Source organism: Artibeus jamaicensis, unplaced genomic scaffold (genome assembly GCF_021234435.1).
Source record: "Artibeus jamaicensis isolate MK-2021 breed Jamaican fruit bat unplaced genomic scaffold, CSHL_Jam_final contig_76, whole genome shotgun sequence".
NCBI classification, from domain to species: domain Eukaryota; kingdom Metazoa; phylum Chordata; class Mammalia; order Chiroptera; family Phyllostomidae; genus Artibeus; species Artibeus jamaicensis.
In genome coordinates, this window is record NW_026521954.1 from 15,248,559 (window position 1) to 15,392,737 (window position 144,179).

Below are 144,179 nucleotides of genomic sequence, written 5' to 3' on the forward strand. Positions count from 1 at the left end.
TGCCACTCTCTAGTTCAAAAAACTTATTACCTAATTGATAAAGCAGATTTTTCATGTCAGAAAAAAGTAATAGTCTAAAACAATGTTCATTAAAAAGGTAGTACTTAGCGGGTAATGGTACAAAAGAAACCTCTGGGGGGTTCTGAATAACAAACTGAGAAATGTGGAGAAAGGATTCTAGGCAGAGAAGGTATTCTGAATGGAGAGCCTGCCTCCCTCACTTCTTCCCTCTCTCATTAGTTCTTCCAGTATTACTTCCTTCCAATGGACATTTACTGAGCCTAGAATTACTTTTTTAATCAAAAACTTATCCCTTCACTGCAAGTTGGTCACACTTTGGTAAAGGGACACCAGAAGGAAATGTACCCTTCCCCCTTCCTTCCTGCATCTAACTCCATCTTCTGGAGGCAGGAGTAGGGGGCTGATCAAGAAACATAACCCAAAGAGGTGATACTCAAACTAAACCACAGTGGGGACTGGAAGGTCTCCAGGCAGGAAATAGCTCCCTCCCACCAAAACAAAAGAGAGACTGTGGCATGTTCCAGGAGCCATACGGATTTGAGTGCAGCTGTAGCTTGGGGCGTGACAGAGAGGGACTGGGACTCAAAATGTAGTGCCATGATGACCCACAGGACAGGACCCTGATCTGGCCCTCCCAATGGGGAACAGCAGGAGCTAAAGTAGAAGACCTTATCAAAAGCCCTGCTAGCTGGAAAATAACAGATGGACTTTGCCTAAAAGTGGTTCCGGAGAGTTCTTCAGAACTATGTTTGCTAAGCAGTTTTACACACTTGAAAACCATCTGCACACTTTAAGCCTTCTCACTATAGTTTGTTACCTGTAATTATTATTAATTAAGGCTGAGACTTGTGTGTATGAAAGGAGCATGGAAATCTGCAGGGTTCATTTTTGTATTTGTCAACTTTTATTTGAAAACAGCAGGTGAAAGTGGGATGTGAGCAACGTTTAGCCTCAAACTCTCATGCAAATTGTTTTGGTATCTACGTAATTGCAGAAGACCGCTTTGGTCAGAGCTCCTGAATACTTTTTATTGTCAGTTTTGGCAATAAACCTGTTAATTAGTTAATTGTAAAACACTACTGAATCAAGCAAAAAGAATCCATCTGTTTATAACATTTGAAAGATCTCTTCTGGGCATAACGTTTAAAAACAAGAGCTGGCTTGCACTGTATTGCCCGCAAACTACAAACTGCCTCTGGAATATTTGTACAGTCTCATCGTAGGGCTAAGAGGTGATATTTTAATGCAACCATTTGTCGTATTTGAAGGTAATTTCACAGGCACGTGGTGCTGCATACAATTTATTTCAGGGGTTGCTGGAGATGGAAAAATTGGTGAGGGATATATGACTTTCTCATCTATATCCCAAGCTGAACCTAGAAATAATTAGCCAGGCTGGAATAAAAAGCAGAAGGGCATTTCACACAGAGAAACACAGTTATAAAAGCCAGAGGGAAAAAAATCAGAGGACTGCAAAAATTCCTTAAGGGAGGAAATCTGGAGTGTACCTAGGAGAAGGGCAAGACTGGTGAGCCAGGCAGGAGCCAGAATGAACAACTAAATGTCCAGGAAGAGGGATCTTCCTGAAATTTTACCATCAAAGTTAGAGGAATTCAGTGATAATATTCTATCTAGAGAGTATGACAAAAACTGTTTTTAATAAATGTTGCCCATCAACCATGTGGAACATTGGGAAGAGTCATCAGGTCCTCCTCCCAGGGCCCAGAGGGAGTGTGGCAGGAAGCCCAGGAGAAGCCTGGGCACCCAAAATGAAGTAGGGAAATGTGACCAGACCTGAGTAAGAGATGTGAGCTCTCATCTCAGGTCTGACTAGCTGGTAAGCAAAGCTTTGTTGTCTATCTTTCCTGGGTGTCTAGTTTTCTCTGTTAATGAGAAAGTGGTTCCAGAACTCATCTACTCTCAGTTTAGGGAGATAGATTTATATGGTTCCATTCATTGTCACTTCTATGTATAACTAAGTTGTTAATAGCCCTATGGAAGTAAGGATGGCTTTCAGAAGAATCTTACTGTGGACTAATTTGACCTCCTTACATGAAGGTGCAAGGCCAGAGGCCATATTGCATTATGAGCTAAGACACCCATAACTGGATGGGTATATAGGTATTGGGGAAGAAACAAGGTTTGAAATATAAGGCAGCAGAAACTAGTCTATGGCCTAAAATCATAAGCAGAGTTTTGATGGACACCTAATCATAATAGAAGCTATTGCTTTTGTTGTAATCTGAATCTTTTGTTGCTGTTTTTGCCTCTCAATGTCAGAATAATTTTTTATTGATTTTTTGCTGCTGATCTTCATATATTTTTGTTTTATATCCCCTTTATCATCTGACTTTTTCTCTTAGATCTTCAATAAACAAATTACAAGATAGCACAAGATACCCTTCAGATATGTCTACTTTCAAGTCATGTGTTCTGTTTCTTTAAACATTCTCAAATATCTTTCTAAAATGCAATTAAAATGAGGATAGATCAGGCCTCTGGAGAGGAGCATCAAAGGCTTCAAAACTCTCCTTCATTCTGTCTTTCACTTATGCCCTTTCTGCAGACTTCGTTACTATATCCTATCCAACTAGCTATTTCAGCATCTGGGCCTGCCCACTAACTTTCATGCTCATTATTTCCACCTTTACCATAGATCACCCAGTCATAAGTTAAAACTCCATATATTTAATTATTTTAAGACTCTCTTTGCTTTGACATTCCCACCTGGGGACCCAGTGGACATCTGTCACAAAGTACTGATTTGTTCATGAAGTCCTCACTTAACTATTCAGTAAAACTCGAAGAAGAGAAGGTAGCATGATGTGATGAATTAAAGCAGTGCACTGAGTTCGAAGTCAGGAAAAGTGGCCCCTAGTGTAGTCCTGAGTGGCCCCTGTATCACCTTCAATAATTCATCTCATTATATCCTAAGTACCCTGAAACACCAATCCAAAGGAACTTTTGCACCCCAACATTCATAGCAGCACGATTCACAATAGCTAAATACGGAAGCAACCTAAGTGCCCATTAGTAAAAGAGTGGATCAAAAAACTATGGTACATTTACACGATGGCACACTATGCAGCAGAAAGAAAGAAGGAGCTCCTATCCTTTGCGACAGTGGAGATGGAACTAGAGAGCATTACACTAAGTGAAATAAGCCAGACAGTAAAAGACAAATACCATATGATCTCACATTTAAGTGGAACCTAATCAACAAAACAAATAAGCAAGGAAAATATAACCAGGGATATTGAAATTAAGAGCAAGCTGACAGTAACCAGAGGGGAGATGGGAGGGGACAATGGGGGGAAGGAGGGAAGGGTTTTCAGGAATCTCTATAAAGGACACGTGGATAAAACCAAGGTGATGTGGGATCAGGGGTGGGAGGTGGTGGTGGCTGAGGCGGGGTGGGGGTGGAAATGGAGACAACTGTACTTGAACAATTAAAAAGATAACATTTTTTTAAAATTACAAGCCCCAGTTTTTTTTTTATTATCAGCGCAGGGTTGACCAGATATCATTTTAAATTTCTTCCAGTTAAAACATACTGAGATTTGATTTCCCAGGCTGTTTGGGGGGCATCTATTTGCTTCCAGCCCAGGCAAACAGAGGCCAATGCTATTGCAACCTGACGGCTGGAGTGAGAGAGCAAGAATGAAAGCTTCTCTAGGTATCCCCAATGCTCCTTTTTTTTTTTTTTTTTTTTTGTAAATAAATGAAAAGACTTTACCTTCCAGAGCAAAGCCTGAGTTGCAAATGTCATCTTTTTCTTCATGGGGAGGTGAAAAAAATTAGCATTTAAAAATGTGCCAGCATGTAACATTTCATTTGTTTCCATAGTGTCTGATTTAAGGATAAAGATTTTTTTTAACACTAAAAGTGAAACCTCCTAATTCATCTGGCTTATAGGATCATTTACATATCCAATGGAACATTTATTTTATCTGAGCAGAATTGAAGATAATACAACATTCCTGGCTGAGATTAAAAATATATAAGGATAGAATATTGATGGCAATACACAATATAGGGAAGAAGAGCTCAAGCCAATGCTCTGTGGATGATAAGAATGAAATGGTTCCTAGCTAAAGTAAAACGATAACCTCAAAAGATATAGATTAATGAATGACAGTAGTTTTTAAGATTGAAAGAGGAAAAGCAAGGATAAAAGAGGAATAAATTTAAGCATTTCGACAAAGAATGGAGAAATTGAAAGGATAACGTTAATTGAATTATGTGTTGTAACCAGATAATACTCTATTATACAAAGATGAAAGCCACAGTCATATCAAACCATCTAGTGGAATGATGTCAACTTGAATCAGCAAGGGTTATTTTTAAAGTGGCAGATTCTAATGTGAATCTAAATTTCAGGAGTACAATTTTACCTTAAGCTTCTTCATTTGCAATAGTGATAAACTTAGTTTGATTGCTTAGGAACATATATCCAGCTTTACAGCAATATCGGGATAACTAAATGCAGTTATTTTTCACCCACAATTCATTGATTCATTTATATATGTATTGGGTTCCCCTATGTGTCCATAATCCTAAATGGTCCAAAGGGTCCCATTTGTTTTTTCAATCTTCACTTGTTCAATAAACCTTTCCTAATGACCCTCTGAGTGGAAAGCACTGTATTAAATTTCAGAGCCTGAAAGAAATTAATATGTTCTTTTAGGGCAAGTGCTATATCATCTTTATCTTTCCATGCCTAGTAGGAGGGCCCAGACTAGTACATGTAGTTGATAAATATTAAAGGAAATGAAACATTTTAGGGAAGCAGATATACATAAAATTATGAATGAAGAGAACCAAATAAAATCTTACACGTCTAGAATCATGAACTGAAAATGTTGGAAGAGATCTTATATGTCATTGAAACAAATGTTTCCTAAGTTTGTTTTACATAGTTTAACAGTAATAGATGCTACTTAAACAAAGGGGATTGGGAGATTCCGTGATCTAATAAACTTTGAGGAAACAGAATCAAACAAGTTTCTTCACTTCTCAGAGACTTTGGTACGTTGAAATTTTATATTTCTCTCAAAATCAGATATGATACACAACATCTCCAACCCTATGCATCCAGGGGTCACTTTTATTGAGTCACACCATGGGAAGCTACTGATCTGATTTTGGGAAGGGCTCAACCAATACATTCTCTGAGCTTTAGCCTTCAATCCCAACCACACCTAACCCAGTAAAAGAGAATTTTATAACCCTGCTTAAATAACTCTATGAATGACTAATCCATCCCACTTTTTTGAGCAAACAGGTTTTTATTATCAGATAACTTTAATTTCTAGAGATCTTTCGGAATTTAGGCTAAAATCTTCCTCACAGTCCATTATAAGTGTTGGCAAACAATGGTCTGCAATAAAAAATAAAAAGAAGTTATATCCAGACTTTTCAGTCATACACTCTGTGTAAAGCACCCTCTAATTTAGAGACAAAGGGTCCCTGCATCCTTGTATAATCCCCTGCTCTTGAACGTGGCCTAGATTTAGCAGCTCACGTCAATTGTTTTATTATATTGGATTGGGTTGGATTCTATTCTGTTCTTTTCTATTCTGCAGATTTGCTTGCTGAATAGAATATGAAAAAGTGTTGGAATGCCTCTCCTACAATTAAATTTTTAAAAGACTGGCTTCTGATTCAGACTTTTTCTCTCCCTCTCTCACCCACCTTCTCTGAGGGGAGCCAGCTGCCATATTGTGAGCTAATCAATAAAAAGACAAGGAAAGGAGAAAACCTTCAGCCAATGGTGGTGAGGAACTAAGGCCTTTATCCCAACAGTCTACAGGGCACTGAGTCCTACCAAGAACCAAGAAAGTGAGCTTAAAGCAGATTCTCCCCCAGTTGGGCCTTCAAATGTGATCACAGCCCTGGCCAACAGCCTTATTTCTAGTTCATGAGAGATCTTGGACTAGAGGAAGCCAATTAAATTACACCCAGATTCCTGACCCATGTAAACTATGAGATAGTAAATGACTGTTGTTTTAACACATTGTATTTGGTGTGATTGTTACCCAAAAATAGGTAACTAAGACATATTCTAATTTATAAAAATAAAATTTGGAGTATGCAGTTCCCATATATATATATTTAGTTATGAATAATATGTACTACTGCAAACTTTCAGTTTATGTACTATGAAAGCTTACATTTTCCTTAATTTTAGATAGAGAAAAGTTTTAATAACCTGTTACGGGTGTGGACCCTGCTAGACTGGGTCATTTATCATTTGATGTATCTACATCTATTCTGGAAAACACTGTGATGGTCACAATACAAACATTCCCAACACTGTGAACACAGAATTTTATTTATCTGACAACTGTGTCATTCAACAGAATCAGATCTTTTTGTCTGAAATATTTTATTTGTTCATAAGTGTTAGCTCCTTATTTATTAAGTGGACAACTCATCACAGATGTCACCTTGGAAACCTATACTTAGGTTTGTAGAAAATTTTCAGATGTCTAAGAGAGTTTATCTGTCTTAAGAGTTGCCTGGTCACTAAAAGGGAATGTTAACAGCTGTGGGAGAAGCAATTAGTGTCCATTCTATCCTGATTGACAATTCTGTGAGAGGCCCAGTGGCATTTTCTATGGTTTTACAAAATGGTGACCTTCTGTTTCAGAGTGCTGGGTAGCTATTGAGTTCTGGATACAGTTATCATCATGCAGATGCCCCATGTGGTTTCCAATTAGGGAATCAAGACTAATTTCACTTCCCAACCAGGCTGAAATATAAAAGAGAGAGATAAGACCATCATAGTGAGGTATGAACAGAGATTTCAGGCAAGCAGAATACATGAATATCAACTTTTAGGAGCATTCAATTAGAAATGCAAAGGCAGAGCTGTCTGAGAAGCAGGGAGGCTCTGGATGAAAGGAGAGAGATTAGTAAGAACCCCGCGATGAATGCACAGTTTTCATACAATGCCCTAATCAGGAGGACAAGTGGCAGTTGTTATGAAGCAGTGAGACTCAGAACAATGCCTTTCCCAGGGAAGTCATCACCACGAAACAAGGGCTGCAGGAGGACAATAGTGACTTGTACACATGAATGAGGATAATTACTTTAAGACATTATGCCCAACATCTGGTGAGTTTCCTTGGACTGAAAACAAAAATACTAGAAACTTGGAAGTAGTGGGTAATTTTTCCCTTGGCTTCCAAACTTCCTATTTTTCTCACTATGCATTTCATATTATCCCAATTATCTAAGTTAGTGCATTAATATAGAAATACTATGATCTTCCATTTTCCCTCATTAAGACTATTAGGAAGACATTTTATGCTCTTATTTTGATAATGAAATTCAATTGGAAGTCACTCTATCAGATCTTATTAGCAGCTGCATTATAACATATAATATTTCATTGGGGGCAAAATGCCTAAATCAAAAATTAGATCCAAACTTAAAAAATACAAACTATGATAGTAACATAGTCATGGTCTTTTGCATACATTTCATTCTGCATAAAGTAAAACATTCCTTGTGTCAAGTTTTAATCAACAATGTCCCCAGGAAATACTACGGCATGGGAGAGCTGGGAAGGAATTTACCATTCCAACTTTTTATTAATCCGATGTCCAAATTAAAATTTGCACATATTTTAAGAAGGGTGTGAGAGGTGAATGGTTTGACCCACATTACACCATTTTTAAATAAGTAAAATGGGAAATTTTTATTTAATTAATACAGCTAGTATATTGAAGTGTTATCAGCATGCTAAGTGTGGAGCTGGGCACCATGGGATGGGGATACTGGAAGAAGATATCCCCAGTGGCCAGCACCCATGGCTGCTTCATACCACATATTTGAATAAATGATAAAAGAGCTTACTTTCTTTTCTAAAGGAACACGTAAGCCAGTTGGAATTAATAGACATTCTCTCATGTGATCTCCACCACACATCTGGGAGGTTCTGAAAGGTTACTTATTCAAGGTCAGAGAACTAGGGGGTGGTGGAGCAGGGAATTTAACCCCGTCTGTCTGACTCTGGAATCCAGGCTATTAACATAGACTTTAATCCTTCTGACATTTCCCTGTTCTGAGAGCTAAGGACTACTCTCAGTGATGTCCTGCTAGTCTTGCAGTGCTGGACTCTTTTCAATGTTTTCATCCCTCATTTATTATTCTCCCTCAGAAATGCTGTAGAATAACAATCCAGCCTCCTACAGGAAATCTTCTAGCCATAATTATTAAAACACAAGTAAACATCTACGACATCTCCCCTGCAAAGGTTGAGGGAAAATTATATCAAATCAAACCTGGAGGCTACCTGGCAAGCCACTTGGCATGTACCCAGAGCTCAGAATATCCACCACCAGGACAATTGATACTCAGGGATGTTTTCTTTGTCATTGCAGAACAGGAGGGACCTTCCTCAATGATTTTCTGTCACCGCATGAAAGTGATAAGTTCTATGAACAGTTTAATGGCCAAATAAAGGATTTCTGGGTCCCCCATGGAGGGGATTCTCAATTTTGCTGTGCTCTCCATACACCTTGCAGAGATGCTTCAAGGACACATCGATGTTCAAATTTTCTCCACGGCTCAGAATCGTCCATTTCTCTTGGAACAGCTCCGCACCGGCAGGGCTCAGCTGAGATGGTTGGCAAAATGCGGGGCCTTGTGTAAGAGGACAGAAGGGTTTTTCATTTGAGGTCTAATTTTACAAAACCTTAATAATAAATTTGAATAAAAGGTGCTGTACAGTAGTAAATATGCCAGAAGATAATGACAATTGGGATTCCTCAACCAATGAGAATGAGTTTCTTCATGTAGCCAAAATAGTTTATTGCCTAATTCTGATTTTTCTTTTTCTTTTTACAGCACTGTATTTAAACTATACCATTTTTTCTTAACACTCCATCACTCTTGAGGGAGGTTCAGCTTCTCTTAGCTAACAGGCTTCATCTACTCACCCAGAATCTGATTTGATGGAGAAAACCGACAACTCTGGTTCCCCCCCAGATGGACAGATTGCCAAATGCAACAAACAAGGAATTTATGGAAACACCACAGGGTTGGTCACACTCGATTTTTCTGTTATGTCTGATTTCTAGTGCATTTATAGTGTAGGCTGCATTCTTCCTGTGACTGTGATTTTTTAGAGATCAGCGATTTTCCCTCCTTATCCTTTGGGAAGCCTTCCCCGATCTTTGGCCCATTGTTCACCAGACACACTAGACAGAGATGTATGATCATGGTGAGAATTAGAAAAAGTTTTCAATCTCAGAGGGCTTTTTCAGTTTACAGTATGCTTTCAGATGTATAATCTGACCCTTGTAGTAACTTTGGTATAAAAATATGCATTCTATAGATGAAGGAAGAAATTGGGAGAAGTTCAACAAGATTAGGATGATGATGAAAGCATTTACATGGTGGAGAGGAAACCCACTCAGGTCTTCTGATTCCTAGGCCAATACTCTCCCCACCGCCCCACCATTAAGGTCAACTCACTATATGCTCCAAGGCTTCTCAAAGTGGGCCATAGCAGTATTACCTGGCAATGCCTGAGAAATGCAAATTCTTAATTTCAATGTCTCTCATTATATTCTGCTTGCTTGTTTATTTTGTTGATAGGGGTGGGGGAGTGTGGGGAGGAAATAGAGACAGCTAAACTTAAACAACAATAAAAAAAAGTTAAATAAAAAAGGAAATGCAAATTCTTAGTCACCCCATACCCAGACCTGCTAAGTCAGGAAGTCTGAGATGGAGCCCAGCGATCTGTGTTTGGACAAGCCGTCTGGTGAGGCAGATGCCCACTAACATCGGAGAACCACCGGTATGTGCTAAACATAGTAGCCTAGGTGACGCTGTGACTGATATCAAACTTTATATCAAACTTCCCAAGACCATGCAACATGTTCCCACTTATGGTATCATAAAGTCATCCCAGGAACAGCCCCTGTAGTCCTTATCAGTAGCCCTTAGATTAAGCCTCCCCCAAAAACTCAAAGCCACAAGGAGCAGAATGTTTAAGGCCTATCCATACAATGAGGGCGATGTGGCCTTTACTTCCCTTCTCTTCATCTTTTCTTGACCATTTGGAGATAAAGAAAAGGGTTTTTACTTCTTGAACTTGAGACCCTCCAACAACTTAATTTTATTAGAGTAAAAAAATCATGATCTTAATGCAAGTCCTTTCTTAAGAGTCTTCAGATCTTTCTTAACCTTCTCCAAATAGTGTTCTTACCCAATTCAAGGGCAGCCAGAAAGAGCCATTACTTTTCCCACCTGCACCCACTCGAAGAACTGTAAATATCAATTCTTTCAAGGTCTTTACTCCACTATAATTTAAACTGTGTGTGTCTTGGATTTAATCAAGAAAATAGAAGGTTAGGCCCCCATCATATGCTCCAGAGCTCTCTCCTTTACAGCACACATCACACTTCTAATTACTTGTTCAGTGTCACTGTCTAATTACTCGGTCCCCACATGTTCTCTAGAAGACTTTTAGAGGCCCTAAGCTTTGACAAGATAATGGTATCTCCTCCGACACCATATGGATTTTGGAATTAAGAAAAAAGTCTAAACTTTCAAGTAAGTTTAAGTTGTCCAACAAGGTTCCCATAGTCCCCATCATGATGGCTTCAGAACTTTACTCCAAATATTCCAGACGAAGCCTAGTTTGTGAACGAGGGGAGGAAGGCGCCCTCTGCCCTTGCTGGTGCTCTAAGCATGTGATTGGTCCTCATGTTGGATACCCCAGCATTGTTTCCTCACATACTGCAAACTTCATGAAGACCAAAGCTATATCTGTCTGGGTCACGGTGCAGCCCCAGTGCCGGCATAATGCCTGACCCAATATAGGTTCTTTTTTAAAAAAAAATCATTGAATTTATTAGGGTGACATTGCTTAATAAAATTACATAGGTTTCGGGGGTACAATTCTCCAATACATCATGTGTATATTGTACTGTGTGTTCACCACCCCAAGCTGAGTCTTCTTCCATCACCATTTACCTTCCCCCACTTTACTCTCTTTACCACCCCCCGACCCCCTTCCCCTCTGGTAATCACCATACTGTTGTCTGTGTCTGTGAGTTTGACTGATGAAAGACTAAGAGAGTGAGACAGCTGGTGAGTAAGTGAATGAGTTGGTGATACAAGATGAAGAGAATGAGGTAGAAAAGATAAAGAGGCAAGGAGGAAAAGATGAGAGAAAGAAAAGAGGGGAGTAGAGAGAAGGAAGAGAGGGAGAAAGGGCAGAAGGGCAGGAGGAAATAAAACCGGTTGGTTACTATCTTAATTTTGCTCTAGGTTAGAAAGGAGATGTATTGGTACTCAACCCCCTATTCTATTGCCGCCATTCAAAGAATCATGTTTCATTATTGCTTAATTCTAAAATAAATGTTGTCATCATCCTTTTATAGAATTATGAATTGTGTCTTTATTTACATATAAAATGGTACCATTTTCCAAAGTGCAACAGCCCATTGCTCAGGTTGTCTTTGCCATGGGATTAGGGAAATGTAGCATCAGCTTTACATGTGCAGCTGCCATCCAATCAGCGAGGTGGGCCCACAGTGCGGGCAGCACCATGATGCATGAAGTTAGCTGTTCAACAGTCCCAGTCCTTGGGAATTTTGATTTCTATCACCCTGGAAAATAAATAGCACTTGTGCTGACAGCTTTTTTTCCCTCAATTCACCCCTCTCTAATGAATCTATTCTAAACCAAGATACACATTTAAATAAATTTTGCACACCTATCAAAACAGCCATATTAACAGTGCCTGTTGCTACAAAATCCCATGCAAATTATGGGGAACTCTTGCATGCAATACATTTAGCCAAAATGGGGCTTTTAGATGACATCAATCTTACAAGGCGTCGACATGCAGCAAGGATACACAGACCTTATTTTTTTGTTTTTTTTTTCTCAATGAGAACAAAAGTAGGCTTTGGCACAGCATATAAATTCATCAAATAAGCACCCATGAACCGAGTTACTGCACAGGCTAAAGTTGAGTAAAGAAGGCCCATATGCTGTGCAAAAAAAGCTTCTATATCTTTAGGTCCCCAGATCCTAATGTGACAACAATATTATTATCCAGTAGAGTCATAAAGCCTTTTATAGAGATATTTTCCCCTTAGCCCTGTTATTTTAATTTGTGCACAGATTTTAGCACAGGCCATTTCCCTCTGCAAGGGCTTTGCACTAATAGAATTATACTGTCTTAGCTCAAAATGGCCTTTGGTTCTTAGTCCACTGGGCTCAAAAGATTAGTTTCTGACAGTGGAGAACTCCCCACACCGCCTGGGAGCCCACCGTTATCTGCACTGAACACCCCAATCCTCTACATCCTTCAAGAGGCTGCACAGCTGGGCCCAGCATGAGAATGACAAGCATTAGGAAGCTCCAAGAGTTTATTTTCCTTTGGCTGGGCATCTTGGCTTCTGGATTCCTGTCAATGCCATCACAACGCACGCCTTTCAATAAAAGGAGATCCTAACAGGATTAAATGTAATTTAGAGTCAATAAGGAGAAGTTTGCCATCGGGCAGAATTATAATAGACAGTATGATCAGAAAATAGACAATCTGGAAGGTTTTCAGAGATGCATTCTACTGTAAAAATGAAACACGGGAAAGAGAAGAAATTTCATCCTTAGCCAGATTCTTCGACTAGATCCATCTTGCATGTGAACAAATTTTGCGGTCTATCAAAGTAATAGAAAGCCGTGTATTCTCATTTAGGGGGAGGAAAAAATAGGGAAGGACACTTATTGGAGAAAGGAAAACAGAGTGCCATTTCTCCATCCATCTTTTTCAGTTATGTGAAAGGTGACTAAAATGTTTTCAGTTCTGCATGATGCGGAATATGAATCCACAAAAGGCACATGAAGCCCACCACAGAATTGTATTTGTGGCAGGACGGTTTCTAAATCATCACTCAGCAGGCAGAAGCTTGGGAAGGCAGTCAGTTTTCTAGATGGCGGCCCCATTTCCTGGGCAGCGTAGGTCTGGGGAAGTCATGGAGAAACTGAGTATTGGGTTGGAATTCTGGCCAGGGAAGGATAAGCCTCCCCTACGAGAAGAGTGAGCCATTGTTTTGAAGCTGCAGGTGACTGCCCTTCATCAAATTCACCGAATCAACTACCTAGTGCTGGTGGAAGGAGCGCGGAAGCAAGATAGGCACGGAGCAAGAGTTGATTGCCTGAAATAATTCCTCTAATTTTAGAGTCTTTGCACTAATATTAACAGAAAAATAATAATAGTGAGCACTTAATGGACATTGAAACTACTACTTAGTGGACAGTGTTCTAAGTTGCCTTGCACATACCATCTCATTTAATTCTCGACAATGCTATGAATTTGCTGGTTTTATTTTACTTCTCACTTCACAGGTGAGGGAAGTAAAAATCAGGGATGTGTGTCAGTTGCTTGAGGTTGCACCTTTCACAAGTGACATGGATGACCTCCCCCTCCCCCTGGGCTTGACCACCACATCTGTTCATGGGGGAGGGGGTGGAAGTGCAGCACTTTTATCCGTGGAGTCATTTCATTTTGTCAATGTCATTGCTGGGAAGAGTAGTTACCTTATTAGAAGACAGGATTCGAGAACAACGTAGCCTGTTAAATACAGAAACAAGGATCACAATGTACAGGTGGACAACGGTTCATTTTAGGAAGGAAACTACACAATTGCTACTTTGTGAAATGTCTAGCTGGGAAGTGTGGAAAATTAGCTGATGCTTTGGAGACACAGAGGATCCTACACTGAAATATTGTGATACAGCTAAATCATATGCCAGGGTAGCCCAAGGACAACAAACTGGATTAAGCAAACACACACACACACACAGCAACAACAACATAAAAAGAAAACCACAACACAACAAAAAAAGAAATGAGGCACAGACAACAGTATGGCAATTACTTGAGGGTAAGAGGGGTGGGCGAAGGTGGAAGAGGGTAAGAGGGAGATAAATGGTGATGGAAGGGAGGAGACAATGGTGATGAGACTCAGGTGGTGAACACACAATATGCAGATGATGTAGCATAGAAATGTACACCTGAAACCTACATAATTTTATTAACCAATGTCACCCCAATGAATTCAATAAAAATTTTTTTAAAGAAAACACCTGGGAGCTCCAGGCCAGGCCTGTTCTACCACAACCTCATGAAGAAAGAATATAAAGTAGCATTTCGGTGTCTGCAAACAGGCCACAAGGGTTTTAATGTGGTCTCCACCACTCACTGGCCCAGTGGCTTAAACAAGTGATCTTCTGCTGCCTTAGTGCACTGGTCTGTACCTCATGGGGTTCTTGTAAGGATTCAGTGAGTCAATCTGTGTCTTAAGTTTCTATTGCAAATAAGAATTTGACTACCTAACATCCACTGCATCAATATTTGCATACACATTTACAAATTGCTTAGATATGCCAGATATCATGCTAGGTACTAGAACTATTACAATGAAGAAGACCTCCAATCGTTCACCATCTAGACGAGCACCAGGTGTGACAGAGGTATAATAAATTAGTGATTGCAGACTAGAAGTAGCAATTAATTTTTGAATATCTCAAAACAGTAATACGCACTTACAAAGTATTTGTTGCCATGACATGTTTAAAGTATCACCTGGATGAAGTCGTGTGTGTACTTGCCGATTTCTGTCAATTGCACCATTGTTCCCATACAAAGCCATTGCTGACTTAGCTATCTCCACTGTGACAACAGCCCAGGAATCACTGGCCTGCTCGTTTGATTTTTAAAATATATTCTAATAATTAAAATAAAAACAGAAGCTAAGTAAGGAAAACTTGGGAGCAAATTACAAAGTTTAAAAAAGCTATAATATCACAACCCAGAGAGAAAGAAAAAGGAAATATCAGGACATTAACAGTGGTTATTTTTTCCTATATTTTGTCTCTGTATGTACATAATATATGTCTCTATCTAATACATTCTTTGAATAGAGTATCAAGTCTTACCAAGTACATACTAAAAAACTTTGGGTAGGGGATAATTTTGGATTTACAAATGAGTTGCAAAGAAAAAAATGAAGCATTCATATATTCTTTACCCAGCTTCCCCTAAAACATCTTACATAACCATTGTATATGTATTTATCAAAGCTAAGAAATTAACATGGGTAAACACTATCAATTAAACTAAAGACCATTTGTAGCTCCCAGTTTTCTGCTAATGTCCTTTTTGTTCTTGTTGTTCTAGGACTCCACCCAATAGACAAGTGTTGCATTTAGGTTCCTATGTACCTTTCACGCATGAATTACACATGAACTCTTCATACATGCAGTTCTCACCTTAAATGGGCCCCTTACCACTATGTGTATTTATTCTATGAGAAATTTTCCATCTGGTTCCCACAGGTTGCCTTCTTTTCCATTTTTCAATAGGTTGCTTTTAGACCTGGACATGCTGCTCAGAAATCTTCCACTTTGCTCTAAGATAAAACCAAACATCTTTGAAGAACATCAGAGGATCTCCGTAGAGTAATCCAAACCTGCTCATTCTTTTCACTGTGGCAAAGTGGCCTGGGTGCTTCCGACACCTCCAGCAGGCCTTATGCTTTCCACTTTCATACTTTTACTTACATTATTTGTAGTATCGTCGTATTCGCTACATTATTTTTATATTTCATGTGTTTTCCTTGCCCATGAAGGCTTACTGATGCACCCCAGCAAGCAGAGACCTCTCCCTCCTGTCACTGCATGGAAAATTCCCCTGGCATTCATTGTCTACCATTTGGGGTCTCTGTCTTGGCTCTCCAGCCAGACCTGACCTTCTCTGGATGCGCACTATCTTGTCTGCGGAATGGCACCTGTACAATGTACTGCACAGTTTAGTTTAATAAACATGTCCTGTTGAGACTGCTGGGAAACTTCCATTCCAATGATTGTAACAGTAACAGCGCCTTCCCACTTCTGGTCCAATATCCTTGTATAAAGGAGCTTGGAAGACATTGCTCCCTAATGAGAAAAAGCTGAACCAACTGAAAATTAACAGCTCTTCTCAGATCAGAGAGTGGATGTCATGTGGAAAATGGCTGCCACAGACATTAGTGAGACGGTGAATTACAACCCACCAGAGTAGGCACCTCTGCAGGGACGGAGGTAGGGACCATCTGAACTGTAACTGATGAACTCCTGTTGGATCACCGTGGGCAAGTCTGAGAGTTAAAAAATAATGGCTCATGCTAGTCGAACCCTTGCCATGTTCCAGAAACTGTTCTAAGCATGTAACCATCCCTTTATTTAACTCTCACAACAGCCTTATGAGGAGCCCATTTTATACAGAGGAAAACTGGGGCACAGGGAAGTTCAGTGAGTTGCTTAAATGCGAGAGCCAAGATTTAATTCCAGGTGAATCGGCTCCAGAGCCTGCATTCATAATGATTACATTACATTTGCCTTATACTGGATACCAATAGCCACTCAGGCAAGGTCATATTTAGCCAGTCATGGGTCAGGTGACACTTGTGGACACCAAGAACACCTGAGACAACAGGCCCTGGCTACTCCTGCAAGCAGCACTCACGAACTCTCCTTGCCTTTGGGAATCACTCTTCCCTGTGACCCCAACCCAGAACTTTCCCACATGGTACTGGCTTCCCTATGGCCATAATTAAGACGGTTGATTCTCCTTCATGCTGCCATAATTCTAAAGGCCATCGTAAAGTGTCTCAACGTCAAAATGTCTTCTAATTTCATTCTTTAAGACTCATCATGCTTTGTGCTCAGTACTATCTCCCTCCCAGGACAACTGTAGCCTAAAATACTGTGCTCAGTGATGAATATGCGTTCTCTGGGTAAGGTGTATTGCTAGTAATTAAACAGTATTAATTCCATCAGCTTTGATTTATTCTGCTCTTTCAGTAATGAAGCTCAGTATTTTATTTTCTTTCTGCTCAGCACTGAGCCATAGAATTGGTGTTTAAGGATTATCATATAAATCTACTTTTTGGTCAGTCAGTGTTGAGGAATTTTTTCAATATATTACAAATGCATTCATTATTCCCTCGTTCATAAAAATAATTAAAAGCTACGGGCCAAACACGAACTCCCTGAGCACAAAAGCCTGACTAGAACTCTACGGCCAAATACCATGGTTGCCAACTTCTTAGTTTATGGGTTTCTTAATGAGAACTCATGCCTTCTCACTCACTAAAGGGCTTAGGTGGACACTTTCTGGGGGTGTTTGTGGGAATTATAATATGAAAGCCCTACATATCAAAATGACAATAGGCTATGGTTATCCCCTGCAAGTTTTTAGCAATTCAGAAATGATCGGCCCTAAAATAAAAACAATTATTTAAAAATTATTTGAAAATGATCCACAGATATTAATAACATGTTTTCATGTTCCCTTAAAGGGAAAAATAGCAAGGAAGGAAGGTAGAGAGGAAGAAATACAAGGAAATTCAATCCATCACTGTGATATCCAGGTTTCTCCTTAGATAAAACAGACATAAAACATGTGTTTTACAAGCCTCAGATGACCTTCAAGACATCTAAGTACACTATCTATGGATTTTTAAGTATAATTAACAACTCCTGTTTTTCCACTTAAAGAATCCAAGTTCTGTTTCCCTGACAGGCAAAAGCCAATCAATCTCGTTTTCAAATGCTAATATAAGCAATTAAAAATAACATTAATTAAAACAGTAGAGGGGCTGTTAGGTTTGGGGCTGGTGGATTTTGTTTTTTCCCTTCAGCTTAACCTCGTGGCAATCCTAATTTACAGGACTAATTAGGGAAGCACTGTTGGCCTGATCCACCTCTGGGATGAAGAGCTGGCTTGGAGAATCCAGCCCCAGGCTGCAGAAGGCCACCACGCCAGGAACAAGCTCAGGAGTCGCAACCATCATGTTTATTTCACCTGTTGGACACTATGTGACAGATCCTTTAATTTATAATGTGGAGATTAATTGTCTGGTTTGGGTGTCCAGAATACAGTGATCATTTGTATTGCTGTAAAACTAGTAAATATGCGCGGTAGGATAAGTAATATTCAAAGCAACATCCTAATTAAAAGGAAAACTCAGTTGTCTTGCAAGATAATATAAGAGGGCACATAAATTGTAAATAAGATACATGGTAAAAATGAAAAAGACAGGCTGGATAGGAGAGGAATGAAATAAGATTTGGAAATGTGCTTTTTAAATGAACACAAATTGTGAGATAATGTCTCATTGAACAATAAAAATAACAAACCAGCATAAAAGATGTAATAGAATTTCCTATGTAGACCATTTTAATCTTCATATAATTTTCCCCAGTGCATCCACGTTTATTGAACTACAATGACATTTCTTTCTCACTCTGTCCAAAGTTACTGAGACAGTGTTCTTTGCTGTAAATAATCCCCCGATTATGAACATGAAAACGATCCAGAAATTGACCACAGTTTTTTAAAAAATGACATAGCGTCTGTTCAGGGCCAAAAGTCTCATGAGCAGTTTCTTCAAGTACGCAGACTTAAAATACAGAAAACCACCTTACTCACCCATCTCCCCCTGCATAAGACAATTCCAGACCTTTGCTCCTTTCCCCCCTCTATTCAAAAGATGCAAAGCAGACTTCCAGAGTACGCGACAGAGCGCAGAGCTGATGCAAAGAGGTTCTGGGTCCTGTACACATGCCCTAACGTGACTTCAGGAACATGCACATCAGTCCTCAGTTTCTCAGTCTGAAAAAGGGGGTGATAATAATCATCTCTTACTTTGAAACCTGACATCCAAATGAATGTTTAGTAAATACTACTTAAACAAGGATGTGAGAGTCCAAATTCCAGATATGTGGATTTGCTGGAGGGGAGACATGAAGACCAGAAGGAGCCCTGCACCTATTACTGAAGATCAGAAACACTCGGGCTTCACTCAACCCCATAGTCATCCCAGGTGCTTCCACTACCGCTGGAACGAACGGCTCTGCCGTCTGCTTGTGCTCCCAGTCAAGCCATCCGTGCACGTCTTCACGGGTGTCATCAATGCCCGTTTGGATCTTAAATGTTTTAATATTTTATTTATTTATTTTTTAGAGAGAGGCAAAGGGATGAGAAAGAGTTGGAGAGAAACATCAATGTGTGGTTGCCTCTCCTATGTCACTTACTGGGTACCTGGCCTGCAACCCAGGCATGTGCCCTGACTGGGACTTGAACCGATGACCCCTTGCTTCACGGGCCCGTGCTTAATCCACTGAGCTACACCAGCCAGGGCTTAAATGTTTTTTAAATACTCAAAAGGCAAGACCACACCCTGCTATTTATGTTGCTTTTATTTTGTTGTCACTGTAGAGTAGGAATCCAGTTTCTGCTAAGTGTCAACATTCAAATATTATTTCTGGCATTCATAGTCTAATTTGTTTTTATTAATATGTTATTTGCCAAAGTTCATCAGGCAAGAGAAAGATATACTTCATAGTACATAAATAAAATATATGCCAAATTTGTCAACAGATCCATTTTATTAAATGTTATCAATTAATCCCTTTGGTGAACAGAATTCATAACTATATAATGTGACTGACTTTCTATTTTGATTTTGTACGTTAGATTAAATATTAGAAAAGTTATTAATCTGATAAAAAAATCATAGCTTGTGTAACCAGAAAAAAATAGGCTTGTAAAAATAAGAATTTTTATAGTAGTCTGTTGTTAGAGTTGCAAATCATAATAAATTTTGTATTACTTCTAAAATGATTTAAAGAATTTAAATAGAAGTTTCTAAGTCTATTTGATTTCTTAATATAAAAATCAAATCAATTTCAGCGGTTTTCTATTCCATTTTTTTTCAAAGCCCCATTGATCTAAATTCACATGGAGGAGAGGCCATCATTAAATACCTCCCCAGGCACTTCGTATTCAGACTTCACAGTGATGGACCAGCTGGGAGGACTTGTTGATTAGAAGGCAACTTGAGATGGGCAGAGGGATCAGCAAAGCAGATTCTTTCCGAACGCAGAGGCCTCTTCTCAAGCTGATATGCCCAGCAATTTGGTCTATGGATGTCCCTCTAAGCCATTGTTTCGAATGACCTTGGCATATTCCTTGGCTGATGTATAAGGGACTCTCTGTCTCTCTGGATCTTCAAAATCAATGTAGAAGAGACCAAACCGCAGGCTGTACCCATCGTTCCACTCAAAGTTATCCAGAAGGGACCATACACAGTACACTTTAAGATCCACTTTATCAAGCTGGATAGCTGAAATTAAAAAAAGACAGGGACAATGACCACGGCTGGGAAGCTTTGATGAAACACAGACAATATCCCTGACGACCAGTGTGGGGATCTCTCTTGAGCAGGAGGTCACCGTGGGTACAGAGAAAAGCCTCTTGATCCCCTTTTCTAATTTCCTGTTTTAGCCAAGCAGGGACTTCACTGAAGAAGTCAAATGACATATTATTGTAGTTATTTGGTTATTTATTCATTAAGACACATATTCATTCATTCATTTCCTTAATATACATCTTTTCAATATACTACTACTTTTCAAATACACAGAAACACACAGAGTTTCCTCCTACTGCCTAGCATTACATTCAGTAAAGGCGCTGCCCAGCATCGAAGTGTAACTTCCAGATAATTGAGAAAGCCCACTGGTAAATTCAAAGAGATGATAATAACATGACTGAGAGGCCCCAGCACTTACCTTGTATCTCCCTGAGCAGACAGAGACATGTCTTATAATTCTGGAAATAGAACCTCCACAATGAAAAGAGTCAGCCCACAGCGCTGGCTGCTCCTGTAGCCCAGACTGAGTGGGCATGAAAATGCTATGGCACCTCCTGTGCCCCACATCCAGACTCAGAGTGGTGCTCAAGTCCCTTGAAAAGAGCCAGAGCAATGGACTACCCCCCAAATATGCACATGCACAAATACTACATTCTTTGTAATTCTCTAGTTCATTTGTAGATGCCCCAAAGCCCACCTACAGATTCCATATATGACACAAAAATGTAGAGAACTCTCTAAGTTTTACATTCAGTGCATCACTTTGGTCACAGAACTGAGCTCATTTTGATTAGTATTTTAAGTTCAGCAAAACTTGGGGGTTGAACAGATCTTTGCATTGAGTATTTTTTTAAATAAAAATAATAAGCCATATCTATTGAGTGCATGCATAACCATATGCATGCACACACATTTCTCATTTCAAAAACTAAATTTAAAAGGAGTGTTTGTTTTATAATATCACATATTCTAAAATAAGTTGGGTGAAAACACACAACCACATAAGAAGTCAAATTTTAATTGTGCCAGGAATTGCTTTTCCACCAAAGTGACTCTTCCAGCTTCAGCAAAGGAAGGCCCACCGTCTAATTTTTTCTTACTGTAAACCTATGTTTTTCAGGTCTCTCGTAAGCAATATGTCCATAAACAACTACATGTGCGTTGGTCTCCAAATCTTCATAGACAAAAGGTTCCTGACGGGCTAATTGATGCATAACCCCTCTACCTTTGTTCAGGGAGGTGTGAAAAGTGCTTACCTTAGAAAGGGCTGTATGAATGGCCTCCAGGCAGAAATCAAGCCAAGCTGTATTGGCTCTTTCAAAATAAACTATTGTTGGAAAATTAACTATGTAACATGCAAGCATATCAAATTTTGCAGGGATTAAAACATTTACTACATATTCCATCTTCTTCTACTTGTCCCCATTGCTATGCGGGTCTCCACCCCTCTCTGTCAACCACAATTTGCAAAACACCAGTTTTAAAAAATAGTATTTTAAAAACTCTAACAAGTTCTGGATGGTATATGTTTAAAAATTCAAACAAGCAAAGGCAAATATCAGGCCAGAAAACAGCTACCTCCTTTGACTGCGCTGTATTTCAATCTGGGGACATGGAAGGATCTGTATATTTCCTTTCTCTTTTGCAGAACCACTGCCCAGCAAGCACACCTGCCAGGTATAAAGCCAGACAGTTTCCGAAAACATGCACAGTCACGTACAAAAGGATTGATTCACGTGCTTAACCGGGGGATAAAAATGATACCCTGCCTGCTTGGAAGGAGACAAAAAGGAAATCTCAACAATTTCATTGTTAACTGCCTGGAGTTCTGCAGCGGGTACTGAACTGCCCAGAGTTCCACAGCGGGTACTAAACTGCCCGAGTGACACTGGTGGATGTCTCTGCGTTTGCAGTGCAGGAGCAATTCAAGGAGGGAATTACTGAGTTGGGGCTGAGGAGTCAGCCTGCTGGATGCCTTCGCACCGTGCCCTCACTGGGAAAAATGACAGAACCGTGCTGGAACCGGCACGCCTCTCCTCCTCCAATCTCAAGAACAGAAAGAGACCATCATCACATTTCTTGTCACTGTGATTTATGAGGTTCTAATGCTTAGTAGGGAAAAGCGGCTTCTGTGGTTCACTTTCTTCCTTTAACCAGAGTTGGAGGCGAAGTAAACACAGATGTACAGGAACTGTAGATGGATACAAAACCCACTGGGGTGAAACCCACTGTGGTGAAAATTCCTCTCATCACGTCAGAGGCGGTGTGGACTAAAAGGCCAGGGGAAGGGTCTCACAGCACGTTGAATATAAAGACGCAAAGATAAAAGTATCTAAGCCTTGCTCACGTGCTACAGCCATGGTCAGGCAGTTTTAATAAAAAGAATGCTATGTCAGTGTTGTATTATACATATAAATTCATACATGCATATGTATGTATGTGCACATATAAATACTGCCCAGTGTTAGCCAAGTTGAAAAGGTGGTAGGCACAGTCCTCCACGAGAGTGGCCCAATTTTTAACACAAATTGTAGTTCAGAGGGTTCCCAAAACTACCCTCAGTTTCAATAACATGCTAGAAGGACTCATAGAAGTCACAGACACTGTTATTCACACAGTTATAGATTATTACGGGGAAGATACAGATGAACATCAGCCAAGGAAAGAGGCATCCAGGGCAGAGTCTGAGGGGCTCTGAACACTCAGCGCCCACTGTCTGCTCTCCTAGGCACAACTGTGAACCTATCCGAGAAACCACTAATCCACAGGCCCATGCACTGTGACAAGAACCGGTGGGGAGTTTCAGGGCCGTGAAAAAGGCAGGAGACCTCACAAAAGAGAAATGAGAGAGAGAAAGGCCCAGGAAGAAATGAGAAAAAGAAAATAGCCTCCATATGTGGGGATTCAGGTACTGTCAGGCTGCATTATGAGACAACCCATCTAATGAAAACAAGTAAACGTGGTGTATAAAATTTTAAAAGCAAATCTTTGAAACAATGGAAAGCTGACAATTTCATAGGGAATTACCATGCCAAGGGGGAAAGTGACATTGAGATTGGCAGACCTGGCAGCTACTTTTGCCTGATGGGATTTTCTAATCTTGGGAAATCAGAACCTCTTTCTCATTTCTGGAGTGAGGATAGGTGTCAAAGCACAGAGCCAGACCACGTCAAAAAACTAGTATGAGACCTCACACAGAGAAAACTAAGATCTCCAAAGACTAAACTATGAGGAGAAGGGCAAGCCACAAGCAAAATCAGTCATTGGAAAGTCACGGGTCACCTTGGTGATACAGAAACCAATAAATCCAGAGTTTAGGTTGAGGTGATCCCAGACTTGCAGTACCCCAAGTGCCCAAAAGATGTATGTTTAAATTATTTATGATGAAGAAACATGCATATATTCTAGACTTCCAATTGTCACACAAATATTTTGAGTGTAATTGTCAGCATGTAGAGAAATATAACCAGAGAGACATGGAAAATGATGACATTTAAAAAATCACAAGAATGAACAGACAAGAGGAACAAACCCACGAGTATTTCAGTTAGAATTGCCACACTATGAAACAACCATGTTCCCTATGTTTGAATCATAGAGACTAACCTGAAGCATCTTGGAGGTGTGGATACCGTAAAAAAGTATGCGTCAGATTTGGAAGAGGACCATCTATCTACATGCGGCGGTTGAGTCCCAGGGGCTGCAGCCCTACAGATGGAAGGGATCTCTCATGTCTCCCGTGTTGTAAGGATGAAATGGGAGACCATGGACCCAGGTGCAGTGCCCAGCCCATGATGGGCTTCTGTTGCTGCCCTCTCTGGCCACCCCGTAGGAGAATGCAGAATCCACAGGGAAAATATACTTTGTTGTGTCCTCCCCCACAACCAACACATTTAGGTAAAGTAGAAGTGGGATTTACATGAAAATCCTGGCCTGTGCAAAAGGGACCACATTCAGACTGAGAAAGTGAATTTAAGGGTGAAGTGGCAGGCATAAACAGACCGTGTAAATCTGAAAACAGGGCTCTTCACATCAGCCGACAGACTCCTTTCTTTCCCCCAGAGTGACACACCCAAGTTATGGCCTGGCTTTTTGCCTGAGTTCTGAGGTGCAGTCCTGAGGCCCCCTCAAGCACTGAGTTCCATGTGTTCAGACCCTCAAGCCTGTGTGATGTTAGCTGGGCAGGTGCATTTTGGAAATCAGTTCTTGAGCAGAAAACCCTGTCCCAGATGGAAGAAACTAGTAGAACGAGTGTGAGCCAAATTCATAGGTAGTGTGTGTCTGAGTTGTGGTCATAACAAGTCCAAAAGACAGGATTCCAAACAACCTCAGATTCGAAGTCATTGAAATACAAAGGAAATATCTGAGACAAAGACACAGGAATTTACGAGAAGTCTTATGGAGTGACTACAAAGGGTCATGGAGAACCTTCTATAGGCATTAATAATGTATTGTTAATACGTGGTATATATTATTATTAATAATGTAAGAATCAGGATAATGTAAAGAATCAGGATAATGTAAGAATCAGGATAATGTAAAGACGTAGAGTCAAAGCAAATGTCAAAAACATCTCAAAGTGTAGACTCTGACCACCTAAACTGGTCGCAGTTACCTGGGATATAGCCTAAAATGTTCATTGGCACCACTGTACTAAAATCTGAATCTTCTGGGGTTATATTATGGGCTAAATTCATATGTTGAAGCACCAGCCTCCTGTACCTCAGTGTATGAACCTTGTTGGAACAGAAAGTGTGTAAAGAGGGGCAGTTTGATTTCTAATGAGAGAGAGAGAGAGAGACACCACGGGTGTATTTTCACAGAGGAAAGACCAGACCTAGCCAGAAGGTGGTTATCCGAATGCCAAAAAGAGAGACCTGAGAGGAAATCAAACCTGCCGAAATCTTCGTCTTGGACTGCCGGTTTTCAGAACGGTAAGAAAATTAATTTCTGCTGTTTAAGCCACCTACTCTGTGCCATTTTGGTACAGCAGCCCTAGCAAACTAATATATATGGAGACCTAGGAATTCCTATGTACAATAAACTGCCTAAGTGATTGTTATACTTAATCAATTCTGAGACTCATAACTCTAGAATAAACTCTGATAGGCCACTAGATTTTCTGAACACCAGTTCCAAACCCAGAGGCTCACCTATCCAGTCTTATAAATATTGGAGAAAGGCCCTCAGCCCCTCTCCCTAAGATGGGTAGGCAGAGGAGCTCTGGGGAAAGAGTCACAGCTATGTGCAAGCCAGGCCACACCACCTTCCAAAAATGGATGGATACTAAGAGGCCAAGGTGAAGACATGAAATGCTCAGGAAGAGGGGCAGAGAACAAAACACCTTTTCATCCTGCTTCTTAGCCAAAGCCTAGCCTTCTTCCAGGCATCGTGAGAAATCCTCTTACTTTATCATGTGCAATGCACTGGTTGATCCACCACCCAAAAGATCTGTTCATTCCAAGCCTGGGCATGTACCCTTACTTGAAAAAAGGGCCTTTGCAAATCTAATTAAGTCAAGTATTTTGAAGTGAGATCATTCTTGTTAATAGTGAATCCTAAACCCAATGATAAATGTCCTTATAAAAGAAGAGAAGGGAAGCAGGCAATGTGAAGGCAGAGGCAGAGATTGGAGGGATGTGTTTATAAGCCAAGGCAGCCACCAGAAGTCAGCAGAGAGTCAAGGAACAGATTTCCCCTCAGTTTCCAGAAGGACCAATCCCACAGATGCTTGAATTTCAGACTTCTGGCTTCCAGAACTGGGAGAGAATACATTTCTGTTGTTTTAAACCCCCAAGTTCGTAGTAAGCTGTTAAGGCCGCTATAGGAAACAAATGCACCAGCAGTTGCCAACTAGCCTATGAATCCCAAACCATCCACCTGATTTTGCTGAGGTCTTAGGGGAATCTCCCTTGAGGCTTGTCAAAGCCAGAGAGAGGCCTTCCCAGGACACGGTTTGAAGCAGGACTCCAGATAATCGCCCCACAGTGAGTTTCAAAATATGTTCCTCTAAGTTTGGCTAAAACACACAAGGGCACCACCGAGGGAGGACAGCCTGCACTGAACGCCGCTTCCTCCAGGGAGCTGGCGCACGGGCTGTTCCCCCTTCCTTTGGAGAAGAAGGAAATAAAGCAACACCACCAGGAAGATCTAAACACAGAAAATGCACAATCAGCATCCCACCCCAACTCCAGGCGGGCATCAGTGGCTGGACAGCATCTGTGAAAATGCCTTAATAATCCCAAAGTAGGGGACTCACCTGCACTGGGAGCTCTTAGTAGCGAGAACTGTGACTGTCCGAAAGGAGTGTCTCTGAGAACCAAAGGCTAATCTTTAAATATTTTATGGGATAATGCCAATTAACCAGAAACAAGCAGTACAGATTCCTTAATTATCTGTATTGTCCCCTATTACTTACATTAGGCTTTGGAGGAAAGAACCTGCAAATAGCAAGCAGTTGAAAGGGATCATGTAAAAACATCTGAATAACAAAGTTAATCTGAGGCTAGATAACATATTCAGTGTCATATTATATTTCCCACCAATATTACTTTTACAACTGTTTCTGCTGCAGGGGAGAAGTTCTTATGGAAACCAAAGTTCTCAGCAAAGGAAGCTTTCTTCCATCAGGAAAGCTTCCTCCTTTCCCCCTTCCTTCCTTCCTTCCTCCATTTTTCCTCTGAGACTTACTTTCCCCTTCTGTAAAATGAAGGTCTTAGTATCTCCTCCCTAGGATTGTGGTGGGCATTAAATAAATTAATGCGTACAAACTCAATGAGTAATGCGCAGTTTATAGTGAGCACTCGATATGCACCCCTTGCTGCTACTGCTGTTGGGATTTCTCTCAAGCTTGGGAGGTCAATGAATGAACCCTGTTTTATCTCCTCCTTCCATCTGGCTTCCAACAGCTTTCAGAGGGTGTAGAGTCAGCATAAAATGCTCAGTGCTGAGAACCAGAGAAATCAGGGCATCAGGGGAAAGTGTAGCATCTGGGGCAGGGCTTGTGCTCTGTGGGAATGGGTCAGTTGTGGGTCATGACAAATACATCATCCAGGAAAAGGAACGCAGGGTGGGGCTTCCAGGAACTCGGGTGCTGCCGAAGCTCCTCTGCTTAGAGTGGTCACCAGTGGGGAAGGTGTCTCTCAGGGTTTCCAGGATCCTACAGAACAACCACCCTATGTTTATCAAATAAACATATATTGTGCTAGGAACTGGGAATGTAATGGTAGGAAAATTAAAGAGCTCCTGCTTTTATAGAGCTTAACAGCCAATGCGAACGATATATCTTCATCAAATTACTATCCTGTGAGCCTTTAATGACAAATTGTACATGGTTTAATGACAGAAAAGAATTGGGGACTGGGAGAAAAAACATATTTACTAACATTTATTGAGTGAGCACTTAGGTACCACTTGAAGGGTTTCATGTATGCATTCACCCATTTGATCTTGACAGCAAAGCTATGAATTAGATAAATTGTATCATTTTACAGAAAAGGGAATTGATGCACAGAGAGAGAGGTAAGGTAACCTTAACAAAATTTATCTATCAAGTACATAGGAGAATCAAGACATTGGAACCCAGGTAGGTTAACAGCAGAGGCTGCAGGACAAGCCATGACACTCCTGAGTCCTGACAGCATGCTCTCGTGGAAGGTGTATCTTAACCAGCAACGGTGGGAGAGGGGTGACTGGGGCAGTTCTCTGGATGAACTAGAGCTGAGAGCTCAAGAACTAGTTGAAATTCTCTACACCTACTAGGCAGAGTTCTTTCTTAGCAGGAAGTAACAGAAGCTGACCTTGGCTAATGAAGCATAGAAGGGGTCAAGGTGAAAAACAGGATCAAACAAAACTTTCAGGAACCATGCCCAAAAGCACACCACAGAACTGGTGAGTGGAAAAAACTGCCTTACCTGCTAATAACCTAATGAGCACTAGGTCCTATATGGCTCACAGTGCTGCCAACACCCACCTTTCCTACAACCACAACAGCCACCAGCATCTCGGCTAGTTCTGCACAGAAACTAGACATGGCAACCAGTGTCATTCTCAAGAGCTGGGTGCTCTGCTGCCATACACAACAGCACAATAGGTTCGGCCTTTCTCAAGCTGATCACTTTCAAATTACATTCTCACATGAAAAGTCTGATTGAGAGAGACTGGCTCACATGTCTGTATTCTTGCTCCAAGGAAACTTGGAGAATGTCATCCTTGCCTAGACAAAACTCCTAAATGTGGACATTCCTCAAAGGTAGCAAGTAGAGTCGACAAGGGCTAGACAGCTGGCAAATATGACAGATTTTTTTTTCACTAGCTGAAGAAGGGCAAGAGGATTCCAAGAAAAAGAACGGCATGTGTGAAAGATCAGGCATGGGAAAGTTCACAGCACATGTAAGGAGCTTAAAGAAGATAGTTTAATGGATCATGAGGAGTTATCAGGAATTTCTAGAAACAGAGGGTAGAATGGTGGTTACCGAGTCCTGGGGGTGGGGGGATGTTGCTCAAAGGGTGCAAACTTTCAGCTTTAGGATGGATAAGTTTGGGGGAATCTATGTACAGTATGGTGATTAAAGTTAACAATTCTGTATTAGGAACTCGAGAATTGCTGAGACTAGATCTTAAATGTTCTCACCACAAGAAATAAATGGTAATTATGTCAAGGGATAGAGGGTGTTAGCTAATGCTATGGTGGGAATAATTTCTCAATAAGTAAGTGTAGCAAATCAACACAATGTACACCTTAAACTTACATATTTTTTTATTTTTATGTTTTACGGTTGTTCTAGTTATTTCTCCCTTTGCCCCTCCCACCCACCTGCCCCCACTTGCTTGAAACAGTGTGAAGGGATTAGTCAAAGAATATATATGAAGGGCCCATGGACATGGACAATGGCGCAGGGATTGACTGTGCAATTTACACAATGTTATATGTCAATTATAATACAAAAAAATCCAGAGGTAAGAAACAGATTATCAGGAGAAGGCCACAAGCAGGGGCTCAGACTATATCCTTCTATGAATCTTAAGGATTTTGATCTTTATCTTACCAGCATTGAAATGTCATTGAAGGAGTTTTAGCAAGAGAGTGACTTTAGCTAATTTGCATTTTTAGGAGACTACTGTGACCTCTGTGGAGAACAGAACTGAGTGTAGCAAGAATGGAATCTGGGAAAGTACTTAGGAGTGATTGCAGTAAGCACCAGGGAGAGGATAGGTGTTCATCTGGGCTGGTATAAGTGCAGATAGAGAGAACCACATAGATTCCACAGATACTCAGATGAAATCAACGGGATCGAACATTTCACTGCTGATCAGTGCGAAAGAGATATGGTAGCAAATTTAGCACAATGTAATAGATTATGTGGAAGTCTCTGAGGTAGAAAACAACATAGACAAGTTTGGGGGAAGGCATGGAAGATAATAAATCAAGCTTTGTCTACGATGACTTTTAGGTACCATTTTTGATCTCCAAAATGAAGAGGTGGACAGATAGTTGAATAAGTAAAGAGTGCAAACTAGAGAATGAGATGGAAATGTAAATTTTGGAGTTATCATGCAGAGATGGTAGTTGAAGTCATAGCTGTCGAACAGAATTCATAGAATAAGAAAACAAGACTTTTCAACAACATGGATGGAACTGGAAAGCATTATGCTGAGTGAAATAGGCCAGGCATTGAAGGACAAATACCATATGATCTCACCTTTGACAGGAAGCTAAACAATAAAACAAACAAGCAGACAGAATAAAAACAAAGACACTGAAATAGAGAACAAGGGGGCAGCGGCCAGAGGGGAGAGGGAAGGGAACTTAAGGGGAAAAAGGGGGAGGGATTTTGAGGAACAAGTATGAAAGACACAGGGATGAGGACTGGGGGGGGGGGGAATGGGAGGGAGGAGACAGGGTGGGGGGAGGCTGGGATGGGAGAAATAGACAAAAATGTACTTGAAAAATAACTAAATAAAAATTAAAAAAAAAAGAAAACAAGACTTTTGAGTCAGTCTTATGGTATTCCATCATTTGAAGATAAGTAAATAAGCTGAAAAGAGATCTTGAGAAGGAGGGCCAGAAATGTCCTATGTCCTTGACCTGATACAATCACAGGTGACACTTTTTGTAGATATAATCTGACCAAAGTGACACATTACAAGGGGAGAATTTTGAAATGAATCCTGCGGCTGCCTGACTCCAAAGCTCACAATCCTTATATCAAAATAACCTGGCAAGATTGCAAATCTATGACTGAGGGTAAGACCCAAGGGTCGAAGCCATCATGGAAATCACATAGCAAGACCACATGGAGGGCATGAAGTGGGTGGAGGTGAAGGAAGCACCAGTAACGTCAATCCCCTAAGGGCAAAATCTGGGCATTGAAGTGTAGGGGAAACTCTCAAGGTTCCTCCCAACTTCTCTAATCTTCTTACATCTCCCTAGGAAAAATTCAGGATCAAAACCAGAAACTTGCCCCCTGAGAGAAAGAGTAGTATTCCATTTAGAGGACAGTAATTCCATCAAGTTTTTGTGGGGTGATAGTTTTAAGGGGAATCAGATTATTCAGTTATAGCACAAAGGGGTTGGGGTCTCTCTTTCATGCTGTCAAGTCAGTGGTGAGATGGCACAGTCTCTCCCCCTTGGAGCCAATGCTCACACTTTGTTTAAAGTTTCTCTTTCCCTTATTTGTCAGAGGCCCAAAGCCTCTTGATTTGGTTAGGCCTGGGGCAGAGGCAGGCTTAGTGGGCTGCTGTCTGTTGTTCTGGCTCCATTTGCTGGGATTCAGTCTAATGGTGTGACTTTTCATTTTATTAGAAAGATAAGTTCAGAACTCCTAAGATGAATTTAGGGGAAACTGTGGATTTTTCAGGCTGTTTTCATTCTAGCTTGTTTCTAATCTAGGCAAATAAATTAATTAATTAAAATTAAAATGCCATGTGGTTTAGACTAGCTCACTAGACTTCTAGAGACAATTTGAGGACCAAAGACCCAACCATATTCAAGGGTTACTTTACTTCTTTTGTCTTTTAGTATCTATACCTCCACTGGAGGGGGGGGCGCTGTAGATATGACTCAGCTATGGAAAAATTTGGGTCATTGAGTTTTCTAGCCAAATACTCTATGATTACTCAAAAAGTTGCATCTTCAGTTCTGGCATTTCTCTAACCTAGAAAAATCTACAAGTAACTGATTAGATGACTGCTTCTTTTGGGGGTATAAATGACATTTAAAATTTAACATGCATATTTATACACTAACATTTAATTCAGCATTATTCACAATAGCCAAAAGATAGCCATGACCCACACGTCTCTCATTGGGTGAATGGAAAAACAAAATGTGGTGTATAGCTACAATGGGATACTTATTGTGCAGTGTTAAAGAAGAACAACATTTTGATAATTTTAAAACATGAGTGAACCTTGAAGACACTATGCTAAGCTAAATAAGCCAAACACATAAAACACATATTGTATGGTCCCACTTACTTGCATTACCTAGAATGTCAAATTCACAAAAACAGAAAGTAGAATAATAGTTCTCAGGGATAGAGGGGGATTTAAATGAGTACCAAGATTCAGTCTAGGACAGATGAAAAAGTTCTGGACGTGGATAGAGGTTATGGACGTACCACAAAAGGAGTGTACTTACTGCCACTGGCTTGTACACCTGACAATGGTTAAAACGGTAGAGTTCACTTAAATATCTTAAAACATATTTATTTATTTATTTATTTATTTATTTATTTATAGATTTTATTTCTTTATCTTTAGAAGGGAAGGGAAGGAGAGAAGGAGAGGAATATCAATGTATGGTTGCCTCTTGTGAGTCCCCTGCTGGGAACTGGCCTGCAAGCCGGGCATGTGCCCTGACTGGGAATAGAAGCGTGATCCTTTGGTTTGCAGGGCCGTGCTCAATCCACTAAGCTACACCAGCCAGGGCCCTTAAAAGGTATTTTAATTTTGAAATTTTACAAATTAAATTTAACACTTAAAATTTTAATTATAAATTTTTAAGTAAGTAAATAAAATTTGTGTATAAAACAGAACTCTTGATTTTCAACCCATTCCTCAAACCTGCCCCTGCTCTAGCTTTCCTAGTCCCAATAAATGGCACCACCCAACCAGTTCTTCAGAACAAGTACCTACAAGTAAGTCACGCATGATTTTCCCTTTTCCTTATCCTATTCCCTGCCCTTCTGTAGCTGGCTCCACCTCTATTTACTCTTCTCTCTCTCTAAACTAGCAAAACAGTTTCCTTATTGGTCTTTCTGCCACAATCCTTGCACACAATGTAGCTGGAAAGTGTAAATCTTTGAAAAAATATTTCCACTATGTCCTTCCTCTGTGTAACTCCCCCACTAAATGGTTTCTTGTTTCACTTAGTGCAAAATTTCAAATCCTTATACTACCTTTAATAACCTATGTGATCAGGCATATGCCTGTCTTTCCTACATCTTTCCTTCCTGCCATCCACTTGCCTTTCTCCAGACACACTGGGCTTCTCACTTTTCTTGAATTTTCCCCTTTGATTCCCAACTGGGTATTCAAATCCTAGTATCTCCAAGCTCAAAAACCAAGACTTGAAAAGCCATTAACTCCAAGTCCCCACCCAGGACCTGATTCCCTGTTACTACATTTCTGGACTGTCCCTGTTCCATGAGAAACCATCCTCTGCTTCCAGTCCCAGCCTGGGTTCTCCAACTCTCAGTCTACTGAGATCTGGGACTCCCCATCACTTTTGCTGGCCTCCCACTGTTTGATATTTCCCAAAAGCATCCACAGTCTTGGCTGCTGCTACCAGTCTTTACCTCTGATTTCTGATATATCTCAAAGAACCTGTATTTGACTCTTAGCTGTTTTTCTAGAGTATTCCTTCTGGGTGTTAGCCCTTTCCTGAGACCTCTGGATGCTCTCAATACTATTGAGCCATGTCACTATACTCCCCTGGACATGGTGCTGAGCTTGACCCCTTGGTCCAGAAGTCCCTTAGCTTCCACAGTAGAGCTCCGGAAGAAAACATTCCACCATATACCTATATCCCTAGGTCTGAGGTACACACTTTAAAATGGCTATCATTTGTTAGGCCATAAGAATATTGATCCACTTGTATCTAGAAAGAGCCAATATCTAGTAACTACAGCTACCTAAGAATAACCCTCAAAGAAAGTAGTTGGCACCCCTGGTGGAAATAGCAGCGTCCTGTATTTCTACAGATTAAAGGCTAAGTTCCAGGTTCTATGGCTCTGTCAGTGGAAAAATATGAACCATGGGTGAGTAAAAATTGGCATAATTACATGTGAGGGCAAAGAAAAGTGTGTTGTTTTGCTCTAAGGCCTTAGAACTGTAATTTGTCAAGCTGTATCCTTAAATAAATGGACTAATAGTAGGAACACTTTCCTCTTAGCTTCTCTCTTTCATTCCTCCTTACAACTACAAAATACTTCATTAAGTATCTACTACACCCAAGTTAATTGTTTTAGGCAGAGTGATTCTCACAGATGGGAAAAAAATCTAATGTAGACCTTGCCCTCAAGGTCAAGTGGTCAAGCAGAACAAGGTTCCCTGCTATGTGCCTCACTCAACACCCTTAACTTCCCTTTAATAAGATGAACAAGACGTGAAATTAACTATTTGTTCAGTGCCTGCCCTGTACTCCAGACTCTAAGCTCCATGGGGGCAAGAAGCACATGATCTTGTATTCCCAAAGCTTAGCACAGTGGCTGGTAAAGAACAGGTGTTTAATGAATACTGCTTGAATAAATTAATGACTACAAATAAATACAAAAAACTGAACATAATGTTAGCAATGTAAGAATAGGCTAAAAGAACATTTACCCTATGGGTGAAAAGAATAAAGAAAGGTAGTTCCAAAGATGGCAAGACTATTTTCTTGACCAAGTTGATAAAATTCAACTCCAAATCTTACCTTGTCCAAATAAAGAGAAAGAAATATCTTCTGCTGATCTGACCAGCCCACTGCTCATTTTGTATGCCAGAATATTTTTCCAGCATCACTTGACTTCAAGATCATGTCCCTTGTCAGTTACTGATATTCCTATACATATACAATAAATGGTGAATAAATTATATTAGATGCTCCTTAAAAAGCCATTCTCAGAGGAGTCAATGACACCTTTTGTTAATGATCAAGGGAGAAGAAGCAAGCATTAGCATTATCTTCAGCACAGTAACACCACACAAAAAAAAAAACACTTCAAGTGCTTGTTTACCATAGCCACTGTACCTGCATAGAGTCAAAAGACAGAAGAAATTGAGTAAGAGAGAGTTGAGAAGAAAGAACAATGACACCTCTTTAAAATGCTACCGTGTAAGTTTTCACATTGCTGGCACCAAGTTCAAGCCCAGGTGGGTACACTTCACCCAGGCTGCCTGTCCTGGCCTACTGTACAAGTCTCGCTAGTCTGCTTTTTAAGGACAAGGAAGGACACTGCTTGGTGATATGGCCACAAGCTGTTCAGGGAAGAGACTTGCTCAGCACATTTCAGCTGCGGAGCGAGGCTGGGTTCGTTGCAGAGAGCCACATAAAATAAATAATCATGCAAAAGCAGATTTGTTCTGATAGGGTTCTGACAGCTGCTCCGAGAGGTGGGTCCTTGCAAGCCCATCTTTCAACAGTGAACTGACCCAGAGATCCAGGAAGGCTCCAGACAGGACCATATGGCCTGGAATAAAAACATATTTCAAACTCTGTTTATTATGCATATCTTTCAAAGGTTCACTACTCTGTGATGAAACATTGCACCTGCAAGGCTTTAATAAGCTTCCCAAGCCAGTGCAATTATAAAATCGCAGGCACCTGAAGAATTTGTCTTCTCTAACATTTAGCCATGCACTGCCCACCAATGGCTGGTCTCATTCTTTTTAATTACACAGGTTTGCAGTATTTTGTAAGCTGCGATCAATACTTATTCAGATAATAAAATTCCTTATAGACCTCAGAGTGAGGGCCATGAAATATCTCTCCTCCTAAACTTTGGGGACTCCAACATTATGGCATAAAAGAAAGCAGCCATTCAATCATGCAGCCCTGCAAAGACGGGAGAGTATTTGACCCGAATTTCAGATGAGCTTTATCCATCGAAATGGCAGAGGAGGAGGGGCATGAAGTTTCTCTCCACAAGTGAGCTCTGTGACTCCACATCTGGTTCCAGTAATTGAGAAGCCATGTTTATTCATTATTCACTCAACAAATATCCACTGAGCTACTATTATGGACCAGACTCCAGGCTAGGTGTGGTGGTTCAGAAGTAAATAGCGTGCAGTTTCTGACCTCAGGAGTTGAGTCTCACTGAGAAGACAGACCCAAAAGCACTTGTTTGGGAAAACAAAAGGGCACCGTGGGGTGATTTAGCTCCCTTGGGAAGTTCAAGGACAGCTTTCCAGAGGAACAAACATTTGAATCAAAACTTGAAAGATAACTAAGAGTTCACTAGCTAAGTAAAAGAAGATACAAGGCAAGCCAGAGTTAGAATTTTGTCCACATGTCCATGTTAATGGCCTCTTCCAAGGCCATGAGCAGAGTGATTCAGTTTGAGGTTCTGAGTCCTAGTTCTATCTCCACCTCTAATTAACTTATGCATGAACCAGACATGTGTCCAAAGTTGGTCATATCATCCAGTGATTGGTATAAATTGGATGATCTTACAGGTCTATTGGCATTAAAATCTCTCTAGGGTTCTTCCCAAACTAAGAATCTATACGAAATTTAGAACTCTTTTAGTTCTCCACCCCAAAACAGAGCAGAGTGGTACATGTTTAGATTTTAGAAATGTATTTTAGGTAAGATGGCTTAGCCTAACCATATACAGAGTGATGAAATGGCTAAGTTTTAACTGCTAGGATCCTGACTTATTACTCTTGTGCCCATGGTCCCACATCAAAAGAGCCTGTGAATTGTATCATGGAAGGATTATACCGTATTCAAGCTTCAAAATGAAGAGTGTAAGATGACTAATAATGGTAGAAGAAATAAAGATTTTTACTATGAAACTATATGACAGACCAGGAGACACATGAAAGAAGTAACTGTGGCTTCCTACAGGTGCTGAAGATGCCATCAATAATATGCTAGAAGATGAGTTTCTTTGACCAGGGCTTTTCATTTGACAAGTGCATGAAGGCACAAAAGAAAGGAAGGGTATAAGGGAGGGAGGGAGGAAGGAAGAAGGAAGGAAGTAAAGGAGGTTAAGAGAGATAGGGAAGGAAAGAGGAAGGAAGGCAGCTAGAAACATCTCCCTGCTACAATCAACAGTATGTCTAAACTATGTTTATCTCCAGGCTCCCAACAATGGCTCACAAGTGTGTAACCACAATGCCTTTCAAGTCTTTTCAGACTTGAAAGGCAGAGATGTTACCAAAAGATGGCACATGTCATTGTCCAGGTACATTTTTATAAAAAGGCACAGCTATAAATTATTGATAGGAAATCATGTTGTTCACATCAACCCTTAAAGATTGATGGTATTATATCCATTATATGGACACAAAAATAAAGTTCAGAGGAAGTAAATGTGTTCAAAGCAATTTAAAAAAAAAACAGGTAACAGAGAAAGAATTGAAGCCCAGACGTCTGTCCCCAGAGTCCATACTCTTTCGAAGACCCTATCGTGCCCTTTTCCTGATTCATCTTCATGGGACTTCACATCTTTGCTTAGGAGGTAAAGAAGAGTGATTTCTTTCTCCATTGCATTTATTCTTTGAAAGACTGTTGATCACAGCTGTGTAGGTGACCACAGCAGATGAGTGTCAGAGAAATTCTGGAAAAGTGCCTGACTCTGAGCATGTGACTGATAGGGGCGTATCTGACCAGTGTCTCTTTATTTGACTGTGCTGTCTTTCATATATCAGTTAATTTTTTCTGATTCAGTATTAAAAGAACAAAAATATTTCTAAAAGGCATCAACCGAAGGGAAATAGAGCAGGGAATATGTGTGGGAGTTGAAAATCTTACATTTTCCTTTGAACTGCAGGGCAGAATAACAACAAAGACTTTTGTTTTCTTTGGCTTATGCCAGGTCCCTACAAGTTTTAGAATTCTATTGTTTTTCTTGATAAATTTTGGCTTTGTTTGGATTTTCATAAATCTACTCTTTTATGAGTTACTTTAATGAAATTAAAGAAATTTATAGACCACCTCTCTCATTCAATCTTTCTTTGACCACCTCCAAAAGCAATGTTCCTGAATAAAGGACAGGGTGAATTCACTCCCATTTTGGAGCTAATAAGAGAATAGTAATTCACATTCACTGAGTGTTTACTAGACACCAAGCACTGTTTTATATGCATATTTCATTAGCTTTTTCTAACAATCCTGTAAGGTGAAAACTCTTATTGCCATTTTACAAGATGAGAAAAATGAGACACAGGGAGGCTATGCCATATACCCAAGGTCATGCATTGGATACTACATCTCAAGCAAGGGCTCTCGTAAGCCTCTTGTAGAGTGGAATGGCAACTTGGAGGTGATACTTGACGGATGACAACATTACCATTTCATTGAGTACAATATTTATTCTTTCATTCAATCAACATTTATTGTTTTTCTTTTAAAACACTGGGAATACAGTCACAAGGTGAACACAATTCTAATCCTCAAAGCTTCCTCTATCCGACAAGGAAGAGACAGTTGGGAAAGAGCAGTTACAATGCCATGTGATCAGGACCAACACTGGGTGTTGTGAGCCACAGAGGGAGACTCCAGCTCAGGGGAGAACTCTTAGGGAAAGAAGATGGCAGACAAGGCTCCTTTATAGTAGGTAACGCTAAAATCATCTTGAAGGGCAGGTAGAAGATAATGAGGAGTAAAAGGCCAGAAAGCACAAGAAAAGACAAGGACATGTTCTGGGAACGACATCTAATTTGGTACGACACAAGGCATCGATGAAGGCAAAAGGGCAAGAAAGACCCTGGGGAGGTGCGTAAAAAGTGTGTAAAAAGCCGTGTCATAGGAGGACCTTGCTTGTCATGCTAAGAAATTGGAATTTTATGCTGAAGGAGATGAGAACCCACTAGGGAGGTTTAAGTAAGGAAATGAGAAGACTGAATTTGCACTTCAGCACCATCATCCTGCCGGCAGACTCAGACACTAGGGGTGCAGAGGCCAGTTCGGAGGTTGCTGAGGCCTGGTATTTAAGGAAATTGCAGTGGGAGGGGCCAGATACTAAAAATATGAAGGAAAAGAGTCAAATCTTACAGACCACAAAATGGAAGAGTTTATGATTACTTCAGTTTTATAGCTATATTAACTGGTTTAATAAGAAAGAGAATATAATAGAAGGATCCGGTTAGGGCAATTCATGATGCTAATAAACATGAGGTTTTAAAATTCACCCATGAAATGGAAAGATATTGTTTTATTATTTCTGTCAACACCCCTGTGAAGTGGGTGTCATCCTCCTCTCACATGGGACCACTGAGCAGAAAGATGAAATGACTCCTTTAAGCCCCACGAGTAGGAGAGGGAAGAACTGGAAGTGGAACCTTTCCTAAATCTCACTTCATTTCCCTACATAATCTGATACACAGAATAATAGCAGCAAAATGATAATGATAGTGGTTAATGTGTGTTGAATGTCCACACCCTCTTTTAAAAACTTTGTATCTATCAACTCAATCCTCACAACAACCCTACATAATAGGTGTTATTATCTCCATTTTATAACTGAAACAGATGCACCAGGGGTGCCAGCAATAGGCTGAGCCAGTTGGGGCACAAAATGGACCTGTCACCATTTCCCCCGTGGGGAGGGTCTGGTGTCATGGCAAATGGAAGCACACAGCCTTTTGTTTCATACGGGAGCCACAATGCCTTCAGAGCCCACGAGCTAAGGAAAGATGCAGGCCACAGCCCTCATCACTTTAACCCATGTGTGAAAGAAAGACAGGAGCCATTCCCATGACCTCACCCCAGTCCCTTCAGTGTGCAAGTGAGGATGCTGGGTTTGCCTCCTGAAAGCCAGTGCCAGGCTCGGTTCTCCGCCTAGAGCACAGGAGGCAAACACAAGGCCTGCGGGCTGAATCCCGCAGCAGTGATGAGCTTCTTGCCCCTACTTAAGGAGTACTTACATTTATATAATCCTAATATTACATTCGGCCCTTCGAAGGCAACCATGAGGCTGAAGTGGCCCCTGGTGAAAGTGAGTTGGACGCCCCTGGCTTCCAGTTTTTAGTAAGAAAATGTTTCCTAGCAGCCTTCGTGTGCTGGGCTGTGTCATCCTGGAGCAGGATAAACAACCGTGGGCTTGACTGTCCAATGTGTCAGGCTGTGGAAATGGCCCACCCGAGGACACTACTCACCAAAGGCCATTAGCCAATTACTCAGAGCCCGTTTAGTAAATGAGCTCTCTGTGTACTGATTGGAGCCCTGGAAAAGGAAACCTATAGTGAGCAGCCGGTGCTCACAGGCCAGATGCCCTTCTCGGCAGCATCTCAGAACCGGATGTGCTAAAAAAGGCAGGATGGGGCAGTGGTCCAGCTTCAGCTCTAAGCCAGGGCTGCCTGGATTCAGACCCCAGCCCTGGGATCTAGCAGCCATTCAGCAAGTTATTCTGTCCTCAGTTTCCTCACCAGTGAAAGGAAGATCATAGGACTGGGGGGCTCTCAGTCAAGTAATACACCAATGTCCAGCATGTAGGCACTATTCAATAATGTTAGCTACCATCACTTACTTCCCTAGCCTCTTTATGTGGAACAAATCATCTTAGTCCAAGGAATTTTGTATAAAAAATTCTGAAGAGAAGGATTAAATTTACTCAGGGTTGGATAAACAAATGTACCCGGGGCATCTGTGACACTCACTATACCCCTCATGAGGCAACTAATATGCCCTTTATTGTTCATTTGTATTAGCATGTTACTACATGACGCTGCATACTCCTGAGCATCAGTGACTTTATCCATTTAATTTTATGCTTCACAAAGACATGTTTCATGTACCTCATGCCCTCCAGTGGCATCTAAACACTTGATAGACACTTGTGTGTTGGCTAATACCCTTGAGGAAATTTCTGCCATTCCTGATGAAAACTGGCGTGACTGTTGGTGAGTTAGCTTTATTACCCAAGAACACTTAGTTCTTTGAGATTAAAAGACCTCAAATAATTTAACCTCCATTCATATTTTGTTGACAAATTAGACAAATATATGGTTAGATCCATAGGACCCAATAGTGGTAAAATAAACTGAGGCCGGACCTTCTATGCATGAACTGTGGGTAGTTTATTTGATGAGGACTTCATAACAAAGTTAAAGTAGGTAATGACTAAAGCCTTCATAGTCCTAAGTCCACTGGAGTTGGACCAAATTAGCCCCAAAAGGTAGAATGCACTGAAAAGCAAGTTGAAGTTCTGCCTGAATTACTGTAATTATCAGTAAAATTATGCCAACTTGATCGAATAGTTTTATGGTGTGCAAAATTTTAACTATAGCTTAGTATACATGAAAAATGTGGTATTTTTTGCAACATTATTAACCATTTTATGGGTGTGAGTAGTTGATGAATATTTATAGGTGTTAAGGTAAATATTGAAAATAATAATGTCATAATGTGGTAAAAAGACAATTATTAATATTTACTCTATTTTAAAAGCATAAAAGTAATATGTTGATTTGTTTAAAAGAAAAATTAAAAAAAGTCACATCTTCTGTTACGTGTCTGTACCAGTTGAATGGTAAAGTCAGAACTGTATACCTTCAGATGTGTCATTCAGACAGACCTAGGAAAAAAGTTTAATTATTCTTTATTATCAAGTTTCTGTGGAAATAACACTTTACTTTGAAAAAGAGAAGAAAATCCTGAAATAACTCCCTTTCTTAAGTGCGATACTTCTCCTGATTCTACGAGCAGAAGCAAATGCCACGTGACTAACTGCCAGCTACATAAACATTTAAATCCATGTCTGGACATGGCGCAATCAAGTTATGTAATGGCACAGTAGCCAGAAATAAAACCAACACATCAGTGCTGTTTACTCAACATTATCGATGCAAATAAAATCTACACCTACAGCTCTGTGCATTAAAATAACCTCTCCTGAATCAAATGATAGTATTTTGCTATGTCAATCAAATTAAACCACCAGAAACATACAAAAAGAAATCAATTCTATAACAAACCTTTGAAAATTATGACATATATCATGCTCAAAACAGGTTAATTACATTTCTAAACACAATTTGTTCTCTTAAGTGGGGTTGTTTGTTTTCTGTTCTGTGCCGGGAATGTACTCAATGCAAACACTGTTAATCTAGCCATAAAATCCTTTCTACCAACCTACACAAATTAAAAATAGAAAAACAAAAACAAACCAAATATAGATATAAAAAGATAGATGTAAGTATAGATAGATATTTAGTAAGTCCTCAACACTTGAAGCAAAATGTTACACATAATGAAACCAATTTTACCATAGGCTAATTGATAGAAACAAAAGTTAAGTCCCTATGGCACCTCATCAACATTATAACAAAATGACATATTCAAGGGCCTGCTGTGTGTGTATCTCCATCCACAAATAATTCTACTGGAAACAGACAAGTTTAACTATCAATTTTTGGCAAAAGTGGACTAAATCCTATGCCAAGAATGAGACTCCAAAAATTCTGGTGAGAAATGTTTATTAAAAAAGGCTTTGCATACAATCTTCTAAGCATCCATAATAAAGAAATAGATAGTTAATAATAGATTCCATCTCCTTATACCATGAATAAGGAGATGGAATCATTAAAAAAAAAAAACCTCCCCAAAAGTCTCCCAAAATTCCAGAACCAGACAGCTTCACTGGTAACTTCTGACAAACATTCAAAGAAGATTTAATACCTAGCCTTCTTAAATGTTTCCAAAATATTGAAGAGAAGGAAATGCTTCCCAACCCATTTTATGAGGCCAGCATTACCCTGATAATAAAATCAGACAAGGATACCACAGTAAGTTATAGGCTAATATCCCTGACAAATGTAGATGCAAAAATTTTCAACAAAATCTTAGCAAACCAAATTCAACAATATATTAAAAGGATCAAAGAACGACTATAAAGGACACATGGACAAAACCCAGTGGGAGGCGGAAACAGAGGTGGGAGGGAGAGAAGGGGGAAAAGGCAGACAACTGTACTTGAACAACAATAAAATAAAATAAATTTAATCAATTTTATTAATCAATTAATTTATGATCAAGAAGTCAAGAATATATAATGGGTAAAGAACAGTCTCTTCAACTTCCAGCCAAGGTGGAGGCATAGGTAGATACGCTGTGCCTCCTCACACAACCAAAATTAAGGACAACAAAAATTTAGAAACAAAAAAAACCAACCAGAACTGACAGAAAATAAACTGTACCAAAGTCTGACAACCATTCATCTAGACTGGTAAGAGGGGCAGAGTTGGCGGCTGGTGGAGAGGGGTCACAGAAGGAAAAAGCAGTGGCTGGTGACCTGGGCACACGGGCAGAAGTCATGAAAGGCAAAGACCTACATCCAAGATTGCTCTATCCAGCAGAGATTTTATTTAGGATGGAAGGGCAGATAAAGTACTTCTCAGATAAGATTAAGTTAAAGGAGTCCATCATCACCAAGCCCTCATTATATGAATGTTATCTAAGAAAAAGAAGATAAAAAATATGACCAGTAAAAAGACAGCAAACTCACAGTTATTAACAACCACACCTAAAACAAAAGGAAACTAAGTAGATAGCTAAAACAGGAGCAGAGCCACAGAAATGAAGATCACATGGAGGGTTAGCAACAGGGGAGTGGGAGGAGGAGAGATGGGGAAAAGGTACAGAGAATAAGTAGCATAGATGGTAGATAGAAAATAGACAGGGGGGAGGGCAAGAACAGTATGGGAAATGTAGAACCTAAAGAACTTATGACCCATGGACATGAACTAAAGGAGGAGGGAATGTGGGTGGGAGGGGGTGTGCAGGGTGGAGGGGAATGAAGAGATGAAATGGGACAACTATAATAGCATAATCAAGAAAATATATAAAAAAGGAACAGTCTCTTAATAAATAATGTTGGTATAACTGGATAGTCACATACAAAAAATGAAACTAGATTATTATCTTACACCATATCTTAAAAAATAAAATGCATTAAACACTTAAATGTAAAACCTGAAGCCATAAAACTCCTAGAAGAAAACACAGGTGATGATCTCCTTGACATCAGTCTTAGTGATGATTTCTCCATTTGACTCCAAAATCAAAAGCAACAATAGCAAAAAAATAAACTAGTGGGACTACATCAAACTATAAAGCTTCTGCACAGCAAAGAAAACTATCAGCAAAATGTACAGGCAACCTAGTGGAGATGAAAAAGTATTTGCAAATCATATGTCTGATAAGGAGTTTCAAAAGAAGACATACAGAAAGCCAATAGGCACATGAAAAGATGTTCAACGTCACCAATCCTCAAATGCTAACCAAAACCTCCCAGCTAATGACACCAGATGATATCACCTCACATCTACCAGAATGGCTATTATCAAAAAAGATAAGAAGTAAGTGTCATCAAGGATATAAAGAAAAGGGAACCCTAATGCACTGTTGGTGGGAATATAAACTGGTGAAGCTATTATAGAAAACAATATAGAGGTTCCTCAAAAAAATTAAAAAATAGGACATCCATATGACCTAGCAATTCAACTTCTTGGTATTTAGCCAAAATAATGTTAATTTGAAAAGATATGTATGTCCTGATATTTATTGCAGCATTATTTATATTACCTAAGATATGGAACAACCTAAGTGTTCATTGATATATGAATGGACAAGGAAGACATGGGGTGTGTGTGTGTGTGTGTGTGTGTGTGTAATGGAATACTACTTAGCCATAAAAAAAGAAAAATCTTGCCATTTATGAGAACATGAATGGACCCTGAGGATATTATGGTAAGTGAAATAAATCAGACAGGGAAAGATAAATCCTGTTTTACCTCACTTATATGCGGAATCTAAAAGACAAATCAAACAAACAAACCTAACAAAACTAAGCTCAAAGTTACAGAAAAAATAGTGGTTGCCATAGGGGAAGAGGGTTGAGGAGTGGGCAGTTGAGGAAAGGGGGTCAAGAGATATAAACTACCAGCTATAAAATAAATAGGTCTTGGGATATAATATAAAAAAAAAGGAAGGACCCCCATCCCCTTGTTCGCTGTCAATAGCTTCAGAGACTTACTGTAAAATCGCTTCTCAAATCTACTTAACTAAAGAGAGAGAAGCCATTTCTGATGGGCTTCGGAGCCCTGAACTTCACATTGCTCTGAAGATGAAAACAGCCTCAAGGAGCCCCTAGTCTGAAGAACAACTGCACCACCCACTCTGCCTGAGTCATATTCCTAACTTGGCAGCCTCTGCATCCACCATGAGCTCACATTTGAAAGCTATGGTTAAGGCCACTCTTCTAAAATATGTACCACCGTAGCCTCAACTGCACATTATGAGCAGATGAACAATACAGATGCAGAGATGAGGAGCAGTGTCTGCTCTCAAATGCATACAGAGTGAAATGGAAGGGGGAAAATGTGTAGTGTGTTCAGTTCAAGGCAGAAAGAGGCTTTCCCAGTTCCCTAGTCTGGTCTTGTAGTTGCCATCACAGGAGAGCGTGGGAGTAAATGTGGAATGTAAAACTTTCCCCACTGGCAAAGAAGAGATGAATGGGCAGTGCCAAATGCCCCTGGGGCCACTCAGCATTTGTGCAGGTACCTGGTTATGCTTCACAAAAATAGAAACAGTCAAAACTAGTGTGTCAAAATTAAGAGAGGAGCTGGCTTTTCTGCTGGGAATTTGAAATTTGCATTCTGTTAAAACCACTCAACTAAAACTTCAAAGTAAGTTTCTTTGTTTTGCTTCAAATTTACCATATATACCCTAATTAATGCATCAGTCACTCCCTTATTAAGTCAACAAATGTTTACTGAGAGCTACCGTCCAAGGCACTGCTCTGGATGCAGGGTTGTAGCAATGAACCAAGCTGAGAAAGTCAGGTGGGAGTGGCAATAAACAAGTACAGCCATGTATATATCAGACGGTGAAAGATGATATAATGAAAAAGAAGTCAGGCTAAGAGTTGGGACTGTCAGCAGATGCTATTTTATACAGAATTGTCAAGGAAGGCCTCACTGATAAAGTAATACTTGGACAAGATTTACAAAAGAAAAGGAGAAGATCCCGAGAATGCACAATAAGACTGTTCTGGGTGGAGGAAATGGTGAGTGCAAAAGCTCTCTGGTGAAAGCATCTGACATGTTGAGGAGCAACGAGAAGCCCGGGCTAGATTTAGGACAGAGGAACAGGGTTAGGGCATGAGTGAGGGGGGAGTGGAACCAGATCAGGTAGGGGTCTTCTGGGCCAGAGCAAGAACTTAGATCTTCTTCTGAGTGAGATGGAAAGCCATCGGAGTGTTTTGAGCAAAGACGTGACATTATTTTCTGACTTGGCTGATGTGAGAAGAATGCGGTACCAGGAAGCAAGTGCAGTCCTGAGAATAGCCAACCATCAGAGGCAGCCACTTTCCCACAAAGCTTGCTTCAGTCAAGACCTCAGTTTATCAGCCCGTACCACAATCACTGTCAACACCTCCACCCAACCCACTCAGTATGAGTAGAAGCAGGAGGAGAGAGAGCACCTTATGACAGCTGGCCGAGCAGCAAGCATTCTTCCTCTGGACCCCTCTGTCAGCCCCTTCTGTAATACTGAGGACACACTATGTCCTTTCCCCATCCGCCAAGTCAGTGGCTAATGATCATTTTTTTTCTGAAGGGATGAATGACAGGAACCTCAGAGTGCAACAGAACCTCAGTGTTGCAAAGAGGGGGACACAGGAACCTCAGTGTTGCAAAGAGGGGAACACAGGGCAGCAGCCAGAGGGCAGAGGTAAGACAGGCAGTGCTTTGGGGGATGTCTGCCCTCAAGCAGATTCCCAAGGAAGGATATAGGCATTTCCTATGGGTCAACCAGATGTGAGATGATAGATGGAGTAAAGCAGCTCCCCAAGAGTCACTCAGTAATGAGGGGACCCTGCAGCAAGAGGCCCTGGGGTGAGTGGCCTGCCCATGGTCTGGACTGAAAGTGGCAGGAAGGGGTCAAGACTGGGCCAGCAAACTGTGCAGTGAAAATGTAGAGGGCTCTTCTAAGAGCACTCATCCTGGTAAGCCTTTGGGAACCTGCCACGTGGAAGAGAGACAACCAGTCAGCAAAAAAAAAAAAGTGAACTGAAGTAAACCTGAAAAAAAAACTGAAAAGCCCCTTAGCCTAACCCTAATGTGTTCATGTAATAGTAATGTAATATCACCCCGAGGAATCTGCAAAGATGGCTATCCGTGAATACAATTTAAATTGTGAAAATATCCCAGTGAAATTTTTCTCCATAAAAGTCATCATAAGAGACTAATTAAATGGAGCTGATATATTCTCCTTTTACAGAATTAAATTCAAAACAATTCTACAGAGAAAGTTTTAATTGTTCTCTCACAAAGTTACATTCGCTTGCTCTTGGGGCTTTCCAAATTTTTGGAACTGTGTAAAAATATCACTATAAAAATTAACTAATTTTAAAATCCTTCATCCTGTAAACCTAAGAAACATCCTAGTCTGGAGGAAGGGCCTTGGACTGGGGTTAGGCTGGCTCTGGGTTTTTCACTGTGATTCCAGGCTATGGCGCTTCATTTTTCAGAGACTGCATCCTCATGAAGGAGCTCCAACAAAGTGTTCCTAATCTGTGTATATTTACAGTCCCCTCAAAGTTTCTGAGAACCCACGTGTGAGTTTCTTATGGGCACATTAGTGTTGCTTATCTTGCATCTCTCTTCACCAAACTCTTGTAAGAACACCTCAGTTTTTCTGGAGAAACTGTGCTGCCCACACTCAGTGCACATGATTTAGATGGGACTGGCCCCATCTTCTGAATCCAAGTGTGGGCACAAGACCTATTTCTTATCAATCAATACTTTCCAAAACTGAAGTCACAGTAATTGGTCCAAGGATGAAGTCCTGACTCACTCTAATCATGACTAAACCAAGCATGGAGAACATTGTTCTCTTGCCTCTGAGCTTGAACTTGAAGGATATAAACCTGGATCTACCAGAAACCATCACAAGGATTCAGTCTTGGAGTTGAAGAAAATGCACAGAAAACAGAGCCAAGAGATGGAGAAGAAGTAGCTCTCTTTGAGCCTGTGAGTCCAGTTTGTTTAAAGAATTTGGACTTTTCAGCCTTTGCTGGTATAGCTCAGTGGATTGAGTGTGGGCCTGCGAACCAGAGGATTGCGGTTCAATTCCTAGTCAGGGCACATGCCTGGGTTGCAGTCGGTTCCCAGTGGGGGGCACACAAGAAGCAACCATACATTGATGTTTCTCTCCCTCTCTCCTTCCCTTCCCCTCTAAAGATAAATTAATTAATTAATTTTAAAAAACTTATAAAAAAAAGAATTTGGACTTTTCAGTCCCTTGAGCAAATAACTGCCCTATTTTTGTTAAGATTTGTGTAACTGAAACCAGTTTCTGTTAAGTTTTTGGTAATTAAAATAGATGTGTTTGGTATACATAATCTATAAATGCAATAATTTATTCAGTCTAACACAGAGATATGCAAATATTTTACAATACCTTAATAGTATGCCAAATAAAATATATTTCAGTGTAAAAGTTTTCTAATCATATTTATTAGGAATTTTGTCAATCAGTATATAGTGAAGGTACAATTAGAAACTTGTGGCCTTGGCCAGGTAGCTCAGTTGGTTAGGTTAGAGTGTTGTCCCCTATGTTTGGTGTTCTATCTTGGGTCAGGGCACATACGAGAAGCAATGAAGGCATAAATAAGTGGAACAACAATTCAATATCTCTCTATCTCTGTCTCCCTTTTTTTCTCTCTCTAAAAATCAATTGATGAATAAAAACGTTTTCAGAAAATTTTGGCAGTCCCTTCAAGGTTCTAAACCCTAGGATGTTTAAGAGCTCTTGTTTTACATAAATCAAGGTATAAACCTCCACCTAAGATGGCACAGGGGAGATTTGTCCTCAGAGATTAATCAGTAAGCAGCTGTGTACGTTCACTTGCTATTGTAGAACACAATAACTTTGAGACAATGATGTTACACTGTGGGTTTTACAGATTACAGACATAGAGAGAAGGCCATGAATTCTGAATGAAAGGAAAAAACATTTAAAATACAAAAGATGTCTTTTGTTTCAAGCCTTTTTTTCTGGTGCCAGTAGAAATTTCACACTGGGTAATATAAATCACCAATGTGCTAATTAAGCAGTGTCTCCTACTTTAAGTTCTTTCTGTGCTTCACTCAAAGTGATAAAAAATGGAGCATCATCATTTCCCTTCGATCCGAGATCACAAAATGTCCACAGCAATATACAGTTGTAGGGATACAATAACCAACAAGAAATAAGGCTTTCCACATCATCCACTGCAAAACTTAGAATATAAAATGTGAAATTTGCAGAGGTATGACTAATGGGGTGATTTCTATTTTTCCAGCAAATGAATATCCAGTCCATGAACTGAGCACATATAGTACTTAGAAAACAGTCTTAGAGAAAACTGACAGATATATAGGGCATTTTATCTTCCATTATGTGATTTGTAGAAGTAATCTCAACTGGAAGTACTTCTAAGAAAGGCATTAAACAAGTGTAAAATAACTAATCTGCAAAGTATTTATTAAGCATTTGCTATGTCACCAGCCAAGTCCAAGGTGATCGAGTAGGAACTAAGAAAATGAAATCTGAGGATCCCTTTACAAAAATGTGGTAATGAACTTTTAGGAGAGATCAGACAGCACAGGAAATGACAGAATTCAAACCTTCTCTCCCAAATCTCTGTCTCCACTGCTCCATGCTGATGTTACCCGTCTGACTGTGGGTGATATGGATACGACAGAACTGTGCCTGGGATGGCTTCCCAGTTCAGAATGCAGTATGGCCTAGGCTCTTCTCAAAGAGACGTTTAGCAGAGTGTGGACGTACACTTGTGTATAGGGCCTGCCTGGCACATGCTTTTTAGGACTCACTGCTTGTATTTGATTGGGGCTAACCTTTTCCATGGCATATATATTGTGAGCTGAGGGATGCTCAATGTCTGCCACAATGCCACCACCAAATATGAACTTTTGAGTTATCACTCTGCTATACTCCAGTAAAGGTTTAAAACTTACAACTGAGTATCTTCCATAATACTTCCTTTTGAGACTGATGAAGACCCAGTCCTAAACAATGAAGATTTATAAATTTAGGTAATTAAAAGTCTAGAGACATAATGGCTAAAGGTAAAGGTAGACGCAGCAGTTCAGATGATCTCACCGAGGATCCAGGTGGTCTCCATCTGTCTGTTCTGACTTCCAGGAGACCTGCTTCAGTTTCCACAGCCCCTCGAAGCCCCCAAAGCTCCCGGATCTCCCTTTGTGAATATAACACAGTGGCCAGAGTTTCAGACTTCCCTTTCCCACACCACATGAGGAAGACCAAGAGGTCACTTCATAGCTCCAGTGGAAGAGGGGGAAATCATCTTTGTAGAAACACAGACAAATATCTTGCATCCCTTGATCTCTTACTGGGCTACATCCCTGTCCATGCTCCAGTCAGAGTGTCTCAAGAATGAGTCTCTGACTTGAACTAATTAGGCTTTCTCTCTGAACCTAAGGGTGAACTCATTCTTGCAATTAGATGGCTGAAATGGAGACCAAATGAATTACTTAAAGGAAATGTGGGACAATGTTTGAAGATGTAGTATATGCCCATTAGGAAAGGGTATAAACCATTTTAGGCTGTTAATTCTTTATCAGGATACTGGCATGTACACTGATTGCCAATTACAGCACTGAGCCTGGTTACAAGGCAACGAGAAGAAAGCTGTGCAGAGGATGTAAATCTGGGTGGGTGAGAAATTGATGGAGCAGGCAAATGCAAGAACTGGGACAACCTGGGAGGACTGAGTGCCTCAGGTCACCTGTGAGTATCAGAAGTTATGAGGCAGAGCAAGAGGAGGAAGACAGAAAGGTACAGAAAAAGAGAAATTGCCTACTTGACAATTTTGTCTTGTCTGTGAGGCATGAGCCAGAGGACAAGCAGGCTACAAAATGAGAAGCGATAGACTCTGCAAAAACAAGCATACATTATAGAAATTCTCAGATGGGATGATCCTCCCGAGAATTTTGTTATGTCCTAGCTAATTAGCCGAGTAGATGATTCATTTTACTCTTGAGATTCCAGTTTTTCCCGAGGGGGGAAAATATTCAAGGTCTGCAAAAAGAAAGTCCCAGATTACTGTATTACTAAATACCAAACATTCACCCTCCGGGACCTGAGCCCAACAAGGACAAGGAAAGACACATTATCTGCTTTGGAAGTAGTTACTCCCCTCACACTTCCCTCCATCCCCTTCCATCTAATTTTCCTGTCCCCTCCCCTAGCATTTAGGCCTGGAGATATCCCATGCCATGAGAATTCAGATCTTGGAGAGAATTTCTTGCGTTACTGCCAACAGAGACAGCAGGGAGAATCATGCGGTATGATGTGGGGGGAACCCAGGAGGCATGCCCAGTGCTCGGTGAGTTAGAAGAGCATCACTGTGCTAACAGTGGGTGAGAGCAGACAGCTGCAGACTTGCTCCTGGGCAACACGGTTTCCCCTAGTACAGAGCAGGGCTGACGAGGGCCAAGAGGAAGGCATGGCTATACCCAAAAATAGGATGCAACAAGAGAAAAGAAATTCAGCCATGAAAACATTTGCCAGAACGTGTCTAGCACAGGCAGAGTCTGAATGCCCTGAGCAACCAGTATAATTTTTTTTGCCCCGTGAGCAATAACATCATAGTTGAGGTGGGAACATCAGGTTAAAAGATGATGATACTGTTAGTCCTTCTTGTGCCATGGCCATTAAGCCATTTTTAAGCTTTTCTTCTATTTCATTTACAGCTTTCTTCCAGAAAGAGAATGTGTCAACTAATTGACACACATATCTGAGGTCCTTGACAGTGTATTTCAAGTCATAATTAATAGACATTTTTGGTTTACATATCAGTGTCTTGCAAGTGACTGAGATGAGTCTATTCCATGAGACATTTATATATTCTGGGATAGTTCCCAGAGTATGTAATATTCCATGAATGTTATCACTGTCCAGATAAAGTCTTCCCAAGGGCCTAGCCCAACTGTCTGGGTGGATTTTTCAGGTATCATTTCTTCTGCTCACGCCCTTCAGCAACACAGAGTCATCAGCTCGGCCAACCTCACTGCAAAGGATTAGCCTCCACCCTCATTATAAGAAAGGCCTTTTTATGTTGAAAGGTTGTGGTCACTCTATTCAAAGTAGCCCAATGTCAAAACACTGTACAGAATTTATAAGCTGTTAGTGAGCCCTCACTGCCCAAGTGACGGCAAAGGGTCTCAGATTAGTCAAATGGCTTGCTGATGGCCACATATTTTTGGCTAAAACAGGGCTTCAGAGTTCTTGGTTTAAGTCTAAGTTTCTTTCACTGCCGCACAACAGCCCCCACAGGCCATCAAAGTTATCACCCTTGTCACAAAAGGTGAGTTTTCACACCTTTTGGATTCACAGTTATTCTTAAGTGAATTAAATTCAAAAGTAGAGCCAATCCCATTTGTTTGTCATCCCTCCAACAAGAATGCAGAAAATTTTATATTTTAAAGGTGAAATGTTCTCATTTGTAACCAAATTGTAAAAGTTCTTATGGGTCTTCTATGTCCTAAAATTTCAATATAAACCTAGTGAAATAAATCTTCATCTCGGTGTGATTTCTTTCTTTTTTACATGGCACACAGTAAGTTACTGATATAAAGTGACAGTCAAGTGTGTGTGTATATATATGTATGTGTGTGTGATTATATGATATATATATGATAAATATAAAATATCATATATATCATATATATATGTATATGATATCAAATATATGAGTTACACTGTTTTTTTCTCTTGGAGAACTGGCATGTATCTTTTTATTGAGTAAAGAAAAGTATGCAATTCACAGTATTTTCCTCTTTGTCCTAGCTGATAGGTGACTCAGCAGTGACCGAGCACAGGAGTTGTGTTAGCCCAGAGTTTGGTTTATTCATGCCCTTCACTATGTGCTGGCCATGCTGGGCTCCAGCCATGTTCAGAAAGAGCTGCCTGCAAAGAAACTATGTAAGATCATGAAGACTAGAGAGCCTGGTAATGGCCAGCTACATTACATCTGGGAAGAGCTAACTAATAGATGAAAAGTCAGGAAATTAGCACAGTGAATCAGAGTGAAGACAGAAAGTACAGATAATAAAATAGGAGTGAAGCTCATGTTGGTCAGAGATAATGGAATCTAAGGAAAGGGGTGAGGCAGGATGAAAATCTGCTCATTTCGGCACCAACTGCCTTATGGGTATATTGATCGGTTTTCTAGCCCCGCTTAGACTCCTAAAGAGTCATCTTCTGTTAGTTTTGCACTTTTGTTACTAATCTGTCTAATTGTACATGTTAATTTTGTTTTAACAAGAACAAAGTTCTGAGATGTTCTGAACTAAATTATAGCAGGCAGGAGAATGAAAGAGTTAGAGCAGCTAGCCTCTTAATATCTGGGGGCAGCTGAAAAAAGGACCACTCCCATTCCTGAGTGTACAGTGCAGCTTTGAACCAACATCCAGGCTTCTACCAACCCTCCCTGACATGGGCCACCACATCCTACTTATGCATGAACTTCTGGGACTGTTGCCTGGAACCAATCAAAAGTTAGAAATATTTCTTCCTTATAGGCTGTGTTCCTATCACAGAACTGCCCCCACTCCACCTTCTCCCACTCTCTTATCTGTAGCCAATGTAACTTTTTTCATAACAACCTTTATTCCCTCTATTTGATATATTTAATAAGTACATTGACTCCAGGGTGGCAGACACATGGCCTTGCTCTCCCAGCATAGCTGCTGGTGGTTTACACCTCAATCCCCAGGACCTGGTCCTTTACAGCTCAATAAACCCTTTGGTTTTTTTTTTAAGTCTTTTGATCATGGAAGTTAAGTTTTTATTTAAGAGTTTTACAACCCCTCTACTCCTTTATGAAATCAAGTAGACAGAGTATAAAATCTCATTTAAAAATACTTACATGATGTTTGCAGGGCTTAACGTGTAATGCATAAACTATAGGTGAATGGGCTAACAAACACTTGTCTTTAGAAATATGACTCTAAGCTTCCTCTAGGCCTGGAGCCCTGAGGAACAGGAAAGAACAAGTGTGGCTAGAGTACAATGAGGTGGATGGAATAACTGCAGATGAGGTCCAAGAGTTTGAATAAGAACATGACTATGTAGGACCCTGTTGATCAGGGTTTTTACTATTGTTCTGTGCAAAATGGAAAGCCATGGAAGAGCTCAATACAGGTTATTTATATGATTTGTGTTATGTTTATTTTATTTATTGATTTGAGAGAGAGAAATATTGATTTTTGTTGTTCTACTTATTTATGCACTCATTGGTTGATTCTTACATGTGCCCTACTGGGATCAAATCTGCAACCTTGACATGTTGGAATGATGCTCTAACCAACTGAGCTAAACAGGTAGAGCTGATTTGTCTTATATTTTAAGAGGATAAGTGGCTGCTGTAAGAGAAAGAAATAAGAAACCAGTTAAGATCCTATTCCGTTACTCCAGGAAAAGATGATGGTAGCTTGAACCTAGGTGTTCAGAGACTAATTTGCTGCAAAAGCACACAAAAAAAGAGAAGATAAAAACGACTCCATAATTTGGGGCTCAAGTCATTGGAACCTTGGAGTTGCCACTGAATGAGCTATGTGGATACAGAGAAGAACAAGACACAGTGGCTCTGATAACCCACACCTACCAGAGAAGATGGACAAGAAAAAAAAAGTCAACAAAAGTACGTTCCATTTCTTAGACACTGACTTTATACCAGGCACTGAACTCAACATTCTACAAACAAAGCACAATTCGGTCCTGACAATTACTTAATGTGGTTGATGCAATTAGTCCTATTTCACAGATGAAAAAGAAAAAAAGAAAAAGAAAATGAAGCTCGGCAGGGCAACATGACTTACCCAAGACCTAAGAGCTGAAAGACGGAATTGGTTTGAACCCATAACTGTCTAAACCTTAAACTTATGCCCGTAATGACTGCACTTTAGTCTAGCTCTGGCTCAACTTGATTTGAGGAAATCAGGTAGGCAGGATGAATAAAGCTGGCCCACGAGTGTGGGTGCCGTTTACCCACGACAGGATGATTGCCTGATCTCTTTTAATCCATAAAACAAGAAGGATGGACTCCATGATTTCCCTGGTTCCTCTCAGGTCTAAAAGCCTATCATTTTAAAACATGGTGATGCTTCTTTTCAATAAAGTGAAAGTCATTTTTATTCCTTAAGATTGAATAGCATATAACACAATTCTCTTATTTATACAAAGCTATTCCAAGCCAGGCTGAATGGAGCCTCACAGCTTAGAGTGTGCCCATTTCGAAATAGAAAGAGGGTTAAGGGTAAAAGAATAGCAGTGAACAAAGAAGGGTGAATGAAGAAAAGGAAAAGGCACATCAAGGAAATTAAAATGAGGTTTAAAAACTGTCTTCCTCCAGAAAATGGAAGAATTATTACATCTTTTATACTGAGGCACCGTGATTGTTGACTAAAAAAAAATTCTGCGACAACTAAAAATGTATCTTGCATGTTAACAGAAACTGTAGTTTTCACAGTCTTTGTCGTTCCCAATCCTGGGTGGTAATATCACACTTTCGATTTATCACAATAGCAAAATCAAATGAAAATATTTTTACCCAGACAGTATCATACACAGCCAGAAAAAGAAAATGCCATATATTTATGTTTGCCTTGGATTTGCAACATGTCGATGAGACTGAGGTGAAATTTGGCCTAGATTTAAGGAGTCATAAAAACAAGTTTGGGTTTAATTAGGTGGGAACGGGCAGCCTGTTTTTCTTCATCATCATCACTAACTTCATAAAGGGCGTCCCTACCGCATGTGTGTATTTCTGCTGCAGTAGGCAGCTGCAGGGATTCGCCGACATCGAAGGCAAATGAAGTTACAGTGAAATGATACCAAAGTGTATCAGGACTGTGAACACAAAGGAGAGGGCTCTAACCTGGCATTTAAGCTGTGCCTCACGGACCGAGAGTGCCACAGTCCAGAGGGAAGAGCTCCCCCATCTGTCCCTATATCTCCCCCACCTTACCCACCCCTCCCCCACTTTATTCTCCTTTGGATACCTTCATATGATGTCCTTTATATAATGACTTCTTAAAATATTAACCTTTAAAAATGTGTTAAACTGCCACTAAGATTATAATGAATGGATTTACTGTTTAAAAATATAAATAAGATTGAGGACTTCACCCCCCCATATATTAAAATCATCGGCATGGGGGTTGCTGGGGGGAGGGGGATATAAGGGAACTATATGGTGATGGGAAAAATACAATAAAGAAGGAGACAGTCATCAATGTTCCTATATACTTTCTGGGGATTGCTGGGGGAAATGACACTTAGTTATTGTAATGGTTACTATTTTCTGAAAACACATGCTGAAGAGAAAAACCACAATAGAATATTCAGAGGACACAACAGACACCTCACACAAGAAACTCAAGTAACAAATAAATAAAACAGCCAGTCTTTTCTGAAATTAAAATAAGTGCCAATGAAAACACATTTGCAGGTTTTTATGTCACATTAAATTAGCAAACTGTATGTTATGTGGATGTGTGGGTTTTAAGGATAATACTTGGTATTGGCGAAGTGTGGCAAAAGAGGTATCCTGAAAAGTGTTAAGGAAAAATGTTTCCAGAAGTCAGCTTGAAAATATATATCTAAATGTTTTTAAAAGTGCATCACTTTTGACTCAGTGATTTTTCATCTAGAACTGTTATATCTTAAGGACATCAATAGAAGCGGGGTCAAAAAATGCATTCCAATGATTTATATAAGCTGTTCATGTGAGCAAAAGCATCTAACTCTCCCAATTTCCTTATTCCTATAAACATTTCAAAATAGACAGTAGGCCAACCCTGCATGAAGTCTGCAAGCTATAAAGGATTGGTTCCATCTGTGAAAACATATACAGTTTCCGGTATGTCTGCTGTAGGGGCAGGGCAGGAGGCACGTGACTGAGGGAAGAACGGAGGGTCGATCAGTGTGCACGAGAGGTAGAGAACACACCTGTGGAAGGTAGACCCCATCAGCAGGAAGGCTGCAGCCTGAATTCCCCACAGCTGAAGAGGAAAACAATTAGATCCCAGAAAAGGTATTCCCTACCTTAAGAAGAGAATGGTCTTCTAAAAATGGTGGTAGAGATGAGATAAGAGGCCTAGCTGAAAGTCAAATTAGTCAAAGGAAAGACAGGACTGGAAGTCTGTCTAAATCTTCTACAAAGGCAAAAGGATTTAACTGTAAGAGACAAAGAAAGACATGAAGAACAGATTTAGAAAAGCCAATACTCCATATGTAAACATCAGAGGCCATGCCTTCACTTAGAGGCCATGGTAGAGATACAACAGCACAAAATATTCCTGAGCTTAAGACAAACCTAAAACCATTGTTGCAAATGGCTACTGGCAGGCTACGCTGATAAAAAGACAGGAATCGTCTGTTAGGCATCTGAAGAAAAAACAAATATTCCCATAAGCATCCCATGCAGACACTCAAGCCCCAGCAAAGAAACACAAATCAGTCTGCATACACTGCTTCCGCAACACTGACATCCAGCAGAAAATGGATCGAACCCTGAATTCAAAACAGAACTGAAGAAGGAGCATAGGGAGAAGGAGGAGAATTTTGGACACATTCCGACGGCTACTCATGTGCAAGGGAAACAGTAGCACACTCCCCAGCAGAATGTTTCAGAAATGCTTTGCAAACATTACACCTGCATAAATCTCTTCCTGAAATATTTTTCAAAGAGATTCTGGCACTTTGTCGTCATTGAACATTAAGGAGAACACTATCCTGAAGTATCTCTTAGAAACTAGGTCTTTTTTCAGTTCTCAGATCTGGACAGTCAACGTTCTATGCAAATAATGTTCCACTAATAATAACACAAAAAAGTTTAGATTTATCTCCCTTTTAAAAATGATTTTATTTATTTATCTTTAGAGAGGGAGGGTAACATCAATGTGTGGTTGCCTCTCCCACACTCAGTACTGGGGACATGGCCTGCAACCCAGGCACGTGCCCTAGTCTAGGAATGGAACCCGCTACACTTTGGTTCGCAGGACAGCACTCAAATCCACTGAGCCACACCAGCCAGGGCGAGATTTCCCTTTAATGTGAGAAGATCAAAGCCCTTACACCAGTGATTCACAGCATTATTTGCACATTAGAATCTCCTGGAGAGCTGGTGAAATCTCTAAGGCTCAGCCCACATCCCCAACATTCTGCTTCTGCACTCCCACTTTTATGGTGGCATTATTCATAATGACAAGAGAGGAAAACAACCTAATGTCGACAGATGAATAGATACAGAACATGTGAGAGAGTAGATGGATGGTAGCCAGATAATAGACACAATGGAGTATTACTCAGCCACAAACAAGAAGGAAACCCTGCCATTTATCACAACATAGGTGAAACTTGTGGGTATTACGCTAAGTGAGATAAGTCAGATAGAGGAAAACAAATGTTATAAGACCCCATTTATATGTGAAATCTAAAAAAAAAGCCAAACATAGAAACAGAGAGTAGAATGGGGCTGAAGATGGGGAAATGGGGAGATGTTGATCAAAAGGCATGAGCTTCCAATTACAAGATAAATAATTTCTGCGAATAGAATATGCAACATGGTGACTATAGTTAACAACAGTATATTACATACTTGAAAGTTGCTAAGAGAGTAGATCTTAGATGTTCTCACTACAAAAAAAAAGATAAAAAGGTGTGAAGATAAAATGTGAGAAGATGGAGGTCCTTATTTTAATAATCATTTTACAATGTGCACATGTAGTTAAACATCACCTTGTACACCTTAAAATTATACAATGTTATATGTCAATTACATCTCATTAAAGCTGGAAAAAAATTATAATCACCAGGGGTAGTGCCCAGTATTTTTTAAATCTCCCCAGTTTCTTCCAACATCTGTAGTTAATATTTAGAAGCTCCAAATCTTTGCTCTACATAGAACAAACACTGAGTACTAAAAAGGAGTAATGTAAGGGTAATGTTTTCTTTCCCCATCAGAGCATGCAAACTTCTGTTTTAATATTTGTAATTCCCCAAATGTACAGCTTTGTCAGTTAAGATCCTGTTAAAATACTTGCTATATGGACGCTGTACGCCCTGCTGGCTGATAGCCCTTTGCGATTCCAAAGCAATGGCTTGAGAAAGCTGTCTCTGCCACACACTTCCTTTGTACTGTGTTCCTTACTCTGAACACATGAATCTGAACTGCATTTGAACAACGTAATTTTAAACTGGATGAATTCAAGGTCAACGAATGAAAAGTAGACACATACAAAGAGACTTTTGCCAGTAGAGAAAATAACTCAGTGCCCAGACTACCCAGCAAAGGAATATTTTTAAAGGCTGCACAAGCATCTTGTATATTTACTAATATAATAATACAAGCAAACATTAACTGTCTGGGGCTATATTCTACTCAGGGTCAAAGTGCTTCCCAATGTTATATTAAGCAGTCCAAGGGAACATATTGATTTCTCAGGTCATTCTGATGGAATGTGGATCAGTGGCTGCAGAAATATTCTATATATTAATGAGATTCTAACACAGCTGTTTCTGAAGTGTGTGAAAGACAGAGAGGCCATATCCATGAGACAGCCAAGGTCATGTCTTTAGCATAGATCAGAGGATTCAGACCAAAATGTCATGTTTATAATCTGATAACCAAATCTGATCCCAAAAACTGTTTCACAAAGATATTTATTTATTAATGTCCTCCGCTGCACTGAAAGATATCTCTAAGTCACTCTGTGATCGATTGGAACAGATGTGACTTAAGCGTGCTTACTTATAATTCCACATAGTCTCTACTTTATAATTCATGTTTTTGTCATCAATGAGAATCACAGAGATCCAAGTCTAATAAAAAATATTTATTTCAACAGAGTTTGATTAAATAAAGCCAATAACACGCATTATCCTGAGCTTAGCATTCATATTAACTTCTGAGGCCAGAGGAGAAGTGAACCAAAGAAAAGAAACTAACCTTTTATATGCAATAAACTTCCATGTCACAGAAGCAAAGTCACTAGATCTTACTTATTCCAAAAACTAAAAAGAAATGACAATATAGGGCATAATAGAAGTACTCATTATTACTACAATGGCAATCATTTTACAACTTACAAATGTACCAAATCGCAATGTTGTATACCTTAAATTCACAAAATGTTGTATATCAAATATACTTCAATTTTTTAAATAAAGCCAAAAGGCAAAGCCAAAGCTTACGCAGAAAGACAAAAGCAGGATTTGGCTATGAAGTGGTATTCCACGCCCTGTTCTTCCTGCTGGGCTAAAGGTTAAGTGTAGCAATGATGGGTTGGCAGTGTTTTGAGACAGCTCTCATGTGGAATTTGTGAGAATTACATCAGAGCCTTGGTTAAAACTCCCTGAGGTCCACGGAATTGAGGACTAGAAGTTGATCATGTCCAGACAGCAGCTGTGCCTTATACATCTCTGTATTGCCCCCCAGAAGCAAGAGCACCGCGGGTACCCCATATATATTAGGTGGTTGCCCATACTTGCAAATGACCCCCCCACTACGTGGGGCAGACACTCTCCCAACAGTGTCCTTGACAGATGGGCATCTGGCATCTGCTTCCATGCCATCTATTGACAGGTATCTAATGATCTCCTGAGGACATTCATTCTCTGACTCAGGGCCACTAATTGTTAGAGAACTCTATCTTATGTTGAACTGAAACTTGCTTTCACATAATGGGCCCCCACTGGCCTGAGTTCTGCCCTCTCTGACAACACAAAATGAGTCTTTTTAGTCTTCTACCTGACAGTTCTTTAACAATTAAAAAAAAATGATTAGGGCCATCCTTAGAAGAGCTCATCCTAGACACTCTTTCCTGGGTTCAATTTAAATTGTTAATAGTATTATTCATACTCAGTGGTGCCATGAATGGAAGGTAATAATACAGATATAAACCGACGGTGATGCTTTTCATTTTATAGTCAGTAGATTTGCCACTGAATGAAAGCAAGAGGCAAGTTCTTAAGTGACTACACAGACATGTTTGCCTCCATATTCAACAATGGCTGCCAGGCATCTAGTTCCAACTCCTTCTAAGTTTCATTTCTAAACCAGGAATCCGATCAGATCACTTCTTTATCTACTATTCCTCAATAAATCCCACAATTTTCTTTCAATCAATAAGAATTTACTAAGTTCCTATTAATGTGCGAGGAATATTCTACATCCTGGAGTTCCCTATTCAGAAATGAATAGGGAAGTGTGCTTCTCTCATGAAGCTTTTAGTCTATGGAGATGTGTCAGGAAATAAGTAAACAACGATAGTTAAAAACGTAGGTTAACATATAAGGTTAACAACTGAAAATAAAGGTAAGCAACTAAGGTTAAAAACATAGGCTAAGGAAAAAATGGCAGAAGCTGATCAGAAATGGAGGCCATATGTTGATCCTCAGTGAAAGCATCTGTGAGGAGGTGAAATTTCAGCTAAGACCTAAGTGATGAAAATGAACACACCACCATACTGCAGTGGCAAATGTGTTTTTGCTCTCTCCTAATGAGCTTTTTGTCATTTGCTAATTTGAAACACATTCCCTCAACTCTACACCCAAACAATCGATTAAAGTGCTGCATGTGACAGGGTCAAGCAGAAAGAAACTATAGACACCTACCATGTTCCCTGGTAAACTGTCTTGTGCGACATCTCATTACAAGGGCTTTGCAAAGCAAACATTAGACTTTCAAGACTTCCAGAGCAGGGCAGAATCTCTCCCTTATTAAACTCCTCTAAACAATACAGGGTGCATCGCACTGCCTGTTGTGGGGTTTTCATCTCCGGGCGAAGCCACCTAGTGAGGACCAAAGGAACTTCAATCAAAATTCCAATGTATTGATACTCGCAGCACCGGCTGCAGTGGGAGGCTCACAGTTTGGTACCCCAGCTCAATACAAGTCTAACTTCCCTTCCCAGAGCAACAGCAGAGTTTACGCTTCCATAGGAGCATACAGTTGAGTTAGCAGATGAGGCCTAGCAGAAGTCTGCACTGTACATGTGCATACACAGAAGGGACTTGAGGACAGTGTTCTGGCAAGGGGGAAACTGATCTCACATCTTCATGTCCTCACACCTTCACTTGGTTCTGCCAGCCTGAACCATTAGCTAGAAAAGCCTCATATAAGTATTAAGCATACATATTGTATTTAGATTCCAGTTGCTAACCTGTTGAGCACACTAACTCACCTAAACTCTCTGTATGCTATGGATCTTTGTACTTACAGAGCCCCCTATATCCAGGGCTGCTACTTATGACTTGAACAGGTTTTACTTCACCTGACTCTGGAGGACACCCTTGTCATAAGGTCACTGTAGATTTTTTTGTTCTTTGTGACCAATTTCCAGAAACATATAAAGTGTTTTCAGGAAAGGAAGCCTCATTCTAAATGGTACAAAGACACCATGTGGGCTAACTGTAGGACTGCTTTATAAACTCCCATGTATAAAATGCCTTTCAAACAAAGGAGCTAGTGAAGGATATTCAATAAAGCACTGTTTGTGAAAGTGAAAAAATGTCCATAATTTGGACCCCAAATGCCCATCAACATGAGAATAGATAAATAAATGTGGTTTGTTCATGTATCAAAATACCATAGATCCATTAAAAAGAGTGACTTAAAGCTAAAAGTATCAGCATAAATAAATCTTAAAGAACGTAATGTTGAAAATGGATATGCATAGTGTGACATCATTTATATAAATAGTAAAATGCACAATAAATATACAAATAGCTGATGGGTACATGCATTTGTATCAAAATATAAATGCATTAGGTAGATGTTCATCAGCTTCAGATTCATGGTTATCTCAGGTGTGGCAGGGAGGAGAAGGCACTAGGGAAGCATACACAGGGGCTTCACCTGCATCTATAGCATTTTATTTCTTCTTTAAAATGTAAAATATATGTGACAAAAACATTTGTTAAATCTGGGTCACAACTATACAGGTACCTGCATTTTCCTGTATGTTGAGATAAGTTGTTGGTTTGGTTTTTTTTAAGTAAAAGAGAAAAGAACTTAAGCTTCATTGCCTTGAAGGAACTACTATGTTTCTTCCCTTTCTGATAATGAGATCTTATTAGTCAGGGCCTTTCCACATTTCTTTTGTTTTTTGAAAGCAACAGTTTTCCTTTCAAATGAACATCCTTATGGAGTCCTAATACATACAACCAGTAAAAGTGGAGGTGCCCCAGAGCCCTGGTTTCTCACCTTCATTCTAGGCAACCTAACAGTGTCCCCAAAGATACCTCCATGGAACCCAAGGCTTCACAGAGCACAGTGACAAAACCACTGAGGTGACTAATGGTGAAGCCCTTGTGACCTGAGTGTCAGGAGGCTAGGACCACTTTTCAAGGTTTATGTCAACCTCTCTCAGCAGGTTATTTGCATTCCCCCATTCCCTCCTGTGTTTGGCTAGTATACTACCTGATATTTCTTTGTTTTCTTTTTAAGACTTTATTTGTTTATTTTTAGGGAGAGGAGAAGGGAGGGAGAAAGAAAAGGAGAGAAACACCAATGTGTGGTTGCTTCTTATGTGGCTCCTACTGGGGACCTGGCCTGAAACCCAGGCATGTGCCCTGACTGAGAACTAAACTAGTGACCCTTTAGTTCACAGGCTGGTGCTCAATCCACTGAGCCACACCAGCCAGGCCTGATATTTCTTTTTATTAAGAACCTGAATGTAATCAAATGGCCCATCTTCAATAATTGACAAAAATTAATACTTCTCAACAAGTTTAAACTGGCAGTTTTTAATTGCCCTGCTTATCATTACTCTGAATAACAGGTTTAACCATGCTTGTGTTACACACAAAAATATTTTTAAAAAAGAAGTACAAAAGAAAAATACACGTTTAAATAAGCAAATCTTCCTTAAATAAAAGGAAAGCAATAAATGACTTAGAATGAAGGCAATCACCTATATTTATAAAAGACCCCAACTTTAGGAATGTCAAAAGTTGAAAACAAACTTAAACTTATTGTGATCATTCCACAATATATACAGATATCAAATCATTATGTTGTATACTTAAAATAATATAATTTAGATGTCAATTAAACCACTATAAAACTCTTATAAAAAGTTAAAATAAAAAATATGATATTAACTTCCTTCAACTACTGACAAACACATTCAGTACAACATTTCTGTGACCAATAATGCATTGGTACAGAAGATGAGTGAAGATATCTTAATGCCCATTTCGTGAATGTTCCTAAGTTTTATCACTCTATCTTAACATGATGTATTTGTTCTGCCAGGTGATCTGATGCTGTGTTCATTAAAATGTCATACTTGTTAAAGAAGCCTAGTCAACATTGCGATTGACCATTCCAATTTACCCAAGTTCAAAATCATGGTTCCCAGAAGATTCAAGAGTCATATAATATAAATGCGGTTTATCAAACATGAAGAGTGTCTGCAGTACTTAAATAGGTATAGGTTTTCTGTAGCTACAGAAGCAGTGATATCGATACCATTGAGTTGCTGACTTGTAATATCTATCTGTAAGAGAAAAAAATCACTTGGGGGAGAAACTACACACAATAGCGGTAACAGACAGCTTACCTTATCAACCGAGGGAAAGCTACCTAGTGAGCTGAGTCTTAGATAAATCGCAGCAGTGGAGCAGAATGCTAATGGCTGCTTTCTGGCAATACACCCAGGCCCCATATCCTCACCCAGCACCCACCCAGACATCACCAAAGAAGACTTGTACATTGTGACCAGAGCACCCTACCCACTATGGCCAGCATGCCAGGGTCAAGTGTTGCCTGGGCATGGAAAGCAAAGTTAACTTTTCACCATCTCTTTCCCCCTTGGCCTTGCTCTTTCTTTGAAGGTAACAATCAGCATCCTTCTACTGCTACCACTGCACTCTCTGTCTGGGGATATCAGCTGGCATGTGAAGAACATTATGGAAGAGAAGACTATTGGGTAGAAAGGGGGGATTTCAGGGCTAAGCAGAGATTTTAGAGATGGCAGAATGAGCCTGGACCAAAAAAAAAAAAAGGATTAATGCATACTATGTCCTATGGTGATCAATTAAACCACTGAAGTCCATCTGTTTCCCTGAAAATGAACATACTGAGATCACAAAGAAACAATAATGCTGATAAGTTTTTGAAGAGACTTATTTTTAACAAAAGATAGTTGTTAAGCCACATTTTAAAGCAGTTAAGGGGGAAAAGGGGGAGGGATTTGGAGGAACAAATAGGAAGGACACAGGGACGAGAACTAAGGGGGGTGGAAATGGGAGGGAGGTGGGGAGCAAGGGGCGGGGGTGGCTGGGATGGGAAAAATAGACAAAAAACTGTACTTGAAAAATAACTAAATAAAATTAATTAAAAAGAAAAAAATAAAGCAGCCTATGACATCATGTGGGGGAGTGGGGCAAAGAGGAGAGAGACTGTGGTAGGTGAAAAGAAGAATCACAAAAATGATAAAATGCATCGTGAAGTTTTCCTCAAAAAGATTATTTAGACTAAAAAACCCTGTGAAAATAAGTCTAAAACATGACTTCACAAGAGTAAAGGTTAATAAAACACCAAGACAGATTGATTACTAATGTCAGTTGAGATGACCATCTCTAAAATCCATTTTTAAAAAAATCAGACAACCTGAAGGGCTAGAATATTTAGTTACTCTTCTGCACAAAATCAGATGGGAGGACCAGCATTACAACTTTGTGATCAAAATGATGCAAGGAGGACCTTGTGTAGGCTAAGACTGTTGTCTAAGGATGTTTAAAGATTAATTCTAGAATTTTCAAGAGGCAATAAGTCTACACATTGGCTCTAAGGATGGATGTAGAATTGGTGTGAAATCAACCCACCCGGCAAATGTCCAGTTTATCCGCAGGGCAGAAATGGGGCTTCAACACTATACAGACCATCTTTATTAGGCAGACAGTCAGGAAGTGAAGTGCTTCAGCTAATCAAATATTTTTTGTTAATTGTTACCACATGCAGAAGGATTACAAATTTTTAAAGAATGAGAATAAATTAAAATATACTTAACACTGAAACTAAACTGATTATAATTTAATCTTTCTCTAATTATTCAGAATGCATTTCAGGGTCATCAAGAGAAGCATAAATTATCAGTGCTTGATGACTGTGCAGGAAGTCAGGGTTTTTCTAAAATCCTGTTTAATAGATGCTTGGTAACAAAGAATTCACTGCACTAGTTATCATTTGGGGGATTTATGTGCTAGGCATTTTGCTGGGATGTGAAGTATATCATTAATCCTCACCAAAAATAAAATTTTGCAGATGATGAACTGATATTCATAGAGTTAGAATAACTTGTCCAAGGTCACACAACATGAAAGGGTGTCAGAGCCAGGTTTTGACTGTAGAACTCGTCAAGGAATATTCCCTTTCACTGGGTCAAACAAGCAAGCCTTGCCGTGTAAAAGTATTCATAAAATTCGCCGGCTCCCTCTACAAAACTTATATCCACTCAGTGGGTCATGTTGTTTATTTTTCTGCTAAAGGTTTTTTTCTGAGCCATCCCTGAGACTGCTATCATGTATTCATGAGGCCAGCAAACTTTGTCCATAAACTGTTTTTGAAGTTTTCTTTCTTTTTTCTAAGTGAAAGGCCAACAGCTGACTCAAAGAATCAAGAACATAGCTGGAACATCTTTGGAAGAAAAATGTTTTAAGAGACTAAACCAGCAGAGCCTTGGCCACATGACCAAATGATTGACTGATAAACATATACTTAATATATACTCATTTACTCATTATTATGCTGTGATCTAATTTTTGAGCCTTTCCACTTATGTTTAACTATAAAACATATTGGATTTGACTATGACTTAGAAAAGACTCTGGTTGTTTACAATTATTGAAAACTTTAGGCTGGGTTTAAATCTATTAAAGAAATGTATTCCACTTAATTAGGAGGGGGGAAAATTTATTTTGTCAGCTGAGGTAAGACAGCTGATCTCATCATCTGCTTTTTAGTTCCAAACTCCTTAATGTGTTTTTTTTCTTTATTTTTTATGGAGATTTTTTTCTTTATTGGAAAACTTAAGACCTGGATACATTAAATAAAACCGATTTCTGGGGGAATAACATCAAAACCCACAACAGGAAAAGAGTCAACACTGTCTGGGCCACAGCAAAACCCAGAGAGCACATTCTCATTGAAACATTCTAGGTGCTTCGCACGGGCTCACCTGCCAAGAAAGCCGCTCCCTAGAAGGTCGGCACTGTTTCTGAAACGGCCCCTTAGGCGAGGAAAAACCAGACTCCTTCATGTGTTCACACAGAACATTTATGGCTTCTCATTCACCTTCACTCACCAGCTCCCGTTAAAACTCTCCAGGGTTCAAATGCCTTTTCTTCCTCCACCCACAATGGTTTCACTTATCTCCAAAGCAGGCAGTGACTCCTCTAATGGGATTTCACAAACAAGAGGGGAGATGCGGCTGAACTGTAGGATGGCACAGAATAATCTCAGGCCATGATACTGTCTCAGCTCATCTCATTCACACATAGGAGACTTTGTGGCGGCTGAGGTGACCCTATTTAGAGAGACAGGCCTCCCTCCCCGCACCCAGCACAGGGCATTTCCAGATAAGCCATGAGAACCTTTCTATTCCAAAAGAAACTATTTTCACTTCTAGCACCAGGCTAATACTTTTATTGCATTGAAGAAAAAGCTACCTAAACAGTAACTTGGGGTAAAAGGAGTCCTGATGAGAGGGAGCTTCTTGTTCAAAAAGTTCAGAATAGAAAAAGAGAGACTGCCCATCTATGAAGTCTCTACACAAAATGATGGCAGGAAGGTAATTCTGAAGATGCTACAGCTTGACCCCACCTTCTAATTAAGGCTCTCACTCACAGACAGAAGTTTCATGCTCAAGTTAAATTTAAAGAAAGTTAAAATGACTGACTGCCTAACTAAACCAAATTACACATTATGTCAAAGCTTGAAACTCATACTTAACTGTCTTAAAACTTGAGAGATGAGGCGGTGCTTGGCATGATCGTGTTTTGAAGGGGATTTCACTGCTCACGACTGGAACTGCTGTCGCCTTGTTCAGCGGGAGGTTTTACTCCAGTGCTTTGGACTGATTTGTCCATTCCATTTCCTCTCTGAGATTTTATGCTCTCTAGAGTAACTTTGTTAAACCTGAATCTGGGATGGCCCTCCTGACTCTGAGCTCCAAGGGATAACTTTCTCAGAGGAAGGAAAGTGAGATTCATTTTCAATATGGGTGAAATAGCAGAAAGAAACACTCAAGTTGAAGGTCAAGAAAATGTCACCTGGAACCTGAATCAATATCAATAGAAATAGTTCACTGAAGACCAAGGTCTAATTTTATGACCAGGTGTTCAATATCAAATTAAGTAGCTAGGGGAGAAGAATGATGAAAGTTAAAATAAGACTATTAATTATAATTTCTTAGACTTAATTTTATAGCCTAAGAAATTATAAAGAGTTCTAATAAAATGTGATTCTCAACATCAATGCCTAAAAAAGATATTTAGAGGACCACATAACTCTTAAGCTGGAAAGATCCCCAAAGTATAGCTAGTTCAACACTTTTATTTTTCAGATAAAGAAACTGAGGCACAGAGAAGTTAAGTGTTTTTACATAAAGAAAGTTTAAAAACTTTACCTTATACTCTAACTACTGTCACAACAAACCCAAGTTTAATATCCAGTGGTACAATTAGCACCCGTGAATAATCTCAATGCATAAAAATCATTCTTATAATAGTAAAAGCAATCTATTGCACCATATCTTTAGAAATTAAAAAATAATAATACAGTGGATCTAACATTTCATTACAATTCCCAAGAGTAATTCAGGTTTTCTGCTAATCTAGACTCAGTCACCTGGTCACTCCTTAAACATTTACTGTGCACCTACTGGGTGTTATGTATATATAGCTCAAAACTCCAAAACTGTACTCTAGTTGAAATTTTGCCTTCAAAGAATAGTGAATAAAATCTTTATAGACACTTTTCTTACCTATGAGTACTTATACCATTTAATAACTTCCATTTTCTCCTAAAATGATTTTTTCCTTCCTTTCAAGGATAATAAGGGCCATTATCTTCAATAATCTAAATGTCTTTCAAGTTCCAGCTATTCAGTTATCTTATTCAACACATACTTAATTGTGATAAGCCTACGGGTGTGTAAGAGGCCCATGAATCCGTTTTAGCACCAGTTTTTAATGTTTCCATTCATAATATGGCTGATTTTCTTCTACAAGGTGTCATGGTCTTTGCTGGAAAGATAATATAGGGCATGATTAACCAGTAACTCACCCAACGAGTCTAGTAAGGCTGGCAGAAACAATGTTAATGTCACTGCAGAGTGACTAACCAGCGTAAGTAAAGTTGAAGTAACAAACAGGTAAGGTAAGAAGACCCTACACAGGAAAGCTGTAGACCTAGCAACATTCACACTGCTTGAGGTCTGGTTGTCAATACTACAAATCCAGAAACGTTTTTTTGTGCAATCAAAGCTAATCCTCACTGATGAATATGCAAGATGTCAATTTGCAAAACACCATGTTGATGTATTAATTTATAATGGAAAATATCCCTTCCCAAGCTCTGGAAAACTCATGTTAAGTTTCCTGAAAAGGAATGGTTAACATCTGACCCTCCACTTCTCCCTATTCTCTCCACATCTCTACAGCTGTCCAAGGGAATCCTTCCTAACACAGTTACCCGGGCAACCCCTGCTAATCACACTGAGACAGATTCCGTTAGCTTCTATCCCAGACGTGCTTTTTTAATTCTCAAGATAACTAAGAGGACAGGTAATTATTTTCAGGTTATTTTGGACATCAGGAAATAAGAGCTAATGCAGGCAGATGCTTGAAGACCACTTCACCTAGGTTGTACCATGGGTACAACCTTATAAGTTCACCCTCTCTCAATTCCTACAGTCCTCCCATCACCTGAATATTCCAGCATTGCTCTCTCCTGGAATGGGTTTTGAAACATCCTTATCTGTTCAAACTCCTATCTTCATTTCCTTTGAATATATGCTCAGAAGTGAGATTGTTGGATCAGATGCTAGTTTTGTTTTTCATTTTTTAAAGATCCTTGATACTTGTTCCATAGTGGCTGAAACTATTTACATCCCTACCAACAGTGCACGAGGGTTCCCTTTCTCTACATCTTGCCAACACTGACCTTGATGATAACTAAGATATATATGCACTACTATATTTATTGCATTATTTATAATAGCCAAGATATGAAAACAATCTAAGTATGGATCAACGAATGAATAAAGAAGTTGTTGTTGTGTGTGTGTGTGTGTGTATATATATATATATATATATATCATATTTTCAAACTATAAGACACACCCCCAAATCTGGGAAGAAAATGGGGGTGCATCTTATCATCCGAATATAGCCCACCTGGCTCACTGTGGGGGGTGGGCCAGTGGTGGAGAAGGGCCACAGGTTATTAAATATTTTACCACATTTTTGCTTTTTCCTCTATTTTTTCTATTTTCCTCTTCTAAAACCTAGGTGTGCCTTATAGTCCTAATGTATAATACATACATATATATATACACACATGTGTATATATATATGTATATGTATATGTATATATATGTATATGTGTATATATATATATCCATACACATAATGGAATATTATTCTACTAAAAGAAAAAGGGAAGTCCTGCCATTTTCAACAATATAGATGGACATTTCAGTCATTACGCTAAGTGAATTAAGTCAGGCAGAAAAAAGCAAACACTGCCTGTTACCACTTATATAAAGAATCTAAAAGAAGCCAAAGTCATAGGAACAGAGAGCAGAAGGATGGTTCCCAGAGGCTGGGGTGGAAGGATTGGGGATATGCTATTTAAGGGTATGAACTGGGAACTAATTGATCAATAATTGCTGGAGAGCTAATGCACACCCTAGTGATGTAGTCAACAATTTTGTGTTATACATTTCAAAGTTGCTAAGAAACTAAGACCTTAATTATTCTGGCAACAAAAATAAATATGATAATCTTATAATATAATAGAGGTGCTCACTAACAGTGAGTGATAATCATGTTGCAATACAGAAATCTATCAAATAAACATGTATAACTTACACTTACAAAATGTTATATGTCAAGTATATTTAATTTAAAAATGATTATCAAATTCTTTCTCTTTTTCCCTTTTCAACAAGATTCCATTCAGTCTACCCTTCAGATTGGAAAAGTATATTTTCTTCTGATAAATTATACTTCAATTATTTTACAGTTTTCTTTTAAGTTATAAAAATAAAACTGAGCCTCTGTTTGCCACTACATCACACAAAAACTCCTAGACAGATTGTCATTAAAAATGGAGGGTATATTTGGAATGGTCTGAATTGTTTTGTTTTTGTTTTTTGTTTTTTGTTGTTTTTTTTTTTTTTGCAAAAGAGGCTTTATAGTAGTTATACAGTGCACTGGGCTTGGGATGGTGGGGGACCTTAAGTAATTCCCCCCTCAGAGAAGCTGGGATTGGATTAACAGGAAGCCCAAGAGAATGCCTGTCAAGAGGAGCACAGGGTCTATATTAGAGCGCTACAGAAAGGGGAGGGAAAGAATGAATGGCTTCAGCACAGGGGCAGCTTCTCTGACATGAGATACAGCTGCTTCTCCCATGACAACTCCATGAAACCTGTTCCCCAGAAAGCGAGGCACCAGGTCCTGCATCTCTAAGAGGGTGTGCCTGCTAAATGGTGTATGTCCCTGATCACAGCAATATGTGAGCTGCACCTGGGAGAAGTGGCTCAACAATGACAAGTGCGTGCGTGCGTGTGTGTGTGTGTGTGTGTGTGTGTGTGCTTCCTAGCTTTGACGAGTGCTGCACCAGTCACCTGGCCATACCATGTGTCCCCTAAAACCCCTAAACTGATGACACCATTAGAGCAGTTGAGAAATGAGCAGAAAGGATAGGGAGTCTGGGGACTGCAGGACTGCAAACGGCGAAAGAACAACGAACACCAATTCCGTCCCTTCGGGGAAACACTGAGATCCAGACCATGCATTTTGGCCAGAGAGAAAATATCGAAAGTGTGAAGTAATTAGATCAAATATGAAAATACTATTTAACATTTTAAGGTGTCTGGAGCACACACAGATATAAGTTAGCTTATATTTCCACAAGCGATTCTGGGTTAGGCAGGGTAGCAGTCAACATTGTCCTGTCAAACAGGTGAGGAAGTTGACCCTCCAGGAGCCCTAATGATAATGATAACTTCCCCAAAGGCGTACCCCTAGTCTGATAATGATAACTTCCCCAAAGGCACGCCCCTGGAACACGGCAACTGAGTCCCCGCTCTCCCAGCCCTGCAGACTTTTCGCTCCACCACACTTCATAATAGGGGCAATGGAGGGCAAAGGTAACTATGCCGCTGAACGGAAGTAAAGGAGAAAGATTCAGGGACGGTCATCTGGCATATCCATCCGAGGTCCATCCAAGGTGAACTCTGTAATCTCTAGCTGTCTGATGTCTGTGTGGTGTGAGTATGTGGGATGGTGAAACACAAATAGGTTGGAAATTGTCTTCTTCACAACTTCAAATTCCACAAGTCTGTAAACTAGCACACAGTGATAGCTGTCATCGGGCATAGACTTCGAATCTCCTCCTTCTTTCTCTGCTCTGGCGTCTGCTCCTCTTCGGTGGCTGCCATCCAGTCCAGCCAGGGGCACCAGTACCGAGGGACTCCACCATCCCCCTCCTCAGAGACCCTGAGCTGTGAGCCATCTCGAGCTATGGCAGGAACTGCTGCTTCACGGAGGCTAAGCTGACAAAGATTCACTTTAGGCAGCAGTAAAACAGTAGGTATAGAGTGGGCATCAATATTCAGGTACTTGGGTCTCTATTCTGAGCTTGCAATGGATTTTTAATTGGTTAGTTTTTCTAAAAGGTTAATGTATTAACCTTCGAGATCTTCCCTTAATTCTCAGAATTTTTAAGTGCACATTTAGAAAAACAGGTGCTTAACACATTTTGTCCAGCTAAATGGGCCTCTGTGATATGAAATTGACCTAGGCAGGTGGCTGCCAGTTCCGCACTATGCGGGAAATGGATGTATTTCTCCTCTACCTGCTCTCCAGGGGAAGGGGAAGCGGAAAGGGGAGGAGAATACTGACAGACAACAGCAGGGTGAGTCTGTGCGCAGCATCTTGTCTTGGTGGTATACCCAAGCTGCAAGATTTATAATCGCCTTGTTACAATGCATCAGCTTCAACACTTTCAGTGAAGTCTTCAATAACTTTGATGACATCTTGCTGAGGGGTTTTGTCATTAGAAGCTGAAAGCTGGTCATTAACAAACCTTCTCTGCAATCGTCTACTGCTGTGCCAACTCAGGCATGGATCTGCCTGGAAAGTTGGGCTTGCTCAGAAACTTTCCAGAAGGCTGTTTTTGTGTGTGTGTTTTTTTTTCTGCCCTGTGTGGGCTATTTCTTTAGGGAAATAAAAGACAGTTCCCAATCACTTAAACATTTATTTCTCATTATCCATTGACTGAGTCTTCTCTGGTAGACGCAACCCCATTGGACAAATGTGTGTAGAACACCTACGACCCGACAGCAATCATGCCCAGGACCAAAGATACACTTATGAGAAAGACACCGCCCCAGCTCTAAGAGGGTGTTCAGAGTCCCTTCCCACAAATTACCCATCACTTACAAAATTCTTCCTCACATGCCAGACTCCACATGTAGGCATTATAAGCATTGTTTTATTTATTTTTACCACTCTTTAGAATAGAAAGAAAAAGAGTGGTATGTTCTTCTTATCTCAATTTAAAGATCAGATGGATAAAGCAATGTCTAAGTATCTTCCCTAAATTATTGAGCTTGGAAGAGGTTAAAACCTGGCAGAACTCGGTTTCAACCCATGGCTTATCTGACTCGAAGCAAGGTCCTGTGCTCCAAACAACAGGATTGGGCCAGACAGAAGGCAAAGACCGTGGCACTCCAGGATGAGGAAAGATCAAGTGAACGGCAGGCACACACAGAGGAGTTATGAGAAACAGTCTGAACACAGGCTCAAATGCCCTTTGGGGAGAATTCGGCCATGATTGGAGTATTGCACCTTGGGAATAACCTTCACACACCTCTCGCCTCTCTAAGAACATTCAGATTATTGAGGTATGCACTGGCGTGTGTGTACACATGCACCTCAACGTGCCTGCTGGCTCTGCAGCAGCAAGGCCTGGTGCACATTTTATGGGCAGAACAGAGAGGGGATACGGCGTGAGAAAAGTTTAACTCTTTGAAGAGCGCTGCCTCCCAAACACCTACAAAAGGTTAGGTGGCAGAGCGGTCCAGCTACCCAGTTGCTTGACAGTGGTACCTGCTACCAGTGATTGACTTTTCATCTAATCATGTAGCCTCTCTGAGGGAAACAACGCATGAAGGGAGGTGTTGCCGCTCTCACCTCCAGAGGACTCACCATCAGTGTTACAACACTGTTCAGAGCTTCCCCAGAATAAATGAAGAGAGAAAGGCCGACATGAAGAACATTCTGCTATACCTTAGAGACTCGGGGGTAGGAGAAGGATTAAAGAAAGTCTCAACGTGACATTTTTAGCACAACAATATAAATAAGTTGAGGTGATAAATATATTCTTCAGAGTGCACATTTTATAAAAATAACAATTATTGCCATTGGTTGAGGGCCCGAAATGTGCCAGGCCGTTGCCAGCAGGAGGTGCCACAATAGCTCACTGAGTAAAATCTTCACAATTGCCATGCTAGGGAAATTGCTATCCCACTTGTATAGATGCACTGAGAGTTTGGAGGCTGAGCAATTTGCCACATGCCCCTCATTGAATATTCAGCAGACCTGGAGTGCAAGCCTGGTTGTCTGTTATTTCAAGTGTTTGGTGTCTGCACTATGTTGCTTTACTCTTATCTCTACCTGCATTAATTAAAACACAACCTATTTAAAGGCATTTAAATAATGCAACAATTAAAAAGACATCAGCTGATTTCTTTTTTTTCCCCTGAAATGACATGTTCCTTTTTTTCCTTTACTCAAAAGGAGACAAAAATATTAGCCTACTATTTACTCCCCCAATTAATGCTGTGGGACTCTACCGGAAAAGATCAGTGCGACCTCTAAACAGACACCACTAATCCCACCACAGTGTCACTTGGCGCCTGTCCTTCTGTGTGCTGTCGGAGGCAGGAATTGTTCACGGCTCCCCGGTTCTGGTGGCTTCTCACCTGCAGCACTTCCCTCGAATATCTTCCTTGGCCTGTTATTATTTTTAATTGCTTGTGGTGTGTTTTTTGCTGGGAAAGTACTGTGCAATCAAGATCATCAGTGCTACTTCGGAGGAACCTCAAGAATTCGATTAGTAAGTGCAGCTCTACTCCTCTGACGACAGGCAGGACAGGAGATGTCTGAGTGTTGTCCAAGGTCATGGGACCTGGCAGCCCTTGCAGAGACAGCATGAAGCACCTTCAAAGAATCCATGGAAGCTCTGGCTGGGTACCTCTGTTGGTTAGAGCATCACCCCAATATATCAAGGCCATGGGGTTGATCCCTGGTCAAGGCACATGCAAGAATCAACCAATGAAAATAAAAATAAGTGGGATAACAAATTGATGTTTTCCCCCCTTCTCTCCCTGTCTCTTTCTGATCAATAAAAAAAATTAAGAAACAAACCAAAACCACAAAGAATCTATGTCAGCCCAGAGTAGCAAAGGTAAGGAAAAGGTTCTGTGCGACAGAACAAGGAAGCACTCTGAGTTGGAAAGCCCTGGGCTCACAGATCTTAGCAAACACATGAACAGTAGCAGTAGTAGCAGTTCTAGCAGCAGTAGTAGTAATACACACAGTCTACCTTGTTCCAGCAGATATTACTTAGTGACTTTGTGATCTTGAACAAATGACTTATTTTTCATAACTCAGTTTTCTCCTCTGTAAAGTAGGAGCAATCATATCAGGTTACATCATGTTTTGAGAACAAAATGAGATGGTCTCAATGAAGACTCTTTGTTCCAAATGACAGGAACCCAATCAGAGCCAGGTAAAGTAGAAAGAGCACTTAATTAAAAGTAATGTCTCTCGAAAACATCACACAGCTGGGTCTGGGGAACACTATAATTAGAGGCCCATGTGCCATCCAGAATCTCCCTCCATTTCCTGTCATCACTTCCCTGGAGGCACCTGCAGTGGTCCTGCCCACTGCTTAACCACAGGTGTCAAACACAAGGCTCTCGGACTGAATCTGGCCCTCCACCTTGCTTTATCCAGCCTGGTCCCTTGCTTCTACCCAGCAGCAATGCTGAGCTTTTTTCCCCTAGTTAAGAAATAGTTACACTTATACAGTCCTAAAATTACATTCGGCTCTTTGAAGGAAACCATGAGGCTGATGTGGCCTCCAGTGAGAATGAGTTTGACAACCGTGGCCTAAGCTGACATGGCAGGACACATACACCAATGTCCCTCAACCCAGACTGAGAGACAAACTGGTCCAAGTTCTGAATCCCAGGGAAGAACTGGGATTGGCCCAGCTCATGTCATGTGCCTATATCTAGACCAATCAATTATCTGCTGACAAGATGCAGTATTTTATTCTACTTATATGCTGCCCCTATGGTAAGTCTGAGGATAGGGAGAGGTGGGCGTTTTGTAAAAGAAAGGATTAGTTACTAGAAAAGAGTTTCACCACAGATGAAATAATTGGTATCGATTGCAACAATATATGAAAAACAGTTATCACTGCACCCAGTCCAGAATAGACACACATATGTATGGGGGTTTTGGTCAATATATAGATTTCTGCACATTTTGAAAGGTGATATTTTTAAAAGCAAAATAAATACAATATTATGTGTTAATTACAATGAATATAGAACATCTAATGTTAAAAATCATAAGAGAACATAGATGCTGTGGACAATTTATGTTTTAGGTGCCTAGTACTTTCTCCATCAATTTAAAGACAATAGAAAATCAACACATTTTAAAACAGAATCTTGTTTCCTTACCCTATCCTCTTTCTCCCATCCCTCAGAAACTCAAATCTTCTCACTTTTCCACTCTTGCTTTCCGTCATTTTTCGGTCTTTAGTTGTTTTAATTTGGGGGACCCTTTATCATTAAAGGTCTAGAGGACCATATACAGTACAGGAAACTATTTCAAAGAGCAATTGAATGATCTTACATGGTTATCACTAACCATTGCTCCAAGCCCGAGATGAAAAAAGACAATTCCTGTTTTTCCATTTTTCCCCAAAACACACAGGACAATTTTGACAAGTCATTTGTGATCCCTGCAGCCTCTTTAATCAGCGTGGTGGTTACAAGCCCACTTTTCTCTGGGAGTCAGTCTGGGGACATCAGCAGATTAAGTATGCACAGGTCCAGTCACAGGGAGAAGTGAAAGAAGCAGAAAACAAGATACTTCCCTTTCTTATCAGAATGGGAATTCCCACGCAGAGGAAGAATGTTTTCTGTGCAAGAAGACAAAGGGATTATTATGCTTGAGTTAAAAATTATATGAATCCAATTATACTCTGACAATAAACTCCAGACCTCGATAAGGGATTGAGTCAACATATTTCAGGTTTTAGAAAGAAATCACTTTGTGTTGCTTCCCAGAATTCCTTCCAGCTGATTGCAATATATGACTAAATTTTTAAATATTTTATTTATTTTCAGAGAGAGGGAAAGGGAGGGAGAAAGAGAGGGAGAGAAACATCAATGTGTGGTTGCCTCTCACGTGTCCCCCACTGGGAACTGGCCTGCAACCCAGGCATGTGCCCTGACTGGGAATCGAACCACGATCCTTTGCTTCACAGGCCCCCCACTCAATCCACTGAGCTACACCAGCCAGGGCTAATTTTTAAGAAAATAGTTTCGCCCTGGCTGGTACAGTTCAGTGGATTGAGTACCAGACTTCGAACCAAAGGGTCAATGGTTCAATTGCCAGTCAGGGCACATGCCTGGGCTGTGAGCCAGGTCCCCAAAGAGGGCGCACTAGAAGCAACCACACATTGATGTTTCTCTGCCTCTCTTTCTCCCTCCCTTCCCCTCTAAAAAATATGCATAAATTAATAAATTAATTAATACTTTTTAATTAATTAAAGTTTCAGGACCTGCCAAATAGAATGAGGCGAAAAAGAGTATCTATCATGTTAAAAAAGAAAGACATTGAAAGTCTCATCTTGCATTGAATTTTGTTGCTATGACATGATTCCTCTATAGGAGGAGAAATTAACTTGATACAGCACTAGGGTCCCCAGTGGCAGTAAAAGGAAGGAATTCAGTGGTTCAGAAATCTATGTTAACAGATAAAGATTACTCCACATTTGTTTTCAAACATGAAAAGAATTCCATGAGGGAAAGAAGTTACCAGAATAATAATATTGTCTTGGAACAAATTTTACAAAATCCATAGGACAAAAGAAAAAGTTCCCAATGGGGCTGCTTGGTTACAGCTTAAATGAAACATACATTGATTGAAGACTCACACCACTTAAAGTTTATTACACAAATGCTCAATTTTTGTCCTCTAAAAATTCTATCAACTCCTTTCTTGGTGGCTAGGGTATTAAAATATGCAAATAAGCATGCTCTAGTTGATCAGTGTTAATCTTTTTGCAATAACTAATGTTCTCTCTCAAAAGCCACCAACTCCTTCTGTTCATGTCACCTTCACCCAGGAGTCACCAAATGCTGAAGACAGTTGCTTTTTACTTGATTAAATTTTAGGAGGTTGAAGCTAGGCCAAAAACCTCACCCTACTCTTTCCTAAATACTTTTCCTCCTCTTTCTTAATTACATGGCTTTCTACTGATTTGCATGAATTTCAGCTTTCAAAATCATTGGTCTTTGCTGAATGCAAATAGGCACATAAGTTTGCACAATTGATCTTTCATCATTCCAAATGGTACCTTTGAACAGTTCCTGAAATGTCTGTCTGAAATACTCCCAGCGCTGAGAGTCATCAAGAGACGTGGGGTCACCCTGGGGAAACCCATTCTCAGTGATGTAAATTACAGGGTTATTATACGTATCCTGGAACAAGAGAGCAGAAGTTTTATTCCAAACAGATGTAAAAAAAAAATGGCTCATAAAATCAGGTGCATTATCCTCTATCTTCTTTAAGCTACAGCCCCAAACTAGTTTTCATCAAATTGCACTGACCCTATTAACTTAATTTTCCACGCACTGATCTTTTATGACTAACAATGGAAAAGCAAAACTGTGCAAATGTGCATGAAAGAGTCAAATGACTCCTCTTCTAATGGGAAGACAGAAATATCTTTCTTCCCTCAGCATCTGCTGATTGTCACTGCTCCTTAACCCTTTTGTGCCCCTAGCAGCTACACTCTTTATCCTCTCCGCAGAAGGGGTCCTGAAAACTGCTAACTTGAAGTTTTAATTTCAGCTACCTGCACACACCACCCAGCATAACACGGACTTCAAAAGGACCCAGCTATTTCAACCTTAATTCACCTTTTAATAATCACAGTCCTGACACCAGCCTGAAAAATATCCCCAAGCTTTTTCCTATGGCCATGGCTGACTTTTATTTTTTTTAAGTATAATTTAATAGTGAGTCCTAACTTTGACCATGGTTTCCAAAGCCTTTTATCAGCTAGTTACTCCTCACCAATTTATATCTTATTTTTTTCTTCCCAGGCCAACAAATGCATATGCTATTGCCTAAAATCACTCTTTTTTTCAGGTTTATATACACATATACATAGGCCTATCTTCCCATCCTCACGTATGTGGGTGTACATAGACACAAATGTGCACTTACCTTAATGTATTTCAATAGTTTACGAATTCCCCATGGTACCACATAGACCCAGTCCAAGCTTATCCAAGACGGGTCTGTAAAATATTCGATCTCTGCATCCCGAAGTACACCCAGTTCTCCTTTATCATTCTCCTGGTACTTGACTAGGCGAGTGGAATAATAGTGCATAGCAAAGAAATCAGCTGTGCCTTTGATCATCCTCTTCTCTTCTTCTGTAAATTGTGGAAGCCTTGACGACGGGTAGCCCTGCTTTTGGCTCATGGAGGCAACCTGGGACTTGACAACTTCCGGATAATCACCATCGATAAATATGGGTTTAGCAAAGAAATCCAAGTGGAATGCCAAGGCTCTTTTAGCAGCTTCTTGATCAGACACTGAGTTGGGGTCAGCTGGTTCCATCCAGGCAGAAAAAATGGTGAGGGACACCATACCCTTCTGCTCTTTTCGGAATAAGGAATCATAGCTGTGCCAGGCTCTCGCGTGGGCTTTAATCAAATTGTGAGCTGCCTGGTAGCCTCCGGTTCCTGGGTGAGGTACACCAGGAGGAAACGTGCCAAAATCGTACGCCCTCAGGGCAAATACATTAGGCTCATTGATGGTGATCCACAGCTTTACTCGATCTCCAAATGTACTGAAGCAAAAGCGGGCATATTTATCAAAGGATTCAATGGTTGCCTCTGCCAGCCAGCCTCCTTGGTTTTCTAAGGCCTGAGGCAAATCGAAGTGGAATAGTGTCACAAGGGGTGTAACCTGATTTGCTAACAAATCATCGATGATCTTGTTGTAATAGTCAATTCCTAGGAAAAAGAAAATGAAGATATACAAGAAGAAAAGTTACTTTTAGTACATTAACAATAACTTTTAAGAGGAAGGAGACTGGGAATAATTTCCTAAATAAAGTTCATTCAAAATGAGGTTTATTACTTCCTACATGTAATCAAAGACTGAGAGGAAATATTAAAAAATCCCAAGGAAGACTGGCTGATTTGGGGGGTGGGAGAGTGGTGGGGTGATGTGTTCATGGGAGAATGGGATACATCTGGGCACACTGCTATCTCATAACTTTGTGTTATTGCTACACACTGAGGTCAACTTATTGATTTGTCTGTATGCAGCATTTGCCTGTTAACTGCACTAGAATACACCCCATAATAGTGAAATCTTTGTCTATTTATTTTACTTCAGGATTTTCCAAATCCTGGCACAGTACCAGAAATTTAGTAGATACTCAATAAACACCTGTTAAGTGAATGAACAAACCTCAATGGTATTGAATATAAGGTAGAAGAAAGGAACCAGGTAACTAACTGCCTTAGTGCTTCTCCAGAGCCATGAGTCTCAAAAGTCTAGGGAAAAAGACACACTGAGCAACAACAAGAGCTCAGCACGTTTCCCAGAATGTGGGACACAGGGCAGCTAGGACACTAAGGAACATCAGGTTGGGGAGTCTGCTCTAAGCTTGACCTTGTCCTTGGGAATACAGACCACCCCTGGCTCTGGCTCTCAGCTGGATAACCAGTATAATTTCATTTTGGCATTGTGTTTCATTCCAAGTTTGCATAGAAATAGGATTCCTTTCCCTTTTTTTTTAAACTTACTATCCTCCAATTTAAAAAAAAAAAAAACCTGACAATCCAAACTTTATATGTGTCCCCTTTAGTCCATCATTCATTTATTCATTTCTTACATGCACATTTATAGAGAAGCTACTGTATGCTGGATTCCCAAACATATTTAAAATAAACACTATTCTCATCTTCAGGGAGCTTAAAATTTAGTAGGGACTCAATAAATCCACAAATCATTACAATAGAGTATTATTAGTAAAGATGAAGTACAGAATGCAATTTAAGTCTATGATAGAGAATACCCATCCCAAATTGAGGGCATTTGAAATTTATTCTGAAAGCAATGTATCATGACCATTTCAAAAGTGAACAATGAATGCCAAGCTACATCAATTCAATGCCAACTCTTCAATACTCTCTCAGTGGCCTTGGGCAAGTGACCTTATCTTTCTGAATTATCTTTCCCTTTCTATAAAATGTAAACAATAATAGAAACCCACTTTAACAATTATTATGAGAGTTTAATGAGTTAAAAAATTGAACCTGCTCAGCAGAGTTTTTGGCATAAGATAAGGGCTTAGTAGAAGTTAGCTATCATTCTCAGAATAATTATTACTGTTACTGTTGTCATTCATTACATCTAAGCTGATACTCAAAAGATGAATTCAAAGTACCCACACAAGGCAAAGAGAAAGAGTAATCCAGGAAGAGAAAAAGGGAAAGCAAATGTCAGAAGACCAAAGAAGGTATGGAAGTAAAAAGAAAAACAATACACCCAAATGTGAACAGAGCTTGCTAGAGTAAGGGAATCAGCCATAATCACTGGGCAGATACTCAAAGGCTGTCAGGGAAGAGGGGAAGAGGGGACCTTCACGTGCATGCTGATTAGAGGTTGTTGGCACAGAGCAGAAGTGGGGTGTCTCAGTTTGGGGGGCATATGTGGCTTTCTCTGGTTGGTCCTGAGTTGAATGCTGGGGACAGGGGAGCCTGCAAACAGAGAAGGCTGGCAGTTGCGTAGCAAGTTCTGACTATCTGGGGTGACCGCTGCAGAGGCTCTAGTTCACCTTCCTGGGCTTCTTAGGTGGGTCAGAGTTTTATCGTCATACATGGCTGAGGTACTGTCCATTTGCATTTTTATTCCCCTAAAATACTATGGATTTTCCTGGGAACTAACAGTTTGGTATAAGGAGAGAATATAGCTCAGCGAGGAGGAATCAGAATGGTGAGAGGTAAGCAGGGTAAACAGAAGCCAAATTATGGAGGTCATGTGTTGTCTGTCTGTAAAAGTGGTATTTTTAACAACAGTGCACGTATCTTGCCAACTAGAACATAGTGTGAATCATGTATAACAACTCTACACTTGGAAAGTGGCATCCCATTTAAATGGCATTACTCACTTGGTAAACAGAATAAGCCCTCCACCCCTAAAGATGCCCATGCCTCAACCCATGGAACGTGAGGATAGGTTGCTTTACACAGCAAAAGGGACTTTGCAAATGAGTAAGGTTGAGGATCTTGAGATGGGATGATTTCTCTCTAGTTTGTTCAGTTGGCCTGCATCTAACCACATGAATCATTAGAAGTAGAAATGGATGGCAGAAGAGTGGATCAGAAAGATGTAACTGCAGAATACACAGAGGGGATGGCAGGTTGGGAAAGGCTCAACCCTTTATTGCCAACTTGGAAGATGGAGGGTGGGAGCCATGAAATGTAGGTGGCCTCTAGTTCTGAAAATGTCCCTCGGCTGACAGCCATCAAGGAAATGAAGACTTCAGTCCTGTGACCACAAGAAACTGAATCCTCCTAACAACCTGAATGGGCAGAGAAACAGGCTCTCCCCTAGATCCTTCAGAAAAAAATATAGCCCTGTAGTCACCTTGGCCAGACCTGTGTCAGACTTCTGACTGACAGGGCTCTAAGGTAATACATTTGTGTTGTAGAGTCAAGCTTGTAGCAATCTGTTCCAGCATCAGTAGAAAACTAGTGCACTCACCAAAATGTATGAAACTTTTCTTTCCTCTCTCAGTGGAAAAGCACCCCACCACCCCATCTCTGGACCTCTGTAACCCCCCAGGTCCTCATTTGTAAAATGGGATATGCAAAGATGGTTTAATGGAGTCATTTTGGAACTGGTACATGTTATGGTTCATATAGTCAATTCCTTCCACTGGCTTTGCATATTAAAATATCAGCTTTTATTTATTACATTCATACTTAAGCCCAAGAGGTGGGTATTTTTATCCTCAATCAACGTAAGAGAAAGCTGGGATTCAGAGAGAATTAGAACTAGACTTAAAGCACCAACACTGAACTCAAGTTGTCTTACTGCAAAGCCTGGGTGTTTTGACAACACTCCATTTCTAATGGAGTGTTGTCACTAATGCTTCAGAATCAGACTGTTGTAGCTGTCCTCTGTCAGCCCCAGTAACCACACACTTTAGAGCTGACTCATAACATCAGGTTCTTTTCCTGTTTCTTTTTTGGAGGAACCAATGATTTATCTTCAGTAGGCATCATTAGATATGGCACAACCATTAATGATGGCAATCATTGTAATTCAAACAACATGGTAACCTTCAGTTGAGTTGAAGATAAAAAAAATTAAGTAAATTTTTTCTCACTTACTGGAGTGTCAGAGCAACAAAGCATTGCACAGTTAGTATTTAACATCTTAGGATGAAGCATTTTATTCCTGGGTTGCACAGTTTATTTGGTGTTGTAATGAAACTTTCCCATGATGCAGTGGAGTAAGGTTTCTAAGAGCAGAGCTCCAGAGTCATACAGTTCAGTCAAAAGATCATGGATAAAACACATGGCCTCTCTACATCCGAGTTTCTTCATTTGTAAAAGAGGAATATTAATAGTGCCACCTCGTGAGTGTAGGAAGTATCAAAGAGGAAAAGTCATCAGAGGGTTCTTCAGCTTTCCCAGAGTGGAACAATTCTCTGCATAAATGTGTGTTTTCAAATGACCATCTGTTACCAATCTAGGGATCTTGAAACTTCAACTGTCACTTAGACCTTGTTCTGCATCTGGATATTAGTAGAGGATTGATAATTTTAAGTACCGAAACTTCTGTAGCCTTCTTACATTGTTACTACCAGGTTCTTTGTTTCCATTAAAACTATTTCTTTTTATTTAATCTTTGAAAATATGAAGTTTTTTGAGTTAAAGGTCTTTTGGATATTTAAAAAATCACTTTAAACCAAATATAAAGGTGGAGTAGGGACCGGTATCTGGTTGGTATGGGATGCGGTGAGCATTCTTTGAAATGATCTAGAGAAATCATATGCCCAGTAACAGAGAATGATTATAAGTGGAACTCAAGGGACTTGAAGCTAGAAGCTGAGAAAACCTTTGTCTCAGGAAATTCTGGTCTCTCCCACCCCAGCTTTTCCATACACCTACTGCATGCCTTTCTCACAGAACCAGTTTTCTCAATGCCTCAGATTTGCCCTGGTCTCAAAATGGCCACTCCATCTGCCAAGGCCAACCACTGATCAACTCAGCCTCTTGGCTCCTTAATTCCAAACATCCCTGAGAAAAGAAAGCAACAGAGCAAAATGCTCTTTTTCAATGGAGTTACACAAATGAAAAGTCCCAAAGAAGTCTTTCTCTCCTACAGTCAGGTGTGGCCGGAGTACAGCAGGATTGTGTAGAACAAAGAAATTGGGAAAATTTACTGAGAAAACAATGTGGCTGGAACTTGCAAAAATGATGTCTTGATATAGAAAATAACTGAACCGGAATCCTCCTAGGCAAACTATAAATGTACAAGTGTAGAATTAATTGTGATAGAGAGACTGCCATGCGTCAGACATATATCTAACTCTCTAAGTCCACCCCTCTCTGGATGCACACCACCCATTTCTTTCACTGCTCTAGGTCCCCCTGGCCTCCTGATGCATTCGTTTCCTGCCGCTGCTGTAACAGATCAGCACAAACTCAGTATCTAAAACAACGTGAATGCATTATCTTACATTCCTGCACGTTGGATATCCAAACTGGTTCTCACAGAGCTAAAAGCAAGTTGCCAGCAGGGCCGTGTCCCTTCTGGAGGCTTTAGAAGAGAATTCACGCACTTGCCTTCTCCAGCCTGTAGAGGCCCCTTCCCCCATCTGCAAAGCCAGGACTGTAACATCTCTCTTCTCTGAGCTCCGCTTCGGTCCTGGTATCTTCTCTCTCTCTTTACTTCATCCTCTTGTGAGGATTCACGTGATTACATTGGAACTACCCAGGGAATCCAGGATGATCTTCCCATCATAAAGTTCTTACTTAGTCATGTCTATATAGTCCCTTTTACCAGGTAAGATAACATATTCACAGTTTCTAACTATTAGAAAGTGGACAAATTTTGGGAGGGGGGCTGCTACACTGCCCAACACAGAGTAAGAGATCACTAAGATTTCTGTTGTTCATTTATTTAGTTAACATTCCTACTGAGTGTGCTCATATTTTAAATCTCAAAGTGAACAAGAAATTCTACACAAGCATTCCTTTTTATTTCCAATGCCTGGGTCTCCTACTCATCACCTGAAACTTGAATGTGTGGCAGATACAAAAAGGTATTTGAGCACTTGAGAATAGAAAAATATGTGATTTCAGTTGCCAGCTCAACCTCTTCTTGTTAAACCTTGAAAACTTGACATTTGAAAGAGAAAGACTGTGTAACAATTCTATTTTGTAAAATACTTTTTCAATTTAGGAACATAGGATTTTATAAGTTTCCAAATATCTTTTCCAATCAAGCTTTAACACAGAAAGTCAAACACACACACAACAGGGGTTCCTTGGAAGGAACGGTGACAAGGGATTACCAATTTTTTATGTGCTCTTTGAGGAAATATTTAAACAGGAAAAAAAAAAAACCCAAACGATGGCCTTTCTGAGTTAAAACAGTTCCAATGGCTTCAACAGATCACTGCACAAGCGTGAGCAGCTGCTTATTGAGAGTCAGCCTCCTGGAAGGACCTCCAATGCCCTCGTGTTCATGGAAAAGTCTGAGCTATTCATCAGCAATGGTTTTACAAAAGCTGGGCAAACAGAAAAAGCTCAGGACCAGGGGCACATGACCCCCACGTGAGATCTGCACCCAGGGTTTCCCCACATTGTTCAGGGGCCTCTGGGACTCCACTCCACCCACCAACACCCCCTATAGCTCTTTGGCTTCCTGCCCTTGGACTGCCAAGTGGCAGTGTGTCCTGTGAACTTCTGGACACCTTCAGTGAATTTTAAATAGCTTGATCTGTTGACACTGGTACAGGTCCCCAGTCCTTTATGTGAAAATCTGGGTGGCCAATGTGTTCAAAATGTTTGGATTTTAGAAAGGAAACATCATATATTAACTCTAACACCCCTGGTGATATCTGAGTCAATATCTCTTACTATTTCTGCATTAAAATATACGGTAAACATCATTGAGCAGAATAAACTGAGGTGATAAAAATCTTTCACATCAATTTAGGTCAGTGTTTGCTGCCAAATTAGTTTTAAAACTCAACTTGCTAAAAAGGATTCAGTATTTGGAGGCTTTTTGGGGGGGTTTTAGAATTTCAGATAAGGAATTATGGACTTATGTTACGAACTGGTGGGTTATGTTTTTATTCTGTTTGTAATTTTTCTGTTCAGTGAAAAGTCAAACTCTTGGAATCATAGGCTAGAACAGCGGACTGAGTTGTAGCGATGGAGTGTTTTCCGCTTCATTTTACCAACAGGAAAACTGTCGCACAAAGAATACAAGTCATTTGGTCAAGTTAGAGATGGGTCTGGACTAGTAGATTCCAGGTTTTTAACATCAGACAGATGTGGGCTGGATCAGCCCCACCAAAACCTGTCACCTTAGCAAATTTAGGCTCAGACCTATACCCAGGGATGCCCTCTGATTAGAAATCCCCCTCGCTCATGGGCTATTGGGGGAATTAAAGCTACAAAAACAAGTACAATATGAGCACTGTGAGTTGCTCATGGTACACACTCAATAAAAGGCAACCATTCCTAGACTGAATGTTATGATTGCCATTGACCTAATTGAATTACATGCAGTAAGTGTTTCCTGAATTCCTGCCTGCAAGGCACTGGACTGGATCACGGGGGTGAACAAGGCAGAATTACCTCCCATGATACCATAAGCAATTGGAGAGACTGTCTTACATCTATGGTGTGAGGACACAGCACACTTGACAGACAGACGCAACACATGCTTGTTGAATTGAATTCAACTCATATGTTCCGTCTATCAGGGAATACAATAACACTGCGGGGGAAGAATGTGAGAAATACCCTAAGAGTTCTACAAGATGCAATGAAAATAGAAAACAAGATCTCTTCTGTCTTTAGAGGAAGATTTTTTTAGAAGAGGAAACACTTGTGCTAGGTTTTAACAGGAGGGTAGACATTCAGGGGATATAGTTTGGGAGTTCAGGAAAGGCCGTTCCCAGCAAAAAGAGAAGAGTGAGAACATTCCGACAGAGGTGGAAACTCACATAGTGTGTTGAATGGGTGGTGGGCTGTGTGCTCAGGGAATTGCGTGGGTCATACGCATGGTGGGATGTCAGCTTGAAGGAGTTAGAGTGAGTTACACCTTCACGTAATATTCTAGTATATAAAAGGAGCATAGACTGTACTCTGAGGCTTGGGGTGACTCAACGTTTTTTTCAGATTGCTTTGTTTTTAGTAGCAATTACATAAATGATGTAAGCCAGATGACTTGGGCCAAGCTTCAGGAAAATTACTATGGTAGCATTTTGTATACAGAATTAAAAGACTAAGAAAGAGAACAAAAGTACAGTGCACCCTCAGTTCTCAAACTTAATTCATTCCGGAAGGCTGCTTGAGAAGCGATTTGTTGGAAAAAACAAATCAATTTTTCCCATTAGAAATGATGTGGACTGAATTGATCTGTTCCAGACCCCCCCAAATGATGCCCTGTTTTACCCTTTCTTATATACAGTGCATGTCCGATGTACTGTTTAGTCTGTGAATAAACACTTTAAAAAGAAAAAGGACATGAAATGTAAATGAAAATTTAACAGAACAAAAATAAAACGTACAATTAAAAATGAAAGTTGATGTACACACTAAAACGAACCTTTAATGCTGAGCGCTATGGATGACCGAGTATGGAGGGGGGGATAGAAGGATGGAGAGGTGCTATCGCTTGGCAGGGGAGCCCCTTCCTTTAAAATGTCAGGTAGCTTTGTTCTCCAGGGCTTCCCCTTGTCTTTCTCTCTGCCCCATGAGAACTTGCTTCAGGCTCACTGGGCCTCTGTCTCACTAGAAACCTATCCAGTGATGTTTGTTTTTTGCCTGCGTTTTCACACTCGCCTGGAGTGAAACACTGCATTGTCACTGAACAAGTTTATTGCACGGTTTGCTACTTCTGTGTCAGGGTGATATTTCTCAATAAAACTTAGCATTTCTCCCCATTTCCCAAGCATTTCCTTGATCGGTGAAGTAGGAATACCCTCCCTTCCCTCTTTTTTATCTCTTCAATTGCAAATTGAACAAATTAAGTTTGAGAACTGAGATTCCACTGCATCAGTAGGAAAGGGTTGTCAGCTCAAGAGCTGGAATTTTGTTCAACAACCCAGACTTTTTTTTTCCATGCGCAATTCAAGAACTGAATTGTTCGAGATGGGAGACATTTGAGATCCAAGGTTTGACTGCAAGTAGACTTATCAAGGGTATATCGAAAAGTCCTTGATGAGAAGGGTAAACACCTAAACTAGGGCAGGGGCAGAGAAGATGGCTAGGCGTGGAGAAGTTAAAGAGACATAAGCAGAATGGATCATACTTGGCAACCAAATAGATGGAGAAAGCAAAGAAAAGATTCTCTTAGTTTCCAGTCCTTGGGGGTATGGTAGTACGAGAGGGGAGAGAGGGTGCTGATGATGGGCCAGGACGGTAGACAAATATGAGTTCATTTTAAAACTGAACAGCACATTAACTTCTGTTCACGATCAATAAAACTGGCCAATGATGTCAAAAAAGTAGACATTCGACCAGCAGCAGTTAGTAATGGGGCTAAGGTCTTCAGAATCAAGCAATGGACCTGCTCATCTTGTGTTGTTCCCATCAGGTGCAGGCCAAGGATGAATCTGGGAGTCATGGTTCCACATCGCAAGGCAGAGATCCCACCTGATGTTCAATGAGCATTGCCAGTGCATGTGTCTATCTAGGTCTGGTCATCTTACATTGTTCTTAATATGTAGGAAGTCAGGTCACTTACTCAGAAGGCCTTAGTATTCATGAAGGCTCGCTGGGCTGGGTATGTGCTAAGGCAAGCAGGTGCCTTTCCCGGGGTTCCTGCAAGGGCCCGTCTCGAACTTCTGAGCCCCTGAGAGTGAATGAGGGACTCAGGCACCTCCCTTGTCTCAACTAGTCCCACCCCTGGGAATAGCGTAAGATCTTTGCCAAGACAAAATAGCCATAAAGGTACTTTATTAAGAAGCAATTATGTTGTAGCACAGGGGTCACAAAACTTCCCTGTAAAGAACCAGCTCATAAATATTTTAGGTTCTTTAGCCTATAGGTATCAGCCCCAGCTAGTCAATTTTGTCACTGTAGTGGGAAAACAGCCACAGACAACATGCAATGACCGGGCAGGGTTCTCTTGCCACATGACTTTGCCGACAAGAATAGGTAGCAGGCCAAACTTGGTCTGCCTCAGCTCATCACTGGCCAGCCTCATTGTGTGGAAGAGGCAGCCAGACCTTAGATTTAATTCCGGACCCGCCCTTTACAAAATATGTGGATTTGGACACACACCTCTGTAAAATGTGGTAATTCTACATTTTAGAAAGTGTATGTGAAATGCCTCATCAATAACAATCTTTCAAACTGGGTGTCATCTTTGGAATCACAAGGCATAATACAAATAATGGCTAACACTTATTGAATAATTTTATGATATACCAGCAAATGTAAAGACCAAAAAGATTATTTTATTTAATCCTCCAACAACTCTCTAAAATAGGGACTGTTATAGTATCCCTTTGTACGTGTAGGGAAACTGAGGCACCGAGAGATGCTTACCTAGACAAGAAGTGGTGCAGCCGTCACTGAACCCCAAGTCAGTGGACTCCAGATTCCCTGGTGCTAGTCACTTAGCACCATTAATTCAGCTCCTATTGAGATGCTTGGACTCACCTCCAGTTCTCCGGGGCTTTTCACATCTCATCCCAGGGTAACACAACTGAGCATAATTCACACACAACTTTTGAAAATTCACCTTCGGGGTAACACTCAAACAATACCATACATAAAACATTTATTCCAACCCTCTTCCTACCACTGTATTTCCTCCCTCCCAACAGAGATCTGCAGTTAAGGGAAAAAAGAGTATCACCGAGAGAGCTAATGCAAGCCCATTTCAAACAGTGTATCCCAGAATCACTCCAAAACACAGGCACTTTCAAAGCTACCCTGCAGAATAGCATACTGGATTAATTATGCCAGGCTGCTGCAATAACCTTGAATTAAAGCTGCAACCTTCTATTTTTAAGAAACACTTGCCTTTCTGGTTGATGAAACCTGTCGTCCCATCAGGTAACAGACGTGACCAGGAAAGAGAGAAGCGGTAATGAGTCAGTCCAAGCTGTTTGATACATTTCAAATCTTCCTCCCACAGAGTGTAGCTGCCACAAGCCACATCGCCAGTCTGGTTCTTGAAAACTCTCTCTCCTCCCTGATGGCTGAATGTGTCCCAGGCACTGGGGCCTTTCCCATCTGCATCCCAGCCTCCTGAGAAAACAAGGAAAACCAAGCAGTTACACTCTTGACATCGAGAGGCCCATGTGGAATGTAAATACTTGTCGCCCAAAGAAAATACCTCATTAGCTCAATGTACCATATTTATAACTTTAAAATATGCCTTTAAAATAACATGCGTGAATGGGTTATGTGTTTCGCTGCCCTTGATCCCTGAAGCTGACTGGTGGCAAATGAAAAATTATTGCACGGTGCTGCCGCAGAGCAGGATTTCATGGTTCATTATCTGAAGATCTCTCTCTCTCGGCTGGTCAACAGAGGCGCACTCTAGCTTATAGTGTCTGAGTAGAAAACATCGCCTTGTGGACATTTCTCCTGGCCGTGACTGACATGCCTTGTCCTCCAGGTGCATGGCTGAGTCCCAAGCTCTGATCGTTGGCCTTGTACACTTGAAGTCTATTCTCCTGTTATGTAACAATAGAGCCTGTGATGACCAGGTTCTTTACTGGTGGGTAAGGTGTAGGTTCCCACCATTGCTGACATAGTATTGGTGCCCTACATTCAGTCATTCACACAAGGTGATGTGTCAGGCACTATGCTGAGCAGAGGGGACACCAGTGGTGGGCAGAGGGGGATGGGGACTCTGATGTGCTTCCTGTCTTTAGGGAATTTAGCTATGGGCAATGGTGGAAACAACCAACCCAAAGGCCTTTGCAAGATAACCAGGAAGGGGTGTGTATCCAGATGTGAGCTCCAGTCCAAAGTCTCTTACAGAAGTGACTTCTAGAATGAAATGTAAAGGCCAAGTTGAATCATCAAGGTGAATTGCTTTGAGGTGGGGATTGGGAGAACAGAAAGAAAATAGTTAGGTTTATGATTAAGCTCAGAAGTAAAAGAATGTTGCACATTAGGGGAACAAAAAGTAAAAATTATATTAATTTGGAATATCTGTTCATATAGAAATTTTGTTTAAAGAGGTAGCTATAAACCATTTTGAGGTATAAAGGATTAATTTTTAAATTTTCACGACCCCCTAATTTTACTACAAGGTGCATACCCGGCACACACACCCACATACGTTCACAAAGAGATGACATGAGGCAGGAAAGCCTGTACCAGCAAAACCCTGGAAACAATGTATATCCTAGTCAAAGCAGGACAGGTTGTAATTTGAGGTGTACCAATGGGAGGAAACACTCGTCTGCAGTGAAAATGAACAAATCAGAGGACAGATGACCCTCTGCTATGGTCTGTAGGTTAGCACCCCCTAAACTTTGGGTGTTGAAGTCCTAATGCCCGGTGCAATAGGATTAGGAGGTAGGTCTCCGGGAGGCATTAGGTCCAGAGAGTATGACCCTCACAGACAGCGTGACAGCTTTTCCAGAAGAGGCCCCACTGCGCTCCCTGAGCCTGTCCGTGAACCAAGGCTCTCCCCCAGCCATGCTGGCTCTCTGATCTGGAACTTCCAACCCGTAGAGCTGTGAGCAATAAATGTTGTTTCTAAGCCACCCAGGCTGTGGTCTTTCAGCACAGCAGCCCAAATGGACTAAGATACCTTCAAAATTATAACGTTAAAGAACAACAACAACAACAAATCAAGACTCGGAAGAATATACCCAGAGTGAGTAAGTGAAGAAGACAAGTTTTTAGGGCGATGAAACTATTCCTTATGGTACTGTCGGGAGGGATACATGCTCTAATACATTTGTCAAAACCATAAATGTAAAGTTAGGTGAATAACGTATCAATATCCCTGCATCAGTCACAACACACATCACTCACCCATGGGAAATGGTAACAGCGGGCTAACGGGGAAGGGCCTGTCTGGTAACTCCGTGCTTTCTGCTCAGTGTTTCTACAAACCTCAAATTGCTATAAGATAATAGACTTCAGTCTGTAATCAAAAAGAAAATAAATATACTATACATTGATTATGTTTTCTATATTTAAAAATATGTAAAACAGCCCACAGAGTTTTGAACCTATACATGTGTGGTAAACGTATAGCAACATGCCTGGGAATTACAAAATTAGGCTACTAATGACATTTTATTTCCAGAGCCCACACGCTTCACCATTATGCCAGATGGGAAAAACTAAGTAGGTCAAAAAGAGAACCAGAAAATCAGGAAAAAAAGAAACACAGACATGGCAAAAAAAATACAGGCATAAACTGAGATAGCAGAACAAGGCATAAGTCACCACTTACAACAATAGAAGTCACTGGACTGAAGTCCCCAGATAAAAGAGAAACATGGTCAGACTAGATTTTTTTTAAATTCAGTGACATGCTTTTTACCAATTCACCTAACGCATGAGAATATAGACAACTAAAAGTCAAAATATGGATAAAAGATATCCCTGCCCCTCCCCCCACCAAAGAAAGTGAAGGACTTCAAGGAGGACAGCAGAATGAAGATAATGTGGTCACCGCAGAATGACAGCACTGTTTTCAATGTGTGTGCACCTAGAATCTGGTTTCAAAACATGTGACACAACTGAAAAGGGACATCGACAAACCCACCTTATAATGGGAGATTTTCATTAATGGGAGTTTTACCAAACATTTAAAAAACAGAACAAAAAAAAAACTTGATTATTCCATAAATTATTCCAGAAAATGAAAAAGGGAGAATTCCTTGACTCACTTTATGTAGCTAGAATAACCTTGATACAAAAAGACCTCTCTCGGTAACTGAGAAAAGAGAGAGTAAGGATGGCAGATATTAACAAGCTCGATCTAATTGATATAAATGACACTGCACGATAGTGAACACAGCAGCTGAACACGCTCCATTCTTTTCAAGCAGACAAAACCATTATGAAAGTTGAGTACAAACTGATCTATAAATAAAGACTCCGTAAGTTTCAAAAGGTTGGAGAAATGCATGTGACAAACTAATAAATTAGATTAGAATTTAATATTTAAAGAGCATTAAAAACCCTGAAGCTCAGATGTCTGAAAAGGTACACTCGAATAACTTAAGGGTTAAAGAAGGCATAAGAGTGGCCACCAGAAAAATATTAAAAATTAACAAAAATGAAATATTAAAACCTTGTTGCATCTAGTTTAAGATCCTTTCAGAGAAAGCTTTAACGTGTTTATGAGAACAGAAGCAAGCCTCAGAGTCGGTGAGCCAAGTATGTCACTAAACGTTGAAAAAAGAAAGAAAAAGGAGGAAGAAGAAAAGGAGGCCTGGCGAAGAGGGAAGAGGGGACAGGAGTGACACAGACGGGACAGAAAAGTACCAGGGATCAGGGATAACAAAGGGAACACGCAGGAGAGAGGGTTGTCAGAAGCAAATGATAGTTTTTAGAAAGGTCCAACAAAATAGGAAAAAATGCTGCAAAAATAAAATTTTTAAATAAGAGGAAAAAAAATCAAAGTATTAGTAATACAAAGGGAAACAGCAGAGAAACCGTGGCAAATATACTGATAAAAGAGTATATTGTTTTTAAAACGTTATATAAACAAATGTGAAAAGTTACATGGAAATCACAGATTCTAGGAAATTAAAACATGAAAATAGACTCAAGAAAAAGTAAAAAAAAAAAAAAAAAAAAACTTGATTTTTTAAACTATTTAACCGGCAGTTAAAATGTTCCATAAAAAAAAATCCCATGCCCATTGGTTCTAAACTGGTTCTATTAAACATGTTTAATAGAACTCTTACAACTAGTCCAAAAAGGAAATAGAAACATTTCTCAACTCATTTTACGCAGCTAGAATGCCCTTGATTCCAAAACCAAGAAAAGAGCCCTCCCCCCACCTCAAAAAGCAAGTCTCACCCATAAACATAGGTGCGAAAGTAAGCAGAGACACGGAAGATTTTCTACAAATAAAAGATCTAAATTAAACTTCAAGAGATAACAACTACAATACCTGAGACAAAAGATGTACTAGGTGGACGTAACAGTAGAATAAACATTGCAGAAGGAAAGAATAGTGCACTTGAAAGCTCAGCAGTAGAAACTCTTAAAAATGAAACAAAAGGACTCAATATATATAAATCGAGGATCAGTGACCCATGAGGTACCTTCAGTCGGCTTAATAAACATGTAATCAGACTCTCCCAAGGAGAAGAAGAGAAGGACATGGGAAAATATTTGTAGAAATAATGGCTGAAATTGTTTTTAACGTGATAAATACTATAAACCCATAAATTCAAAATCATTGAGCCCCTAGCACAAAACAAAGAAAAATATGCCGAAGCACATAATGAAGGTCAAATTGCTCAAAACCAGTGAGGAAGAGAAAAATCTTACAAGCCGCCAGAGGAAAAAGATGTAGGGGAACAAAGATAAAAAAATACAGGAGATTCATTGTCAAAAAATAATGCAAGCTAGGAAACAGTGGTGTAACATCTTTAACATAATAAAAGGAAAAGAGTCTGCCCAACTAGAATTTTAAATCCAGGGAAAGTATGTTTCAAATATAAAGGCTAAAGACGTTTTCAGACATACGAAAGCTCAAAGAATTCATCACCTGCGAGCCCACTCCATAATAAATTTCTGAAAAGTCCTTCAGGCAGAGACACCAGATGGAAGTATGAATCTACACAGAGGGAAGAAGAGCACCAGAAATGGTAACTACATGAGTACATATGTAAGACTTTGTATAGACTTTTATTCTATCAAAATAAAGCCTTCAGATAACAATCGATAATTTACTGTTTGAAGAAAACGAATAATAATGTAGCACAGTGCTGATAACATGTGCACATAGGAAATGATGGCGGCAGCAGCAAAAGGCCAGGAGGGGAGAAATGCAAGGTTGCTGTTATAAGTCTTCGATTATATCACAGGACAGTAATACAGGGTTTAAAAATAGTCTTGGATTACACGCAAAGTGGTACAATATCGTTTGAGCACTGACTTTAACAAGCTAAAGATGTATACTACAAATCCTACGGGAAACACTAAAGAATATTATAGCTACCAAGCCTGAAAAATATACAATGGAATCATAAAAATAATCTAACAGAGAAAAAGAGGAAAAAGAGAAGGAAGATGAATCAAGCAGAAAACGAATAGCACAATGGTAGATGTGAACTTAACCATACCAATATTTTCACTAAATATAGATATAGCACAATGGTAGATGTGAACTTAACCATACCAATATTCTCACTAAATATAGATGAGTCTAAACAACCCAAATCAAAGAGGTGATCAGATGGAATAAAAACACTAAACTCAGCTATGTACTACTTACAAAAAACTCACTTTAAATATAAAGATAAAAGGTTAAAAGTGATGGTTCAAAAAACCATCACACTAGCACTATCAAAGAAGTCTGGAGTAGCTTTGTTAATACTAGTGTAGATTTTAGAGCAAGAACATTACCAGGTATAAGAAAAGTATTTCATAATATTAAAGGGGTCAAATTATCAAGAGGATTGCAATTTTAAATGTTTATGTACCTAATAATGGACATTCAAAATACATGAAGCAAAAACGGAACCTGCTAAAAAAAATAGACTAATCCACAATTATATACAGATATTTTAATTAAAAAGACCAACAACACTACAGAAAAATGGACCAAAGATGTGAATAGTTCTTTCACAGAAGGAGAAACATATGGCTAGCAAACGTTTTTAAAAATGTAAGAGATCATTAAAAACCTGGGGAAAGCAAATAAACACAAGATACCATTCTACACCCACACAGTTGGCACACATTTAAAAGTTGGGCAACATGAAGCATCAGAGAGATTATTGCGTGGCAGGCATGTTTATACACCATTGAAAGGAGAGCAATGTGAAAATATCTAGTAAAGTTGAAAAAGCACATATACCAAAACCCAGTGATTTGTGCACCCCACCTCACCTGTTCCTACAATGCAGACCGGGAGACATGTATATCCAGGAGGCAACAACAACATCAAAACCCGCACTGGAAACTGCCAAAATTACCTTTGTCAGGACAATAGGTCAATGAAAAGTACAAATAAATTATGGAATAGTCATATAATGAAAGACTGTACATGAGGAAGAATGAATGAACATCATTCATACAGATCAACATGGACAAATCTCCCAAACATAAAACAGGGCAGGGAGCAAGTTGCAAAGAATACGCACTGTACCTTTCCACTTACACCATATCCAAAACATGTCTAATTAAATAATAAATTGTTTTGCTATACATTTCATGGGCTAAGACCATAACAAAAGGCAAGGAATTGATAAATGCATAATTCATACCTCTGGGAAGAGGGATAATGAGAAAATATTAGAGAGAGGTTCTAGAAAATGATGCATAGGTGGATATTATTTTTATTTTTTGTATTGTACACATAAATTAAAATTGTTATTTTATCTATTTTTATAAGACATTGCATTGTTTACAGTAAACACAATTCATTGAGTCTTTACCGTCAGTCCTGTATGGACAACTTGCATCAACCACCTCATTCCTTCCCTCCCAGTAACCCTAGGAAGATATGCTGTTATTATTACAAGTGAGAACAAATGAAACAATGACTCATAAAGATTAGTTTTGCAAGATCGCATATCATGCAGCCAATAACTGTGAATATCAAAATATGACACGCAGTTCTACTTTTACTGACACCAACAGATTAACCTCTGTACAGTCTATTATTTATAACTTAGGTGAGGCTTGGACTAAATCAAATCTTTCTTTGTGAATTAATGTTTTAGTCCACATTTAGACATTTCATATATAATTATTGCATATCCATTTTCTTTTGAGGATTTCACAATCTACTTAATATCAGATGAATAAAGTCTTAGACTACATTAAGAAGTGTTATATTAAGAGCATGTAAAAATACTATGGGTGCATCAAGAAGCAAGCATTCATGAGTTACTCTGTCATTGGAAGTCAGACAAACTTGCCCAAGAGAAAAGTGGCCAGGTTTCTTCAAAACCCTGAAGCAACAGTACCACATCACCTCTTTAGCAGCATTTTCTGAGTCTCCACCACAGTCATGCCCTCCTTGGTTATATACAGATAACAGGAGATGGTAGAGTCACCTTTTCAAATATCTTGGAGGTCTGGCAAGTTGGCACAGGCCAACTTGTTCTCATTCATCTGTGTCTTTCCAGTAGCAAGACTGGTATATGGAAATAGTATGTGCTGACTAAAATCTGTTTTGTGTGCTTAACATGAAATAGGAATAATAGTGTTTGCTGTCTCATTGCCTCACAGAGATATGAAAAAGTTATTTCATGCAGTAAGTCATTGTACATTCTGTATTTTAAAGATGAAATGTGCCTAAAAACTCAAGTAATCACCATTTGTGAGTTATGACCTGGTGTGCTTTCAGACAAAAATATTTATTTCTATCACTAACATTCATTAAGTGTATTAGACATGACTATTCTTTGTGAAAACTTGAGGTTGTGGTGAGCAAAGGTACCCTGATCTAGGAGTCCTCTGTACCTCTGTACTATGGTTTAAAAGGGAAAAGGGCCCACAAAGTGACAAGGAAAACCCCCAAACTTCAAAGGAAATGCATTGCACTATGGTGTCACAAGAGAAGAGTGGGTTCCAGAAGGAACATCTCCAAGGGGGGAAACACTGATTAGTGCCTGATGTGTTTGAACACGTCAAGAAGCAATTTACATTTCTGGCAAACAGCGTGGGGAAGAACAAGTGAAGCAGTCCAAGAAAGGAGCCAGAGGCAACAAACAAGTATTAATTCTCGGGCAAAACAAAATCGTTAGATGTCTCAGTTGTGCACAGTATTTACATAAAACAGTGATGTAAAAACTCAATCATAATTTTAAACAAAATTTGTTAAGTAACCAAAACTTTAAACTTATTTGTTAAGTAGAAAAAGAGAAAAAAGAAAGTTTACTTTGTGAGTATAAGGTTGTAAGCAGGCTTTTATAATCTCATTTTGCATATGGGAAGTCGGTATTTTATATTTTCAACTAGAAACTATTTATATTTTCAAATAGTAACTATATACCCATGCAATTTAGAAACATAGAAGTACCAGAAAAAGATAGTGAAAAGACTTAACAGCATTGTCTTTGAGGAAAATAATAAGTAGAGTGGAGTGAATAACCTTTCTTTGTAATTGGGTATTATAGCTCTTACAGTACTTATCTGAGTTTTTAAACTATGCACATATGCTCTGGCTGGTGTAGCTCAGTGGATTGAGTGTGGGCCTGCAAACCAAACAACTGCAGTTCAATTCCCAGTCAGGGCACATACTTGGGTTGCAAGCCAGTTCCCAGCAGGGGACGCACGAGATGCAACCATATATTGATGTTTCTCTTCCTCTCTCCTTCTCTTCCACTCTAAAGATAAATAAATAAAATCTTTAAACAAAAAATAATTTAAAAAATAAAAATAAACTAAGCACATATGTCACTAACATAGAATTTAAGATAGTTTTTATTTATTTATCTTATTTTAATTGTTGTTCAAGTAGTTTTCTGCCCTTTACCCCCATTCTACCCCTCAGCTCTCCCCACCTCCCTCCTGTCTCCACCCACCCCTTGTTATTTTCCATGTGTCCTTTATACCAGTTCCTTCATAGTTAGAAAAATTAAGATAACCACGAGAGAAGAGAAACTGTGGGCACAGTCCCAAGCTAGTAAGTTCTGGGTCAAGGTCAGAAGTGCTATGACACCCAAAGGAGGGTGTGGAAACGAGCAAGTTTGCTTTGTTTATCCCATGACTGTGGCGCTACAGACATTTAGCGGCAGGGCCAACCCTGAGGTCCTGCCCAATGCAGAGCCTCCACGCAGAACCAGCAACAGTCAGACCATTGCCAGCTGCACCTGCGCTAGGAAACACTGTGATAGATGGGAACAGGAGTGAAGAAAGGGTGTAGATATAATGGGGGTGCAGCGGTAAGAGGGTGGGGGAAAAAATGGAACTACTGCATTAAAAATAACTAAGAATGATATGGCAGATTAAACTTAAAACATGGGTATTCATAAGAATCATAAATCTATTATATAGCTCTGTTGAAACAAAAGTAAGGGCTAAGAGGAAAAATATTTTATCATGTAAATACTGATAAAAATAGTCAATTTAGCAATATTGATTATTACATAAAAATGAATACAAAGAAAACACGTTAAATGGAACGAAGTAAAATTTTCATATTAATAAAAGTGACAGCTCCCGAATACTTTATAGTAATCATGGACTTTTGTTCATTAACAATATAGTTTTAAATGTACAAGAAAAAGCGCTGCCTTGACTGCACAGGTGGATTGAAAACCCCATCAACACAGGGAGAGACTCTGAAACTGTCAACGAGACAGATCATTTGATTAACATGGTTCAATAAGCTTTTTCTCTAGTGGATAGATGTGGATGTATGACTCCGCACACATAGGTATGTATGTGTGTATGTATGTATGTGTATATCTACATGTGAGTCCCACACAGATGAAGGAGGGACAGAGATTGCTACTCATCAACAGAAAACTATTTTCAAACACCTTGAAGTGTTCACAAATATTAGAAATCACGCAGGCTACATTCTCTGATGATTAAACAAAGAAGCAGAGAGGAAAGAAGGAAGGAGAAGCGAGAAGGAGGAAGGGAGATTAGCAATAAGCCAATCTAATCATCTAATTTTTTAAAATTCTAACTAAATCTTGGCATAAATAGAAAATAAAACAGAACGACTTTTAAGGAAGAATCTGTTTTTAAAATTATCTTAAGAAAAAGGTATGAACCTGAAGACAAACATCTTTCATGCAGCTAAATGCTTGGAAATGAGCTTTTCCCTGCAGATGGAGGCCGAGGTCGATGGCTAGAGAAAGGAAGTGATATGCCGGAGGAGACAGCTTTACAGGCATCGAAGGGATACTACCCACCAATGGGGAGGTCTCTGAAGAAGCCGCAGACTTGTTCCTGAGAAAAAGAATCAGCTCAAATATCTGCCAAACTCAGATGTTGCGAAATGATACAGAGAGATCTGATTAAGGTAACTCAGAACTCGGGGGCGGGGGAGGAGTAGGGATGGGCCGTAGGAGGAGTTTGCAGAAGCAACTGTGGTCAGTCTAGGACGGGATTAGCTGAGAAGCTGAAAGCCCCAGAGGCAATGGAAACAAAGAGGGCTGGCTGGCTCGCTAGCTCTCTCTCAGGCTCTGGCTCAGGCTCCCTCTCTCAGACTCACTCACTCTCAGGCAGTTCTTCCCCGGTGGCTCCCGGATGATCGTGCTGCAGCCTCCTGCATTTCCCACCAGACAGTATTTAGTGCAGAAAGGAACTCCGGGCACAGCCAGGATCAGACCGGCCTGGCAGAGGGCGGCAGGTTTATTCTTTAGGTGTTCTAGAGGGAACAAGCTCGGAGACAGAAGCCTGCCATGCTTCCAAAATTGTGTACTTTTTGTATATTATGTTTTTTTTTTTTAGCTTGTAAACTAACCCTATACAAAAACAAGATAACTAAAAACAGGGAAAAGCTAGAACTCAGATGTTAAGAATTTAGCCTTAATTGATAGGCTTAAGTGATTGAAGCTGTGACTCGATAGACTTAAGTAACTGCTTTTGAATAAAGACTCCTTTCCTTTACCACCAAACCTTTGCCTCTGGAATTTTCGCCTAGATCGTGGTGGTGGCTGGCAGCAGAACCCCAAGTGCTGTTTGGTAACAAAACAGCTCTCCGAACTTTTCATTACCTCACCTTCAACCAGGGGAACTAGTTTCAACCAGATCAGAAGCCTTGGTAAATAAGTGGAAAAAAAGCAAAGCAGGGAAGGAAAGAGGGCGGCGCACACCCTCTCCTTCCTAGACGTAAGAAAGAGGCTCGACCCTCTTTGGAGTTTCGATCAGAGTTGGAGTTTAACTATTTCATAGATTAATTACTCTGAACACCAAAAATGAGACTGTGCTTTGCAACTAGAAGAAGCCATATGTGTCAGCCAGGGTCCCAGCTGGGAACAGATGGCCCGCGCACTGGGAAACCAAAGAGACTTTCATAAAAGGACTGTTTACAATGGTGTAAGGAGCGTTTGGGGGTGGCAACAAGTGATGACGCAGGACCTCGGGGCTGGCAGCATCAGGAAGCCATTAGTGCCCAGGAAGGGGCTGGGAGCGGAATCTTTCCGAAGCCTACAGCCAGCAGTGGCTTGCTGAGAACTGCCTGGCGGGAGAGGAGTCCTCCGTGGGGGGACACAGCCAACCCACTGCAGTCCAGCAGGGAAGGAACCAGAAGAACAAATGCTTGGGCTTCTCTCTCCTCCCACCCAACTGTACTGTCTCCGGCTAATGCTTCCCAGTGATGAAGTCCAAACTGAAGCCAAAGGACAATGCTACCCACATAGGTTGGCCACCCAGTGCCAAGAGCAGGGAAAAGTGGAGAGTGGATCTGGATGGGCAAATAGAAAATACCCAGTACACGATAAGACATAAGGCCACTGAGAAACAGAACTCCACGGTGTTTATTCTCCTACAGGTCAGGGGGGAGCTGACCCCACTAAGTGAAAGGTAAACAGAAGCACAGTGTTCTGCTCATGGACTGCACGGTCATAATGATACAGGGTGCAGCCAGGGGGACCCCCCAAAAAAAGATTTGGAATGGTGTCCAGAATTCAAAGTGTATAGGAATATTGGAGAGACATATAAGATGTTCTAACCGCCCCGCCCCCAGGGGGAAGAGACGAATGGAGCCAGGCCATTGAGAGCTGTTTTGCATAGCAATAGTTTTGCAGCTAACCTCTGGAATGATTATTTAACATATCTATAACCTTTAACTGGTTTCATAGATATGTTAAATAGCTGTGGCCAAGTTTGGAGCCAGGGAGAAGGGAGTAGTTGGGGACTCAGGATGGTTACAAGGGGCTGCGCTCCTGAGTGAGTAGGCCTGTGTGGGAGCTTGGAAAAGACTGGCTCCGAGACATGAAGGATCCCCGCTTGGCCAAATGAAAGAGAGAGCCACGCGGTTTCAGCAGAGTGAGGACCCCCTCTTGCCCAGGTGAAAGGGAAAACCACGCAGCTTTGCCAGCATGGAGATCCCTGCAGCAAGGTGAAGAAGAAAGCCACATGCTTTTGGTGGAGTGCAGACCCCTGCAGCTTTGGTAGAAGAGGCCCATGTGGCTTTGGGATGCCCCATTTGGCGGAGTGGCCTGGAAAAGCAAGAGAGACTTTGACTGGAACTGGGTACAAAGAACTCTTGCCAGTGGACCATGAGAGGGTACCACAGTATTTTGGATTAACTCGAGATCCTGCAAAGTGACACAGCTGACGGTGCCAGCAGCCTGCAACACAGACGTGTGCTCTTTTCCTGATTTACGGTACCCGGAGTTGGGACAGGGGGAGAAGGGAGAGCTGTGTGGGTGTAGGTATATACCCTAAAGGACTTTGCTATTTTAGTGGTGGCGTTAGGCCTGAATAGCATTAAATAAACATTTTGTTTACTTTTCACAAATCTCTGGCATTGAGAGATATCTTTCCAATTGGCGGCGGACAGAAGAGCCCAGTAGATATTAGTATTTTGGTTTTTGGGGGGAGGGGCCCCTGTTGTATAGCAGTTTTGGGCAACCCTAGGTGGGCCAAATATTGTATTGCCTCTCCCTCGGACCGCTTGTTCGGTAACAATAATATAGCAGAATGTGACTATCATTTAAATACTGATTTAGCAATTCAGAAAAGTGATCAGTCCTTTTAGGAATGAAGAGTGGGAGGAAATATTTCTGTCTTGGTTCTGGGACTCAACCTCCTGGACGCCAACCCTGAGCTTGTGTTTCGTTTTCTGACAACCACGGTATCTTCAGCTGCAAAGACTTCTCAGGGTCCCTCTGCATGGACTTCAGTCCTATTTAACATCTGTGGCTTTTTGTCCTATGGCTTTTGCCTTTCTATTCTCATGCAATTACTTCTATCTTTCAATTAGTCTCTTTGCGTGCAGCCATTAATGTGCGGTATCACTCTCCCAAGTGAAAGACACTCTCCCCGATCTTTGAATGAGAACCTCTCCTATTCTTTTCATCCATCAGAACACGGTGTGAATCTAAGTGACCTTCAGCTTCTGATTGCCACTATGCTCCTTTGAGCCCCATTGAAAAGGATGGAACCATATACTAGAAAAAGCCTCATGATAGTAATAATAGGTATCATTGATTAAGCCCTTACAAGCACTTTACATGTGTAAGGAAAAGTTTTCCTTGACTCTCTTACAGTTCCCGGCTAGGTCTGCAGATTAAACTGACAAAGACAGAGTAACAGGAGAAGAGCATTCAAATGTGTTTAATATGAAGGAATGAAGACTCAAAGAAATAGTTAGAGCTGTGCACTTTGTGCCAGGGATGATGAGGAGTGGGCAGTCACGGAGGAATAAGATGAGGCAGACAGCACGAGCTAATGTAGTAAACCGGGGGGAGGCTTAGTAAGGCCTGATGGTTGAGATTCTTCTCAGTGTCCCTGTGTTTCAGAGCTAAGAATGTTCCTCTCCTTCGGGGACACAGAAGGCACCTCTCACAGGAGTGTTTTATCATCTGTTTTGAGAGAGAAGGGTGGGGTGAGGATCACAGTCACCTCCCTGTTACTGCTATTTTCCCAAACGCCTTCAGGTTCCGAGGCATCGTATTTGGGTGTACCATGTCCTGAGCCCCGTCACACATTCATTCCTACTGATATCACCCTCGTCTCTGTATAAAGAAATTTAAGGGTTTGGAAAAGCTCACAGCACTGGTACCTGATGTTGCAACTGAACTGGGACTGTGCTCTTCTTGACTACATCATATGGCCCTTTCTACATGTTAACTTCTCTCTCCACCTGACTGTATTTGTGACCTTCAGAAATTCACTCATCTCTGTTTCTTAGTTCCTTCATCTGCAAAATGAAAATGACAGTAATACCTGGGTTGCCCTTCTTGGCAGAGCTGTACAGAAATATCACTGGATGCATGACTGGAGTTGATGCATTCAGAATGGACTCACTAGGGGGCAGTGCAGAGTGTTGTTGGTGATACACAGGTTTTGTACCTACTCCTCTAACTAAGCTATACTGTCTCGCCTAAGAAGAGAGCTAAGAGGAGCTCGTCCTCTTAGAAACGCACTGGGTCTTCCTGGCCTCCCTGAGGACCACAGCCCTGGTTCCCTTTTCTGGACCAGCTGACTGCACTGGCTCTCCGGGCCAGGGACCACCCAGACCTGTTGGGTGGGCCCAAGGAGCGCTGCCCACACACAGAGCTGTGGTTCCCCGGAGGCCAGCATTCAGCAGCCACCCTGACTGCACCTGGAGTTGGGGAACAAATGACCCCTGGACAAAATGCCCTGTCAAAGCCATCCCCCAGAGGCAAGTACTTTTCTCTGTGGCCTTTTGTCCGTTTCCCTTTAAAAGTAACAATAATAATTTACTCTGATAACTACAGGACAAGAGATCAAACGTCAAACTGCTATTGCCCAGGAGAAACACCCTCTGCAACATCTAAATTTTTTAACTCTTTCCTCCCTCCCCTGCAGGAAAATTACAAAGAGTGCTATGCGGTTAATCTATAACTTTCCGGTGACATCATGTGAGACCGAGAATATACCAAAAACTCCTCAACTCCTGGGAATTTGCCTGGCCCGGTTCCAGAGGCATATCAACCCAAGAATTTTATAAATGCTAATTTGATTTTCATTTTTGTCTTATTAACCAAAAAACACATATTTTTATTGTACCACATAACTAAGCCAAAACATGAGCTCCCTAAATCTATTCTATGAATTGGGCCAGGTAAATCAATTCTGCTTGTCAGTGAAATTCAAATGTTTTACTTTAATGAATTCCATTCTGATGTGTTTCCTAGAATGCCTCTCTAAACTTGGCATTTGTGAAAATGGGCTAATGACATCCTTCTTTAACAAATGGAAATCACAGGCTTCAGGGTCAGCGGATCTTTCTTTTATCCTACCAACCGTATTTGGGGATCACATGTGTTGCAGATCCTGAGGCATAGTTCTGGGGTTTGAATCCTTGTCCCCATTTCCCAAGAGAAGTGAGACCATCTAGGGGTGCGTTAGACCCAGAGAACTTGACCCAAAGAGATGGGGGTCATATCCGGATATTCACACTTAGAGAATTCTGAACCCACCAACTGATCCCTGACCATCTGCCTAATCAGGAATGTGGGGGGTTATTTTTTGCTATAACCAAAAAAAAAATGTCTAGAACTCTTACCTACGAAGTCACCCTGGGCAACTTCACATCTTTGAATCTTGTGTTCTCATCTGTAAAAACAAAGTAATTATGTAGGATACGGGTGAAATACCTGCCATGGTGGCAAATAGTAGTTGTTCGAAAACGCAGTTTTCATTGCTATTGGTACTATTCTTTTTAAAATATTTTTATTTATTTACTTTTAGGGAGAGGAGAAGGGAGAGAGAAAGAGAGGGAGAGAAACATCAACATGTGGTTGCCTCTCATGCGCCCCCTACTGGGGACCTGGCCCACACCCCAGGCATGTGCCCTGACTAGGAACCAAACCAGTGACCCTTTGGTTCACAGGCTGCCCACAATCCACTGAGTCACACCAGCCAGGGAAGTATTATTCTTTTCATTCCCATAATAGCAAGCTTTTCCTATATGTCATTTTTACATTTTCAAATACCTTCTGAGACTTGCTAAGGTACATTTAGATCCGTGCAATATATCCAAATGCATTTAATGACAGGCTATGTCACAAGGCCACTTGGCTATGGTCTTTGTCTTTCAAAAAAATGCTGTTCAAAATCAACGAATCACAGAAATTAAGAGCCCAGCCGGAGGTATGGTTGAGTCAGAGTCCGGCCCGAGGAAAGCGGAACCCTTCGCACCCCGCAGACAGGGCTACGTGCAGGACCGCTGGGTCTTACCTCTCAGTACGCGATCTACGTTTCCTTGTACTTGAAATGGTTCATTAGAAGAGGTGGGGGAATCTGAAATGTCGCAGCGCATTTCTCCTGGCCCACCGTCACGTTTCATGAATTCCCCTGCAGAACCCATTTGGGGTAAGCAGTGACCCGATCCCAGCGAATTGCCTCTGTGCCTCTCATCTCCTGTCCCCTCTTCACACCCTGACACATCTGCATCGTGAGGCTCAGGAAGATCCATGAAGTCCTCAGGCGGTGTTTACGGCTAATGTTTTATTGTTTTTTAAAATTATTTCTTTGAGGCTCAGCTTTCTCACAGTAAAGTGATAGAAAACTACTGTGCAGACAGTGAGGAAAACACTTTTTAAAAAAATAGGGAAAGAAAAGCATAAGATACACAATTTCAGCCTGGGAATTCTTAGAGCAACCCTGCGGATGAGAGACAATATCTTCGAAGTTTTAGATAAAGACACAATTTGCATTTATTTGCAGACGCCAAACTCGAAGAAAACATTACTTTCTGTCAGTGGCGTTGGCTTTAAAAATATTTATAAGATTGAAATAGTTGCCTGGAGGCAGACATTTCATTTGAATGCCATAGGTCAGGCATGTTGGCTAACACCCCAGATAATATTGATGTACCTTCGAAATTTAAAATAATGTTTATAGAATTTATTTATTCATTCATATATAGAGCACCCATCCTGAAGTATCTGGGACACTGAACAAGGTTTACATAAATCTGACTGTATTTTTTTCCTCTGGGCCATTTGGCTCAGTCTGGTAGACCATAAATATTCAATAATACTTTACAATGGCAAAGCATCTTTTATGCAAACATCTCTAAGTACATTATTCACCAGTTTTGCAATCTCCTTTTTAACCTACTGGTAAAGTCACAGAAACTAATTGACTTTCTCCAAGGTCCCACAACAAATTGTTTATTTGTAGATTAGAGTGCAGGTGCCGTGATCTTGGCTATAACTAAAAAGGGAAACAAACAAACAAGCACATGTTTTGGCTGCTTATGCTGATGACCTACACTAAATATTTCTAAATTGAATCTATTAGGCAAACCGTCCTCCTTAAAGATGTTAAATGTTGGTGATGCACCCCATTGAATCTTATCACTTTTGTTCCAATTTGCCCAAGGCCAGTTACCATTTTCAGAGACCCGAGAATGGCCTATTTTAATTGAATCCTGCTACAAACACTTAAACTTTTACTCTTTAATCAAATCAGTTTTCTAAGTAGAAATGAAAGTTGGATCAGAAAAAGGAAACTTTTCATGGCAGTAACAGCACAGTAACATATTTAAGCCAAGTGACAAGTGGGGAAATCACTGGGAGACTTGGGCCGGCCTCAAACAGTTCAGCTCGTCCAAGCAATAGAATATAGTTTGAATTCTTCATTTTACCTCTTCTCCCAAATATTGACAGGATGCATGGTAAATATAGAAAATTAATAAAATACTGAAAAATGAGAAGAGTTTAAAAATCACTCACCACTGTGACAGGCTTAGGAACACACGTGGCAAACCTCCGACCTCGAGGACCATACCTGGCGGATGGCCCCAGCTGCAGAGCCCAGAAATCGAGATAGTGCCAGGATGTGCACAGGGTAACCCTTCCCCGGGCTGATGCCAGCCAACACCCAGCATGGCAAAGCTGCTAGGAGCAGCTGGCTCCGGGAAGTTGCGACTCTTCAGACAGGTGCCTTTGGATCAAGGATTCCCCAAAGACCTTGTGAACTTTCCTTTGCACTGTGTCTCAGTCTAAATGCTTCACTCAAACTTCCTTTTTCCCTTTTCCTCTCTCCTTCACTCGTCATATCTACGTCCCACCCTCTCCTGGCTCCCACCTTAGTTTCTTCATGGCATTTCTCCTGATAAACATGCATGTCTAACATCATCGCAGCATGGGTTCATCCTGGCATGGGCCCAGAAAAACACACCACTGTTGGTGTTGATGGTGATGGTGGTGGTGGTAATGGTGGTGGTGACAGTGATGGTGGTGAGGATAATGATAATAAGGACTAACAATTATTCAGTTCTTTAAAAAATTTCCAGGCCATCTGCTAAGACGTTGTTTAAATGACTCTATGTGCTACTCCCAATCACCTCTAAAAGGTAGACGAAAGTAAGTCATGAAAATATTAAGCAAAAAGTCAAGATCAATTGTTTGTGAAAGTCAAATTAGAAGTCTTGTTTTTCCTAAGACAGTAATTGTTCATAGGTGCCAGTAACTACTAGATTATGTTACCACTCTATTAATATTTTATAGCCTAATCTTCCAGTCTTTTTTCTGAATCATTATTACATGGTTATAATTCCATTTAAAATAATAAATATCATAAGTTAAACCTTTTAAAAAAATAAATTTTGATTCCTCTAAAATTTGCAATTGTCTATTTCACTCTCCTTATATCAGTTTGGTCCAATGTTTCAAATACCATTAGTTAACTTATTCAAATATTTTACATATTTGTATCACATATATGGAGAGTCACTACATAAATTTTGTGTAGTTGGGGAAATTTCTCAAGCCATTAAAACAAACAAAGGTCAAACAAGACAAAGCCAAGTAACTTAGACAACCAGAACCATTAAAACACCCCAAGTAACAATACCTAGTCTCCAATTTTAGAATTTATTGACACTATTAAATAGCCCACTTAATAACAACCTAATGGGCTTTCTTTCTAAACAAAACAATTGGTACAATGAAATACACTTAAAAAGATGTATGTCCCATAAGCATCTTTCTAAGAAAGAACATCAGCTTGGAACGTGCAGCATCTTGCTGAGTCCAGAGCAGAACTCTCTGATAACAGCAAGTGCCATTTAGAGCAATCTGAGGTTCCTTTGAAGCATAAATGAATTGACTTTCCTCAAGGTACCCCAAGAATCACCAGGTTCATCTTCAGTCTTGGCAGGTTTCTGCTGATGTCTCAAAACAACACCCTAAATACAGAGTTTTCCAGACTTTTCCTGTTAAAGATTGACTGGTCACTACCAGTAGTTTTCTACTGTATGCCCACTGGCAGTGTAGAGAGAGGAGTGTTCCATCAACAATCCCCCCAAAAGCAGATTTCTTAAATAAATATGCATTCTAACAAGAAGAATATGCTTGTTCTGCGAATATAACTTTAAGACAAGTTACTAAGACGTTGCTTCCCAAACAGGTTGCCCCTCCACAAGTCCCTCCCCTATGGGATGGAAAGCTACTCTGTCCTTCACTCTGACTTTCCCCCTTGCCTCATCTTTAAAGCGCCCCATCTTTATAGTGCCTCTTCTGGAATTTGGATGGGATCTGAGCAACATTTGGGATGTAATATATGTGACTACTGCCTCCACGTCATAGATGTTGGAAAGACTCTCTTACCCCAACCCAGCCCAAACCTTCAGCTCTGACTTTTAGATGGGCCAGAAAATGAATCCCTACATGTTCTCTTTGCCTCTAAAACTGAGCACCCCTCTGACTCCTTCCCTGGTTGGCACTACTTAGAATTCTCCCTTCCCTGGGAAGCTCGTACTTTCTGCCCCACTCATTTTGGCTGTGGGTTCCGCATTGCCTTTTGTTGCTCTGTTTCTTGTGAGGCTTTTCATGCTCCCCCTCCGTCACTAACAAGTTATGTGATGTTGATCCTATCAATCCATTCCTTTGCCTCTATAAAGTAAGGAATGTGTGTCCATGTCATGAAACCATGTTCCCTGGAGAGGACTCAAGAACTGCCACATGGGGAAAAAGCGATAGAGAGGGACATGCTGGGCAAGAAGGCACAAGTTCGGCTGTCCTCTACTCCAGCCACAGAAGCTCCACTTGCATCTGTTTTGTTAGAGATCTGAGTTACATTTTTCTTGAAGACCTAGGTCTGCCGCATTAAAAAAAGATTTTCAAATCACTGGACTGAAAGGTTTCTAAAGTTCTTTCTAGTCTTTTCTATATCCTAAAAGAATGTTGGTTTCATGTGGGTTCCTTCTGAGTCTTTCAATTCTTTTCATTATTTAACCTAGAATTTGCAACTTTTGCTCCTCTTTTCATATCCCTCTAAGACCCTAGTTCAAGTGTTGTCTTCCATTATCACTTTAGCTCTCAGCTGGCAACGCGACTATCAGCAAATCCACCCAGAAATGGGGATGTAAATTTCCAGTCACCTCCCGGACATTTCCATTTAAATCCCCTAAGCGAACCACAAACCAAACTGAACCTCACCACACAAACTCCAAATCTGCTTCACCTCCAGGGTATTTTATTCCTGCTCAGAGTACCATCATCCAGCCAGCTACCTAAATCATGATCACAAGAGTCACCTTAGTCTTCCTCCTGTTTTCTTCACGCTCTACATTGCTTTCATGAACACATCCTGGTTCTTCCTCAGTGATGTCTCTTTATGCTTTTTTTTTCCACCCAAGTGCTGACCTCATCTTTGTGTGCCTCATCTATTGCAATTACCTGAGAACAGTTCCCTAGCCTCCCCGTCTCCATCCTTCAATGCATCCTCCACTCTGCGGGCAAACTCTAATATACAGACCTGATCATATTATTCTCTTAGCTCAAGAATATTTCATGGCTATCAAGAACCTATTACACATGGCCTAATACCATCTCCTTCACCTGGTACCTTCATACATCACAACTTGGACCTGTTCTATCCTTCCAGCCTCAAACTCTGCCAGTCATCCTGCCATCAGAAAACATGGCCTGGAGTAGGCTTTCTCAGAACAAGTGCCAGCTACTTCACAACCACATACAGCACTTGTAAAAAATGTAACTTCCTAGGTCCCATCTGTAAATACTGCTGTTACCTAGCTTTGTATGATGCCCCTCAAATCCATACTTGAACAGGAACTCCAGGTGATTCTAACACGTTTTAAAGTACAGGAATTCTAAATCACTTCCCTGGAGGTGACCATATCATTCTGCAAATACAACATAAGTATTTATACTTTTGTGCCTTAGGTCAAAATGTCTCCTCCGCTTATATACCCTTCCTTATGTCTTTCCTTGGGAAGAAAACAAAACAAACTTCTTCAAAGCCCAGCTGTGATGCCCATAGGATCCCCCTGATGTTATTCCTGTATCATCACCCCTCCCACCTATTCTCCAATAGCATTTCGTCTGTCTACTGTTAGAACTGTTACATTATATCTTCGTCTTCCTCACTAGCATATTGAGTTCCAATGATCCATACCTGGTGGTATTATTTTTTATACCACCAGGCTCTATTATCCACAGTAAATACATATCTAATGAGGATGAGCTACATAGTAGTAATTCAAATAAATATTCATTTAATTTAATTATTAACTCAAGCCACAGAACCCAGGTCTTCCAGTGTGACATACAGACAGACCTTTTCTGAATCTTGCATGATTTCTCTCCCATTAAGAGAAAAGTCATCATCTACAGCAAGCCAACCATATCATAGTTTTAGTGTGGTTGTACCTGGTTTTTACTTGAGCCAAAGGGAATGTCCTGAAATGACTCTAGAAGATGTTTTGGCTTCAGCTGTGTAATATTTATGCTGAGAACCAACCCCCCAGTTCTCACTTCAGCAAATCAGACAAGAATTTATTGTGTGCCCACATTTGCCAAGTTCTTGGCATGGTGAGGACCCAGAGGATGCATCCAAGCCCCCATCAGCTCCATCCCCTTTATCTTGATTTTTACACAAACACAATAGGCAATGCCTGAGCCCATTCGTAACATTTCCCATGTGATAGAGCCTTAGATGGAAGGGCCCATGTGCATCCCCACGTGTGCCTGCAATTTAGACCTGGATAATAACTTATTGTAAGTTATGATACATGAAGGAATGGACCATCACGAGAAAATGTCACTCTTTCAACAGTCCCCAAGTGTGCATCTGCAGGACGGACTGCACTGGCTGCACGGGAAGGTCATTGTCCTCACAGTAAATAAGGTGCTTTCTTCCCTTCTCAACACCTGTATTTAAATGATTATTCAGGGGTGTTGGGGAAGACTTTAAGCCTTAGCTTGGTAATTCCCAACATAAAAATGGGTGATGCTTCAAAAGCCTCATTTCTGAGTCAACTGCCCACAAACTCACCATTGTGTCTTACAGTCTATTCCAATTTCCCACGCCACCCCCAAAGTGATTTATCTCATTGCACACCTGAAAGATGTTCAGTGATACCTACTCCTATTTACAAGATTGGTCCTTAGACAAAATGTTCTCTAAATTCCCAGCCAAGTGCCATGTAAATACAGTTCTCCCTGCATTCAAAGACACATGGAGAAAGATGAGAGGATGAAAATGAGAAGCGAATGAAATCAGATATTCCCAGGAATCAGAATCCTGTTAATTATATATATATATACATTCAAAAAATGTCCTTCTCCTCATGATGATTGCTCATCAGGGGCAAAGATTTGTAGTCTCCACTGACATGAGATAAATTTTGAGAATTTGAAGTGACTTCTACCCTCTCCTGCTAACCTAGTTGAAACATAAGAAGATTTGACATTGAATGTGAAACTGGCCAGCCTCTTGTCTATATTTGAAATTTCCCCCCTCCCTCTATTAATTACATATTGTAATTAGTACACATTTTAAATAGGTTGTAAATGTTGCATCATAGAAAAAATCCTACTTTGCATCAATTTAAAACTAAACAAATTTACATTTTCAAAATATAAAATAGGCTTCTTAGATGTAAAATAAAAAGAAGTACACTAGGTTAAAATTTTTTCTATTATTAAAATGTAAAGGATTTTTCAAATCTCATTTACTTTGTCAATTGGTTCTGCTTAACATTCTTCAGCCCAGTCCACTCTCAATTATCCACGCTAAGGAAGGGGGATCAGTGGCCTGGATCATCTGAAACAGCAGACAATTTTAAAAGCCCTTGTGTTTGGCCCAGGCATACTTTACAATCACACTCTGATTATTCACACTAATGAAAGGAAGGGCAGGCACCTGGAGAAAGAGCCAACGACAGTACAGACCTGCTCATCTGGTTTAGGTTCCCTCCAGGCAGAGGCCCTCGGAGCACAGCAGAAGGAAAACAACCGAGCCCCAGCTGCTGCGCAAGGTGACCACCAAAACACTGATGCTCAGCTACAATGTCCACATCAGCACCTTTGCTGATATTAGTCATCTTTAGAAGCATGGGGTTAGCTCCAAATGCCCTCAGGTAAAAGGCCACATTATCCATGTTCCAAATAGTTAGGGTAAGAATAGACTGTTTACATGTACTGAACGCTTCTTTGGGGGTTCCCTCGGGCCCACCTTACCCCGAACCCCAAGTACTTCTACCAAGCACACTCAGGAGAGTAGCAGGAAGGATGGATATGAAAGAGGCAGTGTGCTGGAGTAGGAGAAGGCCCAGCCTGGGCGTCAGGAGGCCTGGATCTCTGTCCCCTGTCGGTCCCTGCTAGGGCCAACAGCTGCATGTGCAGTCAGGCAGAGGGAGCAGTATGTGTGACAGCACCTGAAGGTCACAGCACATTAAAGAACCACATATACTTCGTTTTGGTCAAAGAACAGATGGAAAAGAAGCAAGACATAAAATCAGGATGTAGTCAGAAGTAAAAGACAGAGGGTTTTTTTTTAATGCCATGCAAGAGAAAAATAAATTTTTTAATAGTCATTAAAATGTGTTGAACACATACAGCTTGTCCACACACTGCTCCAGGCATTAGACATTCACAAACACATTTAATATTCACAACAAACCTGAGATAGACACTATCAGGGTTCTCATTTTACAAATGAGGAAACTGAGGCACGCAAAGCTTAGATATCTTTCTAGATCACCCAACTGGCAAGTCGGGGAGTAAGGGTTCTGTCCTAGTCTGTTTCATTTCAAGGTTCATTCTCTATCTCAAGAAATGGATGTGGGCAGAATTTTACAAGTTCAGGCTAGAAGCAGTGCACCAGAGAGATGGGGGCAGAGTGGAGTGGAGGGAAGCCGACTTTAAGAACACATGGAATGGTGAGTTTAGTACTAAAGGGAAAATAATAGTAATGGTGAAGAGGGGTATAAGCGAGAGTTTTAGAGAACATAGAACAAAAGCATTGGTTAAATAAAGGAGAGAATAGGAGGAAAAGTCTAGCAAGAGTCCATGTTTCTAGCTTAGGCATTGTGGGATGGCCTGGTGATTTTTAAAGAATCATTCAATCTTGGGCATCCGTGAACTTACCTGGAAAACAACCCTACTAGATGGGCAGGCCCGGGAGGGACCAGCACAAGTGATGCCTTTTATTTCCCAGTATGACGCTGCCATGTATCCAAATACACAAATGTCCAATCTTAGCTGATGGAATTAGTGGTAGCTAAACCAGTTATGTCCAAATCTGTAGGACAATATATAGAACAGACACTCCAAACAAGTTACTGAAAGGTGGAAGACTTTTTTATTGTTTTTCAAAATTGAATATATTAACTCACATTTAGCTTTTCATGTCATATCCATGTGTAGCTATAGAGAGACAGGTAAGGGAGAAGGGACTCCAGAAGAATAAAAAGGAGGCAGACAGGTTAGAGCTTATTGAGATGTTTGTATCTTAAAGAGACAAAGACCACTTATGGGATGTTCCTATGAGGGCAATAAAAAAATGGTATATGTGCCTGAAAGTCTGTGAATGTATAGAAAAAGACAAGAAGTACATACTCAAAATTTGAAAATAACTCTAATTTTTATATTTTAGTTCTTCTTCATTTATATGTTTTTAATATCCTACAATTATCATGAATTGCCTTCATAATACAAACATTTTGTTTGTTTCCAACTATGTGATTAATATCCACTTTGTATTTAGAACTTTGCCAATATAAATTGACACACAGCTGGGAGACCCTCACCGATGAATAACCCACATATGATGATAGTGATGGCGGTAGACACCTTTCAGCACTGCCCTTGAAGCCAGCTGAGACACTGGAACGTTTGGTACATGGAGAACCTGTGTGTCAAGAATCAAAGGAGGTAGGAAATGGATGAAAAGTGCAGACGGCTTAGAGCACCTGCCCTTAGAAGCACATGCCTGGTCACACCATCTTTCTTGGTTGTTGCAGCCTTTCTTCACTGTGGCTTTCCTCTCAGTGTCTGAATATCTCACTTTCTCTTGTTACAGTTTCTGAAATTCCATGTTATCTATCCCCTTCTAAAAGCATAGGACTAGAAAATTCAGATCTCACATCCAGAGGATGGACATGGTAGAGAGGATGAGGAGGGTGATCATGGTAAGGAGAGGGGGGAGGATTCCTTTGTTAGTGTTCAATGGTACTTCGTGGTTTATGAGGCGCTTCCATGTATTTCACATGGCAATAACAATTTCTAGTTCAAGATGGAAAACAGAGTACACACATTTCATTCTTCTCCTCCTCACAACCCCATTGAAATGGGAGTGATTTTTTTAAAGAATCCACCACAAAGCTGAAAACAAAAGAATAAAGTTCCGGTAGAACACACTTACTAAATAATTTCTAGATAACTGAAAGAAAATAGGACTGAATTGTCTGATAAACTAAAACAAAGAATTACAACGTACACTCTCACACCGAAGGTGACCAGTAGGGATTCAGAGGGGTCCCTCCAGAGGGTCCGCTGGCCTGTCCCACATGGGCTGCTCACAGAGAGCATCCATTCTCACTGAACAGTGCAGGTTTACAGTCGGCATCTACTCTGCACCTACTGTTTACAGTTGGCATCTGATTGGTAATTGTATCAGGTGACGAATATTGAATATCATCTCTGCTTTAGCCCATCTGTCAACAAGGCCATATAATTTCAATCACAAAAGGGCCAATATTTGAGGATTTTTTGTGGGTCTCAAATTTGAAGCTGGAGGGAGGAAATGAGGGTGGTCTCTGTCATAGCAACTTTAAGGCTATGAGAAATTTTATAGAAAAATGTTGACCTCTCTTCTTTCATTTTCCCTATCCACCATGCTTGTAGAGTTTTCCCTCCTTCTTTCCTAGGTGGTTGAGACAAAGAATAGGTGAGCCCTGTTCTAGAAGTCTACCAAAGGTAGCCAAAAGATCAAGTCCCAAACCAAGATGTTAAATCCAAGGGGCATAGCAGACTAGAGGAACCATGATGGACAGCCCAAACTGGTTGAATGGGAGAAGCAAACAAGAAGCAGTAGAAAGAAATACGAGGCTCGTGCTGACAGCAACTGCAGGCAGATGCACTTTGCCTCCAGCTCAGGTTGCTGGCCGCCAGCTGAGTTCTGAACAGGCACCAGAGAAGTAATGGCCTCAATAGAATCACCACAAACCGGACCTAAAACCCATTATTTCAGCTGCCCTATTTCTTCTCCCATCTTTTAGTGCAAACTTACGCCTAAATTTCTTAACTATATAATTTCATCTTTGACACACCAAAACTAATAGATGGCCAAAGTTTGAGGTCAGCCCCAATTTCTGCCAACATAAAGCCAAAGTCAAAGTTAAACCAAAGTCCAAACGTTAGATTGGTATCCACTGTGGCTTCGAGGTTGACAATGGCATTCGTAAAACTGAGGGCTTTGCTTCCTGAGGAACCACAAGCTCAGATCCCACCAGGAAGTGCTGACAGGGTCGATGAGACTTTGTTGAGGATTTGTGGGGATCTTCAGAGCACGTCCGCCCTTCGGAGCCCTTCCTGACATCACTGGGAGTTATAAGCTCCCAAGGGTGGTAGAACTGGGTCCTGAATGTCATTTTCATAGCTCCTCCCTGGCTAACCAAGGAGAAAGTAAATAAAATGCCACTGAGCTACCTGCCATTTTGTGTCCCACACACCCTCCAGCCAGAAGCAGAAGTGGCGTCATCTTTGCAAAAGGTTAAAAATTATGGGAATTTTTTCTGTACTTTGAAATATTACATGAGAATCACTTCTATAAAATGATGATTATCTGCACTTTCCCCCTGTCTCCCAATCTAATAAATACATTTTTACAGGGTTTACAATGTTTTTTTACAACCCACCTAAAACATGTAATTTTCCTCCTCCTATACCACATGTTTAATACTTATTAGATTATATTGTGCTTTCCTCCAAGGAAAGGCTCAAGGTCCCACACAGAACTCTTATGTAACAAGCATTATGTGAAACTCATCTTTAAAACTATAAACAGGGAAGTCACCTGTGTGGTGGCAGAAAAGATATGAGCAAGGACAGGAAGAAGGACCGTGGATCTGGAGAAATATGCGACCAAGTAGTGTGTTAGGGGACCCAATGATCAGGAGACTCTGTCCTGCCCCTTGCAGCCAATCCCACCCGCGAGGCCCCTGGCAGTGCCCCTTCTTCTACATGACGGAGCCCAGATAACTCCAGGGGTGCGGTGTGGGTATACAGGTGAGTGAGGAAGTAGTGGAGCGTGCTAATTAATCACTCAGGGCTCTTGAGAGGGTATCTTTGCAAACAAAGACACCTACACAGACAACTGTGTTTTGAAACTCAGAGGAAAGAGCTGCATGGCGATGTTTTATAGGACATCATTGTTACACGTCACCAAAACGTTAGATGTCTGCTTTCCAACCTGTACAGTTTATGTTCAGTCCTCAGTTCTGCTGAGTGTCTGGGACCTCCAAGGGCTCTGCAGACTCTCAGAGGCCAAGGTAGCACCAAAGTTCAAAGATTCTCAGTGATTCCCAGGCTGCATCGATTTAACAAAGCCACATGTTGATGCCCCGCAGGTGTGGTCTGTGCAAAGGTGGAAGGGAATTTAAACAGCAACTCTCCCAGCAGCTGCTGGGAGTTTGCTGTTTAAATTCCCTTCCAATGAAGGGAATGTTCGAATTTTTGAAGGCAATGAAGGAGATGTTCGAATTTTTCAGTCCAGAGCAGAAATGAGCATTTTCACTAAGTAGAGCAGACAAATAACTCACCTGTCAGGGCAGAGTAGGAGAGACTCTAGCCAGGAAAAAGAACAACAATACTGTTATCAGTCACAGTTATAGAGGTTCCTAGAGTTAATAATAATGATGCTGTCGTTGTTGTTGTCTACTGGGTGCTGTGTGCCAGGCACTCTCGTGCTCCAGTTACACAGGCCAACTGGCTTAATCTCCAGAACAAGCAGACATGATTATTTCCCTCATTTTACAGATAAGGAAACAGACAAGTTATTTGCCCAAAGTCACTCAGCTAGTAAGTGACTGCACCGGGATTCAGACTCAGCTCAAAAGCATAGGTAAGAGGGGGAAACAAGCAAAAAGAAGTCACCGTGACTTCTGTGCATTAACAAAGGCAGCAGGCACTTGGGCTCCAGTCCCCCCGCCAAAAGCTACTGATAGAGAGTAAACAGCACAACAGCTAGTTTGAGGCAACTGATAGATGTTTCTCTCCCACATTTCTGTCTGTCTGTCTCTCTGTCTCCCTCTCAAATCAATGAACATACACTTGGGTGAGAATAAAAATAATGTCGGGCTAGACCCCGAGTCCAGGGAGTCTGGCTCCAGAGCCCATCGTCACTGCTGCCCGGCTGTGCTGCTTCTGAAACCCTATTCTATTCACTCCCCCCCAGCTCTCTCTCTGCTTCTCTCTGTGACCCCCTTTCTGATCTGCCTGACCTCTCCTGGTTGTGTCTCTCATTTTCATTCCCAGAGGGCCAGTCCCTTCAATTACCCAATATTTTTCTAGCCAATAGGAAAAATTGTTATTTTTAGGGGCACTGGGGCAAATTTGAGGAAGAAACCAGGGACCAATGTCCAAAGCAGAGGGTGAACAGATGTGAACAGATGTCTGATGGGACACCTGGACTGACGGAGACCACTGTAGCAGCTTGGTGTTCAGCCCTCCTCACCACCGCCCTGGGGTTCAGCAAAGGATCACAGAACATGAGCCCTGCTGTGTGAAAAGGGACTTGGTTTCTTCTGCACAGTTGGAGGCTGTGCCACCCTCCTCCTTCTTTGCTTTCTGCCTCCTTGCCCCACCCTATGCCCCAGACAGGCAGAACCCTCCAGAAATAACTCATCCCAGCCCTGCCTGCAGAGGGGAAGGAGCTTCTCCTACCTTCCACCTGGTAAGCTGCGGTGGCTGCCCCCCAGCCAAAGCCCACAGGGAAAGCCATGATTGCCGGAGGACAGCTGGCGACCTGGAACACACGGCCAACAGGAGCACTGTGCTCTTTAGTCCCAGCAAGCAGCCCAGCCACTGCACCAACAATGGTTATAAACCCTCACCCCTGACAGGGGTCACAGAATGCAACTGTGGATGCCAATGAGACAGGGCCAGATTAAAGGCTGCCACTTGATTGGCCACCGCCTTACTAAGGAGAAGAAACTTTGGACCAGAGGAGCAAGCTAGCCACTGCCCTTCTCCTCCAGGCCATCACTCCTAACAGAGCCGGATGGGCTGGGAGCCAACACGCTGCTGCTTCGACAGGTCTCCCACTCATCAGATCTTTGGCCTTTGATTGAAACACATGGGCTTTGTTTTTTAGAGCCACACAATCCTACTAGAATTTTCCCTTAAACAATTCCTCCCAATTCCTAACCTACACTCCTTAGTAGTAACTATTGTCAACTATTTCTTCTGGTACAGTAGCAGACCACCCCCCACCCCCTGCGTATTTGAGGGAGATACACACCAAGACGCCCTTACGGATGCCTGAAACCTATATATACTCTACACACATATACCTATGGTAAAGTTTAATTTATAAATTAGGCACAGTGACATACGACAATAATGAATTATGAAATAGAACAATTTTAACAATACACTCACTGTAAGAACAGTATGTGAATGTGGTCTGTCTCAAGATACCTTGCTGTGCTGGACTCACCTTCCCCTTGTGATGATGCGAGACCCTACGAAGTCTATGTGATGAGGGGAAGTGAATGTCAGAGCCATTGCGGCTCAGCATCGAGCTACTCTTGCCTTGGGGGCCATTTTTAAATAAAATAAGGGCTGCTTGAACGCAAGCATCGTGTCTGAGAGCAACTACACTGTGAGATGCTGGACAAGGGGATGAGTCTGCTCTTGGGCAAGACAGAGCCTGATGTCGCAAGATTTTTTTCTTGCTACTTAGGCGTGTAATCTAAAACTTAGGAATTGTTTACCTCTGGGATTTTTTTACCTAGTATTTGCAGGCCACGGTCTACAGCAGCTAACTGAAACAAGTGAAACTTGTGGATAAACTTACAGGTAAGCAAAGTGAAACTGCAGATAAGGAGAGAACACTGTTTTCTTCCATGTGGTTTAAATAGTAGGCTGATGCTCATGCTTCCTCGTTTGTTTTCCGATTTCCGATGATGATTACTGACTTCTAGATATGAGTAGAAATCCTACTTCAATTTCTCTCTGTCTCCCCCTTTCTCTCTCTCTTTTCCATCTACTGAACAGGCTAAGCTTACCTTTTCTGTTTAAGTAAATATTTCATTACATTCCTATGACTATATATGGTTCAAAATTCAGCCATGCATAAATTGTTGCTTACATGTAACTTTGCATTTTCTCTGGGGTTAATCAACTACGTGGTTTTCATATTTAATTTTTCTACACCTGTAACTAATTCACCCCCAAACAATCTGACCAGACTATAAATCTCTGGGTTGTTCAAACTCCTCTATTTCCCTGCTCCGCTCTGCACTGTTGCCAGCTATAATCTGCTGCCTCCTTCCCCATCTCCTGAGTTTCCCCATCTTTGTTTCTCCTTCCTTTTTGGAGAAGCAAGTCCTCAAATAACTTTCTGATAAAAGGGACATGAAAGGTACACTTTTTGAAACCCTGTAGTTCTAGAATCGTCTTTATTCTAACATCACACTTGATCTGTATTTGTGTATTATGGTGTTTGCTGATGGACAGCATTTTCGCTCAGAAATTTGAAAGCATGGTTTCATGGCTTTCTCGCTACTGATGTGGCTCTTGCGAACACAGATGCCCGTCCCAGTCCTGACCTTTTCTATGTGACCTTGCCGTGTCCCCCAGGCTTCTCTTTCTGCGGTTTTAGTCTGGTGCCTTGATGTGGGACTCACCCAGGCAGGCACTCGGTGTGTGACCCAGAGTGACGCGGAATGCTGGTCCAGAGAAAACTGGGGGCCACACTGCTGTCCACACTGTCCTGTCTTTGTAACTTTTCTGTATCTCCAGCACAGATCCACAATTAAAAGTTCATCTTTTTAAATGCCCATAAGAGAGGAGTTAGGCAAAACCAAAGTGAGAAAAGTTGCTTTTCAGTTCCCTCAAGTCAGCACTGAATTACCCTACACCATCGGACATAAGGAACACAAGGTCGGAATGAGGTGTAACTAGGTCGAACTCTCACCCTCTCTGGTTATCCTAACCCCAAGAGGAAAGATGTTAATAGAAAAGGGAATGAAGGAAGGCATTTAAAGGTACATGTTTAGGGATATAAACATAAAAAATACAGGGCATACTACTAAGCTGAGTCCTCACAGTCGTTCAGTTATGAAGCAATCAGGGTAACTTCGGTTAAAAATGCATATTAAATTATTTTCATAAGGCCCACTAGATGGCAGCATTGCAACTTTTTTAGGTTTACGAGTTGCTGTACAGAGTGTCTCTAAGATTCAGTTATCCCACCAGGGGCCAGATGCCCCAGCAACCCCTGGCTAATTGCTATGGCTCTTCTACCGAATTCTCCAGAAAGAACACTCTACCCTCTCAGCATTCCACATTCTCTGAAGTTACTTGACCACAAATGGCAGAATTTAATTTTTCTCAGCTCTGATGGAATTCTGTAGGATAGGGTTGTCAAGAGTTTTGGTGTAAAGACATCTTTATACTCTTTAACTGAGGCCTTTGAAGAGATCTTTCGAATGTGAGTTATATATTTTTTAAAGATTTTACTTACTTATTGAGAGAGAGGGGAAGGTAGGGAGAAAGAAAGGGAAAGAAACATTGATGTAAGAGAGAAATATCAGTCCGTTGCCTCATGCACGCACCCCAACCAGAGACCAGGCCTGCAACCCAGGCATGTTTCCTGATCAGGAATCGAACCAGTGACTTTTCACTTTGTGGGATGAGCCGCAACCAACTCAGCCACACCAGCCAGGATGAAATGTGGGTTATGTTTATCAATATTTGCTCTATTCGAAACTAAAACTGAGACTTAAAAATAATATTTACTGATGATTTCCTCTTAAATAGTATTAAAAGCATGTGAACATAAATAACATATTTTATGAAAAAGAGTCATATGCTCCAGAACAAAAAAAAATTTAGTGGGAAGAGAGTTTTACGTTTTTGCAAATCTTTTACACGCCAGGCTTAGTGGTCAGGTGGGGGCTCCCGTCTGCTGCTCATCCTGTGCGTCGCCTCCCGAAAGCTCCTCTGCCACTCACAGAACAAGAGATGAGAGTGAAAAAGGGCAAATGAGTTGCCCTTTGAAGCACAGGGGTCCTCTCAGGGTGTCACGACCCAGAGAGCTTCGACCGGGTGGGCGCTCAGACAGGTCTGGACGTCGGCGGCGGGGCCTGCACCACCCGGGCACACTCCCCAGACCCCGCCCCCCATGGCTGCACACACCCCTCTGCATCTGCTCCACTTCAGAGATCTCGCTCCAGGAACGTTCTCTGCACGAAACCCCTTACGGCTGTAAGACATGAATTTGCAGCTGCTATCTTGGGTAAGAAAAAATTATTTACCTCCTTTTTTTTCTTTCTACAAAAAGATTTCTGATATCATGGTCCTACCCAGCAAGGCTGGCTGGTAATTTCATATGTCATTATTTCAGTCTCCTCCAACCCATTTTAGGGCCCTGCAAGAAAACGTGCATCTTACAAAGACTACAGGTGAGGAAAGATGCCTGACGCCCGCATTCCCTCACCTCACAGCGTCGGCCCATACTGATTGGTGCAAAGGCATCTGCTCTCCAACCCTCACACGTGCCTGCTATGGTCCCTTCAAGTCCACTGACTCTCTGCTTTGAAGCACAGGGGTCCTCTCAGGGTACAAAGCTAAGGCCTTAGGTTTAACTCCCTCCCCCAGAGCACACAGTCATCTCTCTGAGATCCTGCCACCTTTCCAGGGTACTACCTGGGAACCACACAGCAAACACTGCCTGCCACTCATGACAGCCATGACCATCCACAGTCCAAGCTGGATGAACACACAAGTGTCTTGTGCTAGAGATTTGATAATGGGCGTGCTCTCTCTAGAAGGCCTAGGAGTGGGAAGAGAGTATAAAAACAGTGTCCTCCAAGGTAGTATAAATATGAATACACACATCTTGCAGAAACCTTTCTTTGTTAACTGCAAAACAAGCTGTTATTCAATATGGACTCAGCCCCATTAGTCTTGACTTTCACCCTCCCAATTTGAAATGCCAAGAATCAAAAATCCTGACATTCAAAATGTTCCCATGTACCTGCGTCAGGAGAAAAGTACAGTTCTAAACAAGCATTTCTCTGTCTGCAGCGAAGACAGCCAAGAGCCAAGTCCTAATTCCTTTTCCATCTGGGCCGACAATTGGACCACACTCGTCAGCCCCTCTGGTTAGATGTGGCCATGTGACAGAATCCCATGAATGTGGGCAGAGAAATATAACATACACCACTTCCAGGCAGGGTTGCTGGAATCTGCCCACGCGGTCACTTGTGTTTCATCCTTCTGTCCTCCGTCCCCTCTCACCCACCGGCTGGATGCAGAGACGCCTTTGGCAAACAGAGGCCCTGGGAACTCCCTGATGGAAGGAGACTGTTTTCTGTACACCAAGTTGGAGCACCGCCCGCTACCAACCCCACAAGCAGCACACCTCGGACCATGGTCTGAATGTTGACTTTGCTAACCTACTGAAATTAGGACACTGCTGAAGAAGACGCTGTCTGAATAATGACTACACTTGGTAAAAAGGCCATGGGAAAAGTTCCGTAAATTCAAAGAACTTTTCTCCAGCAGGGGAGCCTCTTTGGTGATATGTCACTGGAGGAAAAAGAAAGTAAAAGGGAAAGAGCAGGAGGGCCAGGTGGGGGAGGCACCAGAGGGCAGACCCTCACCCCGCCCACATTGCAGTTGCTTGCGCAATGGATTATTCATCTTGACTCTCTTCCTTTGCCAACAAGATCTAGTCGAATCTCGAATGCGGATGCGCACTCACAGAAGTGCTTTCCAAACAGGGCCCTTGACTCCTGAGAGTCATCAAGCTGTTTTTAATATTTCAATAATTCTAATTGCAATTATAAATTCACTTCCTATCAGCTCTCCCAGGCTATCTGAAACGTCCCTTTTATTGCTTTAGACTAAATTATACAAACTCATTGTGCTAATACCAGCTTCTCATGCATGAAAATGCACAAATGAATTAGTAATAACAATGCTCTTGGTTTCTTAGTGGACAGAATCTGTCAAAACATGAAGTCCAGAAAGTAAACCAGTTATAAAAAAAAATTTTGCTTGTGAAAATACCGACAGCCGAGGGGTGTGTGTGTGTGTGCGTGCTGGGGGCAAGCCAGCGGGGAGCAGGAGGCACTAATCTGGGCCTCCCAGGATTCAGCCGACTCTCAGAGTCCTCTTAATAATACTCTGCTGTGTTTTGGGTGTCTGCCTTTCTCTGCTGCAGCTTATGGGCTTTTGCAGAGGCTGATGCTTCACCCCACCCAATAACCCGACATCCCCTTGGATTAATGCAAGGCCATTTTCATATCTCATCTCATTTTTGGAGACTGGGTTAAAGGTGGTCTTGAGACCCAATCAAACAATGCGGCAAGAGAAAATGTACGTTGGGTTTCTGAGACAGCAGCTTCTGCCCCCTTCCGTGGAAGCTGTCTAAAAAAGTAGACCCTTGCCGCCACACATGAGTGGGGAAGGTTGGGGCAGCCATTTCATAAACAGCCTGGAATATAAAGGAAGGATGGGAGGAACTGAACCTTTAAGACCAATAAATTTCCTTTATGGTTTAAGCCTATTTGGGTTGCTTTTCCTGTTACTCATAACCCCAAAATTCATATATGGTAAACACATTATATTTGGGATAGGTGTGTATCTATCTATCTTTATATTTATATGCACACATATATGTATATGTATATGTGTACAATAGATGTGTATGTTATGTCTATGTATTTATACATGTGGTTTGATGCAGATAAATGACTACATACATAGACATATATGAAAGTAGATGTGTGTTATACAAGTGTACACAATTCATTCACATGCATGTCTACATATGAAAAACTCTGTCCAAATAAAGTGCTGGACATTTTTCTAGCTGACTTGAATGTTGTCCCAATAGCACCAGCCCAGAAATGAAGATATATGTGAGCTAATTAGTGGCAGGCTCAAGTGGATTCAATTACATTATTTGCATTAATGTATCGAAGGCCATCTACCTCATAAGATTTATTGTGAAAGCAACCTAAAACAACACCAGTGCATCTGTCAACATTTCAAAAAGGCATATTGCTATACAATTAAGGATTTACTACTGAGTAATTTTCAAAACAAACCCCAAAATGCTCGCCTTTCAAAGTGTCGACAGGTTGGTACTAACAATGTCATACAAGGAGTCACAGAAACCACTTAGTACCACGCGAAGATCTAAGAATAAAATGCAGTTGGCAGAGACAGGGCCCTTAGAAAGCCTTTTCTGGGGCCTCCCAGCGAATGCCTACAGTGTGGTATCACATTCCAGTAATAACACATTTGGGGGGCATTAGCCACGGTGCCACTGCCAATGATTCTGTCCACCTCATTTAGCCAATCAGATCGTCCTTTACCAATACAGCCTCATACTAATACAACCTCAAGTACCCTGTATTTCTGTGCCGTATTTGGGGAAGTGTTCAGCGGAACCAGTATTGGGCTGCAATAAGAGAAGCATGTAGAACACAAAATATAAGGAGGTGATGTGACTCAGTCAGTCTCACCTCCTGATGTTAATGACCATCAAGAACACACTCAAATTCAAAGGCCTGGATAAAGACCTCGAACTAATTTTCCATCTAAGCGTCTGCATCTGCGTCAACACGCAGGTGTGCCTTCTGCCTCAGGACTGGCCTGTAGCTAATCCACCTAAATCCCAGGAGTGTTTGCACATTTGAGAGAAGCTTTGATTTTTAATCTCACTTCAGAGATTGGGTTTGGAACTTCAAAAGCATTTTCTCCCCACAGTGAATAAAGCAAGGCGTTGAAGGCCCCCAATCTGGAAAGAAAGCATAAAGGAGTGGAATGGAGCCAAATAAAATAAAAACCAAACTGAAAAAAAATAGTTGCAGTCATCATAAAATTATTGTAGATGAACTGTATTTAGAACAGTGAGCAATGCTTTCTGTATAGCATGAGACAATCTGCGAGAAGCTACCCTGACCTTTTTCTTTTGGGTCCTCAATCAAAGACTGTTCAGCACCTCACCTGGACACCCCTCTGAACCCTTCCCTTGTCCCCCTCCGACCCCCTACCACAGCAGCCCACCTCCAGGCTCTGCTGACCCTGAAGCCTTCATGACCCTTACCTGTGGCAAGTTACATTCGTCCCTGGGGCCTCTTCTCTGTGCAAAGGTAATAGAAATCCACTCTAGACTAGAAAGTTCCACATGGATTCCCAACTTTCAGTTTTATTTTTCCTTCATTCAATAGACTTTATTGCAGCCTTAGCTATCCTTCTAAAACAGAAATTGTTCAGAGCTTGCGAACCCTCAAGTTCAAACTAATTGACCTATACAAAGCCCCCGTGACCGGCATCTCACTTCCTTCTGTTCATATCCACACCTGTGTTCCTTTCACAAGCTCTTCTTTTTTTCAGTTTTTCAAATATACCACGCTCCATGCACTTCCTCAACACCACTTCTTGACTAATGATGCACCTTTGCCTAGAAATTTCTCTCTGTTTTTCTGGGCTATCTTCCTTACCATCCACTGGCCAGCTTAAGGTGACTTTTTAAAGACACATTTCCTAGGACAAATTAGATTTCTGTTTTGTGTGCTCCTTATTGTAACACTTATGAGATTTTATTTTAAAATGTGTTCAGTTGTCTGACTTCCCTATCAATCTACAACTTTTCCGAGAGTAGGGGTTGCCTTGACCTGTCAAGCTAAATATGAAAGTCTCATTGGGACTATTTTCTGCCCTATTCATCAATTCATTTACTAAATGAATATTGAGTGGTAACTATGAGCCAGGTACCATGCTAGACCCTAAAAAGAAAGTGCTCAGCCAGTCCTACCAAGTCAGCCCCTGAATGAACCATCAAGGTTGGAGTCATCTTCCAATCTCCTACTTAAAGTTCCCAACCAATACAACTTTGTTTTAATAGCATCCTATTTGACCCCAAGTGACTCAGGGAAAACCCGAAGAGCAAGTGGAGTTACCTACAGTTTTCCTAATGTATTATTGACACTCTTTTCCCCAATATCTTACAGATTCAGAGTAGAGAAAGGACAGGGAGGAGGAAAGAGTGTACCAAAAACTAAGGAACATTTTGTTCTGTTGGACCATGTGATTGATGGAGAGAGAACCGTTTGGAACCATTGCCTGAAGTGGATTTAGGGTTTAAGCCCACAGTGATATGAAAAAGGATGCTCATATTCTAAAAGTTGCCTGTGAAGCTTTTCAGCCTTGGGGTAGCTGCCATAGAGATCCTCTGCCCAGGGATGGTGTGGGCATCTCCCAGCCCCTGCACCACACCAAGGAGCTGCCCTCCCGGTGTCCCAGAGGGCAGCAGGGCCATGAACTCATATTGCATTTTGGGAGCACCCCTGGATTGAAGAATGACATGTTGGCACAGCACAAGCCCTCAACTCACATTTCCGTTCATACTATTTAGAGCTAACGTATACTCTGCCCATTTTAGTGACTATAAAAGATTAATATTCTCATTTCATGTGTGAGTTTTATGTAGTTGCATTATGACTAATGATGTCTTGCACTGTAATTTTATATATAACAATCAAAAGGCATAAAGAATGAGCAATATATTAATATGATTCATGAAGTCAAGGTGAGCCCATTAAAATACACCAAGACAGTTCAAGTCAGTGGGAAGGAGCCTGTTCCAAATGAGAATTTTCCCTGCAAACTTCTCTTGATAACATTCACTTTATGTGCTTGGAGTTTCATTACACGGACTGACATTCTATACACAAACAAATAAACCCCATAAAAATCTACTTACAACAGTGGTAGAAAATAGAAGTACTGGCTTCTGATAATGGCAGAGCAGTTCGAGTCAGAGTTAGCCTATTGCCAGTTTCAAGGGCAAACTTTAAGCATAACCTCAAAGACAGTTCTATGAAGGAACTAGAGGTGATGGAGAAGTGGGAGCACCCTGGGGAAGAATGAAACCAAGAAGAGGGTGGCCACCTGAAGTGCAGCCCATTCCTGCAGGGGTGGCCCTTGGGGACACTCCTCCTGGAACGCCAGCAGGAGACCTCTGAGGGGAAGGAGGGAGAGGGGGTTGAGGGAGGAGATGGGGCTGGACACTGAGGGCAGAAATCAAGAAAAGGAGGAGCTAATATTGAGTAAAATTGCCATGTTTTCACTATATGTATATTTTGGGGGGTTACCTTTTACTTAAAACATGTAACACCGGTTCCCCACATGCCGGCATGAAATAAATTTTCCTTTATGAGTACATTTTTGATTGAAAAAGATGAGTCAGATAAAGTAAGTAGTAATGCAGGTGTCAGAAAGCTCTGGCAAAATTAAAAGGTGGTGTTCAGCTGTCTGAGACTTAAGAAGCTCTGCCTCAGGCTGTTATTTTCCCCCGTGCGAAGCCCGGGCCCCAGTCGATGGTCCCCTAGAACCTCACGTGCCCTCCAACATAAGGGTGATGTCTAGTTCCACTGGTGGCTTCTACTGGGAAGGCAGCTGGAACATCAGCTGTTTCCAAACGGCAGGTGACACCTCTCTCCTGGGACTGGGAGTGGCAGAGGCATGTGGTTGCTGTCAGTGGGCAGGTCCCAGGTGAGGCACACCTGGGCTGTTTCCTACACACGAAAGTGGACACGTTTCTCGACATCTCTGAGGGTCTTCCCACCTCTGAACTAATGGGCTCGGTGCCTAGTTCTCAGCATTGTTGTCGGGGTTAAACAGGATGATATGTGTGAAGAACAGGGACACATGCCAGACCCACAGCTGACATGTCATCAGTCACAGGTAAGACACTGTTGTCCCTATAAAGTCATTTGACTTTCAGAGCACTATAAAGACAGTGATACACTGGCTTGGGCAGAGATCCCTTTCTGCAGAATATAACTAACATCCAAAAGGAACTAGTTCCCTGAGTCAATTTAATACGGCGGTGGGAGGGAGGCAAGAGGGCAGCTCTCCAGTCTTAGAGTGTTCGAGCTCAGCATGATGACCTGTATTGGAACAACGTCTTCCTGTGGTTCACATCACCCTCATTAGACACCATTTCTCCGAAGTGGATTCTCCCACTTCTCCAGGCACCTGCTCCTGGTGGCACAGTCTGACCAAGGAGACGGGCCAGAAGTCTTGTGTGTGTCAGCAGTTCACCAAGGACACTGTGGGTCATCAGGCACACCCCCTTTTCCTGGACTTGGGGCTAACAGTCCAAGCTTCTAATCATGTCTTGGACTTTCTGGTGACCAGCCCTCACCCAGATGGCCACCAAAAGTCACCTCACTGGGACAAAAGATGCTTCTGCCACCCAGGAAATTATAAGGGTCTTAGAAACTCTGTGTCAGGGACTGGGGACATCATATGTATATACATAAACTTAAAAAAAAAACACTGCATCTTTGGGCTCATTCATTTCCATATTCCAAGCAGTATCTGTTACACTTGCTACAATTATATTTCAGGGCAGTAATACAGTCTGAGAAGTTCTTTATGTGACTTCGTCACAGGGTTGGCCTAGAATTCTTTGGCATGGCAATCAAAAGCTACAAAAATAAGAGAAGACATGGGGGATGTTAAGGAAGAGGTTCGGTCCCTCCTTTTTCAGTGCACTTGGATATTACTTCTGTTGGGACAGACGCCAGTGGGCACCGCCCCACCCTCTTCCGGAATGCGTTCCCCATCCTGTAGCTTGTGTGCTACCTCTGCCTCTGCTACTTGGAAGCCTGGAGCCCTCAGCTAGAAATGGGGACTTTATTTTATGGCATAACAGTTAATGCACAAGGCAAATACTTCATTTGGTTTGGGTTTTTTCCTCAAACTAATTGACCTCTTAATCAATAATTGTTTTATTTCTAAGTTGGATTGCCAATGATTAAATGGCAAACATTGTTAAATTCCCTCAAATTGCCTTTATTTCCCTACAACGTTAATCTATTCCATTTTGCCTCTGGCCTCTTGAGCTCTGCCTGTCCCAATTTTCTTCTCACTCTCTCTCCTGGTGCTCTTTTCTCTTCCTCTTGTGTATGTAGATCTAAGCTTCCAAAAACTCTAGTGACTGGAATTTTGTGGCAATCAAAAGGAGGATACTTACCAAAGATCTTCTTTCCATATATATCCCCACTAAGAAAAAAACAAACACCCATTCAAAGGAAGTGCAATTCTTTATTTTACCTATGGTTTTTTCCATGCCTTAAGCATAACTGTCAATTTAGCAGGCTTTGGAAGAAAACATTTTTACTTGCAATAATTTCCACAAATATGGCTCTTACGGTTAAAAATGCATCATCTCCTCCAAGTGCAAATATTTTCGTGGGATAAGAAATCCTCTGAAACCACAGGTCCCCAGCCTTTGTGGTTGGTAAAAACAAGCTCTGTTTTCAGAGCTTTCGTCTCAAGATGTGACAACCACGGTTTTCTTTTAAAGGTTATTCTTAGCATTAAAAAAAAATGTTTGCAAGCATTTATTCGTATGTGGTTCAATGTTTCCACATCTCTGAAGTCACCTGCTAGGATCAGCCCCACTTTACATATGGGAAATCATTTATGGGAAGTGAACAATATTTTCTTTGTATCTACCACCAGCTGGCTCAGCCTTACCTTCACAATTAACTGAGTTTCCAAAATTATTTTCCTGGCATGCACTGTGATTCTTTTCTTCTCTCAGACACAGAGGACAAAATTGCCTTATCCAAAGTCCTTGCTTTGGCTTTTGAATGTCAGCAATGCTTTTACACTTCTCACAGGTTCAGCCGGGCCCCTGTGGATGGGGGGCACGGTGCACAGAGTGTGGACTTGTTTCAAAGGTTACTTAACTTCTCCAGGTCTATTTCCATAGGCACATTGCCTGCCACCCAGGTCACTTTGGCTTCTTGCTAATGTATTTCTTAAATGTTTTATTTGTAAAATGTGGTCATGTTTTAGTGTTGAGGTTCTGATACTTATCTTCACTTTCTTCTATATTTTTACAAATGTTTGACAATAGTTATGTTATATATCAGAAGGAAGAAAGTGTTTTTCTTAAAACAAGACCACACAAGGAATAGATAAATTTTACTGAGCATCACCAGGCCCTGATTCTAACCACTAATATTTTTCAAAGCAGAAGGTGTGTGAATTCACTCTACCACGCTAGAAGAGAGGAAAAATAGAGCTACACAGGCCTACTGTTCTCTCTTGAACACTTCCAACAACTGTTTTGAATGGCAGCATGGATACATTGAGTAATAATGTCACAGCTGGCTGCCAATCACTCAGGGCTAAATAAAGCTAACCTTCCACTACTTGGTCTTTGTCCACTTCAGCACATCATTTTTAGAAGGAGAAATTCTTGTAGCTGTTCTTTGTGACACGTGGTGAAGAACTTAACTACCCACAGCCCTTCTCCACACCTCTCTCCTCCTTTTCTACCATGGTCAAGTGCAGGCAAGACCTTCTTCCAAAGATTATAAAACATAGAACTAAAGGACCCTATTCATGGAGTTTGAAGAGGAAAGTTCAGTGAAGATCACAGAGTCCTGTGAGCTAGAAATCATGTCAAGGTCACTTAGTAAGGTGCAATCGTTTGTGAAAAGGAAAAGGGCCAAGGAATTGCCTGGAAAAGCACTGCTACAAGTCAGAAAAGCCAGAACTCAAGTCCAAATATTTCCACTCCAAGGCCTGTCTTTCCTTCCAGCATTTTTATTCCATTTGAAGATACAGGCAGTTATTATTCCAGAAGGCTGGCCACATTTCCTCCCTCGTGCCCAAGGAAAAGTGTTACCCAAATTTTCTTTGATTTTTTTTAGCTTGCTAGGACATCAGAGAATTATATATTCGTTTTCACAGGCACTTCTCTGTACATGGTAGTTCCACTTTTCAAAGGCCTTTAGCTAACAGTGCCCAAAAGGACTGTGAATACTCCTCTCCAGGCCAAAGTTCCTTCGCTCTGTGCCTTTTTCCCCCTCATTTAAAAAAAAAATCACCTTCTCTACCCTTTTCCTCTCTTTGCCTTGTAGGAAAGTAAAAATGGCAGAGGTAGAAACAAATCTGGAAATGTGTGTTGATATATGCTTGGCAGTGGGTCCCTTTCACAGCACAAGAACAGAGGAAACTGATGAATTGGTAGCACATGAAAGGAATTTGTAGCACATAGACTAGAAAACAGTGAACCAGGTCTCCAGACCAAGAGAAATATGTCAAGGAGTCAGCATATTTTGAACAGACAGCTCTTGCCAGGATCAACTTACAATCAGAATGCAGGCCCTCCATTTTTTGTTGGATTGGCACTATACTTAAAAAAAGTTTTTTTTTAATTTCTCCAGATTGCCATCATCCCATGAAAAAGAAGACAAAGAACCTACTTGGGTTAATTTACATAAATTAGAATAACAGTTGCCTTTGACAGGATGGAAAAGGTCAAGTTTCCAGGAATCAGTCCAGATGAGCTCTAGCCCTTCAACCACTTCAGCCTGGACCTCACTTTCCAAAGCAGGGCCTTATTCTAGAAAACAGTGTGGTAAGATCAGGTTTGAATATGGGAGCTTTCCAAGCCAAGAGGTGACTGAAGAGCTTCAGAACAGGCCTCCTTAATATGCGCTACTTTGGCATGTGGACTATTTTGAGCTAGAGGCATTTGAGACTCCCTAGGTTCAGGAGAAATGTCTGCTCGTCCCTTAACTACCTAGGAGAATCTAAACTGGGAGGCCTTTCCCATAATAGAAGTTATTATCAGAAATAACTTCTCATAACCTATCTGTATGGCAAGGCAAACATCTAATTACTGCACATCTGCTCTTTTTATTGTCTTGCGAATGACCTTCCTCCCCTCGGAAGCCCCAGGTACCTCACTTCATCCTTAGCTTATAATGTGATATATACCAGATTTTAATTTTCTGTAGCTGAATCTGTCATGTGTGTGGTCTTTGAGTCTCTCATCAATGTGGGGTTCCCACACATACATATATTAATTAAATTTATTTGTTTTCTCTTGTAAATCTGTTTCATGTAGATTTAACAGTTAGAACAGCCAAAGAAACTGTGAAGAGTAAAGGACAGTGTCTTGCTCCCAGACTTGAACACTTACCTTTTCCTTTTCCTTTCTCCCTTAGTAAACATCTGATGGAAAGGCAAATGGCTGCTGAAGGCACTACAGATGTTTTGGAAGGGAGAGAGATCACAATAATAGACACTATTCTTTCAATGACTGTTGGTAATATGTATGGGAATCGTTTACATGGCCGACAACTTGAACCACTCCAGTTTGGCTTAAAGCTTTCCCCATCCTTCATAGTGAAACTGGGTGCTCATGAGGAGGGTGAAGAAAATCGATGAGTATAGACCAGGGGTCATCCTATTCACTTAGCCACACAGACTCGCATTAGTGCTGGAGGTCAAGAAGTCTTATTTCCTTTTTAAAGATTTAGAAGTGGAGGGTTATCAACGTTGAGCTACTTTGCTTAATTCAAACCTAGAGAGAAGAGCGGTATTGAGATTTGTTTAATGCTTAAGAGCTTTGCCCCAAATCATGACACTCAAAGCTGATTGCCCATGTATGAAGAGCATATGGACACCTGAACTTGTCACTCCTAAGTGAGAAGAAGATGAGCCTTGAGGCCACTCTGATTCTGCCTTTCTGTGAATCTGAATCCAATAATGTCACTGTTTTCCATTTAGACAAAAGCCAGACCCTTCTAAACCGATGGTGGCTGAGAAGGAGGCTTAGACACTAGAGTAGGATTGTGTATTCGTGTTGACAGGTGGGGGATGGGGCGGGGAGCCCCATGAGTGTGGGGACTCTGCCTAACTTACAGGCCAGGGTCACAGGAGATGGGGGCCCAAGAAGGCCCTCTCCCGTTTTACTGGAAATCCGCTGTGGCACAGATCATCTGTGTTGTTTGGAGCTCTGAATTCTAAGTTGTTGGGTGATTAACACCTTCATTTAAAAAGCTTTCTCTCCCACAGACTGCTTCCTTTGTCTAACAGAGGTCTTGCCCTCTCTTTCCAGAGGTAGATTTTAAACTCCTTGAGTGTACTGGCCCTGTCTCAAGTATTCGGACATCAGCAAAGAACCTGGACTTGCACTCTGGTAGAACACTATCATCTGGTAGAACAAAAACATTTGAATAAGACAGACACACAGGACTGCATTTTTGCTAATGCAAATAATAATAATAATAATAAAACAACCTGCCACTTTTCCCAGCTTTCCAAACTCCACCACATTTTTTCAAATTCATTCCCATGAATCACTTTGGTTGTTCTCTTTCTCATCTTGATGCTTCCCTTTATCTTTTATAAACTATGAAATAGACAATCACTCACACATAGCTCACATGGATTTCATTGGCAAAAATTCATTTTCTCTTGGTTGACAAGCCTAGACCCTAAAGCCTCATGAGTTGTGTCCTGTTCACTAGGTATGCAAGTCACTCCAGGAGAGCAGCACCACAGGCTGGACGGGATGCCCCTGGCAAAGACCACATCCGTGCATGGATGTGCCTCCCCACGCAACAGTGTGAAGAGAGAGCAGAGAAAGGGAGACTGCTGGTCGTTCTTACATATGATGAGAAAGTTTCTTAGACACCCTCTCTGCTGCCCTGTCTTATGGGTGAGGAACTTAAGACACTTGCTGGAGCCACGAAGACCAATGGGAGTGAATCCTGTAACTTGTTGCCTTCCACACATAGTCACTGCTTGCGGCTCTAGGGAAGAGACGGGTGTTCATCAAAGGTTCAGAATGCCACAGAGATCACCTGAACAGCCACTGGGAAACCTAGAAATGTGCATTGTTCCTTTTAAATAGATCATGGCATACTGTGATTGCCATTACAAGGCATTGTTATGGATATGTGGGAAAGCCCAAGAATAATTCTGTAGTCTCAGAAATGCTTCTTACTCTGCATTTATATCAACCAAATTCCTCCCAAAACTCTTGCTCTTAGAAAAATATAGCAAGGTGGGGCTGCTACAAGGTCACATGCATTTGCCCTGGTCTAAGGGTTGAAACCCAGGCCCTGTCACTCAATGGCTGCAGGCACATGGAGCGAACTCTGCTTCAACTTCCTTATGTATAAAATGGAAAAGGTACCTGTTTTGGATGGTTGTTGTGAGTAATATATCTTTTTCACAGAGAACATTTAGAGCTGTGCCAAATATACAGTGATCATTAATGTTAGCTATTACCATTTATGCTAATGAGACATCTCAGACTTTTATCAATTTCTTTGTGAGAAGGAAAACAAGATGGATGCTTTAAAGAAGAAAACACAGAAATATAAAATGCCAGGGCCTACCATGAGGATACTCAGAAAATTGTGAGCCTGGAGTCAGAAGATTCGGAGGTACCTGTAGGCACAGGGTGGGCTGGGGAACGTCACCTAAAAACCCATTTCTCAAGGTTTTCATCTGCCTGCATTCAAGATTAAGGATCAGATGAACCCTGAGCCAGAACCTGTTACAACCTGAGAGACATGATACAAACGTCAGTTTAGTTATTTGTGTTAGTGTTGATTTTTACCTAAATTATCCCGACAATAATTCTTACTAAAGTCTGCTATAAGTTAATTCTATGTCTACTTCCAACTTCTCAAAGCACGGTTTTGATCATGACTCCCCATCGGTGGTTCCTACAAGTGAAATAAAATTTGCTCACAGACTGATTATTTTTTTATTCCTTTTCTAATGCATTCCTGTGCAATGCCCTTATTCCTGCCATGTGGCATGCGTCCCTCTCTCTGTCTCCATCTGTCCGATTCTTAGTCATCCTTCCAGGTCCCAATATCACTCCTATGAGATCTTACCTAATTTCCCCAGAGTCAACGTGATTTTCCTCCTTCCCTGCACTCTGTTGTTGCTTTATGTACAATGTCATGGGAAATCAGAGCTCATCGAGCATGTGTGTCAACAGCCATGGCAAATGATTCGCCCTTCCCCATATTGACTCTGCCCCTCTCTCCTGGGACTCCTTAGACATCCGGGCTCTACAATCTGAGATGCCCTCCCTTCTCTCATTCACTTTTCGGACATCCAATCCTGTAAACCTTAGTCCAAGTGCAACCTTGTCAGCCAGGGCTCCCCCAGACAGAGTTAAGTAAACTCTTCCCACCATCTCATAGCACCTAACAGATTCCAAGCACCTCGGGAGCAGTAGAAGGTATAGGTTTTGAAACTTGGCAACCCTGTGTCTGAATCCTAGCCCAGCCACTTATCACTCTGATGATTTTGATTAAGTAAGTTAAACTTACTCTAAACTCCAGTTTTCTCCACCAGAATTTGAGAAAATGATTGAGAGAGAAAGAGAGCATATTAATGTTGGGGAGGAACTGCTACAATAGCTTATAATGTCTTGATAATTTGCAGTATTGGGAATAAAGTGCATGGCACATTTAGTACAAGTCAAATATCATCAGATAACTCCATGTCAGTTCCCACTACAATATATCACAATTTTTACTGATGTTCCCCCATGAGGCTCAAGAAAGCACCTGTCATGATCAGAGTCTGAGAGGCTGACGAACACCTGGGTTTGAATATCAGCCCTGCTACTTAAGAGCTGAGGTCATTGTAGCAAGATCCTTCCTCTCTTTATAGCTCAGCCTCACCACCTGGAGCATGCAGGTGGCGCTCGCTACGGGGCAGCATGCAGGTAACTCTCGCTGTGGGGGAGGGCTGTTGTGAGGATCTGGTGAGTATAAATAAGATGCTCAGAAGAAAATATAAGACATAGTAATTTCTTCGCACATGGCATTTATTTGTAACACCAGTAGCTAAATATAGAGCATAGTCAATACTAAATAAATGTCTTACATAAAGAAATGAGAAGACTATAAATACTGTATTGATATCAATATTATGACTATTGAGTTAGTAAATTATTTCATCTCTAAATCCAGTTCTCAGCTCTGTTGGGCAGGAAATTTGATTTCATCATTTACTTCAGTCCCAGTGAATTGAGCTCCAGGAGGCAGATAAAGGAGATTCAATCTTTTTTATTTTTCAAGTGCACTAGACATATACCTGGACCAATAGTCAACATTTATTTGTATGCAATGATATAACTTATCTGAGTATCTATGAGCAGGCTCCATATGGGTCGAAACAAAGAAGGGTGCGTCTTACTTTCTTCTGGAGATTGTTTTTTGTAAGAACCTTCTAAATCCCTACAATAAACCACGATATTTGTTGAGGGTCTTGAGTTTGGCGTGCATAATGTAAAAGCTTTGGAGTAACTAGCTTTTTTTGTTGTTTTATTGAATTTATTGGGATGTAACCAATGGTTACAATTGGTTAGGTGTACAATTCTATAACACATTGGTTACACATTCTATAACCAATGGTTATAATTGGTTAGGTGTACAATTCTATAACACATTGGTTACACATTCTATAACCAATGGTTACAATTGGTTAGGTGTACAATTCTATAACACATTGGTTACACATTCTATAACCAATGGTTACAATTGGTTAGGTGTACAATTCTATAACACATTGGTTACACATTCTATAACCAATGGTTACAATTGGTTAGGTGTACAATTCTATAACACATTGGTTACACATTCTATAACCAATGGTTACAATTGGTTAGGTGTACAATTCTATAACACATTGGTTACACATTCTATAACCAATGGTTACAATTGGTTAGGTGTACAATTCTATAACACATCATCTGCATACTCTACTGTGTGTTCACCACCGCAATTCAAGTCTTCTTCCACCATAATTTACCACCCCTTTTACCCTTGCTCCTTCCCCCACCCCCTTCTCTCTGGTAATCACCATACTACTGTCTGTCTATAAGTTTTTTCTTTGCTTAATCCCTTCCCCTTTTTCATCCAGCCCCCAAAACCTTCACCCCTCTGACAGCTGACAGTCAGTTCTCTGTATCTATGAGTCTGTTCCTATTTTGTTCATTAGTTTACTTTGCTCAGTAGAGTCTACATATGGTATGAATACTTGTCTCTCTCTGACTGGCTTGTTTCACTTAACATGATATTCTCCAAGTCCACCCATGCTGTCAAAAAAAGGTAAGATTTCCTTCTTTTTAATGGCCAAGTATTATTCCATTGTGTAACGGTACCACTAGCCTTTAAGATTCTTTCTGCAGCGTGAAGGTGCTCAGAACTTCATTGGGGTCCATGGAGAGATGACGGAATATGAGGCATGTTCCCTTCCTTCATAGAGCACCTTGTTTCCAGTGTTAATATTTTTAAATAAAACAAAGATAAGCAACTGATTAGAAGCAGAGCCCACTGGTTCTCAGTTTAAGGTGAACAACATGGCCTATTCTTATTCCGATTCCCAGCATTCTGTGCATTGCAAGATCACCTGTACATTGTTAACACCAAGTTTCACGGGACAGGCATTTTCCATGGCCATCTCCTGCCTGCTCCTTGCTCATCCCCTGTGTTCCTGACAGCCAACCAGGGCGCTGCCTTTCCGACACGGTTCACTTGTTGTGGGTTCTGATGTCTTTCTCAGCATCCGTAGTATCTCAGCCACTTGTCTCCTCACTTCAATTACAGCAGCATCACGGCTGACAGTGAGGTTTGGTGTGAACAATAGGTAAATGAAGCACCATATTGTTATTTATGACTTCCATTGGAAAATTTTTTAAGACACCTCATTTAGTTTTAAGTTTTTGGCCTGTAAGAGTTACCTGTGTTGTATGACTTATGCTACTGTGCACCTTCCGTGAAACTTTTTTAAATAACTTCTTTGCTTTTAAATATCTTCTTCTTTTAAATATCTTCTTTTTTAAATAACTTCATTAGATATTTATTATTTTTCACTTGTATAATTTTAATTTTATGCTAACAATTTAATTATGTGTATCTTTTTTCCTATTTTTCCTGGACAAAAGCCATTATTTTTAAGTGCTTAATAGGTATCAGACACTATTCTCTGAAATTTAGTCCATACAACCACCATAGAAGAAAGACATTGTTATGATTAGCCCATCTTATACCTGAGAAGTAGGCTTATTAATGGCATATACTTTGCCCAACAGCCTACAGTGAGGAAACAGAAAAGCAAGTACAGAACAGGTTTTCTGACTCCAAATCCTGCATCTTTAATTACTAGGTCTTAGCAGCTCCCAGACCATGGGGAACTTTTCTTTAGACCAGAAAAAGGGTATTTCTCTGATCTCTATATCTCTTCCTAATTCCTAGCACAGAGCCTTTCCCCCTAGTAGCTTCTTAATAAATACGTGTGAAGAAGAAGAAAGAGGAAGAGGAGGAAGAGAGAGGGGGAGGGGTGCGGGAGAAGGGGTGAAGGAGAGGAGGCAATAAAATCCAAGAATGATGCATCAACTGCACTGAGGTTTCTTCTTTCTGAAGGTTTCCCCCATGCTTCTCTCAGCACCTTGGGCCCCAGCCGACCACACCCACTCAGGGTGTGGGGGTCAGGATGGGAGGTGGGCAGGCAATGCATTTCTAATTTTCTGCATGGATGCCTTAGTTACTATTAAGATATTGTCAAAAGGAAGTAATTTCAAAGAGGAAAAGCTAGCCTGATTAAGAAGATCGATTAAAATGGACTTGAGAGAATATTAACAGCTCAAAAGAAAAAGAGAAGATGCAGATTAGAAGGCGTTAAAGGAAGCCTTTTTTTTCTTTTTTTTAATTTTATTATTATTTTTTTTAATTTTATTTAGTTATTTTTCAAGTACAGTTTTTTGTCTATTTCTCCCATCCCAGCCTCCCCCGCCCCTTGCTCCCCACCTCCCTCCCATTTCCACCCCCCTTAGTTCTCGTCCCTGTGTCCTTCCTATTTGTTCCTCCAAATCCCTCCCCCATTTTCCCCTTAACTTCCCTTCCTTCTCCCCTCTAAAGGAAGCCTTTAGATATCGGAATGACCGGAGACAGCTGCTCTCGTTGGCACGGCAGAGCCTTTATACACGCCCCGCCCCTCCTACCAGGGATCCCAGCCCCAGTGCGCAGGGCCAGCCCGAAGGAGACCACCCAGGCCCGTGGGAGCTGTGGGTCTAATAAGCCTGCCAGGCTTCCATCCTCTCGCTGAACAGATCAGGGCTTAGACCCTAATGGGAACACATGGCCTTTAACTTAGTTCCGCTCTTAGATTTGGCGAATATTTCTTTCTTCTCTTCTTAGAGATTTGCTGAGAGCAAAGAAACCATGCCAATCACCTCTCATTTAAGCAAGTGATATACGACTTTTACACAAGAGGATTACCATATGTCAAGCGAGTAGCTTGCAGGGGCCTTGGCACACCGACTGGATTCCTCTAAACGTCCTTCCCTCCCGGCCAAGGCAGCCTCGCGGCCGATGTTCTGGCCCTGGGCCCCATGAGTGTAGCCAAGAAAGGACACCGATGACAAGTCCTTAGGGGATCTCGGAGTAGGTCCTCCGGGACAGCTGACCTGGAGATCCACACTCCTTGACCTCTGCAAGGAATCGTCCCCATTTCCACGTCTGGGTTTTGCATTTTTAGCAGCATTTGAAGGCTGTCGCTCAAAACGGACTCTGGCCACTCGTGTTCTGGTCGGGCCAAGTGTACTCTCATTAACTGCTCTTAACACAGACAAGTGAGGAGAACCCTGCCCCCCCCGGCCACTGCGGGAACTGCAGCCAGTGGCAAACGCCTGGGAACTCTCCTGCAATTAAAACACCGGCATCCCCAGGAGGCACTGGGGCAAGGACATCGGACTTACCAGGAAACTAGAGGGTCCTTTAAATTTTTCTTCTCCTACTTTTTCTTTAGGGTAAGCAGCCAGTCCCTGAGTTTTGAAATCACACGTTTTCACAGAGAAAGGGACTGATGGTAATGCCCCCCCATAAGTTTGTAGTGACAAATGGACAGGAGTTAATCAACCTTCACCGATGAGGCACAGCAGTAAGGTTTTCCTCAATTTACCCAGAGAAACATGAGACTGCAATGGATGAGAGTTTATAACTTTCCGCTGCCACCAGAGCCATTTGGTAATGCTCTGCTTTCAGAAACCCAAAGTTTGGGCCTGTTCGAGAATGAGGGGGCAGATCAGAGACACACAACTGGCCTTGAAATTAGGCATGAGAATCAGCATATCTTCTAAAGTTACATCTGTCTCTCTCAACTCACTAAACTCCCACATACTTCTATGAAGTATGAACACTTTTTGATTTCTTTCGGATGTATCAACTTAAAATAACTTTTACTTTCTTATTTCTGAAAAAAATAAAGAATTATTACAGATCCATTAGAAAGAATAGGGAAGCAAAAATAGGAAAAGAAAAATCCCACTTACAGAGGTAGCTAAGATGTAACATCATAAATACATCCTGTCGGTCATGTGTTACATTTTGTTATTTTGAATATAAGAAGCCCATTTCCTTCTGTATCTCTCTGCAGAGTGCTCTTCGGTAGAACAAGAGATGACTGTCTTCAACCCCACTTTTAATATCTACAGAGTAGATCTCAGGGGGCAGAAGGATGGAATGCAGCATCTGTTCGTATGTGCACAGAGAATCCGGGAGAACATTTTAAAACTAAAGGGGCCTTCAAATTTGGTTTGACCCCGTGAGGCAGTAGGGGAATGACCCCTCTTTTCCCACAGCTCACGAATGGCCACTTACTCTGGGAAGACAGTCCAGGCAGGTGAGACCAAATACTGAAAACTGACTGGAGAGGCCGCCTCAGTAACTTGCTTTTTCCCCCCAAAGAGCCTGGGACTTACACACAGCTCTGCTCCCTACATTTGCAGAATGCAAGGCGAGAGCAAATTTAGAGGGCTACCCATGGCATGGCTAAATATTAAGGTTTAAAAAAATAAAGTTAATAAACTCTTAAATTAAATTAAATATATTTTGCCCCCTCACCTTGACAAGAATATTTTTTTGTAACACCAGGAAAGGACAATGCAAACTCACAAGTGTAAGATGCATCATTCTGCTGCAGGATGCGAAGATGGAGGGACCACAGTCTGGGGCCCCAGTCTCCAGCTGGCTCCATCCCCTGTAGAAAGGGCCTCATGCTCATGCCCACACATTCAAGCTCCCTCTGTACCCCATGAACAGCCACCCCAGGGCTCCCCCTCAGACCTAAACACTGAGAGATTGACCATACAAACGGCCAACATCCAGAACAGATATAAAAATAAAACGTTGACCCACAACATGCAGCAAACTGCCCAGGAAACCGAGCCCTGTATCTACAATAACCCAAGAAGGCAGCATGTCCTAAGTCACACTTGCAGAAAGCCACACGGCTATCTCTAGTGACAATCCAGAAAGCTAAATCAAAACAGCTGTAACGATTGGCCCTTAGTGGCCAGGACAGTGTCCCTAAATTTTGTTCCTGCTTCCGACTTTGGAGACAGTTTTACCAGCACTGCCGGTCAGTAACAAGAGTCAAGGCCAGGTCTGGATACGTGTGCAGCTAGCTGCAGGGGCCTGGGTGGTCAGAGCTGGGCTGTGGGTGTGCACAGTAGGTCTATCTGGGTGAGCCACAGACACGCACATGGTGATGGGCTCGGCTGTGGTGGCCTGGGCAGGCCTTGTGCACACACCTAGCTGCAGAGTCTGGGGCTGGCTAGTGGTGGGGGCCTGAGACCTGGGGCTCAGAGCCAGGGGCACCATGGCCACACTGGCTAAGGGAGGTCTGGCAGAGGGTGGAGGTAGAGAGGGACTGAGGCAAAAAATAGCAAAAACCATGGAGCCCTCAGAGGAGAAGCCTGCAGGGGTCCAGGCAGCATCTCTGGCATCTGTTGTTCATGGGGAAAGCTGCTACAGTCTCTGCGGAGCATTCCCCCGGGTCCTTGGTGGAGTGCTCAGTGATAACACCTGCCAACAGTCCATTGTGTGCGCCAGGGCTGCTGAAGTCCTCAGTAGCAAAAAGCACTGGGCTCCTCTGCAGAGCAGCCACTGGGACCTGCAGTCACTCCCACCTTGCAACTGACACTGGTAGCCCCTGACGTTCTTCCTTGTTCCTCTCTCTCTGCATCTCAGCTATGCCAGTCTCTGGGTGGGGTGGCAGCAAACAGGACACTTTCTGCAGAGCCTGAAGGCTGGGGTATTGGAAACCACCCTGTCTAGTTTCAGGAGCTATAACCCCCTCCTCCACCCCCGCCATGGCTAAGGCTGAGTGAGCCTTATGGAGAACCTTCAGACCACAAGCCACTAAAGAGACAAAGTTTATCTCTCTGATAGGAGCGCCGCTTCTGCTCCTTTTACTTCACCCTGCCTGGCCCCCAATGCTTGATCATTAGCCAATGATGGGTAAGATTCCTTAAGGGGGGGAATAATCTAAGACAGGCACAATCATGGGGAGGACCCAGGGAAGGACTTGGGGGGCTATAGCAAATGGGAGTGATGAACCCTGGCCCCTCAGCTTTGACATGGCCTGAGTCCTCATTCTGTCTGCAAGAAGTCTCCTAATCTCTTGGCTGCCTTACTTCCCCTGCCTGACTTAAGCCTGAAACAATGACAGAGGGCAGTGCAGCCCCGTGTTGGAAAGGGCAGGTTCCCGGGTGATCAGGCCTGAGAAAGAAGGGATAAAATCCTGTGAAACCTGCTTTGTTTAGAATGCTGTCAATTAAATGATAAGGGTCCAAGCAAGAAATGGGTTTGTTCCTCTAAGTTTTATGGCTCTTTAGCTATCTGACCCTGACTCAGAATAAGGCCTCAGAGTCCTTTGTTATCTATTGTTTGAT

The 144,179-nt window shown here is 41.1% G+C and overlaps 1 protein-coding gene and 1 long non-coding RNA gene across 2 annotated transcripts; both read right to left on the minus strand.

The window, feature by feature from the left end:
• Positions 1-18,237: 18,237 nt before the first annotated feature.
• On the minus strand, positions 18,238-119,435 carry LOC119045894 (cytosolic beta-glucosidase). The gene is made up of 5 exons (XM_037140735.2): positions 119,294-119,435; positions 90,354-90,581; positions 79,273-80,069; positions 78,398-78,521; positions 18,238-20,222 (listed from the first exon to the last, which is right to left on the minus strand). Exons 1-5 carry the CDS (start codon positions 119,349-119,351, stop codon positions 20,020-20,022), a joined length of 1,410 nt encoding a protein of 469 aa, XP_036996630.2. The 5' UTR covers positions 119,352-119,435; the 3' UTR covers positions 18,238-20,019.
• LOC128628447 (uncharacterized) lies at positions 103,752-118,194 on the minus strand. Its single transcript, XR_008392834.1, has 3 exons — positions 118,171-118,194; positions 105,658-105,707; positions 103,752-103,987 (listed from the first exon to the last, which is right to left on the minus strand). It is a non-coding gene; the product is annotated as an uncharacterized LOC128628447 (long non-coding RNA).
• Positions 119,436-144,179: the final 24,744 nt, after the last annotated feature.

Coding starts and splice junctions, on each gene's coding strand:
- LOC119045894 (XM_037140735.2), bottom strand. CDS start 119,351: ATGGCTTTCCCTGTGGGCTTTGGCTGGGGGGCAGCCACCGCAGCTTAC. Junction 78,522..79,272: donor AACTATTGAAATACATTAAG/GTAAGTGCACAT, acceptor CTCTTGTTCCAG/GATACGTATAATAACCCTGT. Junction 20,223..78,397: donor ATTTCAGGAACTGTTCAAAG/GTACCATTTGGA, acceptor TTTTAATTTCAG/CTATCCAGCTTGATAAAGTG.